The sequence below is a fragment of the Podarcis pityusensis genome, assembly GCF_964106645.2.
Source record: "Podarcis pityusensis genome assembly, chromosome: 16".
NCBI classification, from domain to species: domain Eukaryota; kingdom Metazoa; phylum Chordata; class Lepidosauria; order Squamata; family Lacertidae; genus Podarcis; species Podarcis pityusensis.
Genome location: NC_138041.1, coordinates 33,947,721 through 34,091,899, shown reverse-complemented (window position 1 = coordinate 34,091,899; position 144,179 = coordinate 33,947,721). Strand labels below are relative to the sequence as shown.

The following is a 144,179-nucleotide window of genomic DNA, read 5'->3' as shown; positions in this document are numbered from 1 at the left end:
TGGGAGCGTGTTCCATGCACTGAATGAAGAAGTCCTTTCTTTGTCTGTCCTGAATCCTCCAACAGCCAGGTCCATGGGATGTCTCTGAGCCATAGTGTTATAAGAGATGGAGAAAAATGTTCCTCTATCCACTTGGGGTGTATGGGGTGTTAGGGGAGGGCTAGTACTTCTGGTGGATGACACGTCGTGCTCCTTTGGGGGTAGTTTGTCCACCTTTGGTCCCCACCCTGCACTCAGCTCTCACCTGTGACTCCCTGTCAGCATGCAACAGCAACCACAACCCAGGAAATGGCTCCGACTGGGTGGCTAAACCAGGTGAGGGTAGCCGATGGGTCTCAAACCCTCGCTGAGTTAGGGACTTCCCCTGCATGTGAAGACCAAGAGTGTGTCCTACGGACCTTCTGGACCAGAAGGTGTTTTCTGCATGTTTTCTGTAGAGGGAAGTGAGGGGCAGCTGGAGCTTGTCCACCTGGGAAGGTAGCTCATTCAGGAAAAGAAAACTCTGCTCCTGAACTCCTCTACCTTGTGGGATATTTTCAGGAGAAGCAAAGTCTTAGGAGTAAACTGTATACATATCTGTTAAGTTGTGGGTTGACATAGCAGACGACACAGCGATTTCTCCAAAGCAGCTCTTTATTTGCAAGCTGGATCAGAACTGACTGAGGAGCTCAGTCAGCCTGCTTATATAGAGCTCCAGAACAATTGTAACTGTTGCAACGTTCTAAAACTATCCAATCACTGAAAGTCACTTTCGATCCTTCATTTGCATACAAAACTATCCAATCACTGAACGTCACTTTCGATCCTTCATTTGCATAACTATCTACAGTATCCCCCTGCTGGCCCAGGGTGAGAACTTCAGTACATAACAATATCTGGAGTAGAATCCCTAAGACAATTGGATGGTGCCTTGTACACCTCCTTTTGGCAATTCCTGCAGTCAAGCTGGTACCCAGCGTATTGCTCTGCTTGCCTTTGGACCACATCAACGAGGCAGCCCAGAATCTCCATGCACACTGCCCAGGCTTTCACCCTGGGAAGGTCACTTCAGTGTTGTTAACGCAGCAGTTTGACTTTACCCCCAGAGATACACTCCACTGTCTCTCGAGACAGATGGGATGCCAACAATCCACATGTATGATTGTATACACTTTTATCATGTTAGCTTTTACTAGCCTTGGAGGGCCATTAGTTCCCTGCCCCTGCTATAGAACATGTTTGTGCAAACAAAACCCCGAGGGAACTGGCTCCAAGGTGCTGGGATCTCGAAAGCAAGAAAACAGCCTGCCTTAACTTCAGCTTTAAAGAAATCCTAATTTAAAATGTCTTGCATAATTAAATGAACTTGTGGACAGGCAATATTGCACTGGCATGATAAAGGAACTGTAATAACAAAAATATTTGTAACTGCAATTGAAGCTCATCTTTTTCCGGTGCTTCATGCAGCTCACACAATTCATCTGTTTGTGCTTCTCCCCCAATCGCCTGCTGTCAGAACGAATTTGAATATTATCCATCAGCTTGGGCTTCATTAAATGGAACGAATTTGTTAAAGTAGCTTCATCAGTTCACAGGTTGATCTCCAAGGTGAGAGGCGTGATGGAAGAACAGGAGACCTGTGGCCTTCCAGTCTCCATCATCCTGCCTATTGGTCCTGCTGGGTGGGCCTGATGAAAGCTGGAAACTAGCAACATCTGGAGGGCTAAAGATTTGCCACCCCTGGCCTAATGATGCAGACATGTTGCTCCAAATCCCTCTGCACAGCCCCCTCTTGAAATAACTGGCGGCAAAAGGAGTAAGAACAACAGCAATGTGCAACGTGCAGCCAACTAGTTGGTTTGGTTAGTGGAGCTAAAATATCTTCATTAACTAAGTTTTTATTCAATTTGATTTATGATTATATTTCTATGCTGCTTTACATTCACATGAAGCCTGAAGAGGTTTACAAAAATAAGTAACAATAGCATGATAGAACAAATGCAGCACAAATCATGTAGAATAATTAACAAATCATGGGTAAAACAGTATGGCAGCCTAAGTGGGAAGAGTAGTTTTTCACAAATTTCATTAAAAATACAGTGGAACCTTGGGTTGCGAATGTGATCCATGCGGGAGGCACGTTCGCAACCTGCAGCGTTCACAACCTGCAGCACCGCGTCTGCATACACGCGGGTCACGATTCGGTGCTTCTGCACATGCGAAAAGCGTGATTTAACGCTTCTGCGCATGTGCGAGCGTCAAAACCCAGAAGTAACCAGTTCCAGTACTTCCAGGTTCGGCGCAGTGTGCAACCCGAAAACGAGTAACCTGAACCGCCTGTAACCCAAGGTACCACTGTAGCTCCAAAACAACTTTGGGCAAAACTAAAAATATGGCAACCCTACCTAACTGCATCAAATTCTGGCTCTGCTGAGATGAGTTCCAATAGTCTGATGCAATATAATGAGTGCTCACAGCTTCCTTTGTGAGTGCCCTTTGTGGGACCACACGCAGCACTTCGGGCCACATGAGACTCACCAGCTGGATGAGCTGGCCCACCTCCCTGTGCTAGTCAATGGAGGTTAGCCTTGGGTGGAATCCTTTAGTCTCTCTTCCCTAAATGGGGGGGGGGGGGTAAAGTGGTGACTCGCACACCCTCCCTCTTAAAGGGGTTTGTAAATTGGGAGTCATTGGCCATACACTGAAAGGTTGTCAGTGAACTCCCCTCTGTTGTGGGGATATGGGGTGGGCTGCCTGCGTACACAAGTGTCTTGCATTGCACCCTCTCATATCCCATTCACCCTGAGGAGCCCCAGTTGCCCGGCTGTGGGGGCTGGGAGGGATACGTGTCCAATGCCTAAGCCAAAGTCTTCCTACAACTGAAAGGTTTAATAAAATTGTGGCCAATTTTTAATTCCATAACACGTTGTCACGAGTCCTTATTCCTTCTGGTGGTCTCTCGGGGCCGGGGGTGGTGGTCTCTGCCCACGCACGCAATGCTGCTTCTTCTGGGTCTGGGCAAACCTTTCTCCATTTGTGCTAGCTTTCTATGCACAGGGAGTTGTGTGAAAGCAGTTTATTTAAATATATAACCCTTGACCAACAGTCTAAAGTGATACAGTCCAGAAACACATGGGGATCTATGCAACATTAGTCATACTGCTAGTAGACCTATTGAAATTAATGGGCATGAGAAGCTTAAGGGAATCGGCTGCAGCTGAGTGGTGGAACATCTGCTTTGTATACAGTAGATCCCAGGTTCAGTCCCTGGCATCTCCAGGTAGGAATGTCCTCTGCCTGCATCCCTGGAGAGCCGCTGCCAGTCAGTGTACGCACTACTGAGCCAGTTGGGCCAATTTGGTTGCCGCATTGCCCCAGCTGCCAAGGCTATAATAAAAACTAGGTTGTGAGATATTGAACATCAAGAACTAACAGTAGCAGCAGAGAAAACATGTTCCCCTCTTTATTTTCAACTTTCTTGGGCACATGAAACTAACCACAATTACCTTGAATTTCTGCTTAACCCTCAAGAAAGAAGGGCATTTTCGCTGGCCAGGTTGAATTCAAATCCATCCAACCTCCTTTGAGGAACGTTCTCAGGCAGGGTGGAAGGAGAAAGAACTTGCCCGTGTGAAGACCACCTGGTGGAAACCCTTACACATATGGTTCTTAATTGTAAACTATATGCTGATCTCCATCAGCAATTTCTAGATCAACTCTGCATCCCCAAATGAAAACCAGTCGGAGGTCATACATTTTCTATTACTGGGGAATGATCAGGAGCTCACCAGGTTAGTGGCTAAATATCTCTATTTGGTTTTTTGTCGTCGAAATACACTGCAGACGTCTGATCTCCCTGGAGACCTAGAGATGTGATGATAGACTGCTCTACCTCCTTTCTTTTAGTAAATGTTTTGTGCCACTGGGGAAGTGGTAATTCTGTATTGATTTGTTTTTGATGTTTGTATGTGATGCCAATAAAAGGTTTGATGATGACGAGTTGGACCAATGATCTGACTCAGTGTATGTTCCTGTGGATCTACCCTGAGTAAAAATGCAAGTAGGACACGACTTCTGGTGGCCAGTTTTGGTCTAGACGAGATCTCATTCATAAACTCTTGCCATCCCCTGATACCACAGCCATTGGGCACTGAACATGCTTACACAGTGAAGGAGCCATAGAAAGAATTGTTAGGAAGACATAAATCTAGTATTTTGCATGTTTAGATTTCTTTTTTCAAAGAAAAAGACCCTAGAAAGCTCAATGGACTCTTTGGCTTCATGCACTTCAAACACACACAGACCCTCCAAGTGTCCCTATTTTCCAGGGTTCTGCTTTTCCTTAGGATGTCCCTGTTTTCATTGAGAAATGTTGGTGCAAACCCTGAGCCAGGGAGTTAAGTAACTATACAACCTTTAGAAGACATCTGAAGGCAGCCTTGTATAGGGAAGGTTTTTTTTAATGTTTAATGTTTTATTATGGTCCAACCCCACTGGCTACCGATTAGTTTCTGCACCCAATTCAAAGTTCTGGTTTTGACCTATAAAGCCTTAAACAGCTCAGGACCACAATACCTCAAGGACCGCCTCTTCCCATATGAACCTACCCAGATCTTGAGATCATCTTATGAGGCCCTCCTTCATGTGCCTCCTCCTCAAGAGGTCTGGAGGGTGGCAACATGAGAATGGGCCTTCTCTGCAGTGGCTCCCCATCTATGGAATGCTCTCCCCGGGGAAGTTCTCCTGGCACCTTCATTATACACCTTTAAGCGCCAGGCAAAAACATTCCTTTTTAAACAGGCCTTTGGTTGACCTGATCAACATCCCATACCCTTTAAAAATGTGGCTCTTTGGGGAGGGGGGTATTATTGGGTTATTGCTTTTATTTTTATTTTATATACTGTAACTGTTATGTACTGAGTTGAATAGGATCCAAACTGCAGCAGTCTGATTGGTCCTAGAACAATAGGATCCAAAATGCAGCAGTCTGATTGGTCCTAGAACAATAGGATTCAGAATGCAGCAGTCTGATAGGTCCTAGAACAATGCAGCAGTATGATTGGTCGGCAGGAGCCACCCAATCCAGCTCCAGATAGAAGTGAATCCACAACCTGATTGGCCTACAGGAGAAGTCCGGAATTAGCCAATCACGTGCAGCCCATTGTGTAGATAATGTATATAAAGCAGATACTTTGAGGGGACTTTCATTCCTCCTCACCACTATGAGCTGAATAAAGAGCATGAAATCACTTTGCGATTCTGAGTATATTTCAGTAACCTTTTTATGTGAACTGCCCTGAGACCCCCCCAGGTATAAACACAATGAATGAATGAATGAGTTTTTCTATATGTTGGAAGCCGGGCAGAGTGTCTGGGGCAACCCAGTCAGATGGATGGGGTATAAATAATAAAATTATTGTTGTTACTGTTATGGAATAGGACTCCCCTATTTTCCTTGGAGAAATGTTGGAGAGTATGCAAACACATGCACACACATCATGAAAATGAGCCTAAATTTAACAAATGAGAGTGGCAATGCCACAGGAGATACAAATGCGGAAAACTGGAGGGATGCGGTGGCTCCGATCCAGCAAAGCTCTTAAGGAAGCAGTGGGCCGTGGGTCCATCGGTAGCTCTGCTTAAGGTCTGCATTAATCAGGCATGTATGGAGTCATTCCAGTAGGGCAGGGGTCAGCAAACTTTTTCAGCAGGGGGCCGGTCCACTGTCCCTCAGACCTTGTGGGGGGCCAGACTATATTTTGGAAAAGGAAAGAAAAAAGAACGAATTCCTATGCCCCACAAATAACCCAGAGATGCATTTTAAATAAAAGGACACATTCTACTCATGTAAAAACACGTTGATTCCCGGACCGTCCACGGGCCAGATTTAGAAGGCGATTGGGCCACATCTGCCCCCCGGGCCTTAGTTTGTCTACCTATGCAGTAGGGCCTATTTTCATAAGCGGCACAGTGCATCAGATTTCCTCAATAGGAAAGGGAGCCCTACTCCAAAGTGGAGGGGGAAAGAAGGCAACTTGCTGCCGCTGCCACAGTGCCGGATTTATTACTGCAGGGGTGTCTCAGAACAGCTGCTTGGAAAGAGCAAGTGAGTAAACCAGCTGCACATTTTGCATAAATCCCCAACATTTCGGCATGCTGCAGCCAATCCTCTTGGCCAGGGACCATCTATATTTCCTGGTCCCTGTCCGTGGTAAATCATTATACCAACAGGCAGGGACAGGCAAACCTGTCAATTTCGGTTTCTCTCTATGTCTCATTTTTCCATTCTTATGTTCAGCTCCCCACATTTCCACATTGTAGCACCCTGCTTGTGGTTAACGCTTAGCTGGAATGAAATATTCAACGCAGCAACAGAGAAATTAAAATAATAATTTATTTGTCAGACAAATAAATGAGAGACACAGTGGTATATGGATACCAAAGCTCTGCCCACTCCAGCCCTGATGGCCAGCACTTATATTTCCTCAGCCCAGCCCCCTTGCTCCTCCTTTGGCTACCTCTGTCCAATCAGCCTGGTTGAAATTCCTATTGGCTGTTTGCTAGAACCAATCATGAAAGATACACCCATTTCCTATTACCTTTTATGGGAGACAAAGAGCTATATTTCCTTCTATCCATAAATGGCAGACAAGTAGCCATATATCTTACATTTGCCTCGACCAGGCACCTTAATTATCAGATCATCTTTGCCCTATTGCCCTTTCACTCCAAAACAGATGGCTAAAACAGATGGCTTATCTTAAACAGAGATCTTGGGTTCACCTTCTCACACACCATCAATGAAATAAGAATCTAACATAAGAATCTAACATTTCTTACTTTCTAAATCCTTTGCATAATTACATTTAAGCCAATATATTTCATACATAACATAGATAGATTTTTAGAAGGAAAGGTCTTTTCAAAGTAAAAAAGAACTTAATAAAAACAGTTTCCAGAAGCAACCCCTTAAATTTACACCCCCCTTTCAAGCCAGCTGCTGTTTCTAAAAGCAACTTCTTCAATTTACAACTCCCCTTTCAAGCCAGCTGCTGTTTCTATTAGCTCTTGCCCTTTAACCTTAGGAAGATGTGGCTCGAGTATGATGGGAGGCACATGGTATATTATCTGTTAAACAATAAATTTCACTATTTACCAACTCTTAATTAGTGTTTTTTGCAGCTTGATTGTATTCTGTAATTTGTATGGTCAGTGTGACCTTTTGCTCCCAGCCTGTAATTTCCTTTTACAACCCTGAGGCACTGCTTATAGATCAGAGGGGCCCTGTTTAGGAAGATAAACATCTGCCAAAGCACCCAGCCAGCTGCTTTATGCCTGGCATGAGAGATACAAACATTTACAAATATATTTTTTTAAGATTATTTTAAAATGCAGACCTTGATCTGATGCCTCAACATCAGTCTGCTACTTTAAAAAATAAAGAAATCGTTGTGCAGATCCATCAGCATTTCCGTGTGAATTTCCCCCTTTTATATGCAGTTTCCTCTCATATACACATTTTCGAAAAAGCCATTTCCCCCTAATACAACACATTTTTGTATGCTATTTTCACATATGCATTTGCTCTGGTGGAGAATTGCATTGCAAAATTTGGAGGGCAGTTGTGTGTTGAAAAGGGAGATTAGGTGTGTTTCCCTTTAAACACAAACTGAATCAAACTATGCCCACCCGCCAGCCCCACCAACATTGCAATATGGAGTGCACCCTGTTCAGGATCCTAGCTACAGTCATTTACAATCCCTTTCCCCTCACCCCCAAATAAAACAGTCAGTGTTTCACAGCCACTGGAAGCACACGGCCCTGAATGGGCTGTTTCACAGACCCTTTAAGGGCTTAAATCTTGTGGTTCCCCAACGCCTCTCATCAGCTTCCTCTTGTGCCTGGGTGCTGCTGCTACAGAAGGAATATTGTCTCTTATTTTTGCCTTTGGGGCATGTGCATCCGTACAATTTTTTCTGCGGTGGAGTGGGAGAGTAAAATGCAGAAACAAAAGCAAACTAATTTCTCACAAACAAACAAAAAACAAAAGAATACTCCCTTTACATTTTGCCTCATATATTAGGTTCTACAAATGCTAGAATCTTGCTCTATTTATTTTTTTAGCTGGGGATATGGAGATTATGGTTCATCCAGAGGGCAACTGCCTCCTTCCTTGACCACCACGTACCCCCATGCTTTGGGAGAAACCAAAAGCTTTGAACAACCCATGTTAAAAAAAGGAGAGCTAGAACATATGGCTTAGTTGGTTCTCCAATATTCATCTCTTGACAGGGTGGACTTTGCTTTTATTCAGCCATAGGCATGAGCTGGGGGTGTGCTGGATGTGCCCAGACATAGCCTAATGTTTTAAAAACTGGGGAATACGGTGAGGAGGAGAGCATATGGAGCCGCAATCTAGTTTTCTCAGCTGCCTCAACCTGCAAGGAAATAGCAGAGGGGAGAGACAAAGGTGGAAGGGAGGAGAAGAGAAGCAGACAGAGAGGGGCACAAGCAGAATTAAAAGGTTGTGATGGATTTGCAGTGGAACCTCTGTTTCTGGAAGAAGCTGCACAGTGATTGGCTGCAGCAGCGGCAGTAACTCCCACCTCCTCCCTTGCTGGTGCCGCTGGAGCACATCACCCCACCATCGCTTCCAGAAGCAGATGCAAGCAGAAGCTGCAGGTCCATTGCAGCCTTTTTCTTCTGCCTGCAGCTGCCTCTGTGTCATGGTTCTTCTGAGCTCTGCTTGCTACCCTTTGTGGAGAGAGATCTGTAGAGAATAAGTGACTGCTTTCATAGCACACAAGCAAGGAGGAGGAGTAGCCTGCCCTTGGTCCTACAAAACTCCCCGGCCTCTGGTCAGCTGGGCATGGGTCTTTTCCTCTGCAGAGAGAACCTCTTGTTTCGTCTTCTTGGCCACTCTTGTTGTGATTGTTTTGTTAGCTTTATGCCTCCTTGCCTTTTCCTTGTCCTTATTTGTTTGTCTTGTCATTTCCCTCCTGCCTGCCTTCCTTTGTTGAAAATAATAATACAGTGGTACCTCGGGTTAAGTACTTAATTCATTCCAGAGGTCTGTTCTTAACATGAAACTGTTCTTAACCTGAAGACCACTTTAGCTAATGGGGCCTCCCGCGGCTGCCGTGCCGCTGGAGCACGATTTCTGTTCTCATCCTGAAGCAAAGTTCTTAACCCGAGGTACTATTTCTGGGTTAGCGGAGTCTGTAACCTGAAGCGTATGTAACCTGAAGCGTATGTAACCTGAAGCGTATGTAACCCAAGGTATCACTGTAGTAGTAGTAATTCCAAGGGTGGGGTGCACACCCTAATGTGCTCAGCACAGAGATTTTGCTCCTCCAGTCCTAGCACAAACAGTCAGAAGGGTGGGAGTGGTGGAGCAATAAATAAATAAAACACACACACACTGCCATGTACTTCTGGTGTCATTGTGCTTCTGTGGCTGCATGACAAACATTCACGTCAGAAACTGCTCTTCCATTCCCTTCCTAATTACCTATGGTGGCTGCTGATTCTTAGAAGAATAATGAGGAGGATTTTGCCGATGTGCATAGCCAAGGCTGCAAAGTCTCATATTTTGCCTAGAGAGAGATTTTGGGTTATTAAAAATGAAACATAAGAGGATGATTTGTGATGATGGGGAAAACTTTATTTTTCTCGCTCTCTGCCTCACATTAACTTGAACGGTGTGTGGCAGGGCTGAGGAACCTGTGGCCCTCCAGCTATTTCCAGACTCCAACTCCCATCATCCCAATGGTTGTGTTGGCCGAGGCTGATGGGAGTTGGAGTCTGGCAACAGCTGAAGGGCCACTGGTTGCTGTGCCATGGTCTAAAAGTTACCTAACTGCACCACTGGATAGGAGAGGCTGATTTCTGAATAGGAACAAGTGGGAAGATATGCCTTCTGTCCTAGAAGCTTTGCCTGCAATCCCTGTTAGCTATGGTTACCCAGTGGGAACTTGAAGGCACTTTCCCCATGCTCAGGTTCCCTTCTAATTGCTAGAGCCAATTTGTGTATACAGGAGAACCACGAGCTGCAGCACTTCCTAATGGCATAAGCGTTTTCTTAAATTCACTAAAGTGCTTGCTTGACACATTCTTATCCTGGTGTCAGCGTTCCATCTTGTATTCTTTCCCTCCCTCCCTCCGTACCTCTGATCTACTGGGGAGAAAATGTAGAATGAGGCATGACCTTTTTTTGTCCTGAACCAGAGTGAAAAGGATAGAGAAAGCTGGTGAGGGCAATTATGGAAAGCTCTTGTTCCAGCAAATTTCTGGGGCTCTGTGCATATCTATACTGTCTCATGGTCAGCCAGAATGTGGGTTTAACAAGGGCGAGTTCACTGCTGCCCCACAAAGCAGGTGCAGGACTATTTGCACAGTGCCAAAAAATCAGAGTTTATTGCACCTGTTCTGTACACCATTCATACTACCTGCTTGTTGCAGGAGCCAATTTAAAGTGCTGGTTTGGGCGCTGAAAGTCCTCAACCAGCCTTACCCAACCTGTGACTTGTTGGACTGCAGCCTCCATCAGCCTCAGACCACATGGCTGATGGCCACAGAGAACAGAAATTGGTGTCATTCCGAGCCCTGCTCTGGTGCCAGACACTGAGTCCTTGGAGGATGAACCAGACACCACACAGATTGGGGATCTTGAGGAACAGGCAGGGTCCCTGGCACCACTGCTGAAGATCCCAAGATTCTTTGGCTGAAGCCAAGACTGTTTAAAGTGGTACTGTTGGGTTGAAATAAGCGACAGACGAGTGACAAGTGTCATATGGGAGGCATCTGCCGAGCATGTGTCGGCGAGTCCCTTTTATTGAATATTACAACATTGCCACATATGTGCTTGTTGCTGATTGGTTAACACAAATACAATGCAAGGGTTGTATATAGGCATTAATCATCAATAGATTAAAGGTTGGGAAAGGGAACACATGGTTAGACAGGTATGAAATCCTCCTTGTTAAACTATTACTAGTGATTGATATTGCATGTCTTAATAAACTATTACTAATGATTGATATTGCATGACTTGAAAGAGCATAACAATCGCATTCCGTAGATGTGGTCAACAATGCGTTAAGAACAGGTCAGAGTGTGATGTTTCATGAACTCAATGTGAACTGAACATTCCTAGACTTATGTGCAGAAGCAGAACTTCCCATCATGGTACCACCGTGCTTTAAATGCAAGGTTTGAATTGATGCAAAAAGTATGTATGTCCAAGTCTATATTAAGAAAAAAATATTGATCTAATTATTAATTACAGGAGTGTATGCAGTATATATATCATCACGCGCCATCTTAGTCTAATGCAGCAGGGGAAAGATCTTCTGTAGGTTTCTAGATTATTTCTCAAATAGGAGCTGGTGATGCCTTAATGGCAAGTAATAAGGCATCACAATGTTCTATATGTATTAATGTTCTGTTTGAACTTTCGTTAGGCTTACAGTCTGAAGACTCATGATGCATCCACCTTGCTGAAGCTAAACAAGCAGTGAAGGTTGGTCCATTACAGCAAATAGGGGACAACCTCAGCCTTGCTTACAAACCAGTCCAGGGGGTGACCTGTCGGCTTTTTTCTTAGTCTCATTGTTGCCCCTTGTAGAACTCAGCAGGCAAGAGGATGGGGACGAAATTAGAATTAGCTGGCTCTATCTACCCATCCAAGCCGGAATTAAGATTGCCAGAAGAAATATCAACAACCTCAGATATGCAGATGACACAACTTTAATGCTAGAAAGTGAGGAGGAATTAAAGAACCTCTTCATGAGGGTGAAAGAGGAGAGCACAAAATATGGTCTGAAGCTCAACATCAAAAAAATGAAGATCATGGCCACTGGTCCCATCACCTCCTGGCAAATAGAAGGGGAAGAAATGGAGGCAGTGAGAGATTTTACTTTCTTGGGTTCCATGATCACTGCAGATGGTGACAGCAGTCACGAAATTAAGACACCTGCTTCTTGGGAGAAAAGGGATGACAAACCTAGACAGCATCTGAAAAAGCAGAGACATCACCTTGCAGACAAAGGTCCATATAGTTCAAGCTATGGTTTTCCCAGTAGTGATGTATGGAAGTGAAAGCTGGACCATAAAGAAGGCTGATGGCCAAAGAATTGATGCTTTTGAATTATGGTGCTGGAGGAGACTCTTGAGAGGCCCATGGACTGCAAGAAGATCAAACCTGTCCATTCTGAAGGAAATCAGCCCTGAATGTTCACTGGAAGGACAGATCCTGAAGCTGAGGCTCCAATACTTTGGCCACCTCATGAGAAGAGAAGACTCCCTGGAAAAGACCCTGATGTTGGGAAAGATTTAGGGCACAAGGAGGAGGGGACAACAGAGGACGAGATGGTTGGACAGTGTTCTCAAAGCTACGAACATGAGTTTGACCAAACTGCAGGAGGCAGTGGAAGACAGGAGTGCCTGGCGTGCTCTGGTCCATGGGGTCACGAAGAGTCAGACACGACTAAACAACAACATCTACCCATGGCTACTCCATTTACCGCTAGGCTCCCTGCATTCTATCCTACCAATCCAGAAGTGAAAGGGATGGAAGGATAAGCCTTATCTCCCATGACCTCTCCTCTCAAGGAGCTACCTTGGAACTTCCTGCTAAGGAAAGTGGGACTGCTAGGCACAAAAAGATATGTCTTTGGTTGTTGCAAAAGTGGCATTGAACTATTCATGTTAATGGCACACAGTGCTGATTCAAATCAGCAAAAGGACAAGCATCTGAAATTGCAATATGCAGCAGCCAAAACCAAAGATGAACAAATGCCAGCGAGAAAAGGGTGCTGAGTAGGTCAGATCATATTAAAAGACAGAACATAAATCAAAGATCAGGGTGAGGGGAGAGAAAAAGGAAAGAGACATCAAGGAAATTACTTCCCCCCCCCCCCCCGCAATTGATGGAAGAATGAAATCTAAAATCTCACAGAGCAATTTTGTTTGAAGCAGCAAGCCTCCCTTTCTTGCAGTCCAGTCCAGATAAATCGGTGCTCTTTGATTTAAGGCTCATGTTGATCCCGTGATTAAATGAGCCTGCAAGCCTGGCTTAGATGTGAAGATAGACTAAGGTACATTCATGAGAACCGCAATTGTTTTACGGTTTTAACGATGCCCCTAAAGCAGGGATGGAGCGTGCATTTGATTGCGGGCTGGGGAATGAGAAATGATAAGCCCTTCCCAATTCAAAGATGCATGACCCATATTGAGTTAATCCAGAGCCACACAGGTCTGGATCATTCCTTGGAAGTGCGTCAGTATGTTGGGACTTGAAACAAATTAAGGGTGACTTTGCAGTCTGAAGATGGTATGGAAGGGCATAGCTCAGCGAAAGAGCATCTGTATGTTGAGAGCCCCAGGTTCAACCCTGGCATCTCTAGGTAATGGCAAACGGTAAAGGACCCCTGGATGGTTAAGTCCAGTCAAAGATTACTATGGGGTTGTGGTGCTCATCTTGCTTTATTGGCCAAGGGAGCTGGCGTACAAGGGAGCTGGCGTACGTCCATAGAAAGCTTCCGGGTCATGTGGCCAGCATGACTAAGCCACTTCTGGTGAACCAGAGCAGCACACAGAAACGCTGTTTACCTTCCCGCCGGAGCGGTACCTATTTATCTACTTGCACTTTGACGTGCTTTCGAACTGCTAGGTTGGCAGGAGCTGGGACCGAGCAATGGGAGCTCACCCCGTCACGGGGATTCAAACCACCGACCTTCTGATCGGCAAGTCCTAGGCTCTGTGGTTTAAGCCACAGCACCACCCGTGGTCAAACTACAACACACTTAAAACCTTTTATTTGAAACTATATAGTCCCAGGTGTGAGGAACACTTTTCAGCCTGAGGGCTACATTTTCTTCCAAGCAACCTTCCAGGGGCCACATGCCAGTGGTGGGCAGTTCCCAAGGAAAAAACTGGGAGAGCAACAAATGTAAACGTTACTGTGGTACAGCAGGCTAATTTCTACAAACATCCATTCCCCCAAGCCTTGCACTGCCCTTTTCTATCTTCCATTCAACCAAGCAAGAAGCATTAAAATAGTTTAAGGATGCATTCCAGTCAAGCAAAAACACTGGAGGTTAAAAGCAAGGACAGGTGTGGCCTTAGGACAGTTACAGGGACCAGATAGAACGGTCTGGTGGGCCAGATTCAGCCTGAGGTTCCCTACCCCTTCTTTACACTGAGGAATAGTCTAATTAAACATTCCTGACAGGGCCGGATTTAGGTTTCATGAGGCCCTAAGCTATTGAAGGTAATGGGGCCATTTATTTGTCCAGCTGTCCTTTGTCAACAACAAATTGTCACTGTTTTTATGTGTGTGTGTGTGTTGAATACAGTGGTACCTCTGGATGAGAACGGGATCTGTTCTGGAGCCCCGTTCGCATCCTGAAGCGAATGCAACCCGCGTCCGTGCATGTGCGTGATGTCATTTTGAGCGTCTGTGCATGCGCGAGTGGCAAAACCCAGAAGTAACACGCTCTGTTACTTCTGGGTTGCCGCAGAGCGCAACCCGAAAATTTTCATCCCGAAGCTACTTGAACCTGAGGTATGACTGTATATGCTATATGGTAATTTATGAACCAAATAGGTATCTAAAGCCATTTGCACATAACAAAATATGTAAATATGTATTTTATCAAAGTAATTGTTGAACTGAAATACAATTAAGAAGAAATATATTAATAGTGAATTGGGGGGGGGGCAAAAGAGTGGGGCCCTAAGCTTGTTTAGCTTATATGTAAATCTGGCACTGATTGGGTCCACTCTCTTAAAATAAGAAAGGACAATTGAGAAATGATTGGCTATGGTGAATCCGCAAGAGATCATGGTTGCATTCTCCCACGACTAAAGCAGAGTGAGAAAGAGGAAGATGGGAATACTTGTTTCCATAAAAGCTTTCATCAGTTAAACAGCTTTAACAAAAAGGAATCATAGCCAATTCCTTGTTACTAGGGAACAGGCACATTCAACAATGTGCTATCCTCCTTCTGTTGCAATGATATGTTTCCATTGTGATGTGTGGAGAAATCACTGTCCTTTTGCAAAATGTGGGGTTTAGCTGTGAGAAGTTTCCCATGGCAGAGAAAGCCAGCTAAAAAAAACACCCCCACAAAAGCATCTAATCTAACACGTTGTCAAGGCACTTTGCAATGTTCTGTTCTTCCTTTCTTTATGGAAGAACCATGAAGCTGAAGCAGGGTCCCCCAGCCCTGTCCTTCAATCTTCCTGCCACACTTGTCACACCCTTTGAGAACCACTGAGCTAACTTCTTATGAGATTAAAATCAGAAAGCAACATTAGTGTTCCATGCATAACATGGTCTCAATATGTTTGTGGTCCAGCGATTGTATTTTTGACACATTCATCCATTGCTATGGGGCACTGAGTCTATGCTAATGTTCTCAAACCCAGTGCCTGCCAGATGCTTGGATTGCAACTCCTGTAATCTTTAGCCATGCTGGCTGGGACTGAGGGACTCCATCAACATCTGGAGGGCACAAGATTCTGTAACCTGAAGCGTATGTAACCCGAGGTACCACTGTAGTCAACAAAAACAACTCTGGTTCATACATTTGGTCACTGCCACCTGCAGCTGAAGGTATCAGACTGGGAAAGTGCTCTAAAGCTGTCCAGCTTGGTGGCAAGCAGTCAGAAATTCTCTGCGCTAAATCACAATAATGGAATTAGCTTTGAGGAAATTGACAAATACTTCCCATGAATTCCCCAGTGGCGTCACAGTTTCTCCATCTCATAAGGCCAGAATGAGAGTAATGAAATTTGCCACCAAATAAGTCTGCTGATGGATGAACCAGGAACACATCCTTACTTTCACGTTGCTTGGGGTGTAGTGATCTTGGAGAACATAAAAGGAGCCCTACTGGCCAAAGGCACATCTAGTTCAGCATACACTTCTCATAACGCCCGAACAGATGCCCATTAGAAGCCCACAGAGAAGGCACATGCGCAATGCCCCCCAACTGGTATTTAGTGACATAATCCCTCTCCACCCCCATGAGGTCCAGCGCCGAGGACCTTCTGGCGGTTTCCTCACTGCGAGAAGTGAAGCTACAGGGAACCAGGCAGAGCGCCTTCTCGGTAGTGGCACCCGCCCTGTGGAACGCCCTCCCAGCAGATGTCAGAGAAATAAACAACTACAGTGGTACCTCGACTTAAGAACTTAATTCGTTCCAGAGGTCCGATCTTAAACTGAAACTGTTCTTAACCTGAAGCTAAACTGTTCTTAACTTTAGCTAATGGGGCCTCACACTGCTGCCACCACCGTGCGATTTCTGTTCTCATCCTGAAGCAAAGTTCTTAACCCGAGGTACTATTTCTGGGTTAGCGGAGTCTGTAACCTGAAGCGTCTGTAAACTGAAGCATCTGTAACCCGAGGTACCACTGCATCTTACTTATAGAAGACATCTGAAGGCAGCCCTGTTTAGGGAAGTTTTTATGTTTTATAGCATTATTATTATTATTATTATTATTATTATTATTATTTTGGGGGCCGCCCAGAGTGGCTGGGGAAACCCAGCCAGATGGGTGGGGTATAAATAAATTATCATCATCATCATCCACAGTTATGATAACTCAAAGCCACTGACAGCCTTGTCTGCTATTAATTTCTCCAGTTACCACCCATGTTAGTGCCCATAACTACATCTTCTGGCAGTGAATTCCATACTTCGACTGTGAACTGTGCAAAGAAATATATCCTTTTGTCTGTCCTGAATTTCCCAACATCCAGCTTGATTGGCTGTCCACAGATTCTAGTAATTCAAGGGAGGGAGGAAAACTCTTGATCCACATCTACTACATCATGCACAATTTTATACACATTTATCATGTCCCCCACTCACTTGCAAAAAATTTTCTAAACTAAAAAGACCTAAATGTTGCAACCTTTCCTCATTGGAGAGTTGCTCTAGCCCCCTGATCATTTTAGGGTGCTTCCAGCCGGCCACTGTTTTGGTATGGGAATCAATTGTATCCTGGGAAATTCAGGCTGGGCAACTAAAGCTAGACCTCTGGCAGAACAAGCCCGCTTCCCCCAACAATTGGACTTTTTGCAATAAGGAAAGTCATGGAGAAATGCACTGGAATGTGTGGGACAACACATGTCTAATGCAGTATTGACTAATCTCTCCACAAACTAATAGTGATAAAGGCCCCTTAAACATCTGGAAGTAGGCATGTAAGTTCTACCCTGTTCCACCCCACATTCGTCACACGCAGATCTGTTTCTTTTCTGCTGCAGCTCATCTTCCACCAAAGACTGTGTTATTCATCTCGCTGTCCACTTTGGCAAAATTATGTAACTTATATAATCAATTACATGATTTACATATCACACTGTCATTACATTACCCCACCACCACAACCATTCATGTTAATGCAAAGGGAACCAAGGCCAATGGGGAGGAGACGTAATCAATTACATATCGTTTGTGGGCTGAAAGCAGCAACAACAAATACCAATTATACTGACTGGATTTATTTATTTATTGCATTTATACACCCTTTTTCTCCAAGGAATCAAGGGAGTGTACATGGTTCTCCCGTTCACATTTAATCCTCACAACAGCCCTGGGAGGTAGGTTAGGCTGAGAGGCAGTGATTGGTCCAAAACCACCCAGTGAGCTTCTTGGCTGAGTCAGGATTCGAACCCTGTTCTGACACTCTAACCACTACACCACACTGCCCACTCCAGACATGGGATGAACAAGTAAACATCAGTGATTTCCACTCCATCCCTGTTTTTGTGAGGATTCTCTGATGTCCCTATCTGGAAACAACCCTAGTTGCCCTTTCCCAGAGGCAGAGCTAGCTGTTCCGGCACCCGGGGGCGGGGCTAGCCACCCTAGGGGGGTGCTGTGATGTCACACACACCCCCTCAGGGATGTCACCCGGGGTGAGCCGCACCCACTGCGCCCCCCTTCCTCCACCAGTGCCCTTTCCTTGAAATTGGGCCATGCCAAAAGGCAAAATACCTTTTCCCCAAACTCACACTGAACATTTTTTTTTTAGAACTCTTAACTCAGCCGTACTTAACATTTTCCTCCACCCTGTTTCATGGCTCTGGCGGTAGCTCAAGCTACATACTGGTTCAGTTTTGTAGCACCCATGGCTCTTTCTAAGCTATGGAAACCAGGCATGCATCACTACAAGACAAACTCAAGGACTCCTGTTGTTTTTCTTCTGTTTATCGCAGGAGGTATGAAGCCTGGGAGGAAGGCAGGGAAGAAAATGAAGTGGGTAACCTGATTACAGAGATGAGGCAATGTGAGCTCCAAATGCCCTTCAGGAATAGAAGGTATCTTATCTGATACCATAGTGAAATGTGGAATATACAAGTCACCTCAGTGGGGATCGTGGGGTGGGGCAGAGAAAACTTTCCCACACTATATAGACAGGAAGCTTCTGGTTTCATGGCCCAGAGCTTTTTCAAAATTGAAAACAATACAATTTGTCAAAGACTTGCCATTTGTACTGTATTAGGGGCTTGAGGACAGTCACCAGTCACAGCTTTCAAAGCTCTTGATGAGGGATTACACAGCTATCTTGTTTGATGTTTCAATTGATTTCCCCAGCGCTACAAAACCAGGAGATTTTCCTCCCGCGTGTTGCTGATGGGATTAATAAAGACCTCCTTCTCTTGGTGAGTTTCTTTCTCCTCTGTATTGACTCCTAAACAGTGGAACAAAATCTGTTCAAGTTCTTATTGTTTTGGTTTGGGGTTTTTTTTTAAAAAAATGGCTTATGCCTCTCTGCTACACTAACATAGACCTAGATTGATGCTTTTCAGGGTTTATACAAGAAGAAGAAGAAGGAGGAGGAGGAGGAGGAGGAGGAGGAGGAGGAGGAGTTTGGATTTGATATCCCGCCTTTCACTCCCTTTAAGGAGTCTCAAAGCAGCTAACATTCTCCTTTCCCTTCCTCCCCCACAACAAACACTCTGTGAGGTGAGTGGGGCTGAGAGACTTCACAGAAGTGTGACTGGCCCAAGGCCACCCAGCAGCTGCATGTGGAGGAGCGGAGACTCGAACCCGGTTCCCCAGACTACGAGACTACCGCTCTTAACCACTACACCATACTGGCTCTACCGCTCTTAACCACTACACCATACTAGGGGTGTGAAGCAGCTCCAGTCAAATCCCAAGCTGAATCACTGTTTTGGAGGGGTTCTGGATTTATTTAGCCAAAGAAGGATCTCTACAAGGTTTGCTAAGGCACAACAATTTCTCTTGAAGCACTTTGTGACACCTGGGTGGCTTAAATGCCAAAAAAAGTGGTACAGATAAGTGTCTTCTAAAAGCAAAACTAAGATCTCTAACCAGGGGCAAATGAAGGCATTGTGACACCTGGGGTGGGGCGCTGCTACGTAGGGCGCATGTGCGGCATCTCTATGTACGACGCATGCACCGTACATAGTGACGCCACACATGCGCTGTACATAGCGGTTTGCTGGCGGCGCCACTCCAGCACCGTACGGACTGTGCCGGGATCCTCTGCTTGTGGCTGCAGCTGCGAACGGAGGACCATCTACATGCAGCTGTAGCGGTGATGGAGGGATCCCACCGCCGTCCGTACGGTGCTCGAGCCGCAGTAGCAGCAAACCGCTATGTACAGCACATGTGCGGCAGCGTTACGTACAGCGCATGTGTGTGATGCCACACATGCGCTGTACATAGTGGTTTGCTGCCGGCACCAGGATCCTCTGCTTGCAGCTGCAGCCGCAAACGGAGGATCCTTCATATGCGGCTGCGGCAGCGTGATGTCTGTTTGCACCGCTGCCGTGGGGTGAGCCCCCATGGGGTGCCTTCTTCTCACCCCCCCCCAGACATGGCACCCCCACCCCCTTTGTGACGCCACTGTCTCTAACCTTACCAAATAAAGTAAATGCCAAGGTGGAGATGTGGCTCCATTGTGACTGAGAGGACTGAAATTACTGTGCTCAGACTCTTCGATTCCAGTGCTTTGGGGAAGGAAAGAGAATCCTCTACAGTTCTCTCATCTCTAAAAGCAACTTTAAAGGTGTCTAGCACAACCTCCTGTGTCACATAGCTTTTTGGGAGTGTCCCAGGGTTCACTCCAAGCACAATTCATCTTGTTGACATTTCCGTTGCCCTATCTAAACTAGCACCATGTCAAGTGTATAAATAGTTGGGGAAAAATAAACCTGAATTTTGCAGCTGTAAGTACGGAAGAAAGGTGCAAAGCCATGGGGGAGGCCATATTTTGAGGGTGTGAGAGTAGAAAATCTAACCGTGGTTCCACTAGCTGCCTCCCTTTGCCTAATGATAGGGCCATCCATGGTTCCTCCAACTAATTCAGCTTACCTAGTGGCCCCTTCAGGTGCCACAGTAATGAAAGGGGTAAGGGGTAAGAATTCTCCAAAGGGATGTGGCAGCCACGCTTCCAGGCCATCAATTTATTTCTTTATTGTACCTAAGGAAGCCCAGTGAATCAGTACTGCGCTTTCACTTCCAGAGGCACCATCCATTACTTCTCCCATGCCATCGTAAAAAATTTTTTAAAAAATGGGGGGATCCTCACCTAATACGCTCCTCTCTAATGATGCCACCACGAAATTATCCCCAAAGTTGCTCCCATTGGAAAGAGATGCTTATTAGGCACCCACTTCAATTAATCCAATGCGAGCACATTTGAAGACGAGCTTTCTCCATTAGCATTGTAATAAATTCAGGCTGCAAACCCTGTAGACTGTGGACGGGGAAATGCCATTATTCATTTGTCAGAACTTTGCCAGGCAACATATGACCACCGAGAAATGTGCCTCCTGCTTTGATGGCTTTGACTGTAGCTTCCGTCACCCTTTCTTGTCTCCCGTACACCAGACCTCACTTGCTATTCTCAAAAAAGAAAAGAAAAACCACTGAGTGGAAAATGAATGGCCTGCAACCAAGACACTTCAGCTACACAGCCTACTGAATACCCATTTCCCATTGTCATTTTTCCTGCTCATTAATAAGATCATTAAATGCAGCCATAATTGTTTTGCCTGACAATTGGAAGACTCTTGAGAATCCACAGCAAGGGGGCAAAGAAAGCGGGGAGCTAAGGGAAATGGCGTAGCTTCCATTTATTTTAAACGAAAGGCAGAGATCAGGACTGCTTTTCCATTTAGCCTGGGAGATCTCCACTGAACCACATTTTATCGATTCACTTCAATTAGTTGTCTTCAAAAACAAAAAGGGGTGAAAAGTTTCAAATTTCATAAGCCGCTCCAAATTAAGACTTTTGCAATATGCTTTATGCCTTTGAAAACTGTCCCGAGACTTCAGGTGGTAGAAGATGCTCATGCCTTCTTGTTAACAGGTACGAGCGCAGCGATGCTGAGCCATCGGTAACAGCTTGGTGAGTTAGAGTGGCACAGGCTTACCCAACTTCCAAGAGACTGCAATCTACTCCCACTATAAAAAAAAACTGGCGGTGATCTATCCACTGGATTGACCAAAGTTCAAAGGGGGAAATCAAAGTTGTTGAGCTTTTTTTTAGGAAGTCAGAGTTGTTGAGCTTTCTTTAGGGGGGAGGGTTGGAGGGCGATCTACCACAGACACCCCACGATCTACCAGTAGATCACGATCCAACTGTTGGCCATCCCTGGGGTGGCAGAATAGGTGAGCCAGGGACCAGGAGATGTTGGAATAGCCAAGGCAGGGTTGAAAGATGAACTAGGAAGCAGAGTCAAGGGTCAAGCCAGTAGTTAGAGTTCAAAGACTAGCCAAACAGGCAGGAACATACCAGAGTTCAGAAAGACCTTAGTACTTGAGCAATGCTCAACTGGGCTAGGAAGCCTTCTTCCTGTCCAGGAGGACCCAGTGGGGCTGGACTTAGTCCAGGGCCAAAAGGTACTTCACTGAGAAGTTGCCACCTACAGTTCTGTTGCTCATCACGCCAAAACTGAAACACCCTGGTGTCTTATATGCAAAGAGCTCTTGGATTGGGACCTCTCTGACCCAAGACCACAGCAGCTGCCTGGGTTCTTGGGCAGTTCTCAGACCCCTTCCTTCATCTCCCCTTGGACCACAGAAGATAGTGAGCAAGGACTTGGCTGAGACCCAGGAGTGGGTGGAGCCTCCTTCTCCTCCCTAATCACCCAGTCTGAGCTGCTTCATTGCTGAAGGAATAGTTTCAAGCTCCAACTTCCCCTCCCCCTCCCCGCCGAACCAGGGAAGCAAACATTGCCATTACAAACTTGGTGGTTGCAGCTATTTGCCCTCTGGGCTCCCATCTGGACAGACAGGTCAGCCTGCCGTGCCTAAATCCGAAACCCAGATCTCATTCATAAGTCAGTAGCCAATACTAGTTCCTCTTGTCCATTCTTGAGGGCTTGGCGACCTTGAGCCAGGGAGCCAAATGTGCCCCCCTGGCCTTGTCTGCTTGGCCTTTGAGACTTTATCCCAGGCTGCCTTGCTTTGCACCTTCCTCAAGTGTTTCTGCCTGGCTGGAATGTGTCCTCAATTCTGATGATGCCTCTTGCTTGCCTGGATGAGGAAGCAGGGTGTGTGAAGCAAGCTCACATCTACAGCAGTAAAATATGCATTAATGACCCTACCCACTTTTGCCTTTGGCCCCACCCACCACTGGCAGGTGATCCCCAGAAGGAAATGCGGTCCTGGGACTGAGAAAGCTTCCCCAGACATGGCCTAATTGACCACACCCCCATACCCTCCAACATTTCTCCAATGAATATAGGGACGTCCTATTTAATAATAATAATAATAATAATAATAATAATAATAATAATAATACCACCCCACCCATCTGACTGTGTTGCCCAGCCCCTCTGGGTGGTTTCCAACATATATTAAAACATAATAATAATTAAAAAATTAAAAAATAAACCCTTCCCTATTCAGGGCTGCCCTCAGATGTTTTCTAAAGGTTGTAATCTACTTATCTCCTTGACTCCTTGGAGGGCATAACTCCATACCCTCCAACATTTCTCCAATAAAAATAGGGACATCCTAAGGAAAAGAGGGACGTTCCAGGATCAAATCAGAAACTGGGACAGCTTCTGTAAATCAGTGATTTTCCCTGGAAAATAGGGACATTTGGAGGGTCTGTGTACCATGCAAGGCCCTTTAAAATATATATATATTTACACCTCCATCTTTAATGTGGGGTTAATCTTGTGCATCTTATAATCTTGTACATCATCGCAAGTGCTCAGGGCATATGAAAGCGTAATGCAGGCAAAGGGGCTTTGCTACTTTATGGTCTGGCAAAATGACATTTACAAACAGGCAGAGTTATATTATTTGGTCAGTTAATTAGCCAGTTGAGTAACTGCTCGCAGATTACTGTCCCCGGAGATATATCAGAGCTTGCAGTAACATATGCCATAGATTGACTTTTCATTAATGAATGAAAGGGATTTATTTTAGTGTTCAGAAACTGTTACTCCTTATGGATCCGGGGGGCAGGCTGGAGGCAGGCAGTGTTTATTAACTGTCAACATTGGCAGAGCTGGCCCACCCATGAGGCAAGGTGAAGCAACTACCTGAGGCAGCAGGGTCCACAGAAGGCAGCAGATTCCAATATCAATCTTCCTTCCTGCTCCTGTTCCTGATGTAGAGCTCCCTTCACCCCTTATTCCCTGGCAGGGAGGGTTTGTGCGTTATTTTGGGGTCTGCCTCAGATGCCGAAATGTCTTGGGCCAGCCCTGATCATCATAGAATCATAGAATCATAGAGTTGGAAGAGACCACAAGGGCCATCGAGTTCAACCCCCTGCCAAGCAGGAAACAGAGTAGCCATTGTGGGCCTCTGAAGATGCTGTTGGGTCTACAGTGCACATCAGCCAGCGTGGCCAATGGTCAATAACCATGGGAGTTGTCGTCAAACAACATCAAGATGATACCACATTGGCTCCATCTTAGTCACCCTCCTCTGCACGTGTTCCAGCTTGTCAACATCCTTCTTAAACTGTGGTACCCAGAACTGGACACAGTATTCCAGGTGTGGTCTGACCAAGGCAGAGTAGTGGTACTATTACAGTGGTACCATGGTTCTCAAATGCCTTGGTACTCAAACAACTTGGAACCCAAACATTGCAAACCCAGAAGTAAGTGTTCTGGTTTGCAAACTTTTTTCAGAAGCCAAACATGCTCCGTTTTGAGTATTATGCTTCCAGTTTGAGTGCCACACTTCTGTTCTGAGGGCAACATTTCTGTTTTGAGTGTTACGCTGAGGTCTGTCTGTTTTTGCTATTTACCTTGCGTTTTTGTTTTGGCAGCTCTTTTTGTTTTTGTAACCCAGTTCGGCTACTGACTGATTGTGTGATTACAGTACATTGTTTATTGCTTTCATTTTATGGATCGATGGTCTTGTTAGATAGTAAAATTCATGTTAAGTTGCTGCTTTAGGGGTTGTTTTTAAAAGTCTGTGATGCATTTTGTATTACTTTCTATGGGAAAGCGCGTCTTGCTTTTGGAACGCTTTGGTTTTGGAACGGACTTACGGAATGGATTAAGTTTGAGAACCAAGGTACCCCTGTACTTCCCTTGATCCAGACACTTGACGTCTGCTCTGCGCTGTACAACTGCTCTGTCACTGAGCTGTAACCCCCACTCATAACAGGAGGGGTGGGTGGGAAATCATAAGAAGAGCCAATGGCCCTTCCAGTCCAGCATCCCTGTAGACAACCAAATGCCTATGGGAAGCGTGCCTAGAAAGCGTGCCTATCAAGGTTACAGCATTGTAACCTTGGTCCTGGGGTCATCAGGAGACTGCGGCTTTCAACATGGTCAAGGCTCTCCTTTCATCGGACAGTGTGCTGGTACAGTACAGTGAAGCCAGGCCGCTGGTCCTTGCCTGCGAAGCCTCACCTTTTGGCATTGGCGCTGTCCTTAGTCACCGTTTCCCAGACGGAAGAGAAGCGCCGCTCACCTACTTTTGCAGGACGCTATCTCCGACTGAACGGAATTACAGTCCGCTCGACAAGGAGGCACTGGCACTTGTGGCTGGAGTGAAGAGGTTCCATGAATACCTCTACGGCAGGACTTTTGACCTCATCACCGACCACAAGCCGCTCCTGGGCCTCCTCGCTGGTGATTGACCAACTCCACCGGTCCTCTCGCCGCACATGCTGCGATGGGCTGTTTTCCTGCCTGCCTAACACTACTGGCTCGTCCATCGCCCGGGGAAATCGATGGACCATGCCGACACCCTCAGACGTTGCCCTCTTCCAGTGTTTGTGGAAGACACGGCTTCTGCTTCATCGCTCCTCCTGATTGAGGATCTTCCGGCAGCGCCTGTATCAGCTGCCACTGTAGCCTCCACATCTGCCCAGGATCGCACCATCAGCCGTGTGCTCAACTGGGGGTGGCCACAAGGGCCTTTTGTATTGGAGTTCCAGCCGTTTGCAACCAGACAACATGAACTCTCGGCTCATCGCGGCTGTCTGCTGTGGGGAGACGTAATTCCCCAAAGACTCCGTCAACGTGTCCTTGAGGCTCTGCACGTTGGCCACCCGGGAATCGTCAAAATGAAGGCGTTGGCTCGGTGTTACGTCTGGTGGCCTAACATGGATGATGCCATCACTGCCTGGGTTTCCGCCTGTCAAGCGTGCCAAGAATCAAGGCCTGCACCACCGGCAGCTAAGGGACACACCTGGGAGATGCCCAAGACATCCTGATCAAGGGTGCACATCGATCTGACAGGCCCCTTTCGAGGCCAGACCTTTATGGTAGTGGTGGACGCCTATTCCAAATGGCTGGAAGTGGCCCTGATGCCCTCCACCACTACCGAGGCCATCATCCGGGTGCTGCGATCCTCTTTGCGACTCATGGGTGTCCTGATGTCCTTGTCTCCGACAACGGACCGCAGTTCACCTCAGGCACTTTTGAGCGGTACCTTTTGGGACTGGGCATCCACCATGCCCTAACGGCACCATTTCATCCATCCAGCAACGGGCAAGCAGAGAGAATGGTGCACTCGGCAAAAGAGGCACTGGCGCGCCTGGACCGGGGAGACTGGCACGAGTGGGTCGCCGAATACTTGTTCATGCAGCACATCACCACCTCATGCGGCCACAAGGCGGAGTCCTGCTGAACTGCTTATGGGCTGCCGCCTCAGGTCCCTGCTCGACCGGCTGCACCCAGACTTTGCCATGGCCGAACCCCCAGGCTGTGCCAACGCCCACGGTCATTTGTTCCAGGAAACCAGGACTTTGCAGGAACTTTGTGGGGGGCATTCTTTGGGTGCCAGCCACAGTAGTGGGAGTCACTGGACCTTGCTCATATCAGATGGCGCTCGAAGACAGACGTTTGTGGCGCCGGCACATAGACCAGCTTAGGCACAGGGTTGGGGACTTGGGCACTACCGTGGTGCCCCCAACTGCGCTCGTGGCTCCGGAACAGACACTTACAGATGGTGAGGCTCCACCTACACCTTTCTCACAAACTGAGGGCGTGGAGCCGAACCAAGCCACTTCAGAGAGTCTGCAGGACTTCCCACAGACTCAGACCACTGCCGTGCCTGACATTCCGCCAACTCCACTTGCGGAGGTTCCACCTACAGCAGCGGATCCAGGGGACTTGGTTTCGATGCCACCTAAGGTCGCGCCACAGCCTCAGCAAGAATTGGGCAGTCCCCCGGACTTGGGTACCGGTCCCCTGCGGTCTGGCAGAGTTTCCAAGCACCCCACTTATTTAAAGGACTATGTTGTTGGACATGTAACACTGTTGGTCTAAGTATGTGGAAGTATGTGAAATGTAACCGATATGCTTTTGTGCCTAACTGAACCATTACGTGTAGTGCTGTATATAAGGAAACCATTACGATTGTAACTAACGCCTTATCTCGGTGGGGAGGGGTGTTATGTACTGAAGTTCTCACCCTGGGCCAGCAGGGGGATACTGTAGATAGTTATGCAAATAAGGGATCGAAAGTGACGTTCAGTGATTGGATAGTTTTAGAAAGTTGTTACAGTAACGTTGTACTGGAGCTCTATATAAGCAGGCTGACTGAACCCTTCAGTTCAGTTCTGTTCTGGCCTGTGAATAAATAAGAGCTGTTTGAAGAATCGCTGTGTCGTCTGATATGTTCACCCACAACTTAACAATTTCTAACCTGCCTTTCTTCCAAAGATTCCATGGGAGCTTACATTATAATATAACACAAGAATAAAACCGATCCAACATTGCTTATACAAAACAGATAAAAGCAGAGCACGCTCCATGAACCACCTGGACTCTCCAAATTCCCTTCACCTTCCTGCCCACCCAAAAATCCCAGCCAAACAGGTTTGTTTGCACAGGATAGCAATGCAGATGCTGTTGGAATCCAACTCCCATCGGCATAGCCAACAGTCAGAGATGATGGGAGTTGGGCCAACAACATCTGGAAGGCACCAAGTTGGGGACGGCTGCTACAAGCCTCTTTGCTGGGTCTCTTTTGGCAGCGGGGGCTAGCAAAATTAAGAAGGTGCTGGCAGAAACACAGCGCTGCTGACAAACCTGCCTGAGAAAGTGGTCTGCACAGGCATGTTAAGAGCTCAAAGGAGTCAACATGGCAGAGGCCAAGAGACGGAGGGGAAGCAGCTCCCAGGCTCTGCAAGGCCCAGAAAGCTAAATTATCGATCTCTGACCTAGAGGAATCCAGCCTTTTCTAAACCACCTGTGGAGAGGGAAAGGGACATTGCCCTAAAAAAAGCTGCATCCTAACCCATTAGACTAAAGCCTGTTTGCTCATTTATCTGTGCATATTATTTATTGACAAGTTTTATATGACTTACTGTATGTTAGGGTTATCTCTCCAGCTGCTGCAGAGAGGGAGGGCGATTCAGGAGTGTTGCTGTTACTTAAAAAATAAAACGAAATTCTTAAGAATGCTGCAAACCCGGAAGTAGGTGTTTTGGGTTGTGAACTTTGCCTTGCATGCAGAACATGTTTCGCTTCCTGTTGAGTGTGTTCCATTTGTAAATTGAGTCCCCTGCTGCTATGGGAAAGCATGTCTTGGTTTAAGAACGCTTTGGTTTAAGAATGGACTTCCGGAACGGATTAAGTTCAAAAACCAACGTACCACTGTATATTGAAATAAGTGTGTTGAATCAAAAGTCTTAACAAAACATCCTTAAACAATGAAAAGGCAACAATCATTTCATTTCCTACACCCTTTATTTTACACCACTGTAAATTGAAAAAATTAAATAATTGGTGTTTGCTATTTAGATCAATCCATATAGCTCATTGAGTAGAGCATGAGACCCTTAATCTCAGGGCCGTCCTTTGAGCCCCATGTAGAGCAAAAGATTCCTGCAGGGGCTGGACTTGAAGACCCTCGTGGTCCCATCTAACTCTTCCATGATTCTGTAATCTAAGGGCATTTCTTTGAAGTGAAATCATTCTCTGCACACTCAAACACAGTTCAAACACATTCAAAGGTTTTAATAAAAAGTAATCTTTATTAAATAGTTTTCCAGATGAAATAGATTGTTTCCAAGAGATTTGCATGGGAAAATCTTTTCGATTCCTCAACAATAAGGGGCAGTGGGGTGAGGGAGGCCAGGGCCACATCCACACCATTTCATGTGCTATGAAGCCGCTTTAAACACTCATGGCTTCTTCCCCCAAGAATCTGGGAGCTGTAGTTTGAAAAGGGTGCAGAGAGTTGTTAGGAGACCCCCTGTTCCCCTCCCAGAGCTACAATTCCCATAGTTCCCTGGCAAAAAGGGAACTCTACCCCTACCCCTACTCCTGACGCTAACCCTAACTCTAAGCCTGACGCTAACCCTTAACCTTTAACTAGAGCTACAATTCCCAGAGTTCCCTGACAAGAAGGGAACCCTAACCCTACAACTTAACCCTTAACCCGAGCTACATTTCCCAAAGTTCCCTGACAAGAAGGGAACCTTACCCCTACCCCTACCCCATAACTCTTAACTAGAGCTACAATTCCCAGCGTTCCCTGAGAAGAAGGGAACCCTAACCCTACCCCAACTTAACCCTACCCCTACCCTTAAGCCTAAGCCTAAGACTAAGCCGCCTAACAACTCTCTGTCCCCTTAACCACCTACAGTTCCCAGAATCCCTGAGGGGAAGCCATTCCTGTTCAAAGCGTCTTCATAGCACTTCCAATGGACGGTGCGCCTAATGTGGCCTAATGTTTCCTCCCTCATTTTCTTCTCTCTCCCCACTGCCCCATCACTTGCAATGCAGCAGATGTCCGCCTGCAGTCTCCCTTCAAAGTTCCTTCTCTCAGGTACGGCCACGGCCTTGTCCATTGTTCGCTCCCAGTATTTCACGTTCATTTCTCCAACGTAAATAGGGACATCCTGTGGTTCTCTTCATGACTTTGAAGGCTGGACTTGGGGAAAACCCCACCGGCTCCGGACATCCCTGTAAGGCAAAGGCAAACAGGTGAGTGGGATGGCCCCCATCCAACAGCGTCCCCCCAGACTCCTCCTCTGTTTGGCTGCCTGTTAACAAACAAGGCTTCCAAACCACTTTGCATCCATCTCAGCCAGCGTAGCCTCGCGGCATCCACTAGCCTGAACGCAAACTCTTCCAACAACCACCCACCAGCTGCAGCCTCGCCAGGTCCATTGCCAGACATCAACCAGCTTCAGAGCTGAATATCCATCGCTTTCAGGTAGCTATCCCACCAGCAAGTAAACTTTGTACTTGCCTTCTCCTTGCTCCACAGCATCCCAGCACCAGGCGATTGCCTCCTTCCGCTTGTCAGCTTGCTGCCACGGGGCAGGAGACCACCAGGGCTGAGTGCCACCAAGCTGCCCATTTCTCTCTGGGAAGGGCAACTGTCAAGGCTTGTGCCTTGGCCCACATTGATACCCGCTCAGCTGCCAAATGTTTTTGTGGCATCACAGTCAACCCACAGACAATGGCAGCAGCTGGGGAGGCATCACCATCACACCCTCAGCCCTCACAATGGGGGGGGGGGCGCAGCTCAGCAGCCAAAACACCCTCCCCCACGTTGCGTCTATATCTGTGAAGGCCACACCGGACACCCAAGGGGGCAGGAGGGGGACATTTTTCAGCCCAGGGGCTGCATTTCCCTCCACATGACACTAGTCAAATGCACAAATGAACAGAGCAATGAAAGCAAGCCTTATCTTCACTGTTCAAGGAACGGCATGCAGAGAGAAAGTTAGCATCTCAGTAAAAAAGCACTTTTTCACCAATCAGTCAGCCAATCAATCAATCAATCAATCATTTATTGTATTTGACTAAAAGCCATTACAGATCCAGTTACAAAAGCATCAAACCCAAAGACCCAAACTATAGCTCCCAGATTCATTTGCTCTTCAGATATCTGGGCGCTCCCTTTTTCAGCTTGTCATAGTCTGCATTCACCGCATAGAACTGAAAGAGGGCAGCACGGTTAAGCGTTATCTCCAGCTTGGACTACTACCATGCGCTCTACGTGGGGCTACCATTGAAGGTGATTCGGAAGTGGCAGGAAAGGATCTCTAATCATTCAACTTTAATGGGCTTAAAAGCAATTTTGCAGGAAGAACCACAAGTCAATGGCAGAAACTCAGGGGTCTATCCTGCTTATTCAGTCAGAGTTTAGAAGACTGAACTGGAGAGGAGAATGAAGAATCATAGAAGGAACCCAAGGGTCATCTAGTCCAACCCCAAATGCTGTGATCACACACACCAGGCCTTCCAAAGCTGAAGCTTATTATTCCTCCCACCAAATGGCCATTATTATTATTATTATTATTAGCCCATCTTCCGTAGATTTCAGGGATGGGGCTGATGGGAGTTGGAGTCCCAACAATCTCTGCTGGACACCAGGCTCCCCATCCCTGGCCTATAAGATAACCAGCATCATAACCCTAGTTAAGTATTTCCTACCATACCTTGAACTGGTCGTTGGGTCACAGCTTGTTCCAAGGCTCTGGGTTGCTCTTTTTGTCCCAGCCAGGCAGAGAAATGTGACAAGAGGCAGACAGCAAGGAGTACATCTTTGGAAGAAGAAGAAAAACATACAGCATAAAGCGTAACGCTCTACCCAAATGTTGGCACATGGTTCCCACCAAATTTAACAATCATGGCCTCCTCAGTGCCACCAGAAGAGCACTCTTCTTTTATAATGTGGGATGTAAAAAAAGGCCACCGTACCCCAAGTATTTGTAAAAGCCCTTTAAAGCCAGTTAACACATAGTTACATAAATGCAAGGGCAGCTTCTCACTGCCTTGCACCAGAGACAGCGGCAAGTTTGTGAGGCAGTGCTGGACAGAACTCGATGCTGGCAACCCAATCCTACACTTTCTCCATGACAGGTTCCTGATAGACTTTGTGCTTTCTGCTCAGAGAGTTCATTGGCTTTACACTCTTCCCAAATACCCTTTTAGCTATGCTGTACCGCTCACTGCAATGCCTTAGATACAACTTGGCTGAGGAATGGCAATGCTTATATGCCAGTGTGGTGTAGTGGTTAAGAGCGGTAGTCTCGTAATCTGGTGAACCGGGTTCGCGTCTCCGCTCCTCCACATGCAGCTGCTGGGTGACCTTGGGCCAGTCACACTTCTTTGAAGTCTCTCAGCCCCACTCACCTCACAGAGTGTTTGTTGTGGGGGAGGAAGGGAAAGGAGAATGTTAGCCGCTTTGAGACTCCTTAAAGGGAGTGAAAGGCGGGATATCAAATCCAAACTCTTCTTCTCTAAAGCTAAGAAGCTGACGCTCATGTTTTACTGTGGTTTTATAATTTGTTTTATAACTATTATTATTATTATTATTATTATTATTATTCTACCTCTGGAGCACAGCAGGCCACAGGTGGCACTTTAGGATGGCAACACTTAAAGAAGTGGCAAAAGCTCTGCCCCCAAGGAGCTTGGAAGGGTGCTTATCAGCCTGGCCCAGCCAGGCCACCAGTCCCTGCCACTGGGTCCCCAGACGCACTTCAGTGGCAATGTTGCTTCTGAAAAGAAGCCAAGCTCACTCCCATCCACTCAGGCCACAGATCCCTGAGGCTAATTTTGAGTTGCGTAAAGTGGTGGGCAGCTGCCACGGATGGGAGTCCAGTTGAGGTCCCATTCAAAAGCGCTTCCTGGCATCCATCAGTGAAGGACACCCAGGGAGCATGTGACATGGTTTTGTGGGGATGGCAGTTGTCAGCACCATGCCAAGGGCTGATCCTGCCCTGAGGGGTGGCACTTACCTGAGATCAGGGTTGCGAAGAGCAAGGCACATGGTGCACAGGCCGGTCCCTCCGATTCCAATAAAGACGAACAGAGGAATCAACTGTGATAAACAGAACGTTTCAAGCTCAAAAGCTGAAGTTGAAAACCGGAATAAGTCGCCTATGACAGTGTGCGTGGGAGAGGTCAACTACGAATGACACCAGATTCAGGTGGAAGGCCATGTTGATCTGTCATAGTCATAATAAATAACAAGATGAAAAAATCTTTTTTAATAATTCCAGTGGCACCTTAAAGATCAACTCAATATAAGTTTTCAAGGTATGAGCTTTCGTGTGTAATACACACTTCGTCAGATACTTCAGCCTTATAACTGTTGAAGACTGTTATGGCCAGTTGGTTCCACAGGGAAGGGCAAGGGATTCTTAAAGGGACAGATGACCAAAATTAGCTTCTAATTGCATTCTATACAAGATCTTAAAGTAGCTGTCTTATTGCAGAAGAATTTTAGAAATACACTTGAAAGAGAAGTTGCTGAATTACAACTCATTACCAAACTAAAAACTATAGAGAGACCTGGTCTGAATGGAGATATTGGATTCATGTCCCATTATACATACTAAAGCTAAATTACTGGAATTATTAAAAAAGATCTTTTCATCTTTCATCTTGTGATGGCCATTATTAATATTATTATTATTATTTGCCCGTCTGTCTTCGTGCTGAGGAGTCGGTGAAGGGGCTCAGCCACCGTGGCTTTGTGGGGCAGGAACCTGTTATAAAAGTTCAGCAGTCCCAGGAACGCCTGCAACTCCGTCTTGTTCTTTGGGATGGGGGCCTGCTGGATAGCGCGGATCTTGGATGTGGTCGGGTGAAGGCCAGAGGCATCGATAAGATAGCCCAGGAACTTCACCTGTGGAACGGCGATCTGGCACTTCTCCCTCTTTACCTTGAGCCCGGCCTCCTGGAACCTGGTCAGCACGGCGCAGAGGTGCTCGTACAGCTGCTGGTGTGAGTCTGCGGACACCAAGACGTCATCAAAATATGGTACCACGCCCGGAAGCCCTTGCAGGAGATGCTCCATAAGGCTTTGGAAGATGCCAGGAGCCACACTCACCCCGAACTGCAAACGGCGGCAACGGAATGCCCCTCGGTGGGTGACGATCGTCTGGGCTTCAGCGGTGGCATCATCGACGGGCAGTTGTTGATAGACGTGATAGGCAGGATTCAAGCACAGGAGCACTTCCACCTTCTGTGAATGTCAGCAGCTGGTATTCAGAAACAAACTGCTTCCTTTATTTTTATTTTTAGTCAGCTTGATGTAACACAGAAAATTCCTTTGCATTATTTCAGAAGAGCTCCATATGGAGTTTGCATTTTGTGGGACACAAGGTTTGAATGTCTCCATGGCAACAGAGCATCAGAGGGGAAAGACAAAGCCCAAACTGAAAATATTTAATTATGAAGTGAGTGCTTTGTGCTTTTGTTTACAGGGAAACAACAGAACTCCTCTTGTGGGCTCTTAATATCTGGGGGGGGGGGGATATATAAACCCATCGCACAAAGCACAACAGATATTATCAACAAATCCAATTGCAAACTCCTATGGTAATTTTAAATTTATTCATTTCTTTCCATAGCAACATTTATAAAAGTTGATGGGATGTATTGCTCGACACCTCTTGGGTGTTAAGATTAGTAGATCTCTGACTAATTTCGAATCTATTGTGTTGAATTAGAGGTACTAAAGGACTGGTCTCTATTATTCATGGAGTGCTTTTAGTTTGGCAACTGGAGATGGGGGCAGGAGTGTCGCTGGGAAAGGGTTGTGGCCTGGGAAGAGTCTCGAGAACCAAATGGAGAGGCCTGGAGGACCACATTTGGCCCCCAGGCCTGAGATTCCCCAGTCCAGCAGACTCAAGAAAGTGGTGTTGGAAGGAGTAGATCGAGAGGGAAAGCAGGGATGTGGGGACTCTCAGTGCTGGGGAGTGGCTTCAAACCTGAAGACGGATTGGTTCGGAAATAAGATGATCTCTTCCTTGGATTTGGAGGAAAAAGCTTGGTTTTATTTCTGAAAAATTCCAGTTTGAGCCAGGAGGCCTCGCCCATCACTCCCTGAAAAACACTATATGGATATATTTTATCCTTAGATGCCCTGGAGGTTGAACTAGTCCGCCCACATACCAAACATGGTATGTTTACCAAAGTGGAAGGCAATATTCTTCAGCATATGACATGAGCAGCAAATGAAAGACCCAAGGGCAAACGTTGATTTATTCTTAAGTAAACGCATAGTTTTGGCAGGATTCCTTAATGCAAAGAGGCATCGTTGCCCCAGCCCTCTGCCAATGTTTGCAAATCACCTAATCCTACAATCCTTAAATAAAGAATGAAGTCCTTCAGCGACAAGGGAAAGTGCAGCTACCCTAGCGAAGGGGCGACGTGATATGAGTAGCCGATTTCCATCCCTAGGACACTTGTGCAAAATTATTGGCTCCATAGAACTCAGCTAGAGGTCTAGTATCACAAGACAGTGCTCCAACCCCAACCCCTCTAAACCTGGATATTTTCTACCATTGCCTCTGCACTCGGGAAAGTCCTTCCCTCCGCCATATATGTGAAGCATCATCAATTATTTGCTTCAGGTGTCTTGTTACAGGGGTGGTGAAATACACTCGGAGTCGAGAGTGGATTTCATGCTCTTTATTCAGCTCATAATGGTGAGGAGGAATGGAAGTTCCCCCAGAATATCTGCTTTATATACATTATTTACACAATTACCCACGTGATTGGGTAATTCTGGGATTCTCCTGTAGGCCAATCATGTTGCGGATTCCCTTCCACCTGGAGCTGGATTGGGTGGCGCCTGTGATGGATTGGGTGGCTCCTGTGGGTCCTATTGTTCTAGGACCAATCAGACTGCTGCATTCTGAATCCTATTGTTCTAGGACCAATCAGACTGCTGCATTTTGGATCTTATTCAACTCAGTACATAACAGGTGGCTTGTCTCATTTCTTCGCTTGCTATTGCTTCTTCTTCCCAGCTATTGTTTTGTATGAACTCAGCCGATAACGCCTCTGGCTTTGCGTAACAGAAAATAAGGGGATGGGGAGGAAATCTAGCACAAATAAGCTGTACACAGGTGCTCCCTCCTCTATGACTTCGGGGTACACTTTTTCAAGGGTTAGCGTGCTGCCTAGAATGTTGTTTTTGTTTCAAACATTGCAAATTGTGGACAAAATGGATTGCTTCAAGAAATGGCAGAGAGATATTTCTAGATTTGTCTGGCAGGGCAAGAAGCCCAGAATAAAATTTAAAATATTAACAGATGCAAAGGAAAGAGGTGGATTTGCCCTGCCAGATCTTAAACTTTATTATGAATCAGCAGCTTTTTGCTGGCTGGAAGAATGGCTGCTTCTTGAAAACACAGACATTTTGGATTTAGAAGGTTTCAATAATGTATTTGGATGGCATGCATATTTGTGGTATGATAAGGTCAAAGCACATAAAGCATTTAAGAATCATATTGTCAGGAAAGCATTGTTTAATGTCTGGATAAGATATAAGGATTTATTGGAAAACAAAACTCCAAGGTGGCTGTCACCGATGGAAGCAAAAGCACTGAAAAAGCTCAATATGGAGGCCAAATGGCCGAAATATTGGGAAATTCTGGAACAAGAGGGAGATAGATTGAAATTGCAGAGTTTTGAGAAACTAAAAAACAAAGTGCGAGATTGGCTTCATTATTATCAGATAATGGAGGCATATAATTTGGACAAGAAAATTGGCTTCCAGGTGGAAAAATCAAAATTAGAAACAGAACTGTTAGAACCCAAAACTAAGAATTTGTCAAAGATGTATAACTTGCTGTTGAAATGGAATACTCAGGATGAAACGGTGAAATCTGCTATGATTAAATGGGCACAAGATGTTGGACATAATATAATGATGGCTGACTGGGAACAGTTATGGACCACAGGTATGAAGTTTACGGCATGTAATGCCTTAAGAGAGAATATTATGAAAATGGTATACAGGTGGTACATGACACCAGTCAAGCTTGAAAAATCTATCATTTGCCCGATAATAAATGTTGGAAATGTAAAGAAACCGAAGGTACATTCTTTCACCTTTGGTGGACGTGCCCAAGGATTAAGGCTTTCTGGGAGATGATCTATAATGAATTGAAAAAAGTATTTAAATACACCTTCTTGAAGAAACCAGAGGCCTTTCTCCTGGGCATAGTCGGCCAATTGGTGCCAAAGAAGGATAGAACTTTTTTTATGTATGCCACAACAGCAGCAAGAATACTCATTGCAAAGTATTGGAAGACACAAGAGCTACCCACTCTGGAAGAATGGCAGATGAAGGTGATTGACTATATGGAACTGGCGGAAATGACTGGCAGAATCCGGGACCAGGGAGAAGAGTCGGTGGAAGAAGATTGGAAGAAATTTAAAGACTATTTACAGAAATATTGTAAAATTAATGAATGTTAGAATGATGTTGGATAGAAATTAAGTGGTTTCTAGCTGCAATACTATAAGGGAATATGAAAAATGGATTACTAACAGGTAAAAATTTAATGTTACAATATTTTAAGATTAAAGATTAGGATAACAAAGAGGGGAAGGATTTGCTGAACCAACAAACCGAACTGGAATACAAAAAAGGGAGGCGTGAGGAGGTCCGGGAAACAAGCTAATGAAAATTAAGTAATGGAAAGATTGAGTTGTTTTTAACTATTTTTTTTCTTTTTTTCTTTTTTCTATTTTTCTTTTGTAATATATTGAAAATCTTAACAAATATCTTATATAAAAAAAAAGGCCAATCATGTTGCGGATTCCCTTCCACCTGGAGCTGGATTGGGTGGCTCCTGTGGACCAATCAGACTGCTGCATTCTGGATCCTATTGTTCTAGGACCAATCAGACTGCTGCATTTTGGATCTTATTCAACCCAGTACATAACAGGTGGCTTGTCTTATTTCTTCGCTTGCTATTGCTTCTTCTTCCCAGCTATTGTTTTGTATGAACTCAGCCGATAACGCCTCTGGCTTTGCGTAACAGAAAATAAGGGGATGGGGAGGAAATCTAACACAAATAAGCTGTACACAGGTGCTCCCTCCTCTATGACTTCGGGGTACACTTTTTCAAGGGTTAGCGTGCTGGCCATAGGAAGCTATCATTGCTGGAGACTCAAATGGGATAGGAGAGGCATGGCTGGCTGTGGGCAGTCTTTTGGGGTTGGGGGAAGTTCTCCAGCAGGACAAACTTGGTTCAGTTGATAGGAGCTCTACTCTAATGCTCTCTCTCCCCACCACCCGCAACAAAGGTAAAAAACAAAACAATAACCGCCCCCCCAAAAACCCAAAGAGACTGGAACTACCACCCACTGGTTCTTCCCTTCCCAAGCTTCATTTGGACCCATGGCCAGCCACCTCCTAGTTTTCTCACTTCAGGCAGCAATGCTGTGGTCCTGGAGAAGGTTGGGCGCAGTGTTCTCCATCTTGCCATGGGGGATTGTTCTCACTTGCTCTGTCAGGATCCCAGTACGTCGTCAATATAGGACAGGGACTGGACTGACTACAGCTGTTTTATCTATTTTAAAATTTTATTTATTTTTTCAACTTTTCACACCATACATTAACCAATACAACCACTGATTAGTCATCGAATTCCCTTCCCCCCTTACATGGTTCATTTTAAATTATCCATTACTACTACATATTCTGATTACTCCATATTTCCCCCCTTTCTCATTAGTATACCTTTGCTTAATTGATACTCCTGAAATTACTCTAACCCTGCTAACCTTTTAACCTGTTTGCAATAATTCTTCAGATATTCTACAAGCATTTTCCAATCTTCTCTGAAAATTCTTTCTTCCTGTTCTCTTATTCTGTGAGTTAGGTTTGTGAATTCTACATACTCCATCAGTTTCACCTGCCACTCCTCCCTCATTGGTACTGTTCCCTCCCTCCATTTCTGAACATATTTTCATCTGGGCTGCCATGGTTGTATAGAGAAACGAATTCTTTCTATCTCTGTGGACATCTGACCCTACTATTCCTAAAAGCAAGGCTTCTGGTCTTTTTACAAAACACCTTTTGCACATTTTTTTCATTTCATTATATATAATCTCCCAGAAGTCCTTAACTAATTCACATGTCCACCACATAGGGTAAAATGTTTCCTCTGTTTCTTGACATTTCCAGCAAATACCTGATTCTGATTTACACTTTTTTGCTAAGTTGCTCGGCGTCAAATACCACCTATATATCATTTTCATAATATTATCTTTTAACGTATAGCAGGCTTTGCAGTAGAAAAGTTCCCATTCCCGTATTTTTTCTGCTGCAATTGCAAACTACCCTGTGATCTTTGGATGAAAGATGACAACATTTTAAAAATAAAATAAAAAAATAAATCCCCCTTTACGTTGCTCCATTTATTTACAGTCGAAATTAATATATATAAAAAATAAACACAGGGGGGAAAGAATATACTGCGCCAAACAACAACAACCCCACATTGGCATCTCTGCTTTGTAGCAAGGACGGCAATTGATGGACCGCCAGATATGCCTGTACTCCAACTCCCATCAGCCCCAGCCAGCAATGTCCAACAGCCAGGAATGCTGGGAATTGTAGTCTAACAACATCTGGCTCGCCCCGGAGCTCTCTTTACCTTTTCTACTCTCTCTCCAGCCGCTTACCCCTTTTCTTAAACCCCGTTTTCAAGACGGCACTTTCGCCACCACTATCCCTCTCTGCTCCTTTTAAGAATGTACTGTACGTATTCACGCTTTTCTCCCTCATCCCCTCCGCACGACACGCATCCCCTCAAGCAACCGCCCCCTCTTGCTGTGGCTTCGAAAACCCCTACCCTACCCCTCTTCCAACTGACGAATCTGCTGAAGCCCGACTTCCTTTTCTCTTTTTTTGCCCTCTCGGCGTTCGCCTCAGCCGCCGGAAGCGTCCCGGCCGCCATTTTGTCTCGGGCAATGGCGACGCTGCAGGGCCTTGAGAGGAGCCTGTCAGGGGGGATGGAGTCGTCGTCGTCGTGAGTCCGGGGAGATAAGGGAAAACCGGGCGGGCGAGTTAACTTCTCCCCCGCCCCCCTTGGTTCGGGCGAGAGCAAGACTAGGCCTCGGCGATGTACGTGGGACGGGGCAGCGTGGCGGAGGCCGGGCCGGCGCCGCGGACCATCCTGTCGGTCGGCGGGGCGGCGTCGCGCCCTGCTGCGGCCGCGGCTGCGGGTCCGAGTAGCGGCGGTGGCAGTAGCAGCAGCAGCAGCGACGGAGGAGGAGGAGGAGGCCGCGTGGAGCTCCTCGTCTTCGGCTACGCGTGCAAGCTGTTCCGCGACGACGAGAAGGCCCTTCAGCAGGAGCAAGGCCGCCACCTCATCCCTTGGATGGGAGAGCCCTCCATCATGATCGATAGGTCGGTGCAAGCCAACCCCCCGCCCGCCTATCGCTTCTTTTTCTGTCGTGGTTTTTGGTGTGTGTGTATGCGTGTGTGTGTATGCGTGTATCTTGCGTGTCACGCTTTCAACGACCCTCTGCCAAGCAGGATTAATAAAGGGAGACCGGGGGCGGGGTTAGGGGGGAGAGAGGGAAAAGGCGACACACACACATATATACATACATATACATACACTATGGAGGACTATTTTCGTTGTTGCTGATTGGTTTGATGATGATTATTATTAATTTCATGAAATTTAATGCACTGCTTGAATATTTTTCAAGTACCTCAAAACAGTGTACAGAAAGATAAAACAGGAAAAAGAAAGGGGGGATCACAGCTGTGCGAGAAGTTAAAATACTACAAGTATTAAGATTCACCTCTGCTTTCTAAGCACCTGGGCAGACTTGTCTAAACAGGAATGTTTCCAAGAGCGCTGAAAAATTACAGTGAAAAGGAGGTGTCTGCTTGATCTCAATAGGCAGGGAGTTCCAAAGTGCAGGTGCTGCCACACTAAACGAATGGGTATTATGTGGCACCTGTATTTTGCTTTGTTTTATTTATTGAACAAGAAGAGTATTGTTTTACTCTCATCACCCAATTTTGCAGGCAGCTGTGTTGGTCTGTTTAAGAAAGCGACCGAGGGAAGGAGGAGATAAAACACCCCCAAAAGTTAACAGTAAGGCAGGAGTGGGGAATCTGCATACTGCCCCCACCAAAAAATGTTTTTGGGACTATAAATCCCATCGCTCTTGACTGCTGACCATGCAGTTTGAGCCTAGCAATATCTTGGGAAGGCTACACCTTCCCCACCTCTGGTTCAGTGTCTTTATTAAGGCTGTGATCACACTTAATTATCTGGGACTATGCACCTATCAAGTACAGTGGTGCTTGCTTCTGAGTAAACATGTAGGGTTATACTGATGGAGCAGTTAAAAGAGAGTAGTGTTCTTTAGTTCCTAGCCTGTTGCCCTTATTTTACTTTTGGGTGGGTGCAAAAATCTTCCTTTCTGTCATTTGTTTGTGATGCCAAAAGGAGTAGGGAATTAACTTTAAAGTTGAACAGATTTATCAAGGCATAAGCATCCATGGGCTGGAGCCCACTTTGTCCTCATTTGGCAGATAATGACAAATTTCCATATATATCTGAATTTGTGTGTGTGTGTGTGTGTGTGTCTGTGCATGTATTTAATTTTGGGTCTTTATCTTTTTTGACCAAAGCAGCATTTAAAAAGAACAAAACCATTAATAACAACTAGGTTAAAGTTAAAACAACAGCACATTGCTAGCTAAGGCTAGCATTTTATGTATTTGGGCTCAAGCCCATGGATGTCTACGCCACAATAAAATTGTTCATCTTTAAGCTGCCACTGGGCTCCTTACTGTGGTTGATGTAGCAGACCAACGTGGCTACCCCTCTGGATTTGGTGGTGGCAGTGATCATACATGATCCATAGAAGTGATGGGGACGATGACACAGGACTCAGTTTGGGAGGGGGGAGTGGCCAGTCTTAGGTAGAAGTGCTTCCTTGCAACATAGGATTCAGGCTTCACTTTTGATGACCATTGGTAATTCTAGAAGCCTCTGGCCTCCCCCAATGTTCACTTCCTTCCTGGCAGAGGGTTAACATATAATGCCCCCCTCCCCCTTGTAGGAGGGTTGTGTATGATTATATATATTTATATATGCTGGGGTGGGAATAATCTCCTTTTCAAACCAAACTTCATAATGGCTTCTCCTATGAACTGAACGAAGACGAGCTTTTTTGTTTGTGTACTGGAAAATAAACAAAATAACTTGTCTCCTTTTCCCTTGGGTTTTAGATGGGTTTTCAAGTAGCCTAATTTTGGAATGTATCCCTTTCGGTATTGTGTTGTTGGCTGGAACGTTTTGTGATGGTACCTGGAATGTTTTGTATGGAAAATGCCTTTCCATCTTAACTTCCAGCAAGACCTGTAGACTGATGGACTCAGCTGTTGGTGATGTGTCATCCCTAAAATAAAAGACCTTTTCCCTAGATCACTGTTGAGATTCTGCCTCTTCTGTTGTTTAGCTTATTTCTGTTTCACTCTTCCTTCACTGCTGTCTAGGTGACATCTTTGCAACACCCCATGTGAGGCAGGTTAAGTTGGTGAATAGTGATAGCTTTGTAGTGAATGAGCATCATAGCTCAACAGGGACCCCAAACCTGCGATTCCTGCTTCTTAACATTTACATCTAGTATTGCTTCTGGCATGTGCCAGCAAATGTTTAAGCAGCTGCTACATATGTTGCTGTTTATCTAATTTGGTTCATTATGTTGCTGATTGGAGGTGCACTGGTAGGATTAGAATCTGATAGTGATTTTTGACTTGTGGAAACCTTTCTGATTGCAATGTTTAGGTAATGGCTTCTGCAATCTTTGTATATCTTCCTTACGCTTGGTAGTGCTTTCGGTTTTGAACAAAACCTTCTAAATGGAGCTTTGTGTCTGGTTGGATTGTCTCAGTGTTGGCGGATTTTCCGCCTGTGCTTTTAGTGGATGGTTATGTAGGGACTTTTTCACGAATACTAATATACAAGGAGACTGAACCAGATTTTTAAGTAGTGATGAAATCCCCATAACACTCAGCACAGGAAAGTCTGAATGACTTTGGTTTGAAAAGGGGCACATGGCATATTGTAAATGTTTGCTCCTTCCGTTTCAATTTCACACAAAGCCCCAAATTGAAAACTAATTTTTATGTTATGATAAATAATCCCAAAGTGATAGCACTCTTGAACTTAGGCAAAGCACATGACAAATTACTTTCCGTGGCAATTTCTGTAAAGGACCATTGTATGCCAGTAAAGACTGAAAATGAATTGTATACAGAAAACCTCTATAGATACTAGATAATAAAGTTTCTTTTTCCAGGTACACAACCAAACAAGTGTTTTTTGTTTGAAGGATTGGTGATGAAGTGATAAATTGATTATTGGTTGGAATTTGGTTCCATGCTAAGCAAATTGAATAGCATTGTAAATTCAAGTGTCTTATGTGCTGGTGGAATTTTCAGTAGGGTTAGGGGTGGGGACACACACACACTTATTGGGCAGCTTGTAGTCTGGAATGAATCAGCTGTGAAGAACGGTGGGAGCAAATTGTAGCATATGCTCATGGCCTATAAAGTAAACAATCTACATTTGTAAATTAAGGAGGTTTGACAAACATACACACAACTGTAATACAAAATAGCTTTCAGATGGGCAGGAAAATTTTTTATATTTTTCTAGGAATCCTCATTTTTATCTTGAGCAGTCCAAAATTGTTCATCTTCATCAGAAGATGAAATAACATTGGTATTGAGATATTCAAGGCCAAAATTCCTGTGGGAAAATGCTTTTGGTAATCTGTTGCTTGTTGTGATATTTTTTATTTTAAGCTGGTCAGACTTTTATGCAGTGTCCATCTCGGACTGGTGGAATTCATTGCTGTGTCAACTCACTTTTTCCAAATCACATGGAAACCATTGGATTATTACTAACATTCGTCAATAAACTAAGCTAAACCAATGTTGCACAAATAATTCCACAGAAATTATTAGACAATAAAAATGCTTACTAAGCTACTTGCCAATCATACATTTGTAGCACAAACTTCAGTTTACAAAAATATATTTGATTGCCTGAGGGTGATTCTTACTTGCCAAAGGTGACTAAATGAAAAGCTGTTTACAAGCCCAAAATAAACCATTTAACTGTATTTAAGGAGACTTCTGTATCTCTTGAGCATTATGGTATTTTTAGTACCCTCTGTAGAGAACCTCCTTAAATTGCACATATGTTACTGTTCCTATATATGTGTGTCTCTCTATCACATAATCAGCACTTCTTTCCTCAGCCAAATGGCTAGGGGCCGAGCCTAGCCATGATTTTACCTCCAATGGACGCAAGTTTCTTTGGTGAAGATTTCTCCTGAGAGTTCGAGACTAGCAGAAAGAAGCGAGGAAATTGCGACCGTTTGGTTCTTACGGATAGGTATTTATGTATTTGGGTTTGTGTAAATGTAACATATTGCCTTTCCACAAAAATATGTATTTTATCAAGGGTGTTGAATGGTTGAACCATAAACGGTAAGAACAATGAAGGAATTGGTTCTTTTTTAACTAGTAAGATCTTTTGTAATAGTCTTAAAGGGGGATTTGAAACCTATATTTTAAAAAAAAATCGTAGTGGGTGAGAAGTGATTAGTCAGATTAAAATACTGATTTAATTCATATTAAATCTTCTTCTTTTTCAAATGTGTGTGGTAAGTATTTGTATAGTGGCAGAAACTAAAGCCCAAAGTTCTTCCATTGACCATATCTTTCATGTTGCAGGTATGATGGGCGTGGTCACCTGCATGACCTTTCTGAATATGACGCTGAATATTCCACATGGAACAGAGATTACCAGTTGTCTGAAGAGGAGGCTAGAATAGAAGCCCTCTGTGATGAAGAGAGGTATTTAGCCTTGCGTACGGACTTGCTTGAGGAGGAGGCAAGGCAAGGTATTGCTCAAGGACAACTTCCTGAGTTAGAACACATTTAATTGAAAATAACTTTTTTAAAAATTCGTTCCCACTCATTATATACTCACTCTTTCTGATATTATTTTGACAGTACCCAGTGGATTCGAAAAGCAAGCGTCTTTGCGTATCTGAGAGGACCTCAGGATAGTTTATATGTAGAGCCACACAGAATTTGCCCAAGTTTTGAGGGCAGGCTGAGAATTGAGACACTTTTAACTGTTCTTCTTTAACAGTATTGTATCAATTAAAAAGTTCATGTCTTTGTCTTTGTTATAAGTAGAATGATTTAACTCTTAAGACACTTATCTCAGCAGGAGAAAACCGATCATCCAGACAAAACCAAAAAAAGCATATGCCTTCTGCCCTCTGGGGCTGACACAAGTCTCAGTGACCACAGATGACCTGTGTGGTGCATTTGCTGTAAATGGTTGTGGTTGAATGTTAGGTTTCAAACCATTAACATACTTTGAAAAAATAAAAGTCTTGTGGGAGTTTTGTGTTCATTTTTTAATTGAATTTTGCATTTTTATTCAAGAGGAAGAATATAAGAGACTGAGTGAAGCTTTGGCAGAAGACGGGACCTATAATGCAGTGGGATTCACTTACAGTAGTGATTATTATGATCCTTCGGAGCCCACTGAGGAGGAGGAACAGCCTTCAAAAGCAAAAGGTAAGATTCTATGGATTATTAGGGAGACTACCTTCTTCAGGAAAAATACTTTCAGGCTCAGCATGTGAACTGTATGAGAGATCTAGAAAGAACAATCTTTTTGAAGATGCATTATCATCCCATGCCATTTGTAAAACTATCTGAGCAAACTGAGAGTTTTGTCATTATGCAAATAGGCAAACTGTTATTTTCTGTGTTTCCTGGGGACTCCAATGTTATGGATGCCAGAGATGTCCCTCTAAAGCAGGAATGAGAAACCTGTGCCTATTCAAAGGTTGTTGAACTCCAGTGATCAGCCCCAGCCAACATAGCCAGTGATCAGGGGTGCTTGGAGTTGTAGTTCAGCAGCATTTGGATGGCAACTGATACTCCATTCTGATTTGAGGAAAGACAAGTAGTAGCAAAGGTAGGCATGAACTTCATTCTGAAGCCTTTAGTTTTGTATTAATAGCAAGGAGTCGAGAGTTCAAATGGTTTTGCCTTTTTTTTTTTTAAGTAATTCACCTTTATTGCTTGTCTTTATTTATTTAGTAGTTTTTAAAATCTTTTGGTGATTATCAAAGAGTCATGCATTAACCTCAACACAAAGTTTTTTATTTCCCTTTGTGTTTCTTTTCTGGGAACTTCAGCTGGACAAGAATTATTGAAGTTGGGAAAGGGCTTGTTAATTGTATAACATGTAATTAACACATTCATCCTAGAAATTAGAAGGTTGTATTAAAAAAAAATAAATGCTGGCCTCTAAAAGTAATAAAATTAAATACAAAAACAGAAAACTTCATATTAATCAAGATCTATCAAATGTATAATGTTAGTTTTAAAAATTACAATTCCCTTCTTCAGTATTTCATTTTTTGTTATAGTTGACCATGTTTACTTACGTTAATCAATGGAGACACATGGACAAACTGAAATGAAATTATTCAAGGCTGCAAAAGCTTTCTGGGAGGATTCTGCCTTGTCATAGAATATCAAATGTGTGGTTATTTTAAATACCCTCTCCTGAGAGAGAATTGCTTTGATGCAGTACAGAAGCTCAGTATTCTTTTACAAACACACAGGAATTTTCTATGCAGTCAGAAACAAGAGAACTCTGTAGTGATTGTCAGCTTTTGGTAAGAACTCTGTTTTTGTTGCTGCCAAAACTACCTGTGGATGAAGGCAAGGGGAACAGTTAGTTAGTTAGTTAGCTCTTCCTGTTTCCGGCGGTGGAAAATGGCTGATCCCACACAATCGGACTTCAGCCGTTCCGATAATTCAGGGCTGATATGGGGGTAATTAGCCCTGGCAGCCTCCCCAGGGCAGGGGAGGACTGTCTCAACGACCCGCGGTCTGCCCCAGATTGCCGATGTGGCAGACGGCAGGGGCACTGGGTCACGGAGCTAGGGACGGTTGACACTCCTGCGACGCCACCCCATAGCCGGGCGCATCTGTTTGGGAAAATATAAAGATTTGGAAAACAAACAGACACGCTCTGAATTGAAGAAGCTGGAAAAAACCTGCAGTATGTACAGTCTCTGGTGCAAAAGATTGAACTTCAAAGAGATCCTCATCATGACGTTTGGAATGTGGAGGGGCTTGATATGTAAAAAAACCATTCTTTTATCCTTAACATCAACAATCCGTAATGCATGCCAAGTCTCATTAAGAACTTAAATTGCTCTTCAAAAAGTGAGTTCAGATGGACTTTCATATATAATTGGGATCTACTCGCAGCCACTTCTCTTCTAAGACCGGAAATGTCTGTTAAAGACGAAAACAAAGGACAAAATGGCGTCTCCCACGAATGAATGAGGATCATAGAACCAGAGTCAAAATGTGGAAGGGAAAAATCGGACATGGAATTATGAATAACATTGAGGATGATGAGAGGCAGGACTATGATGTTGAATGCGCTTCGAAATTCAGACCGTGGGAAGTCAAAACAAAATTATTACAATTTGGAAGACAATTGGACCTTTTTATTTTAGTTTTTTATTTTTATTGGATCTGATTTGATATGTTAATTGGATGTTTTTATTGGAAAATAAATAAACGCTTAAAAAAAAAAAGTTAGTTAGTTATGGCCCAGGTTGTTCAGGTTATCTAAATCCTATTTGAGAATAGCGAGTCAGAATTTTAAAGGGCAAAGAAGTAGCTGTTTTTTTTGTTCAATTAACATGTTTGGTTTCCCTACCCTAGACGCTCTTTGAGAAACTCAAAACGCTTTTAACACTTGGTAATGGCAAGACTCACTGTTGTGTCAAATCTTACAACACACTTCTAGAGTTTTTAGCGCCACTGGAGTGAAACATGTTCTTAAGGCAGATCATTAAAGCAGGCTCCCTGTAGTGAACTTAGTTGTCTCAAAGTGTTTTCCTAAACAGGAGGTAGAACAGTAGCTTTGCAGGAAACTGTTGAAAATATTTGAGAAGTGTAGGGAGGTTAAGTCTCTTCATCTGCTCCATGTCTTGCAGTCCCTGCAGATTTAGGACAAAAAGCAGACTCAACACTTCCCAGCTCTTTTGGCTTGTGTTGTACCATAATAGTTAAGTCAGTGTAGCACAGAATTCTACAATTTAAGCAGAAATCTGATTCTTTATCTGCTTTATCTTTCTCCAGGTTTTCTGACAATTGGGTCCCAAAGTGGTTTACATCAATAATAATTAAAGCAAAATAATCAGGCCTGGCCACCAGGCTAACAAATTAAAAGGACAAGGCACATAAGGGAAGGGGAGTCATGGGAAAGGATAGAGGGAACTCTCTTCTTCAAAACTTAGAATTAAGTAGTATGCTGTAAGCAGGCATGTAGCCATATGAGGCCGGGACGATTTCCCCCTTGCTTGAGTTCTCATTTGAATAGCAATAGGTTCTTGTTCCTTTTGGCTGATAGATGGGACCCATGTGCCCATTCCCCATGTTTTTGCAGCCTCTGTGCAACTGGCAGTTGAATGAATCGAGTTATTTCTGGGTGTGGAAAGCAAGCTCCCTGCATATGATTTTATCTCTGGCCAGTGGATGGGGCTGGTTGAGCTGTCTCTTTCCTTTATGTTCTTCCTTGGTTCCCTGGCCAATGTGATGCCTTTCAGCTGTGCCATCCCAGGGCAATCCTATTCTGAGGTGTTCCTGAGCCCATTGATTTTGTGTATCATAATCATATGACCTATACCGTCTGTCAGTAGGGACCATTTTGTATAATGGCGGCATATCTGACTCTACAGCAAATGAAAAGTCATGGGTGTATTAGAACGATATAGCAATGTCAAAAACATTTCCATGAAATTCTTTTGTTGTCAAGTTTGGTATCCTTTTGTGTCCTTATTAGATAGCTCCAAACTCTGGTTGAGCGGGATTGGTGTTAATTATGGCTGTGAGAATTCACAAAGGGGAGGGGAGGCGACATACCAATTCTGTGTTAAGAACTCAGGTTGTTAACACTATGTGTGCCCACTGTGGTTTTAGGTTGTCACAAAAGCACTCACACAGGTTGCCTTTGCTTGATTTAAAGAGACCTTTTCTCTTGTTCCTCTGCAGCCCTCTGTGCCCATCCTATGCTGGCTCAGGAGGGTCCCCCGCCCTCTGGAGAAGCCTTTCAGATGATGGGGAGGCGGGCAGGGGAGGGAGCAAGTGTCTTTAAAAAGAAAAGCAAGTGAAAACCAGTGCAGATCTGGCTTGAAGTATAGTAAACATTGGGTGAAGTTTAATGGCATTATTTATTAACTGCACCTCTGTGCTTTTTGTTGTATTCTTAAGAATGCTTTAAGATTACATGCATTAAAGGACTAGGTGCCATTGTACTGGTGAGCCTCTCTGTTTACTGATACTAATTGAGTTGAAAGGAATGAGAATTGTAGGATAGGAAGAGGCAGGGGGCAGGGAGAACAATCAGTTCAAAACCCAGAAGGTGGATTGTATCAAGATTTGCACAAAAGATTTATTTCTAGCCATTTTGAAATAATATGGTTGCATATACACTTTGAAGAGAACATTTTCCTCTTATTAATTGGTTCTGATCCCATGAACCATGTATGCTGGAAAGTCACTTCATTGCAGGTGTTCTATGTCAGTTCCAGGAAACACAGTCTTGCTGTGATGGTTTAATTGCTTTGAGATACAAAGAGATATAATTTCTGCCATCCTTCTTTGTAAAGATGTGTGTATTTCAGGTGGTGAGGTTGAGAGCTTAATTACAGTCCAGAAAAAAGAACCCCAAAGATAATATATGTAGTAGACTGTCTGCGGCACGTGTGGATTTTTAGTTAGATTATCTGCCGTTTGTGGGGGGTGGAGTGGGAATTGCTATGAAGTTCCTGGGTGGTTTGAATGTTTCTGTTGTAAATAAACCCTGACAATCTGACTTTATTTGCTGTTCATAACTGCACAATTAATCACAGGCATATTTTGAGATTTTTTGGTGGCAAGGATAGGCCAACCAAATAGAAACTATGAAACAAAAATTGGAATTATAAAAAGCATTAAAATATGTAGGAAAAAATTGACTGTCAGACATGTTAAGAATGCTTATGCTATGGTTTATGTGTGTTGTGTTCAGATTGCAAAACTAGCTGTTATATCATTTTCTTATTAATAGCTGCTGCGGCCAAGGCAGAACATGTAGAGGAAAATGAAGAACCATTTGTTGCTCCTTTGGGACTGACTGTACCTTCTGACGTGGAGCTGGTAAGTGTAGTATGTGTATGTGTTTCAATGTCATATCTGAAACATTTTTGAAATGACTGAGTTTTTGTTTTTCTGGAATTACTTGTTATGCAGAAAGCGTTTGGCAACCAATTCTAAAAAAATGTATTGTAAAATCTTCCTAGGAATCTTGTCAGAAGTCATGCTGCTCAGTGCTTGGTCTTAATTGAAATCAGCAGACTTAGGCTCAAATCATATACACACCTGGCAGTATGCCTCATTGAACACTGGGTGACCTGCTCCCAAGTAAATATGCACAGGATCTGGCTGTTAAATGTTTCCCGTATTAATTCCTAAACTGTCTCCTGGGGAAACAGTGTGCTAGGAGGGGAGTACTTGTGTTGCACCGAGTCCGCAGTAGAGGCTGCTGCTTGCTATATTGGTATATGGGAAGTTGCCTTGCACTGAGTCAGACCATTGTTCCATCTAGCTCAGTATTGTGTACCGTTGCTGGCAGCAGCCCTCCAGGTTTTCAGTTGGGGATATTTGTAGCTCTGGCATGCAGCCCCTGGGAAGGCTGACCAGGATGGGAAATAGGGCACCAGACTGGAAAAGGTTCTCCGTTGCTTCTCAAGTGTCGAGTAATTCTTTACACACTCCAGACTTTTCTGGAGGGTTAAATGAACCAAAAGTCCATGTTAAGTTAGAGTTTCCTAAATTTGGGAAATGCTGGTCTAGCATATTTATTGAACAGCTGAAATAATGTGAAATACACATTTATGAATTCCAGTATATTAAACACCTTGCAAAGTGGATTCTTGACAAATCCAACACTAAAAGTGTTAACCTGCTGTCAGGATTGCTCCCTTAACAGCGTGAAGCTGATTAACAGCATGGAATGGATTAACAACTTGTTGATGGATTCTTAACTTTAAATTGAAAAAACAACAGCGGTGTACTTGGTTCCACAATTTAACTGAACAGACATTTGCTATTAGGTATCTTAGGGTAGAACAGGCAGGAGCTGAAGATTTTTTTTTTAATATAGATAACAACAATAGATGTGCTTCAGCTAACATATCTAATCATGTTTTCCTTTGGAAATTCTTCAGTGTCCTATTGATGCAGATTTTGCTGAAAGAATGCAGAGGTAGGCAATGAAATCAGGTCACTTCTGTGTCTTTGCCCACCTACTGTCTTTCAGCACCTATTGCAAATCTGATCACCCATACATTGGATGCAGTGTTTGGATGGTGCCTACACATGTGAAGTCCAACATGCATAGGCCTGAACAATGTCGTTTTTAACTCTGATAAATTGCAGGAAATAGTTTTGCTGTTTGGTCATCTTTATGTGTGTAGACTGTGCAAATGTTTTAGCACAGCTTAATAAGACTATGCTTCACCATCTTAAGAATCTGAAGACAGTGTGTTTCCTGTAGACATTAGGAACTGCCAAAGTCCCCAGTACTGTTCAGGGATAATCAGCATTAGGTTGTAGTGTGTAGGCTTCTGCCATATCTGTAGTTGCATCCGAAAGCATTTTTTACAGGTCATTTTTTACTGACGTATCAGTAGTGCTAGCAATCATACCTGCCATATAAGACAACCTGTAATGTCTTTCAGTCAATATCTGCACTATTTACTGGGGGTTTTTTTCTTCTTAATCTTGCCACAAAAGCAGGTATATATCACAAAAATGTGTGTTTTAAGGTCTTTTCAACTATTGCACATGTCCTTGAGTTAGATTTGTCAGTATGGATTCATCATCTTGTAATTCTTTTCCTCAAATATTGTTCCCCTGTTGCTTTTTAAAGTAACCACACAATTGGAGTTATGCTGAGTTGTTACATAAGAAACACATGAAGCTGTCGATATAAAATCTGATGCCAACTGTGTAAAGGAAATTGTGCAAAAGGCTGATTTCAGTAGCAATGCATCATTTTAGAATTATGGAGGTGCTTTTTTTTTTTAAAAAAAAAGAGGAGGATGAAAATGCCTCTTGTGTAAGTAATTAAGGAAAACAGAGCTAGTGAAGTGGAAAATTAAACAAAAACTCTGAGCAGTGTACTGCCATAGAGCGCTTAAAGCTCTTAAATGACACATTTCTTTGAATGGTTTTGTTCTTAGAAGGCTAAGTTGTCATAGTCAGCAATAGTGGATAGTATTGCAGTCATTCTCTTCTCCGTTTGAGGAGGGTCTAGGATATATATGCATTATGCTTCTAATTGTTCATCTCTGTGCATGGCATGCAGATGATGGGCAGCTCTGAAACTAATGTTCTGCTATAAATACTGCTCATCAGAAAGTATGTCCTTGTGAAGTTCATTTAGATAGTAGCTGTGCCTGTATTGGAAAAGAATCATAGTTGTTTATTGTTGTGGGAAAGCATGCTGGAGCCAAAATGAGTGTAGAAAAATGAATAACATGATTAATATGAGCATCTTGATTGCTTTCTGAGCAGTTGGCATTTGCAGCTACCCAAGCTTTCTAATCTAGATTTTGTAAAATGAGGTCTAGGAGCATTGTTTGAAAGGTCTTGTACAGCTTGTCACTCCCCAAGCTGAACATGGTCCACCATCCGTGTATTAAGTAGAATTTCTGCAGTGCTAGGTAGATAGGAGTTTTGAGTCTCTACCAGTCCTCAATAACATAGTTACCACCAGAAGTGGTTTATTCATGCTGGCCACATGACCTGGAAAGCTGTCTCTGCACAAATGCTGGCTCCCTCAGCCTGAAGCGAGATGAGCGCAGCACCCCATAGTTGCCTTTGACTGGACTTAACCGTCCAGGGGTCCTTTACCTTACCTTTTTTTTTAGTTTGGATGATCATATAATGCCTTAATAAATTGAGATAACAGTATGTTTCATTTGCTCCTCTCTTCACGCTATTTGGGAAACATGCCAGAAAATATCCCTTTACAGTGGTACCTCGGGTAAAGTACTTAATTATTTCCGGAGGTCCGTTCTTAACCTGAAACTGTTCTTAACCTGAAGCACCACTTTAGCTAATGGGGCCTCCCGCTGCCGCCGTGCCGCTGGAGCACGGTTTTTGTTCTCATCCTTGAAGCAAAGTTCTTAATCCGACGTACTATTTCTGGGTTAGCGGAGTCTGTAACCTGAAGCGTATGTAACCCGAGGTACCACTGTACACCCAAACCCAGAAACTATCCTGGCTTGTTTCAGATTGGTTGCCTCTGGCAAAATAAGGCTCACTCTTTTTAAGCTGAAATATGATTGTATGCATGTGTCCAGTAGGTTTGGTAAGTCAGAAATTCTAAATGCTACTAGATACTGTGGGCACCAGTAGCTTAAGTTGTAAACTGTATGTTCGCCTTTGTATTCGAGTTTAAGAAAATGGAGTATATACTAGCTATTTTCATCTCAAGTGGTGAAGCTCTCAAAAGTGGGGATACATCCTTCTGATTTAGAGGGTGTTTGCTTCAATGGGGGAGGGGAAACTGTGGACAGATTCTGTAAAAGATAAACTGCACAAGTTTATCATTTTCACTTCTTCTAGCCACCGACAGCCAAAATGCATGCAATCATAGAACGGACTGCAAATTTCGTCTGCAAGCAGGGGGCTCAGTTTGAGATTATGCTGAAGGCAAAACAAGCTCGGAACTCTCAGTTTGACTTTTTGCGGTTTGACCACTACCTCAACCCTTACTACAAGTTTATTCAGAAAGCTATGAAGGAGGGGCGATATGCTGCCACTTCAGAAAAGAAAAAAGAGGAGGAAAAAAGTAAGTTTAGTACTTTTTAAAAATGGCATTGGCTGTGCAGCAGCTTATGCATTTCTTTCTAAATCATTCCAGCATCTTGATGGATAAGAGAAGTGTTCTCTTAATTATTGTTGTAAATATTACATGTAGTTACCAAAGGCTATGTATCTTGCTGGCAGATAATTATGAGAAGTTTAAATATGTTAGAATAATGGGCTTCCAGGGCATAGCCTAATATTCAGCTAAGCTGCTTTTTAATTTAAATCTGTCCTGAAAATACCTAAAGTAGTAACTTCAGTCTTTACCTATTTGATGTGGCTCCCCTAAAGGTATAAGAAAGCGGGCCTTCAGGAAGCATTGTACTTGACACACCAGTTAGAAAACTAAGTTAGATCATTTAAATAACACGGTAAATGTATGTAATATGTAGTTCTATAATACAGTGGTGCCTTGCAAGACGAAATTAATTCGTTCCGCGAGTTTTGTCGTCTTGCGATTTTTTTTGTCTTGCGAAGCACGGTGTCGGGAAAGTTTTGGAAAAGCTTCAAAAATCACCAAAGTCTTTAAAAACCTCAAAAAAGGCTACCACACCGCGTTCTATGAGTTGCTCCTCGAAGTCAAGTCGCAACTGTATTAACGGTGTTAAGAAAAAGGAAACAAACTTGCAAGACGTTTCCGTCTTGCGAAGCAAGCCCATAGGGAAAATCGTCTTGCGAAGCAGCTCAAAAAACGAAAAACCCTTTCGTCTAGTGTGTTTTTTGTCTTGCGAGGCATTCGTCTTGCGGGGCATCACTGTAATAATAAGTTGAGAATACTGTGCATTCATTCTCTTCTGCATGGCTACATCATTGCGGACTCATTAGGACTCATACAGGTAGCAAGTTATGCAAGGAGCAAATATAGATGCACAGCTATGGCCACGTGTGGTGGCATAAATTAGATGCACACTATTCAGATGTCTAAAAGGCTTTTGAGGGAAATCTAATGTAACCCTCCTGTTTGCAGGCTTGGTTTGTACTCAGAAGAAATGTTGCATTTCCTGCAGCTCTCCATTCCTCCTTCTGTGCTGTTCTGGACAGCCCTCTAATCCTCTGGAACAGATTTTTTCATAGAGCAGAGGAAGCTGCATTGGGAAGGGGGAATAGGAGAGAATTATTTATCCTCTCTTACATTAGCAGGTGCCTCTACTGGAACAAAAGCTGTTCCATGAGCAGGACAGCAGCCTTGGATTTCACACTTCATTCCTGTGCAACTTATCTAATGTATACATTGGAAAGATTTAGATATAGGGCTTAGGGAATGAATTTGATATAATTATTGATTTCCTTATAAAACCTATAGCCTGTGAATTTTAATATCCTGCAAGTCACTCCCTTCAATATCTCTGAAATGATAAAACACAACCATACAATTTTTAAACAGATGCAGGAGGTACTGATGATGAAGATGATGACTACGATGGAGATAACTACCTGCACCCAAGCCTCTTTGCTTCTAAAAAGCACAGTAGACTTGAAGAGCTTATGAAGGTATTTCGGCATGCAAAATTTCATTTTAGTGTTTTATATCTTGTTGAGCACCTGTTTTCTTTGTGAGACATCTAAGTTGATAGGTGTTCACAAACAGTAGTTCCCTGAATCCTAAGTTGGAATTTTATACTCTGAATTAGAGCTCCCTGTAGCGTATCACAAACTGTTTCTGAAATTCCCAAGTGGGTTCTCCACGCAGCTTGGGGAGATGCTTTTTAGAATATACAAGCCCTGAAAGCCTACCTTGGGTTGTGTAACAAGTTGTTTAATGAGTTGTGTAGCTTTTAGAATCTTGACTAGTGATAACACAGTGTTTTCTAGCTGCCATCAGAAACTTTTTATTTTAATTAAACATATTTAAATAAAATAGCTGTTTAAATAATTTCAGTGACTCAGATGTCATAAATCACAAGGTCAAACAGAAGATTCTTCTTGATTACATTGACTGAGTTAAAAAAACATTTATATTGATTAATCAAGTGCAGTAAGTAAGATACATGTGTATATAGAGCCAGTATGTAATTTACATTTGCAAAATAGTATGATTTCATCTTTGAGCTTCTATGGACTAAGATGTCAGTGAAAGAATCCATCCCTCAGTTGCACTATTTCTAGGATACGTATAGTAGACCTGGATCAAATACGATGGGACATATATTGTTGAGGACAGGCTTAAATCCACAGGTTGTGGCCTTTTGAAATTACTGTTCCTCCAAAGTAGACAAAAATTGCAGATAGGCATGTTACTCCATTAGAAAATCCACTTGTGGATAAATACATGGTAGTAGGACTAACTAAAATGTTAGTGAGCAAACTTTCAAGACTCTTGCTCAGTCTTAAACAATTTAAAAAACAAACCAAAAACGGAGATGTATTGGAGGAGAAGTCTGCAGCTTGCAATAGTCTTAAAATAGAATTAGATGTTATGGGCTGTCCCACTCACCGCTTCACGTTTGTTTTGCAGACACTTGGCTTTTTTAAAGATTTGCCCAGCAACATGTTTTTTCTTCCTTCCCATTTTTTCTTAAAGTCCAGTCTGATGAAGCATTTTAATGAACTTGAAAGCTTGCTGACATCTTTGTGACCTTTTTGTTAGCATGGATTTAATAGTATTACCATTGTGCTTGCACTTGTCCTGTTATCCAATTTGTAAAGCAGAACTGGGATGTGCTTTGTAGGATGGGTTGGGCAAAGATTGTGCCGATTTTAATTTTAAAGCATTGTATTAATGGGGAATAATAAACTTCACAGCTTTTATTGCAAATTTATAATAATCACATTCACAACTCTACAAAGCCTTTTGAAACCAATTCCAGGCATATAAAGTTTAAGTGCCCCTTTTGCAACCTTTTAAAATGCCAATATGGTAAATTAGTGGCAAGGAATCGGGTGGGGTGGGGGCATTGAGAAAGAAATTTTGAACTTTTCATGCTTTGCTTTCCTTCCCCATCAGCCTTTAAAGGTGGTGGACCCTGATCACCCACTGGCAGTGCTTGTTCGCAAGGCTCAGGCTGACAATAACTTGGCTGCCCCACAGCCAGCTGAAGGAGCAGCTGTTCAGTCGTCACAAATAGAGTATTCTTCAGATCGTAAGTACATTGGGATAAGCGGATTAAGCATGTGAGAAGGTTTTTTATTTATTAACAGGAGCTAGGAGAGGCAGTACTAATAATCACTAAATAGTATTTAGTAGATGTGCCATTGTTGGCTCAACAGTTTTTCCTTCACATGTTCAGTCAAGCTCCCTTAATGTATCTGTCAGGTTTGGAGACATGAATAGAATTCTCTTGTCGTTTCTAATTGATCTGCTGTCTGCTCTGCAAAGTTGCATTTTAAAGGCCAGTTTTTGTTTTCAGCAGGAGCATAGGTGCCCATTGTGTATAAGATCAAACTAATGCTTGCTTTGGAGACGCTGACAATTTTCCTTTGGGAATATATATTCCCAGTTTTCCGAGAGGTTCAGAGTGACTTGGATATTTGATCGGTATGAAAATGTATTCAGGCATGTAGGGCGAAGTAGGTAACGCCATGGTTAATGTATTCAGTGAAAGACAGAATTAACATTTGATTGAATGATGAGCGTTTTCAGATTGTGCTTGAAGGCATGAAAGAGGTGTTGCTGTCTTTGAAACTTCAGCAAAAATGGAGAGCCAGTGTGGTGTAGTGGTTAAGAGCGGTGGACTCGTAATCTGGTGAACCGGGTTCGCATCTCCGCTCCTCCACATGCAGCTGCTGGGTGACCTTGGGCTAATCACACTTCTCTGAAGTCACTCAGCCTCACTCACCTCACAGAGTGTTTGTTGTGGGGGAGGAAGGGAAAGGAGAATGTTAGCCGCTTTGACACTCCTTCGGGTAGTGATAAAGCGGGATATCAAATCCAAACTCCTCTTCTTCTTCCTCAAGAGCATAATTTAGTTTTCTGTTCCTAACTTGTTTAAGAAACCTTTGGCTATGTGTACCAGACTTCGGATTCCATGGGCATGTGTGGCAATTTTTTTAAAATAGGTTGAAATAGGAGGCCTTATACACTCAAATGAAAGCATGTTTTCTTGATGAGATTCCAGATAAAGGCAGGCACCTCTTCAGAGCCCCTGGATATAGGATTCAATATTGCTTTCTAGTATCTGACCGTACCCTTTGCCCAGTCAGTCAGCCAGTACCTAGAAATAGGATTGTGCGCTCTGGCCAATAGTGCTGTTTCAGGATTCCCCTATTTATCAGTTAGTTGCATGATGCAGTTTTGGTGCATTGTTAATATCTCACGATGGTGACACTATCTGTATATTGGAATTGAAGAACGATCGATACCGCATGGTGCCTCTCCGTCCCCACCCCCCTGCCACTGGCTATCCCAAGCATCATGGAAGTTGTAGTATACATAAACGAGACTTGCAAGATGGCCTATTTTTAGGAGGCACTCTTCTCTTTCAAGAGATTAGTGTGCCCCAGTCCACAATTTGGACTTGTTTTGCATGCTTTCACTCGGTGTGGAAAGCAGCGGTTGAATCATGAGGTCCGGCATTTATTTTGAATAAAATAAATGTGTAGTTCTTGTACTTTAGTTATTGCCTTTCCTGCACATTAGAAGAGAGGTTGGGAGTTTACAGTCTTTCATTTTCACCATGCAGAGGTCAGCTAGAAGAAACACTTTTATCAAAGTAGCTCTCAAGAAACATGCTTGTCTTGCGACAGTAGACAGTTATTGATAAAAGTTGGCATGGCTATCTCATGAGCACATTATGAAAAACAAAACTGGTCAGACTGTCAGAAAAACAATTCTGACCTCCTTTTGAAAGTATGTTTCTGATCTGTAGCTAGAGAATAAAACATGCAATTGTTCTGAACAGCATATAAATTTCAGTACTGCATGTTTAGGTTGACTGTTGCTGCAAGGAAGAGAGCTCACTTGAATGATTGTTTTTAATGTACACAAAAATATACTTTCCGGCAAACATTCAATCAGATGTCAGAAATTGAGGCTCAGGGGTTTCTGTGGAATCTTGGTAGTGACACAGTAGCAAAAATGCTTTATTGGTGAGACTGCAGTCGGCTAAAGCGCTTCAATATTGCAATTCTAGTGTTATTTCACTGTAGTCAATAGGACGATTTCAAAGTGATTTGAAGAGTGCAAACTCAGCGTATATGCTGCTGATTCTAATTATGCAATCCATACAAAAATTGTTCCGCAGATAATTTGAGTGTAATTTCATCTTGTTAAAAGATGAAGAATAGAAGATCTTTGATAAAGGGATGAAGGCTCAAAGGTTCATGTATTGCCTTTCCTTTGCTCAGTGGTGTTCTGTTCTTTTCTTTTCTTTTTTCTTAAAAAAAATAGTAACTGAAGGTTGTAATTTCTGGTTACTAATCATGCTGATCTGCAGATACAGTACTGTGCTTGTATAGACAATAGTTCAGTTTAGCTAAGGCAAATGTAGGGCATTATGACTTGAGTGCCATAAATCACAATGATGTAGCCTACATAAGTTAACCAAATGGTAGTGGGGTGGTAAGGGGCTACATAGGGTCCTGAAACCCTGTTGCTTGATGCTATATGTTCTTGGTATACTTACAGCCATTGCTGCTGCTTTGCAAGGCATTGGTCATACATTTTCGTTCCAGGCCATAGGTGTTGGACAGTCATCTGCAGTTGATCTGCAGTTTAAGTCCCAGGTCATGACATTACCCATTCAGCTCAGTTCTTCTCTGTGGAGTGGAGAGGACTCCGAGGTGGGAGGATTGAGGTGAATGGCTACAAGCATACAGTCTCCCAACAGTGGAGGTAGAACATGGCAATTCACCTTACTCCTCCCACCTCAAAAGTTCTGTCCACTCCATAGAGAAGAACACCTATGGCCTGAAACAAAAAGGTATGGCCCCACTACCATTTGAGCCTTCATCCCTTTACCAGAGATCTTCTGTTCTTTGTCTTTTAACAAGATGAAATTACACTCTGTCAGATTATATGCAAAACAGTTTTTGTATGGATCACATACACTGTTGGAGACCGTATGCCTCTGAATGTCAGTCACTGGGAATCACAAGTAGGGAGAGTGCTGTGACACTCAAGTCCTGTTTGTGGACTTCACATGGGCAACTGGCTTGTTATGAAATTCTGGACTAGACCTAGCAGGCCTCTTCTTACACCCATATGGTGTATGATGCAGCTGAAGCTATGCAGGGATGGTTCTGAATACAATGCCTCTTCCACCTGTGGATGTAAGAGGTCTCTAAATGGGATGTACAAACGGTAAGGCCCTAGGTTTGGCAATGGAAGTCAGGAGGGAGAGGACAAACTTGGTGCAAAACGCAACCCACTTGGTGCCCTTTGTACATTCACAGTGAAATACCTTTTACAGTAAGAACAACTGTCCTCGGTTCCATCATAGAGGAACGGTAGTAAATAAATACAAGAGTAAATGAATGTCAAGTCCATCCTACTTGGTGTGCTGTGCCTAATACAGATACTTGATCTTTTACAGGTTGCAAACTTGTAATATTATAAAAAGAAAAAACCCGAGGTGCTCTGGGTACCATTTAGTACCAAATTTCCACTTGCACGGCACTATGAAGTACACATGACCCTGTTCATAACCAATTACATATTAAGTAGCCTCATTGAAAGTACTTGTGTCTCATTTAAATAACTAATCAATAAGTGTTTTAAAACATGGAAGAGTTGGGCAGCTTGGAAATAAAGATAGACAATTAATCTCAAAACTGTATTCAGAACCTATCAATGATTTCAAAGTGCAGTCTTCTCACACATACACCTGCCTCTGAAAAAAAAACCTGTTTGTTCAAAAATGTACATTCTCTGGCCTGTAATAGTGTGTAAGTGATTATATTATAAATAAGTTGAGCAGTTTAACTGAGGAAAGGATAAAGTATCTAGGATAATGTGATATACAGGTGTATATTTTTATACTCATGGAACTTTGCTCTTGGTTGGAAGTAACAGCCTAGCATTTTTATAGATAATACTTCTAGACAAACTTGCACAAGCTACAGTAAGACAAGATAACCTTGGGAAATGGATAAATCAATTGAGAAAGTGCTTGCAGCTGATATTTCGAGACAAATGGAAGAGTTCAGTGGGGGGGGGGGATGTCAACCTGCAAATCGGTCTTTTAAAAGCATGTAGCATAATCCACAAGGCTGTCTCTCTAGGCCGTTAACAAAACTGCTCTGATTTGCAACGAATAGTAAATTTCTCATTGACTTCAGTGAGAACAGGATCAGTGCCATTTAGTTTTGTTACAGGTGACACAGTGAAGAATTTCCTACAGTAGTGACAGGCAATGTCCCATTTACACATGGTATTTTCATCTCTACTTGCAGCCACAGAAGGAATTGGCTTGGCAGATACTGCTGTTTGTAGTAATGTCTGTTGTGATGCATCTTTGGGCGTGATGTGCAGGAAATAATATGGCATCTTGTTATATTAAATAAGTGGAGATTGCATGGGAAATGGAGTAAACTGTCAAGTTTTTTAAATCCTTCCCTAGACTCAGCAGAAATTTGGAATTGAGTCCAACAAAGATAGGTAGTTGCCCCTCCCTTAGGTCTGCTTTAAGCCCATATATTTAAAATGATAATCAACACAAGTGATTAACTAGTGTTGACTGCAGTGTTTTAAATATTGGTCCATTGCTCTGCAGAAATGACTCTGGGCTTCAAACACAAATGTGGTTACAAAAGTTTACTAATTAGTGTTAGTTCCTGTTACATCAGTTTTATGGGGATATGTTTACATTAACAGTATTGCTGTTTAAAAGGTTTCTGTAACTTTTATTAATTGTAAGTGCCTGCTTATAGCAGGGGTTGAAATGCAGTGTGCCTAGAGAGGTAGTTCGTGCTGCCCACAGGATACCCTGCCTCCCTCTTGCTGAAATTACGTGTATGCTTGAAAGATGCATCAGATTGTAACCAGTAAAATAGGTTGCAGGGAATTGTGGTGGTGGTGGTGCTCACTGCGCTTTCTGCAGTTTGTAGATGACCCCATGGGCCCAGTAAATTTGGCAATCACTGTATTACAGTTTAGTCCTAGGCATTTTAAAATCAATCTTCTAGTTCATAGTCAGTTCATTCCTGTTTCTTCCTGAAGCCGCGATGTTTAGGATGCCATTTCTTGTAGAAAGGAAGGCTGGGTGCAGATTTGTTGCATTTAAAGGTTTTCGGGATATAGCTATGACCCTGTGCTAATAAGAAAACTCATGAAAACAAGGAACTGTTTGAGTGTACTCTATTGTTCTAGACCAGGAGCATCCACTCTTGTGTATTGTATTTGTAATGTGTTAATCTTCAGAGCATATACAGATTGTTTTCCTAAAAGTTGGCTATTCAGCAAGAAATTTTAAATATCCATTAACTTCATATAATATACCATATACCGTATTTTTTGCTCTATAAGACTCACTTTTTCCCTCCTAAAAAGTAAGGGGAAATGTGTGTGCGTCTTATGGAGCAAATGCTGGCTGCGCAGCTATCCCAGAAGCCAGAACAGCAAGAGGGATTGCTGCTTTCACTGCGCAGCGATCCCTCTTGCTGTTCTGGCTTCTGAGATTCAGAATATTTTTTTCCTTGTTTTCCTCCTCCAAAAACTAAGTGCGTCTTGTGGTCTGGTGCGTCCTATAGAGCGAAAAAGACGGTAGGTGCTAACATTTTGAGAGTAAAGCATGAAATGATAGATGTATTTCCCTGGAGTCTTACTCTTTCTTACACTCTTCTTTCAAGTGAAGAATGTGTCTTTTGCTCTCTTTATTGTTTGCATTTGTTTCCATTGAGGAAAATATTGATTTAAGTAAAGACAAAGACAGAGTTTCTTATGTTTATAGTTTTCTCAAAGGAATAACTAATGTGACCATGTTATTTCTATCTGTTCTGTATTATCAGTGGCATAGTCGTTTACTGCATATTAAATATTATAGTGAGTTAAGGGCCAAATGAATGAAGGTCGTAATGCTAATCACCAAATAGTTGTCTTAATAAGTGATTCCTCTATCATTTTGCCTAAACCTAATTTTCTTAGTTATGCTAATTTCCTACAGCGTTGATAAAAAATCCCTGAAGACATAATAAAATGAAAGTGGTATCTGAAAGACAGAATGGGAAAATGTAGTCTAATCACCACAAAGCATATATTTTAATTTCAGTATGCCAGTCTACATTGTAGAGAATTGAGTTGTATTTTGTGTGGGTTTGTGAACATTTGGTTTTCAAGGCTTTAACAATTTTTTGCTTGAAGATCAAAATGGTTGGAGATGTTTGCTATTTGTACATGCAGTCACTGAAAAGTCATAGGAAACTGTCAGGGAACTGCCATCAGTGCCGGAGGAAGAGAGCAAAATCCAGAGGGATTCTGGAGAGCGTCCCGGGAGTGGGAGAGGCAGCCCATCTGCTGGGGAAGAGAATCAGCGTAGCACCAGTGGAGAAGGGGGGCAGATGGGGGAAGCGGCAAGGCGGTCCCATGACTCCTTGCCGGGGACCAGCGGGGAGAGTAGAGGTCCTCCGCTGCCTACGCCCTCCTTGCGTAGAAGGCTTTCGCGCAGAGAGAGTAGGAGGAGACTAGGCGTCAAAGAGCTTCTTTGCTGGAAGAAGTTTATTTTTTTTTTAATAATAATTTTTTATTAAAGTTTAAAACAACAAAACAAAAAAAAACAACACACACAAAAAACAATACAAAACTTAACAATAAAAACACAAAACACAACAATTAAAAACAAACTCTCTTTTCCATTTCCAATTTTACATTACTTATTTTCTAGACTTCCTCAAACCTCCCTCTTTTGTATTCCAGTCCACATTATTTGTCCAGCAGTTTCTTTTCCACTTTTTTAATCCCAATCTTTAATTTAATAAAATGTTAAAATATATAACTTCAACTTTTTTTTAAACCTAATCCTTGATCTTAATATCATATAACTTTAAATTTTTCCCTTTTAATATCAAATTTCCATTTCTTTAAACATCTTTAATCTTGATCTTTAATCTTAATCTATCCTTAACTTTAACCTGTGCAGCTGGAAACCACTTGTTTTCAGTCCAACATCACTCTAATTTTACAGTGTTTCTGAAGATAATCTTTGAATTTCTTCCAGTCTTCCTCCATCGACTCTTCTCCCTGGTCACGGATTCTACCAGTCATTTCCGCCAATTCCATATAGTCCATAAGTTTCATCTGCCATTCCTCCAGCGTGGGAAGTTCTTGTGTCTTCCAATACTTTGCGATGAGTATTCTTGCTGCTGTTGTTGCATACATAAAGAAAGTTCTATCCTTCTTTACCACCATTTGGCCGACTATGCCCAGGAGAAAGACCTCTGGTTTCTTAGGGAAGGTATACTTAAATACCTTTTTTAATTCATTATATATCATTTCCCAGAAAGCCTTAATCTTTGGGCACGTCCACCAAAGGTGAAAAAATGTACCTTCAGTTTCTTTACATTTCCAACATTTGTTATCGGGCAAGTGATAGATTTTCGCAAGCTTGACTGGGGTTATGTACCACCTGTATATCATTTTCATAATATTCTCTCTTAAGGCATTACATGCCGTAAATTTCATACCTGTGGTCCATAACTGTTCCCAGTCAGGAAACATAATGTTATGACCAACGTCCTGTGCCCATTTAATCATAGCCGATTTTACCGTTTCATCTTGAGTATTCCATTTCAGCAGCAAGTTATACATTCTTGACAAATTCTTTGTCTTGGGTTCTAACAATTCTGTTTCTAATTTGGATCTTTCCACCTGGAAGCCAATTTTCCTGTCCTTTGCTGGAAGAAGTTTAAGAAACGCCCACTGACGGATTCTGCCAGCGATTGAGACAGCCACGGGTGAGTGGCTGTCCGGACAGAAAAGGTTCACTCAGGCAACCCAGCTGGGTGTTTGCACCAGCTTACGCATGAGCAACCCCTAGAACCACTACAGAAACCTTATAGTAGGCTTACCTATTAAGAAGATAAGAGACGTTTTATATCAGACCAAGGGTCTATTTAGTTCAGTATTCTCTTCCCACATCAGCCTTCTAGGTGACCATGGGAAGTGCATTGATGGGCTTCAAGTTGCCCATGATGGGGATCAGCTCATCTAGCCCAGTAGTGTCTGTTAGATCTCCAGTGTCTCAGCCAGAGGCACTTCCCATTACTTTCTTGCTATCTAGTAATTGGAGAGTTGGGGAGTAAACGTGTAAAGCTCACACTCTACCAATGAGCTATGGTCCATTCTCATAATGGATATACCATGAGCCACTGAAAGTCCACCCAGTGATAAGTAAGCACCCATCATTCTTGGTTTTTGACCATTCACTGTATGTAGTGAATGACGCCATACTAGAGGGCTTAAAAAGCATATGGTAGCTAAGATTCCCAGAATGCTAAACTCTGCATATTGAATTACTCATAATACTGAGCAATTGCCACACACTCCCAACTATTACAGGGTATATCACTCTATTTGGTTTAGGTTATCTTAACCGCCACTAAGCAAAACAAGGTCCAAATTCTTCCTACCAGAACCAGTGCCTAAAACCAGTGTTATTTGATAAAAAACTGCCTGTCTGAACCCTGCCAGACTCTGTTGTATAATTCAGTCTGCAACTCACTCTCGGCAAAAACTTCAGATGCAATCTAATATGATTCAGTCAGCACCAGATGATAAATTAAACATGCAAATAGGGTCTTATGCATTTTTAATCATGTAATGCTATTGTGTATGGAGTCAAATATTGAATATTCCCCACAAGCTTGGTTTGCAGTTTTAGGCTCACATACTGGAGCCCCTTTTCCATGGCGTATTTCTGGCATGTTGAACATGTCTCTCAGCATAAGTAGTCCTTCATATGCTGTTTTTGCAAATATAGTAATTCAGATATGAAAGATGATAAGTATTTAAATTCCTGTTTTCCCTTCTCATATCTCTTCCCCCTGTACTCATATGCACATGCATTGATACTTACTCTTCTGGGAACAGTTGGCCTCCCTCGAAACCACTAGTGAGCAACATTCTCTGTCTCTCTAAGGAGGGGGAGTCAGATCATCAAGGAAAAGGAGTATTTTTAAATCAACAGTTTGAATAAAACTTCTTACTTTGTTCCTTGACAAGCAAGGGTATTTGTGTTTACAGCAGTTAAAACATTCTGCTTTGTAACTACAGTTGTACCTTGGTTGCTGAATGTCTTGAAACTCGTACATTTCGGCTCCTGAACGATCAAAAACTGGAAGTGAGTGTTCTGGTTTTTGAATGATTTTCAGAAGCCAAATGTCTGGCACAGCTTCCAATTGGCTGCAAGACGCTCCTGCAGGCAATCGGAAGCCACGCCTTGGTTTTCGAAAGGTTCTGGTAGTCAACGGACTCCTGGAACGCATTCTGTTTGAGAACCAAGGTACGACTGTACCTTTGGGAACCAAATGTACCTTGGTTTTCGAACAGCTTAGTTCTCGAACATTTTGGCTCCCAAACACCACAAACCCGGAAGTGAGTGTTCCGGTTTGTGAACTATTTTGGGAAGCGAAACGTCCGACGGGGCTTCCATGGCTTCCAATCAGAAGCCGTGCTTTGGTTTTCGAAGTCAGAACGGACTTCTGGAACGGATTCCGTTCGACTTCCAAGGTACAACCATAAATCGTTTCTACTAAATTCTGGAGGAATGGCCATGTTAAGCTATTGCATCAAAAACAGCATTGTCGTACCGTACCTTAAATACTAAATAGATGTATTCTGACATAAACTTTTGTTAATGTATTATAGTGCACTGGAATGCCAGAGTACATTTTCTTTTATCACAAGACTTTTTGTTCCTTAACACTACCTAGGAACTCAATCCAAAATCAAAACCTACATGGCTTTTGCGCTAATGCTTTATACCTGGAGATGAACGGGGCAGCTGAAATTAATGGATTTCTGTTTTCGTTCTCTCTATGCTTGCCAAATACATTAATCTGGTTCACTTCAGTACAGACAAGGGCCACATTTCAGTACAGAGTTGGTTTGTTGAAGTTTCCAGAAGCAACAGGTGGTAATTATCAATGTTTCTCCATGAGATAGAAAGCAATCTCCACACTCTTTGTATTGATGGTAATAAATATGCATAATTTGTCACAATAATAAATACAACATATGATTGTCTTCAGATTGACTTAAAACTAAGAATTCGTCTAACAGTGCATACTGGAATATGTTATGCATTTGGAATACCAATTTGGATAACCAAAGAGGTGCTTTTCTCTAATTTCCAGTCTACTGTGTATTCCTACACTGAATTCTTTTAACTATAAAAGCTTATGTGTGTGATTCACATTTGAGCATTTATTTAGAGGGCTAAACTTGTATTTTCTTTTGTCTAGAAATTCTAATGTGTTTTCTTGCATTCCAAACTTGGAGAGGTCATATATTTGCCCCTCCTAAATTTAATGGTTCTTTTGAAGGTGTGCAGCCAGTCATAGTGCATTCACAAGTACAGTGTGTGGTACCATGAAACTGAGGTATATGTTATCCCCCAAATTATAAATGCCTTGCTCGTTCTTTGGCCAAAATAGCAGAAGATTTGGAGCACAGTCGCTACTGCCAGGTCATTCAGTTTTACCTTTCCTTAAGCCCTGGCTGGTCCTTCACCTTCTCCACACCTTTCTTCAGTTTCAAGTGCAGATAAGAAACTTGCTGGTCCCAGCAAGAAACACTCACACGCTTTTGCTAACATGCTTTTGATGCTTTGCCCACTCTTTTCTGCAGCAATGTTGGTTCATTTAGACAGGCCATTGTAAAGAGTCTGATGGTTCAAATAGCTTCATTTATTTAAAACAGTGTTTCTCAAACTTGGGTCTCCAACTGTTGTTGGACTACATCATCTCTGACCACTGGTCCTGCTAGCTATGAATAATAAGAGTTGTAGTCCAACAACAGCTGAGGATCCAAGTTTGAGAAACACTGCTTCAAATTTTTCCCTGGTTGAAATTAATAAAAAGTTGAGATCAATAGAAAGCAAACAGTGCCTTCCCTCAGAGTTAAATCTAAAAGAGATGTCACCAAATGAAAAAGGGGAGAGAGGAGGAAACAAAATACAAACACAGATACCAAGTTACAACATCTCCCCTTCCTAATGGTAATATTTTGATAGATCCAGAATTGGCCTCCACAGTCACTTATGGACTCATTGTTAAAACTGTGTTTATGGAAGACAATCTTACTCGGCTACGGATCGCCAAAGAAGAAGATTTTGATAGACTTGCTATGTGGATTCAGTTAACATTTTGGTGATGTCTTACTGGATTTGATGGGGTGTTAAAGTATGCTGTACTCAAACCAATTTACCCTGATGATTTCCTTGATGAAAGCACTGAAAATTAAGTTGTGTCCCTCCTCTTAAAAGGGCAAATAAGTGTTTGTTAGTTCCTTTTGTCTCTAATCATTCACAGCCCAGAGTTGCATTTGAGTGCCAATAACTCAGTGCTGGTGTATGTTGTTGCCTGTAAAAGGCTTCTTGTCCAGTGTTCACCTTTTTCTTACTATTAGAAGTATGGCACACTTTAGCCCAAAGGGAGATTTTTTTCTCTCTCTCTTTGAAAATTATTTTGCTTCTGAGACTTAATTTTTATCAGAACTCTGCAGATGTAGGTCTGTCAACATGGCACAGCATGAGATTGCCTTCTGCTGTTAACACTGCAGAGCTTAGCTTGACACCATACTGTATTTAGGGAACAAAGCATTTGTATACATCCTAGCAAATTGTTTTGCTTAGCGCACTTAATTAAATGGGTGTGTTCTTAGCTTTCATGCGTGTGCACACACCCATCTTCATCAGGAACATTATAACATTAATGGTGAATTGTACAAAAGGCATGTGTTTTCAACAGAGAGGCCATAATTCAGTGGTAAATCACCTGCTTTCCACGCAGAAGGTGCTAGTTTAAGTCTCAGGCACCTCCAGTAGAAGGATCAGGTGGCAAACTATGGGAATGATCCTTCCTCTGCCTCAGACTTGGAATAATAATAATAATTTAAGTTATAATAATAATAATAATAACTTGGAAGTGTTGCTGGTGGTCAGAGTAGACAACCCTGGACTAGAATGACTAATAGTCTGAGCTAGTACAAGGGATCTTCCAGTAATCACTCTGTTCAAGATGCATTTTTTTAAAATAACAAAACAAAAACTATTTAAAAAGTGACTTAAGAGAATATTGCTCACTGGCAAATGGGAAACTGAAATGAATCTTAAATTGTAACACTTCAATCTCTTTCATGTGGCACCTTGTCAGTCTTAAAATTCTTCAAGAAAACTTCATAAAAGAGGGTGGGAATAGAGAGAGTGCTGCAATAAAGGAATGCTGCTTGAAATCTGCTCTTTAACCTTCAGTTTTAGGAGCAATTAACAAATGCTTTGGTGTAAAAAAATTTGTAACTAGGCCACTTCGTATATGCATATTTAATAAAAGAAGACTTTGCAGGTCATAAAACTTTCAAACATACAAAAAGTTTACACTATAACACTGTTTACACTGTCAATGATTCTCAAGATTGTACTCCTAATTTGTGTGGGAAGACAGCCAGGCAAGTTGGGCTCTACTGGTGTACACTCTAGAAAATGTCCAGTATTTCCCTAGAACTAAGCACTATAGGAAAAAAGTATTAAGGGCCACAGGTTTTCATTGCTGTTCTTTCATCAAGCAATCTGGCTCTAGGAGTTCACCCAGAATTCTTAGAAATTTGAAACTATATACCTCCCAAACAAAGTTCATAGCTAACGCTCTCCTGGTGAGTTAAATGCAGCTGCATCTCAGGACTCAACAAGATAGAAGGCAAACAGGATGGGAAAGTACAAATGAGCCCAGTGTCAAAGCTTGACATGACTAAAATGTCCATGTTTGCAAGCATTTTGTTATTTTATCATCACTGCTACCTGTGTTACAGGAATGCCAATATAAAATAGCCCAGCTGTTTATGGAATAATCCTCCTGCTGTCATGCGTAGTGAAAGGTTTGCATAACACTGGTCAACAACAAATTTGTTGTCTGCGTTTTTTCAGTTGATTTAGGACGAATCTGATGCACTGAATCCAAAAATCACATTGGTTTTGCTCAATCAGGTCAAGTTTTTGAGGTATGGCCACATGTCATTTTTTTACGTTTTTGTTCACATGTACGTTTGTGTGGAGCATTTTAGAAGAATTTGGTGGGGGTAAAATGCTGTGTTGAATAATTGTTTTGATTGGAAATGATTATTTTAATGACCAGAAGTATTCAGGTCCGATAGTTCTGGGTGATTATGTCGAAAAGGGATCAGTTTGAAGTCATAAAACCTCGAAATCTTCCATAAATTGGTGCAGCAAAGCATAAAGTTGTGGGATCAAAGCTAAGTTAATGGGGCAGCCGCCCCACGAAGTATCCTGATCTTCAATCAGCACGTCGTCCTGTAGCTCATTGTGATGAAATTCCAGTGCCTATCTTCGGAGAACTTCCTGACATTAGTGACGAAGATGCCTCCAGTGTTGAAGGACATGAAGAAGAAGTGGTTCTTGAAGATGATGCTCCACATCCATTTTTCCAAAAGGAGTTGAATGATCTAGTTCGCGACCTCAGCTTGTCAAAGGACTCTGCCGAACTGTTGGCATCCAGATTGAAGGAAAAAAACCTCCTCTCTGACAGTGCTCGCATCAGCTTCTTCCGCAACAGGCATCAAGAGTACCTCCGTTTTTTCTCGGAAGAGAAGGATTTGGTGTACTGTGCAGATATTGCGCAGGTTCTGCTCAAGCTCAGAGTGCCACAGTACGAACCCAAAGATTGGAGACTGTTCATTGACAGCAGCAAGCGATCACTGAAATGTGTTCTGCTACACAACGGCAACCAGTTTGCCTCTATACCCCTGGCTCACTCAAGTACACTGAAGGAGAACTATGAAGCGGTGAAGTATGTGCTGGAGAAAATTGGTTATGATCAGCATAAGTGGTTTATTTATGTTGACCTGAAGATGGTGAACTTTTTGTTGGGACAACAGTCTGGCTTCACCAAGTACCCATGTTTTCTGTGCATGTGGGATATTAGGGACTGTGCTCAGCATTACACGAAGAAGGACTGGCCTGTGCGGGAGGAATTGGTGCCTTGCAAAAAAAGGAACGCCATCAACGACCCTCTGGTGGACAGAGACAGAATACTCTTCCCACCGCTGCACATCAAGCTTGGCTTAATCAAGCAGTTCACCAAGGCTCTGGACAAGGATGGTGACTGCTTCACTTACTTGTGCCAGGCTTTTCCAGGATTGACCATGGAGAAGTTGAAAGCTGGCATCTTTGACGGTCCTCAGATCCATCAGCTCATCAGAGATCCAGAGTTCGGAAACTCAATGAACGAAGTGGAACTGGAAGCGTGGAAGGCATTTGTTCTGGTAGTGAAGAACTTTCTTGGCAACAATAAGGCCAGAAACTACGCAGAACTTGTCAACAACATGCTGACTGCTTTCAGAAACCTGGGCTGCAACATGAGCGTCAAGATGCACTACCTATTTTCACATATGGACCGGTTTCCTGAGAACCTGGGTTCAATGAGTGACGAGCAGGGGGAGAGATTCCATCAGGACATGAAAGAGATGGAGACCAGGTATCAGGGTCGCTGGGACGCAGTCATGATGGCTGACTACTGTTGGACTCTGAAGAGAGACCTCCCTGCCGCTGAGCATTCCAGGAGTTCCAAGAAACGGAAGTTCAAGCCCTGAAGTTTGAAAAATGGTGAAGCAACATGCAATTTATGTGTACTTACCTTTATCAATGCCCACCATTCAGTTTACAGTAAACCTGACTTGATGGAGAGAAACGGATGCCATTTCCAGATTCAACAGTGCAAAAATACCCTAAATCAGTTGTAGAAATCTAGACAACATTCAAAAAGTAAAAAATTGTTGCCCAGTGTAATTCATGCATTTTACAGGCACAAAAGAAATGAAGGTTTGTACCCTCCTGAGACAAAAAAGGACCTTTAAGTTCACAGCTGTTAACGTGCTATTCAATTAAATATGCATGTAGGAATTCCTCATTTGTGAACTAGTATGTCACTGGAAACAGTTGTTCGTGGAAATTGATTCCTTTGAACTACGGCTTCTCAAACCGGGCAACAGGGAGACACCCCATCCCCCTAGAAATTATGCTCCTGAGTTAATAAATACAACCATTGGAAAAACACAGCCAACAACTGAGCACAGGTAATTTCCATCTTATGTGAGCGTTTGCTTCTGGGAAGCCACACATATTCGCAAAAATGCCTAAAGTCAGAAACCTGCAGAACCACCCTGCCCACCCCCAGCAAGGAGGGCTGCTTAGCTGGCTTCGGGAAGACACATGCTCAGCTTGGGAGAGGATTCGTAAAGGCTCTGGCAGCGTCTTGGAGTCCTCCCTCCTCCTTTCCAAAGTCTTTTAAGTGCTTGCCCTGCCAGAGCCCTTGCTCTGACTTCCCTAAGCTAGGTAAACCCACGATCGCAGCTTTGTAGGGGCACGTGGAAACAAGTAAATGGAGAATGGGTTTCTTCCGCCCTCCATTCATTTAATTATTTTCCGCCCATCCATGTAAGCTGCGATCATGCAAGTTAAATAAGTGTAAGATGTGAGATACCTGTACAACTGAGCACACAGCAGTATACCGTATTTTTCGTTCTATAGGACGCACCGGTCCATAGGACGCACCTCGTTTTTTGGGGGGGGGAAATGAATAAAAAAAATTATTCCCCCCCCCGCTGCCGCCCCAAGCCTCGCGTGCTTCGGGCTGCAGGCTACCGCCCCAAGCCTCGCGCGCTCGGCGGGACCTCCCACCTGGCGCGCGAGGCTTGCAGACACTCGCCCGAAGCACGGGGAGCCCTCCGGAGGGCTCCCCGTGCTTCGGGCGACAGACTGCCGCCCCAAGCCTTGCGCGCTCGGCGGGACCTCCTGCCGGGCGCGCAAGGCTTGCAGACACTCGCCCGAAGCAAGGGGAGCCCTCCGGAGGGCTCCCCGTGCTTCGGGCGACAAGCTGCAGCCCCAAGCCTTGCGCGCTGGGCGGGACCTCCTGCCGGGCGCGCAAGGCTTGCAGACACTCGCCCGAAGCAAGGGGAGCCCTCCGGAGGGCTCCCTGTGCTTCGGGCGACAAGCTGCAGCCCCAAGCCTTGCGCGCTGGGCGGGACCTCCTGCCGGGCGCGCAAGGCTTGCAGACACTCGCCTGAAGCACGGGGAGCCCTCCGGAGGGCTCCCCGTGCTTCGGGCGACAAGCTGCCGCCCGAAGCCTCGCGCGCTCGGCGGGACCTCCTGCCGGGCGCGCAAGGCTTGCAGACACTCGCCCGAAGCACGGGGAGCCCTCCGGAGGGCTCCCCGTGCTTCGGGCGACAGGCTGCCGCCCCAAGCCTTGCGCGCTGGGCGGGACCTCCTGCCGGGCGCGCAAGGCTTGCAGACACTCGCCCGAAGCATGGGGAGCCCTCCGGAGGGCTCCCCGTGCTTCGGGCGACAGGCTGCTGCCCCAAGCCTCGCGCGCTCGGCGGGACCTCCTGCCGGGCGCGCAAGGCTTGCGGACACTCGCCGGGGCTGCAGGCTGCTGCCTGCAAGCCTTGTGAGCCCGCGGGAACTCCCACCGGGCTTGCAAGGCTTGCGGATAGCTTCCTGAAGCCTGGAGAGCGAGAGGGGTCGGTGCGCACCGATGCCTCTCGCTCTCCAGGCTTCAGCGAAAGCCTGCATTCGCTCCATAGGACGCACACACATTTCCCCTTCATTTTTGGAGGGGAAAAAGTGCGTCCTATGGAGCGAAAAATACGGTAAGTGTTGCAAGAATAGAGACAATGAATCTCTAACAAAATACTGTTTTTGCTTGCTGGAAAAGTAGAATTTTGTATGGTGAGTCGGCTACTTTGGCATCTATAGTGCAAACACAGTAACACTGAATTATTCAATAAAACTGAATGTTGGTAGCAGAGGGAGAACAGACTACAGTTTTTAAATAACTTACCTTAACTTAAGATTATCCGGAGCTTTGGGCTGGGCTGTCACCAATATGCTGATGACACTCAGCTCTATCTGCTGATGGATGGCCACACCGACTCGGCCCCGAACACACTGACCAGATGCTTGGAAGCTGTGGCTGGATGGTTTCGTGGGAGCCGATTGAAACTAAATCCTTCGAAGACAGAGGTCCTATGGCTGGGTCGGGATGGCATGGGGATGAGGGACCAACTCCCTTCTCTTGCGGGGGCCCAATTAGTGCCATTGCCTTCCGTTAAGAGTTTGGGTGTAATCCTTGACGCCTCCCTTTCCATGGAGGCGCAAGTTACAGCAACAGCCAAAGCGACATTTTTCCACCTTCGCCGCATCAAGCAGTTGGTCCCTTACCTTTCCCGCCCCGACCTGGCCACAGTGATCCATGTGACGGTCATCTCCAGGCTTGACTACTGTAATTTGCTCTACGCGGGGCTGCCCTTGAAGCTGTCCCAGAAACTCCAGCGGGTGCAGAATGCTGCAGTGAGGCTCCTCATGGGGTCCCTGCCATGGGAGCATATTCACCCAGTGCTTTTCAAGCTGCACTGGCTCCCGGTGGAGTACAGGATCAGATTTAAGGTGCTGCTTTTGACCTTTAAAGCCCTTCACGGCCTAGGACCCTCGTACCTACGGGACCGCCTCTCCCGTGCAGGTACTTTCTAAGTGATTTCTGTGAAATGAGAATGAGTGTGATGTGGTTATCTTGGTTGTGGGGAAGCTCCGTGTTGCTATTAAGGCAACAACACAATTACAGCAAGTGTGCGTGCGTGCGTGTAAAATCAATATTATGTTATCAGGACCAACAGGACATAGCTGACTTCCTACGATAAGTAGAAGGTTCATAGAATCACAGAATTGTAATAATAATAATTTTTTTATTTATATCCCGCCCTCCCCAGCCAAGGCCGGGCTCAGGGTGGCTAACAGGTCCTCTAGTCCAACCCCCTGCGATTTAGGAATCTCAACTAGATCATACATGACAGGTGGCCATTCAATCTCTGCTTTAAAACCTCCAAGGAACAAGAGTCCATCTCCTCTTGTGAGAGTCTGTTCCATTGTTGAACAGCTGTCAGGAAGTTCTTCCTGGTGTTTAGTTGGAATCTCCTTTCTCATAACTTGAATCCAATGGTTTTGGTCCTAGCCTCTGCAGCAGGAGTAAACAAGATGCTCCATCCTCCATGTGACAAACACTTTCGATATTTGAAGATGGCTATCATGAAAGATCAATCGGTAGAGCATGAGACTCTTAATCTCAGGGTTCGAACCCCATGTTTGGCGAAATATTCCTGTGTTTCAGGAGGTTGCACTAGATGATCCTTGCGGTCTTTTCCAACTCTATGATACTATAATCTCCTCTCAGACTCTTCTTTACTAGACTAAACATACCCAGGTTCCCTCAACCTCACGATGCTTGGTTTCTGGACGCTTTTTCATCTTGGTCACCCTCTTCTGTTCATGTTCCAGCTTGTCAATATCCTTCTCAAATTGTGGTGCCCAGAATTCGTCATGGGTTGCTGTCTCTCTGATTTTGTATTATGCCATGCTCCCCATCACAGCCATTTTGTGACTGTTGCCCCCAGCACTTCCCCACATATTGGTCATTTAAAAAACCCAAACATCTCTTTCTCTACCAAATGATAATTTTTGCTACAGCTGTTCTTTTTTTTGGGGGGGGGGAGGTGGGTATTAGGAGTATATCCTTTACCCAAATATAACTCAAGTTACTGAAAAATGATCCTGCAGGAAACCTAAAACTTCTGTGTGCACTCTGACATTATCTATCTTTCATATATCGAGTATGATGAGTTTCCCACTCAAAATTGTCTTATCTGAACAGCCCAATTGCTGCTTAAGGATTTCCCTGCTCAAAGATAATCACATCTCTACCACATTCCTTTAAAGTAAGCAATGTGGAGTCACAAGAGACTGATCCATGCCCAGCATCTTAAAATGAATTGAATTTACCAGTACCAAGTCGTCTAGAAACTTCATTTTAAGAGATGAGAAAAAGGTCAGCCTTCAGCTGTTATGCTCACAAGCTTGTCAAGGAAAGATGCAGACAAAAACAATTTGCCCCAAAATGTAATAAAGCTACAACTTCTGCCTGGAAAGGATGAGGCTTCATGCTTTAACTACTGGATTCCAGGGGAACCAATTTTCCTTGAAGTAAAGCTAGCAGCCATAGCACAGAAAGGCTACATATGCCAACAACAAACCTGACACACTTACCTATTTGTATTTAAAGTATTTCTATATGCCCTTCATCAAATTTCTCCCATGGCAGCTTATGACATATCTTATTGCTTGTTAAGCAAGCTTTCTCCAATCTGTGAGGTTTCCATGAGAATTTTAAGCAAACAAAGGGTACCTGGAAGCCTTGAAAATAAAATACATGTTTCAGAACCATCCAGAGCTGATGCATCAAAATTGCAAGACTTTTAGGGAGAAATCAAACATTTTCCCACTCTGACTTCTAAGCAATCTAGCTTGAGCTAAGTTGAATAACACATTTTCAAACCAACTTGACAGGTAACTTTCTGTCTTACTGACAAAATCACAATCAACTGCCCTGTGGGAAAAGAGGGCAACACCAACTAACACCAGTATCAGCTGCTTTAGCAAGTTGAGGATACAAGCCAACAGGGGATGAAAATTAAGTTCCTAGTGAGAAGTACTATACAGTGGTACCTCGGGTTACATACACTTCAGGTTACAGACTCCGCTAACCCAGAAATAGTGCTTCAGGTTAAGAACTTTGCTTCAGGATGAGAACAGAAATCGTGCTCTGGCGGCGCGGCGACAGCAGGAGGCCCCATTAGCTAAAGTGGTGCTTCAGGTTAAGAACAGTTTCAGGTTAAGTACAGACCTCCAGAACGAATTAAGTACTTAACCCGAGGTACCACTGTACCTTACATGATTCCTGGTGATTCAAATCATAGGGCTTCAGCCACCCTAGCTTTTATCAAACCAATATTAATGTCAGAAGAAACAGCTGTACAGTAGGCATGCCTGGTACCGAAGTCAAACAACAAAAAGTCAGTCTGTTTAATGTATGATTCTAATGTATTTTACCCACCTACATAGTCATTACTTAGGTTAGGTTACTTATCCTGGAGCAGTTGCTATTTTGCATATGTTATTCTGGTTTTGCTAGAGATGAGAATGGGGACAGGAAGCAGGGCAGGGCACCAGGGCTCCACCCACAAAAGAAGAACAGTTAATCAGCCATCCCTCTGGCTTTGGAGAGTTTGGAAAGCACATGCCATGCATCTTACGATGGGAAGTTCTTGTTCAGTTCACATTGAGTTCATGAAACAACATACCCTGACCTGTTCTTAATGCATGGTTGACCACATCTACGGAGTGCGATTGTTATGCTCTTTCAAGTCACGCAATATCAATCACTAGTAATAGTTTAATAAGGAGGTTTTCATACCTGTCTAACCATGTGTTCCCTTTCCCAACCTTTAATCTATTGATGATTAATGCCCTTGCATTGTATTTGTGTTAACCAATCAGCAACAAGTACATATGTGGCAATGCTGTAATATTCAATAAAAGGGACTCACCGAGACATGCTCGGCAGATGCCTCCCATATGACACTTGTCACTCGTCTGTCGTTCATTTCAACCCAACAATCTTAATTTTTATTTATTTTATTTTTTTGGCAACCACAAGGGCTGGAAAGCTGAGGGAAGTCTGAGGTTTTTAGAACAATGAATCCTGCACTTTTTGTGTGCCTGCATGGAATCAGAGCATGCATACAAGTCTGGACATGATGGACAAGGAGGGGAGGATTATTTGGAAATTCTTGCTGGTTCCAAAGTGACTGAATAGTGCACTTTTATAATTTCATTCTTGACATTTTAGCAAAATTGACTTTGACATCCATGAAAAGGGTTCCCAAAATTTGTTTTACGTTAAGGTGGCCAACTCATGTCAAAACCAGTTTGCAGTACCAATGTTAAAGTTACTGTAGTAGTGGGTTTCAAATCCCTGCACTGTCACCTTTTTTGTTTCTTAACCTACTCCTTATTCTCCCCAATCTGATTACTTCTCTAGGTCCTCTCATAATCATCCTCTAAATGTTCACCTAAGAAACATTCATGTCTAAACAGAAAGGGCTGGCTGTTAACACTTGTTTCCTAGCAACTTATTCTCCTGTTGGCTGGGAGTAGCTACCCAAAATATTTTTGTTCTTTTTCCTTTCCTTTTTTTCAGATGGGGGCTGGGATCATAACCGTCCCGTGGGTAATCGCTAGGTTTGACAATAGTAGTGACTACATTTCTGTATTGTTGATTAATTGAAAGTAGTAATAAAAACTGTGTAGTAATTTTGGATTCCTTTATATGTATTAGCGGCATTGTACCTAACATGGTTCAGGAATTCTAAGAACCTCACCCCAGATCAGTGTGGTCCTGCTTTTTTATCTTAGGAAGCAACTTGCAAAAATTTGTTTTGATCCTTTAAGAGGTATCCAAATGCATAGCAAATATATAGGAGATAAGCATATACAAAGCAGGTTTTGAGCACTGTTTCAGGCCTTCTGAAATTGATGCTGGGGAGAGTTCTAGTGGTTGAATACAGGGCTCCAGAATAGACACATACTGGATTATATGCAAAATTGTTCACGTTGGGCAATGTATGCAAATTGTACCTTTACTTGGTGCAGAATTTTAATGATGCTGAAAAGTCCAAATCCTAGCTGTATAACTCTATACAGTAGAAAGAGAGCTACTACATTTTCCTAATTTTAATCAGGCAAGCATGGCTTTAATATACCTAAAAGGGCACACGAAAGTGAATTAAGTTGTGAAGGGGGGAGATGGCAATTTCTTTAGATTCTTTGCACGTCTCTCCACTTCCTCATTCACTACAGTGCTGTTTCCATTTGGCCTTGGATGTGTCTGCCTCATTTCACCCGAATGTGTTGACAAAATGCTATTTCTCATTTTCTGCACAAGAAAAATGGATAACGCATTAGGAAGTTGGAAATTTTAACATAAGCGATGTTCCACTTGTGGTAGCAACAGTGCAGGGGATGGGCTGTGGGACCTTTCTGATTTTGTTGTTGTTGTTGTTCCCTCTTCAAACTGCGTGAAATATTAATCATAAACCTTTTTTTTACAGCAGCTGTGGCAGCCATGTATTACAGTTACTACATGCTGCCAGATGGATCATATTGCCTCGCCCCTCCACCCCCAGGAATTGACATGGCAACTTATTACAATGCACTACCAGCAGGAGTGACTGTGTCTAGCACTACAGGAGTAGCCACAATGACAGCACCACCTCCTCCTGGCACTACACCACCACCATCTTCAGAGGCAACTGATGACACCAGTGGTGTAATGCCAGCCACGACTACTTCAACAAGGTATCCTATTTTTTGCCTGTCCCATAGCAAAAGCATTTCCTATGGTTTCTGGTAATCCCAGGTCATGTTCAACAAAGGCCACATTGACACCACACATTTACAGCACTGTGATGCCACTTTACACCATTATGGAATTCCGGGAGCTGTAGCTTGTTAAGGGGTCAAGGTAAAGGGACCCCTGACAGTTAAGTCCAGTCGTGAACGACTCTGGGGTTGTGGTGCTCATCTCGCTTTACAGGCCGAAGTAGCAGGCATTTGTCCACTCCGCAGACAGTTTTTCTGGGTCATGTAGCCAGCATGACTAAGCCGCTTCTGGCGCAACAGAACACTGACATCAGAGCAGCGCACAGAAATGCCGTTTACCTTCCTGCCGGAGTGGTACCTATTAATCTACTTGCACTTTTTGGCGTGCTTTCGAACTGCTAGGTTGGCAGGAGCTGAGAAAGAGCAATGGAAGCTCACCCCATCGCGGGGATTCGAACCACCGACCTTTTGATTGGCAAGCCCAAAGGCTCAGTGGTTTTGGAGACCGCTATTTACTTCCCAAGGTTACAGTTCCCAGAGTGGTTTAACAATCCCTCATCACAGGGAACCCTGGGAATTGTAGCTGTTAATTGATGTGCACTGGAAGTAAGGATGTCTCCCTGCTGCCTTAAGATGTTTGGGCTTTGGTATGTCTCTAAGGAAAAAAGCACCAAATGGTCAGCATACCCTTGCTGTCTTGCTTTGGTTCATGCATGGCATACTCAGGGGTGTTCTCTATGTTTACTAGTTCTCAAATTAATCTTTACAATACACATAAACATTTTTTCCCCCTTGACCGCAGTGGCTTGTAGCTTTGTTTGTTCAGTTCATTGTAGCTGTGGCCCCATTATAAATCCTCAGCTAGTTAATCGTTGTCTGAAATCTGTTCCAAGCACTAATGTTTTCTTGTTTGAAATTGATCTCTGCTTGGTCAATGTGTTAATTTAGCAAAACAATAAGCTGTGTGACATTAAGAGCACATTACGCAAGTAGGAGTGGGCTTTTGTTTAGATTCTCATCAACTTACAATCTACCAGCAGTTATGCCAGTACTTCTGTAAAAGGTGTTGCAACATTTCTGTTATTCTTCCTGTTTATTGTGAAGGTTCTCTGAATGCCTTACCACGTTATAACAGTGGAATATATTAAAAATGATAGTATTGTAAAATGGGATCAGGATTGTATAAATGGTGCAAACCAGCATGCTTGAAAATATTTTGGACTGAAGTAAGTTGCTGGCCTTTATGATTGCACAGGAAACTTTCACGTATACAGCTGTTTTCTGATGAAAGTTGTGAAATTGAAATGGTTTTAAAGAGGCCTTCACATTTCTCTCATTCCGTTCTGCCCGGCACTGCAGTTGAAAAACTTTTTAAACCTTGTAAAGCCATAAATCTTGGTGCCCCAAAATGACCTGTTCAAATAAAGTGATGTTAGGCAGATTATAAAAAGCTTTAAATGTTTGCCTGGATTTTTCTAATGCAAAAGAGATAGCTCTGGCTTCTTTAATAAGCTCGTTTTGGGGGATCAAATATTTCATAACTTAAAAATCAGTGGTGATTTTTAAAAAGTAAGTGCCGCCTCTGGCTTAATAGGGCTGCATGTTATGTTCTCTGCCTATGTAAATAATAAAATGCTAATTTTTTTAGCACAATTCCTTCTGTGGTTACCATCATCCCCCCACCTCCAGACATCCAGCCCGTGATTGACAAGTTAGCTGAATATGTTGCTAGGAATGGGATTAAATTTGAGACCAGTGTCCGTGCCAAGAATGATCTAAGGTGAGTGCAAGTGCCTTTTTTCTTAATTACTTCATTTTATGATGTGGTGTAAGTGAGCAGCTTGTCCCTCTCTTATTGACAGTCTGTTTTGCAAAGAAAGCTGTTGAGTGTAATGTGTTGTAATTTGTTTTATTAAAATTCAAGGGACTACTTGAAGTTAATGATAAAGCATTATTGCATAAGAATCTTGAAGCTTGTGCTTCTGAATGTATACCTTCTGGGCATTTAGGCATAAATTATTCTATTTCAGAATATCAGATAGCTTTTCAGTGCTTGGGGTACTGGAATATTAAATGATGGTTGATGTTTGCTATGTTGTGGTGTGTTTTTCCACAAATTGCATTTTTGTTCCTTAACAGGTTTGAGTTCCTGCAACCTTGGCACCAGTATAATGCCTACTATGAATTTAAGAAACAGTTTTTCCTTCAGAAAGAGGCCAGTGACAGCTCAAAGGTAGGCTTCTAAGAGTAGGAAGCAACAGTGGGACATCTTGCTTTATATGCTACGTACATAGGAACCTGACTAGAGCAGCCAGGAACAGAGAAACCACCTCTAGTAAATTTATTTTAAAAAAATTATATCCCACTTTTCCTTGCCAAACAACTTGCAGGAGCTAGCAACATGCAACTATGAACCCAGTAATAAAGGCTAAGTTGCTTCAATTCATTTTATGCGGGTCTGCCATTAAGAACATAAGAAGAGCCTGCAGGCCCATCTAGTCCAGCAACCAGGTGCCTCTGGGAAGCCCAAAAGGCACACCTGAGTGCAGCAACACACTCTTCATTTGTGATTCCCAGCAACTGGCTTTTAAGATGGGTGCTGCCTCCAACTGTTGAGGCAAAGCTTAGTCATCATGGGTAGCAGCTGTTACTAGCCCTTCCTCCATGAACATGTTTTAAAATTGTTAAAAAACAAAATGCTGTAGATCAAAGCAAATTTTAAGCAGCATATTACTTTGTTTCTGTGTCATCTTTACTCAATGCTGGATTGTTTGCATGTGTATATAAGATGCTCGTCATTACCTTTTAAACCTCCTAAATAGATTTAGGGGTAAAGGTAAAGGGACCCCTAATTGTTAAATACAGTTGCGGACAACTTTGGGGTTGCGACGCTTCTCTCGCTTTACTGGCTGAGGGAGCTGGCGTTTTGTCCGCAGACGGCTTCCGGGTCATGTGGACAGCATGACAAAGCCATTTCTGGCGAACCAGAGCAGTGCACGGAAACGCCATTTACCATCCCGCCAGAGTGGTACCTATTTATCTACTTGCACTTTGACGTGCTTTCAAACTGCTAGGTTGGCAGGAGCAGGGACCAAACAACTGGAGCGCACCCCGTCGCGGGGATTTGTACCGCCGACCTTCTGAGCGGCAAGCCCTAGACCCTGTGGTTTAGACATTAAATACCATCTCCTGTTGCATGTTCCATCACCAGCTGAGCTACAGCTAGTGTGAAGCAAAAGAAAGTGCCTTCCCTGTAACAACACCCAGACTGTGGAACAGTCACCTTTCTTTATAGGAACCATTTGGCTTGCCTCATCTTTAGATTTTTTTTGCCTTCCAGGTGGGGTGTTCTTGTTCCGCTGTGATTTAGTTTTAATCGTATTTTTGTATTGCTTTTATTGTACAGTAAAGCCACCTTGAGCACTATGTTGGAGGGGATATAAATTCTGTAAATAAATAGAAGCCAGACACAACAAGAAAATCGTAACTCTGAAACTTTAGTATGTGATTGCATAAATCCAAGCTGGTGATCTTAAATCAGGTGTTGGTCATCTTAAATCAAAGAGAATTAAATATTGCAATGTACGGGTCAAAAATGAAACATGCTGCAATTGAGATGTTAAGCCTGTTTAATTCCTTGACATGTTTTTGTTTCACTTTGTTTATAGCTACTCTTTTCAGCCAAAATTTTTCCCCAAAGTGGCTTATGATAGAAGTCAGATATGTAGATATTGGATATACATGGATATCTCTGTGGCAGGTTTTTCTGGCCTATGGCTGTTGAGAGGTTTGGCGCTAAAAGAGCAGCAACTGGAGTCATGGGTTAGCAGCAGATAAAGATAGAAACCCATACAAATAGCCCTTCTATTGATTTGAAAGCTCCACTGGGATTTGCACAATACTGTACACAAAGAAAACACAAAGTCAGAAATGTCCCATACTTTGGGCCATAGGGGAATGTTTGGATGGGTGCCTGTTTATTAGGGACAGATAGCTGGTGCCTTAGAAGCTCAAAGGGTACTGCTGTACTCTAGGAAGAATATGAGAATTGTTCCACCTGTTCTGTAGCAGATGTAGGATGGATTCAATTGTCCACTCTGAGTGAAGTGTCCACTTGTAAACTCAAATTGTGGGGCAGCTGGAGCAGAGTTATGCTAGCTTCTCCTGGTGTCTTATGTACAGTGGTGCCCCGCAAGACGAATGCCTCGCAAGACGGAAAACCCGCTAGACGAAAGGGTTTTCCGTTTTGGAGGTGCTTCGCAAAACGAATTTCCTATGTGCTTGCTTCGCAAGACGAAAATGTCTTTCGAGTTCCTGCGGGGGTTTTTTCCTCCCCCCCCCTTTTTCCCAAGCCGCTAAACCGCTTATCAGCTGATGGCTAAGCCGCTTAACAGCTGATTGCTAAGCCGCTTATCAGCTGATCGTTAAGCCGCTTATCAGCTGATCTTTAAGCCGCTTAACAGCTGATCGCTAAGCCGCTTATCAGCTGATCCGCTAAGCCCGCTAAGCCGCTAATACTGTAGCGCTAATCCGCTAAACCGCTAATGGGCTTGCTTCGCAAGACGAAAATACCCGCAAGACGAAGAGACTTGCGGAACGGATTCTTTTCGTCTTGCGAGGCACCACTGTACTACTGATGATTAACTCTCCATGTTCTCACAGATGCCATGCAAACCACCAGTTGAAATAAACTGCATATGCCCTTCCAGCAAAGATGTGATGTTTTAGTCTATAAAATTGTATTCAAGGCTAAAAATTTGCCCAAGTTGTCTCTCTGCCCTCTGAAAAGATACCCAGCATAACCTTTTTCTAGGCAGCATTTTGAAGTGGCATACCGACACAAAGAGTTCCATTAAATGAAACCTATGCATGAGTTACCTTTGTATTTTCAGTTTATTTGGATTGAATAGTTCATGTTTATAAAGCAGACTAAAGTTGCTAGGAAACCATTTTATACATTTTCCCATAATGTGGATGAGGTTAGTTTTGAAATTAGTAGTGGGTGTCCTAATAAATTAGTAGTGGGTTACACAGTTTCACTACTTACTTAAGTGCTGTGTATAACAACTCTTCATGTTTTCAGATGAAATATAGTTAATATATTTTTCACTTAATCATGTTGATCTTTTTAAAAACCCTTTATTTAGTTTCCACTTGAATTTTATTTTCTGTTGACTAAAGGGTGCTAGTACATGATCAGGAAGGTCTAATGGCCAGGTGCCAGAGGGCTCAGGGGGGATTTAGGCCAGACTTGCAAATAGTTTGTTACCTGTAGCAATTCAACAAATGTCTCTATGCACTAGGCAAAGAGGCTTCCTGATTTAAGAAATTGAGAACCGCTGGTGGATAATACCATCAGGGGACTGATCATCTTCACTTGATTGACCCTCTGCTTGAATATCCTGTTTCATATGGTAGCCAATCAGTCCTTCAAAATGCCACAGGCAGAATGTCAAGACAAAAGCTTTTTTCCTGCTGTAACTTTCCCCAGCAACTAGCACACTCCCTCGAAACATGGGATTTTATTATTTTTATTCATTTCATTTCTGTACCACTTTACATTTTTAAGAAAAATATCTCTAAAACAAGAAAATATCCAGAATAAAACATTACTGAAGAAAGTCAAATACAGTGGTACCTCGGGTTACAGGCGCTTCAGGTTACAGACTCCGCTAGCCCAGAAATAGTACCTTGGGTTAAGAACTTTGCTTCAGGATGAGAACAGAAATAACATGGCGGCGGGAGTCCCCGTTAGCTAAAGTGGTACCTCAGGATAAGAACGGTTTCAGGTTAAGAATGGACCTCCAGAACGAATTAAGTTCTTAACCTGAGGTACCACTGTAGTTGCTCACTGGAAGGACAGATCCTGAAGCTGAGGCTCCAATACTTTGGCCACCTCATGAGAAGACTCTCTGGGAAAGACCCTGTTATTGGGAAAGATTGAGGGCACAAGGCGAAGGGGACAACAGAGGATGAGATGGTTGGACAGTGTTCTCGAAGCTACTAACATGATTTTGACCAAACTGCGGGAGGCAGCGGAAGACAGGAATGCCTGGCGTGCTCTTGTTCATGGGGTCATGAAGAGTTGGACACAACTAAACGTCTAAGCAATAACAACAACACATTCAAAGCAACATACGGTAATTAACAGAAACTGAAATAATATCTTAAAGGTTTCAAAATAAAAGATTACAGAGGAGGTCAACTACAGAATGCACATTTAACACAGCAAAGTTAACAAAAAAATTATCTTAAACATTCCAAAAGAAAATGTTACTAAAAGAAGTCAACTATAAAATGCACATTTAAGACAGCATTATTAACAAGAGCATAAAACATTAGCATAGGCATAGTACATACCTGCTGCTGCTGTTGCCAATCCTGCCAATGGTGGTTCATGGTGGGTGGCAGCTGTGGAAGTTCAGGCTCAATGATCTGCAGCTGCACTAAGAGACAGACAGAATTCCATATAGCTATCAAAATTAATATAGGGCTGCCATACGTCCCGATTTTCCCAGACATTACTGGGATTTCGAAAACCTTGGTTTTTTTCAAAACAAACAAAGCAAAAAAGCTCAACAATTTGGGGGGTCTTCCGGAGTGTCGTGGTTTTTACTTTTTGAAATATGGCAACTCTAAACTGATAGCCATTAATGAGCCCATTCTCCTTGAAATTGAATAGAGAATTTGCTGAGGTCCACTATCATTGGTGTGGCTTCAATTTTGGCTTTCCACTCCAAGTTCTCTGAAACACATAGACGGCTTGTGGAGGAGGCGAAGGTTTCTCTTTTTTGTGCTGGGGTATGGAAAAGATGAGGAGGGGAGGGAGACTCCTGTGGCTCTTTTATTCTCCATAGCCCAGCACAAGCGAGACCCTCTAGCATGTGCAGAGAGGTAATGCCTTACTCTCACCTATGCTGAGATTTTGGATGAGAACACTATGAGAGGCTTCTTGTATTTTTTCACCTTCTTTAAGCCGCAGGGTGAGAATGCAAAGCCCTGGCCGTGCCTCTCACCAAATGGTTGAGGAACTGGTGGAGATACACTGGTTGATCCCTAGTGGACACACACAAACAGCTGGCAGGCTTGTTTTTAAGGCAACTTAAACCACAGTGACATATCAAAATACTTCTGAAATTTTATATGCATTTATTTGATTTTCTCTGTCTCTAAGCTATCAGCCTGGGAGCTCAATATAAATCCTAGTGACCACAACTGCCTTCTCCTTGGTTTGTGCATAGCAGCTTTCTGTTGTGCAGCCTATCAGCTAGACAGCTTCTACACAGCTTCCTTCTCCCCTCCTGTAACCATATATATTGGCAGAGCCTCTGCACTCTTGTGCTCCTCAAGTTGCTTGTTCCCATTTGCCCTATTTGGCAGATTCTGAAGAGTAAGCAGGTGAGGTGCATGATGGGGTTAAAGAACCCTTTTGCCAGTGTGTTTCCTTGCTCCCAGTACGTTTCTGAGCACAATTCAAAGTCTTGGTGCTCACCTTTAAAGCCCTAAACTGCTTTAGCCCTGTATACCTGAAGGTGCGTCTCCACCCCCTTCATTCAGCCTGGACACTGAGGTCCAGTGCCAAGGGCCTTCTGGCAGTTCTCTCACTGCGAAAAGTAGGGCCTTCTTGGCATTGGCACCCGCCCTGTGGAATGCCCTCCCATCAGATGTCAAGGAGATGAGTAGCACTACAACCTTTAGAAGACCTCTAAAAGCAACCCTGTATAGGGAAGCCTTTTAATGTGTTATGTTTCATTAAGTTTTTATATATGTTGGAAGCAACCCAGAGTGGTTGGGGCAACCGAGTCAGATGGGTGGGGTATACATAATAAAATTATCATCATCATCACCATCATCAATCACAGAAGTGGGTTTTATCGGCAAAGCCAGTGTTGTTTGATACTTCAGTCGTTGCTCCATTCAAAATATTGCTTCTCCTGACTGCCAGGTGCTGGCCAACATGAGCTGCCTTCTTTCTGTCATTTAAACACTTTCAGGAGCTTCAAAACTAAGCATTCTGCTTATTCTGTTCTTTAAATTATTATTGTTTAAGTGCCTACAATCTGAAATCCTGTAATATGAGCCCCTCTCCATAATTGAAAATCCTCAAACCTTGTTTGTAGAAGATTTTTTTTTTAATCGCTACTTAGAGGCAGTCAAAGAACCTTTTAAAGAAAGGAACATTACTTTTTCTAAAGTACAGTTTTCAATTCGTATATCAATTCTTGAACTTTTTAGTTTCTGAGAGCCTTTTCTGAGCAGTGCATTGTGGTAATTAAACGGTTCTTAGTCGCTTTATTTCTCCACCAGTCTTGTTGAAGTGACAGTAAAACCACTATTGCCTCTTATAACAGGGCTTTCCATTGAGAACTTTCAAAACATTTTAAGGTTCTAAAATACCATTGATGGCTCATTCATTGTTCCTAAGAAAGAGGGTTCCAGTTTTGTTAGTAAAGTATGTTGGTAATGATTTCACTTACACCATTGACTTCAGGCATTTCTCAAAGCTCAAACATCTGTGATTTACAAACCTGCAGAGTTCACCTTGCTGTTTTCCATTAGTGAGTTACCTGATTTTTGAGGGGATAAACTTATCCAGCGAATATTAGGTGGGAGTAGCAAATCACAGGGCCAGTCTTGAATCCATCTGCTTCATTCCAGTACTCTCTAGCACAATCAAAGAAAACATTCCAGCCTTCTCAGGTGGCATAAAAGATATGCTTTGGCCCCCAAAGAATATCATTAAAATTGTTGTCACGGATTATCTCAGGGTGGGGTTACAAGTCGAAGGATCTGGGGTTTTGGCTTTTTTAAGTTTCCCCCAATTTCAGTTAATTGGTTTACAGGGGTCTTAGGCGCCAGAAATTGAGCTACTGGGATTTAGCACTTTATTGGTTCTTGCAAGAAAGGAAAAAGTAGAGGTGGCCTTATTCTAGGGGCGGTTAGTAGTTTAAGTGTAGATATGCAGGTAACTGAATCCAGTTCATCTTGCTTTATCCACCTGAAAAGACATAGGGAATCTGAATCAATTTGCATAAATATGTATGTCCTGCCTAGAGACTCTATAAAGATCATAATTTCAGTATACAATATGGGGCTCCCTAGAGCAGGGGTAGGCAACCTAAGGCCCGGGGACCTTCTCAATCTGGCCTCCATACAGTCTGGGAATCAGCATGTTTTTACATGAGTACAATTTGTCCTTTTATTTAAAATGCATCTCTGGATTTTTTGTGGGGCCTGCCTGGTGTTTTTACATGAGTGGTATGTGTGCTTTTATTTAAAATGCATCTCTGGGTTATTTGTGGGGCATAGGAATTGGTTCATATATTTTTTTCCAAAATATAGTTCGGCCCACCACATGGTCTGAGGGACAGTGGACCGGCCCACAGCTGAAAAAGGTTGCTGACTCCTGCCCTATAATCTCATTTAAAATTGATTAACCAATGCTTCCCAACACCTCTTGATGATTGTGCTGGGAGATTTCAGTGCAGGGATGGATGATGAGCGTGCAATAGCCAGTGAGAGGCTTGGTCTGAATTTAGAGGATATTAATCTGTAGATGAATAAATTCTGCAGGCATTTATTTAAATTAGTTTATAAACTTGGGCTGTTCCTCTGTAATGGTTCCAGGCAGGATAACCGAGCCGGGAAGTTTACATACAACCCCCTTAAAGGGTGGGAGCACCATAAATTATTTTTTGTGCAATGACTAATGTGCCCGTTATGTAGAGAATTTTGCAGTGTGAGGCCAACCAGCAAGTGATTTACCAGCGTATGACGCTGGCAGGTTTTCAGGGCATTATAAAAGGTCTGGCTTATAAGCTCTCCTGCATGCAGCAACGGAAGCACAGTTTGAGGTGGACTCTGAATATTCAGCTAAAATTAGAGGAATCTACTCAGTGAACAGATGAAATACCGTATTTTTTGCACCATAACACTCACTTTTTTCCTCCTAGAAAGTGTTTCGTTTAGAATATTTTTTTTCTTGTTTTCTTCCTCTAAAAACTACGTGCGTGTTATGGTCGGGTGCGTGTTATAGAGCGAAAAATACAGTAGGCTGCTAGGAGCAGCAGAGACCTATGATGCTGTCCATGGGAATGCTTATAAACAGGAACTGAGCATAACAGCACTTTCCCAGCTTTTGGCCTGAAACCTTTGAGAGCTGCTGTCAGTTAGAGTAAACGATAGCAGTCTGTGGTCTGTGCAATATTCACATTTCCCCCCCACTCCCTTTCAGAATCAGTTTTAAATTGCTTCCATTGCCTGTGTTTCACAAATCATACGTTTGGGAGGTTTTTTTACACACTAAACAATCTCTGGCATAAGTCTGCTCTGCCATGAATAAATTAGACCAATTAACTCAAGTGCCCCTTTCTCTTCTGAAGATAAATTCTTACTACTGAAGTTTTATTATGTGTTCATCTTTTTTTTCTAACAGTGGGAGTTGCTAACACTTAAAACTCCATGCCAAAAATACTCTTAGATTTTATTGGTATCATTAGCTGCAGCCAATAAGTGAAACTAAACTTTAAGATTGTTCCTTAAAGATTTCAACATTTTTTTAAGAAAAGAAAAACTTTACGCTTAGCCATTTTGTATATTAGACTTTCATTGTACATTCTTATTACAAAGCTGTTAGTACAGTGCTTTTTAATGACTCTCTTGACTACCATAATGGGCATGAAATAGCAATGTCAAATATACTTGAATCATCGCAAGCTTTTTGGTCTGCTGCTATGCTTTCTTAAAAATCTCCAAGCTCATTAATAACTGGTGCATAAAATGAAAGTTTCACAGCAAGTAAATGGGCAGGTCAGCTAGTATCAATTTGGTAATGGGTGTATTACGAAGAACTGAAGCCACTGTGTTGCAGTTGTTAGATCATTTTTGACTGTGATAGGAGAGAATCAAATTCCATGTCTCTGATTTGCACATGTCAGGTCATTGTTTGTAGCCAATATAGTATTCTCTTCATTGGGTGTGGGGAAACCTTTGGTCCTCCAGATGTTGCTGAACTACAATTCCTTTAGCCATTGGTCTTGTTTGCTGGAACTAATGTAGTTCAGTAACATCATACACTCTCATACATTGCATGTTTGGCCTCATTTTGCTGGCATAAGAAATTGGGGCTGTAACATGTAAAGCAGTCTCATTGTGATGTACAGAGACAGCTTTGAAATTTATAAGATCAAATATGGAACCTAGTATGCAGTGCAGACTTAGTCTGCACTGCATACTAGGCTTAGTCATGCCACATGACCCAGAAGCTGTACGCCGGCTCCCTCGGCCAATAAAGCAAGATGAGCGCCGCAACCCTAGAGTCGGTCATGACTAGACCTAATGGTCAGGGGGTCCTTTATCTGTGAGGTATTTTTGTTGCCTTACCCCACAATAGGAATTCTGTGTGCTGTGCAATCCTATCATGTCAACTCAGAAGTAAGCTTCATTAACTTCAGTGAGGCTTACTCCAAGATAAGTAAATGTAGGATTGCAACCTTACTCTTTTTCCAGGGACTGCTCAGGAAGAAGCATCTAGTTTCATACTCCTATGATGGTACTGCTTTATAGTACAGGACCTTGAAGGACTACTTTGCGCTGCTTCTGAACATGTAAATGACCTCTTATAAAGGTGCTTTAAAGTTGTGAAGTACTTAAAATAGCCCAGGGATGCGTTCTTTTCAATTGAGAATACATAGAAACCTGAATGAAATGTAAAGGGATGTCATATTCTAGATTTTGTGTGGTATGTTCAGTTGTATGCTTGAAGCCTAGTTCTTTATGAGCTTTGTGTGCTGTTCTGTCCAAGAGGTGCCACTTTGTGGCTTTTTAAAAATGCCATCCATTTTAATTGTATTCCATAGGCTTTCATTTTTAGCTGGAAAGTGAGGTTGTCTTGTATTTTCCCGCCTTTAAGCAGGTAGCAACTTTATCGGAGGATGTCCCTGCTGATACTGCCAACACTGAACCTGGAGAAGCCCAGTTTCCCACTGACAACATGTCTGAAGATGTAGAATCTGCTGCCCAAGGAAATGATAAACAAGATGCACTGGCCATTAAAATTTCCAATGATGGCAAACTGATAAAAGGTATGCCTGTGGGTGTGGGAACCAGAGACACCCCCCCCCCCCGACACCGTGTGTGTGTAACAAATAAATACATCCATAAGTAGCATTAAAGAATGTTTCACTCATCTGAAGGGTGGAGGGAAAACTCTGAACTGAGTAATGGATCCAGATTTATGTCTTGATGCTCTCTCAATATCATACAACTTAATACAACATACCTGCTTGAAAGATCTCTCGTCTTTCATTCAAGACTGATAGAGAGCAGCCTTCCTCAGCCTTGTGCAGTGCTAGCAGGGTTTGATGGGAGTTGTAGTCCAAAACATAGGTAGGGCACCAGATTGGGGAAGGGTGATACAGAAGCTTGGGTGGATTAGTTCAGTTCTTTATCGAAGCCATTCCAGAGAACGATTTCCCCAAGTGCAGCGTGACTGCTTGAGAATTGGCTGTAGTGTAGCTGCTTAGCGGAGGCTCATAGCTCAGCTGCTGATGGAATAGAAGGTCCCAAGTTCAGTCCTTGTAAAGAGTTGTATAGCGAGGCTGGGAAATTATTGGTTTCTTTCTGCCTGGAACGCAAGAGAACTTCTGTTAAGTCCTAGGGTGGGGGGGTAGGGGGGCAATGGCCTGACTTGGTTCAATGAAGCATCAAGGATTCATGTGACCAGTGATTAGATTGCAGCACCACAGAGCTGGAAACTCTATTTTGATAAGTAGCAGAACGCTTGCCAGACGAAACTCCTGTATTCTTTGTTCCAATAATATCAAACCTTTGAATTTCAGGAGCTTTTCGCAGCAGGCAGCAGTTAAACTGAAAGAAATTTGTGTAGGCAATCCCTTGCACGTGTTTAATTTAGAGGAAGCTGCTGCCAGACCATAGCTGTGTAAAATGGTTTGGCTTCTTTGGGGGGGGGGGATCATAGTGATGGAGGAGTCGTTCATCAGTTTTCATTTCTGGTAGAGGTTGGGAACAAATGTTCCAATACGACAAGAGTTTCTGCCAGTTGCAAGGCAAGCTGTGAAATGCTGTAGATAGGAGGAAATGCATAGGCTTCGCCTTTCTTTCTGCTGTGCTGCAATGCAATTAATTCCTCAAAGTAATTATTTTTTTGTAGGCTGGTATTAAATGAAATCTTCCAAGTACCATTGGGTGAGTTAGCAAATCCTCTTGATGTCAGATTTAGTGGGGGAAAGGTGAAAAAGTATTTTGTTTTTTTAAAGTTGCAAGTGGGTTAGGCTAATTAAGAGGTCAGGTTTGAAAATGGCCTTTTGAAAAGATAATAAACCACAAAGGGCCAAAAATTGAATTACATTGTTTGTAGCATTAGCGGGGGGGGGGGGGGGAGTTCAACCGATGGATCCAGGTTTGAGGATTAGGAATGTATGAAGTTGCCATATACCAGGTTAGACTATTTGCCCAATTAGCCCAATATCTTCTATTCTGACCGGGAATGGCTCTCCAGGGTCCCCAGCAGAAGAATGTTATTTCTATGATTTGCTACCTGACATATTGTTAACTAGAGAGCCAAGGAGTGAACCTGGGACGTTCTACATGCAATTGAGGTTCTGTTATCACTGATGTATATGCCCTCTCCAAATCAGTAATGGTAGAGGTTGCATAAAGCAGGAGTTACGTGTGGCTAGATCTCTTTAGACTATCAAAGACGAATCTAGAAAACCTGGTTTCATATTCTGGGTCAGCTTACCACCTTTATACCTTGTTTTCCTTCCAAAAAGCTCAAGTACCTTAAGTACGGTTCCCAGGGAGTCTCCCATCCAAGCAGTTTGATGGGCCAGAATTGCTTAAGCTTCAGCAGCAGAACGGCATTACAGGCATTCACGGCCAGTTTATCTCTCTGTCAGCTCCATTTTACCAATTGCCTGAGAATCGTTACCAAGACTGAACAAGGCAAAGCTTTTTAAGCAGTTGCCCGTTAGGACTGCTATATAAATGAGTGATAGAGCTAGCCCTAGCGGCCTCCACGGTTAAGGCTTCTATAAAGTTTCCATTCTAAATGCTTTGTGTCCGTTCATAATTCTTTTTCCAAAACACAAAGGCAGGCTGCCTATATTTGGTTAGGGCTCAAAGCACAAATGCTTATAAGGAAAGCTTCAACTGCTTGCATGCATGCAAGGAGGGGCGGGTGACATTATCTTTACAAAGCGAGCATCATTCTATCCCTGCCTTCTAAAAGGCTTTTGTAGTAGTTCCAAATCTTCAGATCAGAATTTACCCTTTAACCATGAGGGTAAGGTAATGATTCCCCTCACTACCACCAACTTAAGGGGATCATTTGTTTTTCCACTGTTTTTACGGGACCATTTAAATGTGGTGGAGAGAGATGTTTTGGTGCTGGTTTACATGCGGGCTCTTCCATCCTGTTCAGCAGGATGATTTTCAGCCTCAAAAGAATGTGCTTTACAGAACATTCAGTCTGCAGAGGGGAAGAAAAGGAGCAAGAAGTCGGGGCACTGCAAATTATTTCTTTTCTTTTCTCCAGAGACAAGAGTGAACTAAAACCAAGTTCCTAGCCTGTAATCCTTCCCCCACCCTTCTACCCTTCTTATCAGTGGTTTTGATTGTTAAGACAACTATAGAAGTAAATAGCAGACTGTTAGTTTCAATATTTGTTCTGTTTAATATTTGAAATCCTCTTTTAAGCCATAAAGATCCACAAAGTGACAAACAATGAGATAAAACCATAATACTGTATTGTTTTTAACACTTGATTGGAAGCCACCCAGAATGGCTGGGGAAACTCAGCCAGATGGGCGGGGTATAAATAATAATAATAATAATAATAATTATTATTATTATAACATAAGCAACGATGAACAGCCTCTGTTAGAAAGCTACACCAGCTGCACAATGTAGCACAGATGGGACCCAGGGCAACATGTTGCAGTGTAGAATGCTCCTCTTCAGGTTTCAAGCCAGGCAGTTGTACCTGCTTTCTGGTTACTCTATTCTGCCCCACCCCACAAATAGCATTCTGTACCACTGAGCAAAGCCAGTTTTCACTGAGCCTCGGGGGGGGGGTCTTCAATTGAGAAGGTTAGCTAAGTATTTGTTGTTCTCTGCACATCTTGGGAGTTGTCTCTAGCCTACTGCTACTTCCCCTCTTCTGTACAGGTGCAGCTGTTTTCATTGCAAAATGATTCATAGATTGCCTAGTCAACAATATCTCACTAGTTGTCACTTCCTTTTCAATAGCATCCTTTGCACCAATAAGCTTTGCAATCAGGGCCAAAGAAAATGACATGCTCCCCTTGGAGAAAAACCGTGTGAAACTTGATGATGACAGCGACGAGGAGGGGGAAGAAGGCAAGGAAGGCCAAGAGAATGCCAGTAGCACCTCAAACAGCCATTCAGCATTTGCCATGTCCAGTGGGGCTGCTGAAGAGAAGAGGCCTCAGCTGACACAGGAGGAGCTGGAAGCCAAACAAGGTAAATGCATCAGGAGGAGATGCAATGTTTGGAGCTTGTAAATGTGTACTGTTGACAGACTTCTTGTTTTGAGGGTGGGCTTAAAGGGAAGGAAATGGATAGTAAACAGAAAAAAAACAGGGAGTTGCTACTTTTTGTTATGTCTTATAGTTATGATTTGATTTTTTAAAAAATCCTGAATTCCAAAACTCTCTTGTAAACTACAGTGGCCTATGGCTGATACAAATAAATTGCTGGTGTTCTGAGGTGAATAAAATTATCCACAGTATACCAACTAGATGTAATCTTGAAATGTTGTTTTTCGTGTTCAGGGGCTTGTTAGCAGTGGAGTACAAAGGCCCCAGGAATGCTGTGAACTGGCCACAGCGTGCACTGCAAGCTTTGAGCTGAGTTGGACCATAACGTCTTCTCATTCATGTTTTTTTTTCCTTTACTAAAAATGGATTGTGTTTCAGAGGTGCTGATTGTCAAAGTAGCTGTAGTCTTAGTCATGCATCTAGTGTGTGGTGCTAGGGAAGCACATTTAAGAATTGGTCTGTAAACTCCTACTCAACTATTTTATATGTGTTGTAATGTTCTTATAATTAAACAAATTGAGTTTTAATTGCTCCTTCAGGTCTGGAATAGTAGCTGTCACAAAATGCATTACCACCATCACTTTGGCAGCATAACTTCAGAGACTATATTACTATAGCCATCAGTACACAACTTAAAAATGCAGACTTCATATTTCTTCAAAGTCTTGAAATATTCTGAGGTAGTGCTTAGTGCATTTTAAATTTTGGAGGACTCATCTGTAAGGCCAGGGATGTACTGCATCCCAGGCTGATATGAAATACAATGGAGTTGTGGGTACACAGACTCAGATTAGTGTATTACTCTCCTGGCTAGGTGCTATTCCTTCAGCAACTAGGTAAGGTGGGTGGGTTCTCCCTGCAAGTGCTCAGTGCTTCATTTAAGAATGTTAGGAACTTCTGACATTGTGAGCTAACCTGGCAGCTGTGAACACTGCACACTCAGGCCTCAGAGGCTTTCAGGTACAGAAAGGGCCCTATGACTGACCACCAGTATGAAGCCTCTACTTGGCCAAACCTGGCAAAACTACAAAGACCTTGCCACCTGTCTTTATCTGGTCAGCAGGGCAGCACATCCTGTTTACATGCTGCAAATTCTAGCTCATACCACATAATTTAGAGATCCTGAATTGGCAAGCATATCTTCCTGGTTCAGCCATCCATGGCCTTGCCCTTGTGCTCTTAACTCCAACGCTATTTGCTTTAATGCTATATAGAAGAAGAACATAATCATGTAATGGCTCAAGCAGCATACTCTGGTATGCTTACATTTTGTCTTTTCAGAATCTACATGCCTCATAAATGGCAGGACTGAGCTATGTGGAGAAGATGCTCAACTTGTGGGCAAATAAATGGTTGATGAGGGCAGTGTCCTTGGCCATCTGCTATAGAGTCCTGGGTCTTCTCTGCCCACTTTTCAGCAATCAGCAGCATGTGAATATCATCCTGGGTCTAACGGGTCATTATTGATAATTCATTCGGTAGAGCTCTTTCAAGGGCAGGGGTTGGAATCTAGCCATTCCAGGATTACTGGAAAAGATTTTGACTTAAAGGAAGTAAATGAGGCAATATACGTCATATTGAAACTTTAAAAATAAGGGCACATTGCAGCCTTACTGTGAAAGCCATTCCAGGATTACTGGAAAATATTTTGACTTAAAGGAAGTAAATGAGGCAATATACGTCATATTGAAACTTTAAAAATAAGGGCACATTGCAGCCTTACTGTGAAAGCCTTTAATTTGATCCTGATGCTGCTGGTGAGTGTTTGTCCATAGCAGGTACTGGATGCAGGTGAATGAAAGATTCTTTAAGAACTCATATGTGAAGGTATTTTGAGCTTAGAATAAAAGGAGGGAGATATGAGAGAGGTGTATTTAAAAAGCAAAGCAAAACTTTGCAGAGTGTGAGGCAGTGGCTAAGGAGAAGTTTTGGTCATCCAGTGAAACTGAAGATGAGGAGATTCAGAACAGGCAAAAGAAAGTACTTCTTCACACAACACTAAGTTAAACTGGAATTTACTGCCACAGGATGGTACGAAGTTGGGTAGCGTTAAAACAGAATTAGACAGATTCATGGAGGCTGTGATGGCTTTGTACTACCTCCAGTACTGGAGGCAGTATATCTTTGAATACCAAGCACTGTGTTTCTCCACAGCATTGCTCTTGTGCTCATGTCCTACTTGCACGTTTCCCATTAACGTGGTTGGAGAACACAATTCTGAACTGAAGGGGCTAACATAATGTCATCATGCTTTGCGACCTGGGAAACACAAGAACATTATAGATGGTGTTTTGGCTAAAAAGCCCTGGGGTGCTTCTGGTCCTGTTGTTGCTCATCATGGATGCTTAAGATTGTATTGGCAGCAGCCAGAGGTGTCTATATTAAGTTTTGTCAGATTACAATGCTTGACCCCTATGAAATTTTCTTCACCTTTTAATTTCTTTCCTGTAACCTTGTGTTGCATAATATTTTTGTGTGTATAGCACATACAGAAAGAAACAAGCCCCTGCCAAAAAAAAAGCTAGCATTATATTCTCTGTTTTGCATAGACTTTTTTTTTAACAAACAAACAAAATTCTTATAAAGTTCTGGCTGGTAAATTGTGTTACCTTCTCCAGACTTTGACATTTGATTTATTAGAAATCAAATAATGGAAGCAGCTGGGGGAAAGGGCATTTGTTTCCTCATTTTCAGTAATTTTCTGAAAACCTTATGTTGAATTGGATTATACTTTTAATCTGCATCTGTGCATCTTAATTCAGTAAAATATAAAAGTTTAATTTGATGAAGAATTCATAATGTCGCTGCAGAGAATATGTTGCCTTTCAGATCTTATAAATAGGCATCTAACTGAGATGCAAAGATACGATTTTTAATAAAAAAAATGAAGTCACCTCCAAATAGAATTATTTATTAAAAATTCTCCTACAGGAAGTATCTTTTGGAGTGTCAGGTTCTATAGTTAACTATGAATTCATTATTTCATGTCTGCAGGTAAAAAAATAACTGCTAAACATCAAATTAAAGGAGGAATGTTTCTCATTTTGAAAATGGATCTATAATATATTTAAATATATTTGCTAATCTTTCGTAAAAACTCTTTATAACATTCTTGAAAGAGAACTAACAGTCAGGAAAGCTGTATGTTTAGTTTTCAAGGTTAAATGGTAGGTCTTCGTGAAAAAAGAACTATTTATTGGTTACTTGTTTTTAAAATGCTCATATTAAATACATTTTAAATATGTATATAAATCCTAAAAGGTGTGAGCATTTGCCCAAACTTGAAATGAGAAAATTGAAAGAGACATAATATACTTCTGATTAGTCACAGCTGAGCATTATGGAATCAAAAGTGTGAAATGCTGAAAAATGTGATATTTGGAACTTTAATGATGAGCTTGAAGGAATTTAGCTGCTTAGAAATGTTGATGGTGGTGCCACAGAATTAGAAATATTTTACTGCTCTTGCGTTGGGTTCTTGTGTAAAAATGTGCTTCTGGCTTTTAAAGTAATGCTAGGATGTAGGGTAATAGCTCTGTTCCCAGTGCATTTCTGAAAACACTTCCCTTACTCCTTGTTCAATTTTATTTGCTGGGGTGTTAGTGATTGCTCCTCTGTGAAAATGTGTACACGTGAGCTGTTAATCCATGGAACATGTTAAAGTTTACTCTACTGAAGACATCATTATTCTGTAACTGCACATCCTAGGCATATCTGTTCAGTCCCATTCAATTCATTGGAGCTTACTCCCATGTAAATTAGTGTAAAAGAGCAATCCCATTAATCCATAGTAGCATGATCCACAATCCAAGAAACATATAATCCACAAATCAATTAAGCTATTTCATTCAGCTAATAGTGGGATTTGAGGCATTAGAAGTTCAAGTTCATTGGCATGTGGTTTGAATTTGACCAGTTACCTCTTTACAGCTTGGGATTCACCGCCCACAGTTCCATGTTTTCCATTGTTCAAGTGGCTAAATTACCACATTGTCCCTCCCACTGTAATCTCTTGTCCATCAGTAATTCTGAACATCTTGTTCCAGTTACTCATATTTTCAGTTTTGGGTATTCCCAAATACTCCACCGCTTCAAAATTGCTGAGGCTCTTAATTATTTTTCTACCTTTCATTTATCAATTATAACAATATATGCTACAACTTAGTCATCACAGCAGACCACCTGAATGAAGCTGATGGACTACACTTTGGGAACCACTCCTATAGAGACTTCTCTTTGCTGGGTTTGGAAATAGACCCAGGGGCGGGGGAGAGTTTGCTATTCTCTTGTCCTCCTCATGTCAGCAAGCATTTGGCATAGTCACAAATTACATTAAGCACATTTAAAAGTAGCCAAGATAAGAGTTTACTGAAAAGCACAACAGACAGATCAGAAGCAGGGGTAGACAGTGCAGGTATAAACCAGGGATGTAATTATTCCTGGGGGATGGTAACAGCAGACACATGCACAAGATGTGGGAGATGTCTTAATTCAGTTAAAGGATTTTGGAGCTGATAATTTTATCCATGGGCACCTTCAGTGCAGATATGATCCTGAAAGAGAAATGAAAATGGTTGGGGGATGCAAAAGGCTAGCATTTCCATAAGGAATTCTATAACCTAACTTGTGGCAAGTCTCCAGGTGCACTTACATGCTCCTGCTCTTTCTCATAATTCTGAAATGCCAGTGGTGATGTATTGAAGCTGTTGCAGCCATATGGTCTGTACGATACTCAAGAGTGAAGAATTTAGGTGCCTCTGTATACACTGAGGAATTACAGAATACTATTGCATAATGCAAGAGATAGGTTTTGTCAATGCTTTGAGAAATCTGTGCTCTGAAATTATTGGTTTCTAGGCAAATTCATCAGGTACATTTCTAAAACCATGTGGCTTATACATACACCCTGCAAACTCTGTGTGGGGAGCCCCCTCCACATTCATGTCCAACCATCTTAATTAGGTAGTCGGGGAGAGTCAGTGGGCGTGAAATTATATACAAGTAGATGTCAAATTAAAGGCCAAAAGTGCAAGTAAAGAAGAAAGTTGTTTCTGGATACCTAAAAAGATATAAAGATGGCACCAGTTGTGCCTCCCTGGTGAGTGCATTCCACAAGCATAGTGCCACCACTGAAATGGCCTGAGCTGCATACAGCTCCTGTCAGTCAAAACCAGCACCTCAAATTAGCCCCGAAACAAGTTGGGCCAGAAATGGTGTTGTATTTTCAGACTGCCTTGCCCCCGTCAGCAGTCTAGCTGCCAAATTGTGCTTCAGCTGTACTTTTTGAACTGTTTTAAAAGGCAACCCAACCTATAACACATTGCAGTAATTCAACCTAGTGGTTACCAGGGCATAGACAACGGAGGTTAGGCTGTCCCTGTCCAGAAGGGTGCACTGATCCACCAGTCGAAGCTGATGGAAGGCAATCCACACCACCAAAGCTACTTAAGCCTCATACAAAAGTAATACACCCAGAAAAAAACCAAGCTATATATTGGCTGCTTCTGAGGGAGTGTGACCCCATCCAGAGCAGATCACATCCAGTCCTATCTATTCGTAAGCAAGAATGCACCCCACAAAATTTTGCAGCATGCACCTTTATCCAAAAGGATTTCTCAGGCTGTTAACTTTTTCTTCTTCTTACTTAAATCATGTTACTCTCTATATGTTTCACTCCACTGGCTTCCTCTATTGTTTTGTATTAAGTTTCAATTTCTTCCTTTTAACCTTTAAGTCTCGCCATGGTCCTGTGCCTTCTTATCTATCTATGTTGCATGCTCCCTGTTCCCCATCTCAGTTTCTCCATTCATCAGACACTAATTTAAGGCTTGTAGTTCAGTTTTTTACATTTGAAAAGCCGTTCTCTGGTATTTACATAGAACTGGGAAGAATCTCTGTCTGAAACCCTGAATAGTTGTTGCTTGTCTTTATAGACATTTCTGAGTTAGGTGAGCCAGTGGTCCTGACATTCCTATTAAACCTCCTCTCCTGTTCTGTTGTTCATTTCTGTGACTTCTCTCTCTTGGTGAACTGAACTCTCAGTTTCTGTTGCACTCTATTACAAAACTCATCTTTTCTTTCTTTCTTCCTTCCTAATCCAGTGTTCACAATCTTACATTGTTTTGTCTTTTAATCTCTCCCAACCAAATGGTTTCTCCCCTCTGCTTTCATTTTGTACAGCTTCTACTGCATTTTAAGGCATATATATATATATATATCCCAAGGTGCTCTTTAGGAGCTACATAGATGTGCATTTTCTAGACTCAAGGGTGCAGCTCAGGCTAAAAAACGGTTGACCTCCTAATGTGATAAGCAAGTTACCTCCTTGTAAACTCCACATTCTGCATCCCTTTTTTCCCCTAGCAAAGCAGAAACTAGAGGACAGATTAGCGGCGGCGGCAAGGGAAAAGCTAGCCCAAGCCTCCAAGGAATCGAAAGAAAAGCAGCTTCAGGCGGAACGAAAACGAAAAGCGGCACTGTTCTTGCAGAACCTGAAGAATCCCCTGGCAGATGCAGAGGTTGAGAAAATGGAGGAACATGCCTTCAATATAGAGGTGAGCAAAGCAAAGGTGTTTCTAACCATAGTAGCATATACTGCAAAGAACTTTGCTTGGGGCAGGGTAGGAGAGAGAAGCCAGCATTGCTTGAAATGTTAGTATTTATTAGACTTGAATGAAAGCTTTTTCCAGAGGGAAAATAGATCTGAAATTAATAGCATGTTGGGCTACATCAAAGTTGCTGAAATGATATAGAAGAAATATTGAATTGGGCCAATATTCTCTGTTTCCAGTGTTCCCCCTTTTTTAAAAGAGTGATAAGTTTGCTACCCCATCCTTCACTATACATCCTTTGAAGTTTCAGCAGTGGTACCCCCAGATTCCATGTGTACACCTTTTGCATCTTGTGTTCTGACACGAATCACACCCATGGTTAATTTCTCATTCTCTTTAACATTTGTACCCCACCCTTCCTCCGTGGAGCTCATTTTGGGGCTATTCTATTTTTTCCTTACAATAATCCTGTAGTTCAACTTCAGCTGGATATTGACTCACCTGAAGTCATCCAAAGAGCTTCATGACTGAGCAGGGATTTGAACTCTGCTCTCCCTTGTCCAGTGCTCTAACCACTACGGTGGATGCTCATGTGTCATAAAATAAGGCTAGCTCACGTTAGAGCTAGCATTTGAAATTCTGATGTAGTTTAAAAGCACTAAGGAAAAAAATAAGCGCGTGCCCCCCCCCAAAAAAAAACCCTCCCGCAAATAACTAAATGGTACCTGAATAACTTGAGATTTCACATTGTTGTGTAAACTGAATATTTTATGTGAATCTCTCTTTTTAAAAGCTACAAATGTTGTGAGACACCCCCCCAATTCCTTCAGGCTTCACTTAAATTCAAGATTCAGAAGTGCTTTTATCAGAATCAAGGCATTTAAGGCAAAATGCAAGCTTTTGCTGGTGTTTCTGGACAAGGATAAGGACACAGTTGGCCCTAGGCAAGTAGTGTGAGAGAGGGGGGCTGTCTGAGAGGCTATGGGGGTGCAGTCACTCTGCCAGTTGCACATCATTTGATTTCAGTAGTGTCTGTGCATTCAGGAGTGATGTAAGCATCTGGCTTTTGTTTTATTAATTACTTTTATCTGCCAAGGTTGTTTGTACAGAGTACTCACAAGAGTTCCCCTTGGTGCCCACCTTAATGTCTTCTTGGTACTAGGCAAAGGCCTTTTTATTTTCTCAGCCCTTTTAAATCTTTAGATTTAAATCTCTAAACGTTTAATCTTTGCATTACACAGTGGTTTTAGCATGCTTCTACAGCTGTGTGAAATTTATTGCTTTGACTCTGTATTAATTGTGTGTGATGTTTCAATCTTGATATATCTGCGTCAAAACGGGGGTTTTTGTATCATTAAAGTGTTTGTTGCTCTAATTTTTGTTGAGTTTTTAAACATGTATTTAAAAATATATATTTGTGTGTCACCCAGAGAACTATTGTGTTTGGGTGGCTCTTAAATGAAATAAATAATATTTGAGATAGTGGCAAAGGATGAGCACTTAAATGTACTAGGTTGCCAGGAGCAACCTCAGAAGATCCTTGGGAGCTGAAATATCCAATGGGCTGGAGCAGGCCTAGCTGGTGAAAGTTGGAAGCATGTGGCAAAAAAATTAGCAAAGTCAAATTAAATTAGTAAGATGATGAAACTGCATATTGCTCAGTCTTTGGAGCAAGTGAATATTGGATGGCTAGCAGCAGCCATCCAAGGGCTTCTGTTTGAAGAAGGAGAAAACAGGAAGGAAGGAAACAGTTTTATAACTAAGATCAATAGGTTGTGGGGAAGAGGAGATTCCTCTGAGTATTCCTCATGGACAGTGTATCTAATTATGCATACATGAAGCTCAGTATCTGACACAGAAGTGATCATTTTGAGAATATCTTTTAAAAAAACATTATGGTGAGGGGAAATGTAAGGATTTGTGTGGAAGGACATTTGTGGGCTCAGATGCAAAGGCCATTACTATGGTAGGTCAAGCTGTTTTCAAGCTGTTTATCACCACTTATGGGGTGGGGAGAGTGTTGACCAGTAAGTGTCAGCATCTTCCACCTGTGACACATGGTCCACCCAATCAAAATAATAATGAAGTGTGGGATCCAGTTCCTTTAGAAGTTGCAAGTGGGGTAAGGTGAGTCAGTTCTCCCACGGTCTTCATGCAAATACATTGCACAACCCAGTTTCCTGATCTGCTTTGACCAGAGAGAGCAGAGTTTATACCTGGGGTCCTCCGATGCAAAGCATATTCTGAGCTATGGCCCCTCCTCCTCCTTAAGGTAATGCTTGGAATGTTTTCACGAGGGGCTCTAATAGGGCTGTGGTCCAGAGATAGAGCATCTGCTTTGCATCTAGGTTCAATCCACAGCATCTGCAGGTTGGGCTGGGAAAGATTCCCGGTCTCAAGCCCTGCAGATAGATGGTTGGTCTTACTCAGTAAAGATTGAATGGGAATATTTTTTAAAAAATCTAGGATACTATATTGCTGTTGTTTTTTTAAACTCTAAACACTGTCTTCGTATTGAGCAAGGAAATACCTTGGGCTTCCCGAGTTGTCCTCCATATCCCTCATAGAAATGCAGCAGGTTGTTGGAGGAGGGAAAGAGCCGACATCCCCTCCCAACAGGCAATTAAGGTTTATTGTTCTTGCTTTTGAGGCTAGTAACGTTTATTTAATTTATTTTACTAGATTTCTTATGCACGCTTCACCACAACGTCCCAGGATGGGTTGCAGCAATAAAGTATGCAACTATAAACAAAACTATCGCAACCATAAAATAAATGTAAAACAATAACAAAAATTTAAAATAGCTCAAATACAGATGCAGACTATGGGCTTATTTATAAGCCTGGTTTAAAAGGTACAGTGGTACCTCGGGTTAAGTACTTAATTCGTTCCGGAGGTCCATTCTTAACCTGAAACTGTTCTTAACCTGAAGCACCACTTTAGCTAATAGGGCCTCCTGCTGCCGCTGTGCCGCCGGAGCATGATTTCTGTTCTCATCCTGAAGCAAAGTTCTTAACCCAAGGTACTATTTCTGGGTTAGCGGAGTCTGTAACCTGAAGCGTATGTAACCTGAAGCATATGTAACCCGAGGTACCACTGTATTCTAAATTCTTGTTCTAAGTACTTAAGCAAATTTTCACATCAGAATTTCTGGCAGAACTGGGAGCTTCTAGAATCCTGTTTATTTGGGGGGATATATTTTCAGTATTCTGCACATGTTTGCAGTATTGAACAAGAATTTGAAAATTATAACTCTGGGCAGTAAAACAAGTAATAATAATAATAAGTGTGGCAATTTACTCTTTTAAGTGACTATGGGTCAGTGAAATGAGGGGCAGTTGTCTTCTAGAAGGGCAGTTGCCTTCTATTACTGAACATGATGATTATTAGAACTACCACACTGCAATTAAAACTGAATCATTAAACAATTTTTACAGGCGGCTGCCACAGCCAGCTGCCTTGTAGTTAATGGACCATATTGAAAGAATTTCTTGTGATCAATACTCCTAAAGCCTTTTGTGATATCTTGCTGACCATACCCAGTTGTGGGCTAATTTTATTCCCATTTTATTTCATTTGCTTTCCTAAAATCTTTTGTGCAAAAATAGCTTTAAACACTTGCCCATGTTGAAAGTATGTGTTGTATTTTAGCATGTGTACTATTCTAAACCAGATTGCCGTCTGGTTTATTGATTTTAAAATAGTATATGATCTCCTAAAAAAATGGTCTACAGCTGTACAGGTATATTTTTAGTTCTGACGTATTTTGAAATAACAGCCCTATAAATCAATAGTAAAGAATTTCTGTAATTCAATTTCATGAAATACTGGTTGCAGCAGTGGCATAATCAAGCACTTATTTAATCTACAGCTACTCTTTAATATTGCCCCTCTCTTTTTTAGTCATTCTGTTGGTGGCATAGTCTACCCCCCCTTTTTTTCTTTAATGTAGAAAATGGTGAAGCTACCAGTATTCCTTTTTGATAAGGATGTCTTGAGCTGGTTCAGTCAAAATATAATTTTTATTTTATTATTTATTTAACGCCCTACACCCGTAGAACTCAGGGTGGTTTACAACATAAAATTACAATATCAACAAAGACAACTCAATAACCCCCCTTTCCACAATACATTTAAAAGGGCATTAATTGTCAATCAGCCAAAGGCCTGGTTAAAGAGGTGCGTTTTCACCTAGTACCTAAAAGTGTGTAAAGAAGGCGCCAGATGAACCTCCCTGGAGAGAGGATTCCACAAACTGGGAGCCACAGCAGAAAAGGCCCGTTCTCTTTTTGCTACTCTCTGGAGCTCTAGCGGAGGAGGCACATGCAGAATGGCCTCAGTGGATGATCTCAGGGTCCAGGCGGGGTTCATATGGCGAGAGGTGGTCCTTGAGGTATAGTGATTTTTTGCCATCATGGAGAAGTAAACATCATTTTGGACAGAATGTGATGCTTATGGGATTCGTTGCTGGAAAATCTGTACTGCAAGCTTGTATTTCACAATAATGAAGGTAGAGCTGTGCCAAAACCTTGACATATCAGTTGTACCTTTGTAAACTCATGTAGCATAGAGGCTGTAGTACAAATAAGGAATTCCCTGGGTTTGAATCTTCCCTATGCAATACGGGGGTAATAATAAAGGCACGCCAACATAAAAAAGCCTTCAAGAGAGACAAGTCAAAACCAGTCTCTGCTTCAAGAGTGTTTATAACGTGGGACTAGCAATAATAAATGCCCAACTTCTGACTAAGACAGTTAAACATCTGTAACATGGGGAAGTTACATGTATAAAGTGTTTTGAACACTCTAAAGTTCTTTTAAAAATTGCTCACTATTTTTTTTTATAAGATATTTATTAAAGTTTCAAAAATAAAAAAGTTACAATAATAATAATAAGAAAAAAAATAAAGCAGAAAAAAGAGAATACAAAATACAAAAAAGTAAAAACAATTAAAAAACAAATCAATCTTTCCATATCTTGTCTTTCATTTACTTGTTTCCCTGACCTCCTCACACCTCCCCTTTTTGTATTCCAGTTCAGTAAGTTAATTCAGCAAATCCTTTCCCTCTTTGTTTTTATCTTAGTCCTTTGTCTTAATATGTAATAACTGTATATTCTCATCTGTTAGCAGTCCGTTTTTACATACTCCTTGTAACATTGCTACTAAAAACCCCTTAGCTTCATTCCGACATCATTCTAACATTCATTAATTTTACAGTATTTCTGTAAATAGTCTTTAAATTTCTTCCAATCTTCTTCCACCGACTCTTCTCCCTGGTCTCGGATTCTGCCAGTCATTTCCGCCAGTTCCATATAGTCCATCACCTTCATCTGCCATTCTTCCAGGGTGGGTAGATCTTGTGTCTTCCAGTACTTTGCAATAAGTATTCTTGCTGCTGTTGTGGCATACATAAAGAAAATTCTATCCTTCTTTGGCACCAATTGGCCGACTATGCCCAGGAGAAAGGCCTCTGGTTTCTTCAGGAAGGTATATTTGAATACCTTTTTCATTTCATTATAGATCATCTCCCAGAAAGCCTTAATCCTTGGGCACGTCCACCAAAGGTGAAAGAATGTACCTTCAGTTTCTTTACATTTCCAACATTTATTATCGGGCAAATGATAGATTTTTGCAAGCTTGACTGGTGTCATGTACCACCTGTATATCATTTTCATAATATTCTCTCTTAAGGCATTACATGCCGTGAACTTCATACCTGTGGTCCATAACTGTTCCCAGTCAGCCATCATAATGTTATGTCCAACATCTTGTGCCCATTTAATCATAACAGATTTCACTGTTACATCTTGAGTATTCCATTTCAACAGCAAGTTATACATTCTTGACAAATTCTTAACTTTAGGGTCTAACAGTTCTGTAAAAATTGCTCACTATTATTGGTATTGCTGTTTTATCTTAAATGAAGGAAACCATTGTAGGCTAGTGAATTTCCTTCCACTTTAATTTGCTAATTGTGTCCGTACAATGTATGTTCAGTAGCTTTAAGTCTTTAATTAATGCCAAGGAATCTTTTTCGAAAACCTTTCTCTTCCCTTCTTGTATTCACCTAAACCAGAGTTGCTTTTCTTGCTGAAGGATGAAAATTATTAATGAGCTGCCTCAGAGAATTATACTTCTGAGGCAGAGTCCGTAGACTACCTTTGTGTTTCTCTTACATTAACTAGCAAGCACAGCGGGGGTGGAAGCTACCTTTTCCATAGGATGTCACTTCTCTTTATCTAGGGCAGCTCCTGTCTCATAATTGAAGGCAGTGGGCTGTCCAGATGTATTTTTACATGGGAATTCTTCTGAGGACTGATCAAAACCGCAGCTCAGGTTCACACATGCCCTTTCCCATTCTGCTTTTCGCAGGTGGGAGATGGCTCTAGGTGGTGAGGATGAAGGATGTGCATGCAGCTGGTGTTGGTGGTATTATGGTTTCCCTTCTTGCACTTTCCAGAGGTGCAGAGGAGAGTTCCTAAGAGGTGCCTGACACACTTGCAGAACTGTAACTCCAAGCATTCATTAGAAGAAGCTGTGGCAATGTAAACACATGCCTTGTGGTGCCTGATAATGCCACAGTCTGCATACTTGCAAATGCAGGCATATTTCCTTGAAGGCAAATTATTAGTACCCATGTGCAGTCACTTAATCTGTTGGGTATGAAACAAAGGTTTTAGGCTCCTGTTGGGCGTTTGTTCGCATGGTTTCCTTTGGGTCCCCCCATTTGAGTTTACAAGTCTGTGTCTGGAAAACACTGACCCACCTGCTTTTATCTGGCAAATCAGGTTAGCCTTAATAGGGAGGAGTTCTTGGCTTCTTTGGAAGTGTGATGGTAAAAAATACGACAAATCTTTAGCGCTTGGCTTCTTCTCATAGGGTTCTCTGCTCTTCAGTTCTGCTTTGTCTCCTATGGCACGATCATATGCTGGTCGAAAGCTCCTAACACTTCTTTATGCTCTAGGAAAAGAGCTTCCTTCAATGTTTGTGGAATTTCCTTACTGCTAGGTTCTGCTCTTGCTACTCAGCGCACACATTTTTAGTCATCTTGTTTTATGGGCTGCCAGTAGAATCCTAGAAAAGTGTGTTTTGGTCACAAGTGGGGCCTGGGAGTGCTCCTGTTCAGGGTGCCTACCAGCCAGCATTCAAGTCTCACAGAAGCCACCTACGGGTCAAGGAAAATGGAGACACTCTTTTATTGCTTAGTAATGGCAACTTTCAGAATGAAGGTGAAGTTGGAAGACAAACACAATGGCATTTTACAGATGGTCTATGGTCTACAAATCAGATTAAGCCTTTCTGGAAATAAGCAGTAAATTAACTATATACATTCTGAGATTGGCCACCTCTATTCCCCTTGCTCAGCCATACCTTCTCCTTTCCCTAACACCATCTCCCTCCTCTTGTAGCCTTTTACTAAGAGAGAGAAATGCCAGTCCTGCATGAATCCTTTTCACTAATCTCCATGCTTGACGCAGAGCTGAGCTATCAGGGTTAAAAGCATAGCCCTAGCCCAGAGCTTTCCAAACTGTGTGTCATGACATGTTAGTGTGTCGGCTGCAGCTAGTTTAACCTCCAGTTTACTAGTAAAACTGAATTACTTTGTCATGAAATGATGCATGTCTGAAAAGTGTGTCACCAACATGAAAAGTTTGGAAAGCTCTGCCCTAGCCCATGTTAAAGGGGTATTTGCTTATTTTTAACCTGTTGGGACCTTGAACCCCATGGATATATTCCTTGTCAAAACACAAAACACTAAAATATTTGAACTGTGGGAAGAGAGGTGTATCTGTGACAGCCAGTTACACAGCACTTATGTGTCCACTGAACTGGGACTTGTGTTAATGCCCTAGCCAAGTAACGGTTCCAAGCAAGGCAGCTTTACCCAGCTTGGTGCCAGATGTTTTAGGCTACAACTCCCGTCAGCTCCAACTGGAACAGATGGCACCAGGCTGGGAAAGGTTGCCTTAAGTGCTCAGCTCCCCACCCCCACAAAAAATTAGTCCTATGAATGAGACTTCAGAAATGTTCCATGCCTGTGCTAAAAATAACTGGAATTGTATGCAAATGAGATGTCTTTGTTTTAAATCTTTCTTAATAGCTTTTGTTTTTTTAATAGCACTGTTCATGGTTATTAATGAGCACATGGAAATGCAAATTTAAAGTTAGACAATGAATATCTTCAATTGCTCCCGAACAACAATACTTGTAATTAAATTGGTTGCTGTGAATGACATGGCAAATTGTATATTATTAGCCACCAGCGACTCTCAAGTTCTCCCCCCCTTCCTCAATTTTGCTTTGTTCCAAAGTACTTTGAGAGCTTATTCCTTGATCACCCAGTTCAGCAGTACACACAGTGTGATCTTTCTGGTTCTCTTTCTGCTTTTGGGTGAATGATACATGATGTTTCTGACAAAGTGAAGCAAAGCTGCATCCTGATGAAGACCTAAGTGGACTTATGATTATGAAGGAATCAAGTCCACCTTGTTCTCGAAGGTGGGAATGGCTTTGAAAATTGAGATAAAAAGCACCGGCTTTATCTGGCAAAATCAGACATACTAGTATGGTTTGCAGATATCAAATTGTGCAGTTTGAAATATCTAAAGGATGCGTGTGTTATAATTTTTTGTTCTGCTTAATGTAATTTTTAAAAAATCTTGTAAGTGGCTTACCTAAAAACGATAAAAGTATAGTAGTGACATTCATTAAAAATTTCCTTAAAAGGTACAGGCGATTAGCAAGTTGCATGGTGAAAGAAGAACACCCTGTATCCATCTCTACCAGATATTGTTCAAAGACTATTGCGGGGGGGGGGTCATTGGGATGCAGTGGCCCAATGCAAGGCTCCTTTCTTGTGTACATTCTCTTCCTATGAATAGAAGTTTTTTCTAGTGAAAGGAGTTTTCGAAGGCAGGAAAGTAGTGGGAGGTTTTCTCCCCACTGTAAAACAAGAGGTTGTGGCCCACGGCACCTTGCACCACATTTGCTGGACGGAAAGAATGTAGTCCATTTCACTTCTCTCCACCCAAGCTTTTTGCTTGTACGTTAACATCTATCCTCCTAGGCAGATTAAAGCCTTTTGTTGGTTATGCGGTACCAAACATCCTTTAACATGCTTGGCCCGAGAACTGGAGCACTGGTCTTGTCCTTCAGATTTGGAACAGGTTTATACCAAACAGTTCAGTGATATGAGACAGTAAGCTGTGAACGCCAAGCAGGACTGTGTGTATTTGCATGCACCAACAGCTGCAATCTTTATAGGGTGATGCTATTCAGTGCATAACTTCTCTGAGAAGGCACTTTGAGAAGGTAGACAAGAGACTTGATCTGCCACCCTTCAGTATTCCTTGATAATGGTAGTCTTTGTTACCACCCACAGGGTGTATGCTTGATTTAATCCCTTTACTCGTCGTGATACGCTGCTGTGTCAGGAACTGATCCTGGCCCAGAACAGTTATTTCTGGAAGGGTATTCAATTGCCTTATCAACCCAGTGAATTAAAATTCCAACATCAGCAGTGGACAAACTTTATACCATCTGTTTGTTTTGTTTTGTTGGGGGGGGGAGAGTCTTTGTTATCAACTTGTCTTTTGTATTTTCTAATATAGTAATGGTCTGTCATAATAAACCTGATTTGCTACAGGTTTATAAATGTTAGTATGCACTTACCCTGCTTCACATCTGAGGCTTAGCTTACACTTTCCATTCACTGTATATCAACTAGGTATGTCGATAACTAGACCACAGTAAATGGTTTCTGCCCATAATAGGCATTGGAGCAAAGCCTGCATTTCTCATAAAGGAGGAATAATTGACATTCAGAGGAGGAGAACTGATTAAATAAATGCCTCTAAGAGCTCAGGAGAGATCTGTCCTCTGACTTTCTGTTGAAATAACTCTTGCAAGATATTTGTGCAGAAGTATGGGGCAGCCTTGGAACTTTCTTGCTTTTATTTTATCGCTTCTCTAGTGTTTGCTTTTCATGAACCTCTCTGAGATGATGATACAACTTTTATTTATACCCTGTCTTCCCCAGCCGAGACTGGGCTCAGGGCGGCTAACATCAAATATATAACATTGGTATAAAATCAAACAATAATTAAATTACCTCCTAAAAACAAGTCAGGATCAAATTAAAATCTAATTAGATGGCTTTCAGCAGGATTAGGATTAGGGTTGGTAAATAGTTTTCAGTTCATCCTTACTGTTGACCTTCTGGACTCTGGTGGCTACAGCTTCCCATTTCCTCATCCTTAGAAACCGTGTCTTCACAAAATCCTGATTTTCTGTGTGTGTGTGTGTGTGTTTGTTTGTGTGTGTGTACACAAGTACAAGTGCAGTCAATTTGCAGTGGTACCTGAAACAGTTCAGGTCTGCTTGTGGTACACTGTATGACTCCATGTGGATGGAGATTTTTTAAAAATTTCCCCTTTAACATAGCAACCAGCAGAAGTTATGTTCTAAGCAGTACATTGGAATTATCTCAGAAATCCTGTAGCTAACTTACTTGCTAATTATGTAATTGCTAATTGCTCATCCCTTTCTCTTCTTCCCATCCATTCTTGGTGGCTGTCTGTGTCTGTCTGTCTTAGACACACACACACACACACACACACACACAGTATTTATAATATGAAAACCATCCGGATTCTTCTTGGACTCCATATAGTTTTGATACTTTTTTTAAACCCATTACCAGATGTGGTGAAAAGGTACGCATGTCACAGCTGTGTGGAAAGGTGCCAAAATGAAGCACTTCTTATCAGATCTTACCACAGTTTTACTGAACTAAAACTAGCGTTGTTTGTGTTTGAACTGTGTCAAATATTTTTATGCCTTCAAACAAAATATTGATTCCTCTGAGACGACTGATAAAAATGTTTCTGTGCTCTAGTTTCTGATATTTTCAGGATTACTTGCCTGAAACAATATTTCCCAAACAAAATAGTTGGGTTTTTGCTTTTGCTGTCACCAATTTTTGTCAACAGTAGGCCTTTCCTGCTCCCCTGCTCAGGAAAAAATATATATTGTTTACACTAGAAGCTGAAACCAGGGCTTTAAGAGGGCTGCAGCAATTTTTTAGGCTACTTTATTTCCAAGTTATTACTGTATTGTCAAACTTCTGCTAAAGTGAACTCCAAATAAAAGTGGCAAAACTAAGTTTGGAGTGCCGTATGTATTAACTGTAAATGGTGCTGAGACTTGACTTTGTCTGGAAGCCCCATCCCATCTGAAAGACTTGCTCCCTAATCTTAGAAAGTGGGGCTAGTATTCCTGATGGCCTTTATTACTGTCCACAATTCAAGATTGACTCTCAAATATACTCCTTGCCCCCTCAATAGGAACTTTGCTCTGCATTATAAGTTGTAGTAGGAGGGGTGGATGTCTTAGTGGAAGAGTACATGCTTTGTATGCAAAAGGTCCAAGGTTTAAACCCCAGAGTAGGGCTTGGAAAAACTCCTGTCTGAAACCCCCCAGTTGGTGGGAAGCAGGCTTCCACAACCTGATGTTTTGAATGACCATTATTGACCATTATAGCTAGACCCAGTTTGAACTTCAGATAATTGGAGGGAAAATCAGTGTAGCCCTAGGGCAGTTGCTCTGTCAGCATAAACATTTCATCTTGCCATATGGAACAATCCCCTCTCTCTTTCCCCAGCCTGCTGTTGTGCTGTCTCTCCCAACCTCAGCACCAGTTGGGGGGGGGGGCAGTAAAGCCTCATCACACTAGTGGAAAACCTATAAAATCAGAATTTGCTATGAAGGTTGACTTTCTTTCATACTTTATAAGATCAGTTTCTCTAGGAAAATTATAAGGTGGGGAAGGGTTCCATTTTGTCTTTAGAAGTTTTAGCACAGTGCATTTTCTGAATTCTGCTGTTTGTGGGGTAAATGAAGGCTTTGGGGGGGGGGGTTTGCCCTGAACTTTTATATGGATGAATCCTGATTTCTCTGCTGCAGTCTGAAAATCAAATTGAAAAGGTATTAGCAGAGCAACCAAGTTGTGCATTTTGTTAACATGGCAACTGTTCAAATAGCTGCTTTGCATTTCTTGGCACCTCTCCACGTAGATAACTCTGGTCACAGCTAATTTCCACAGGTGGTAGAAGTAATGGAAAGCTTCTATGTGTCTCTGTTATTGTCCCCCCCCCCCCCCCGCCCCCAGCAGTTTTATACTTCCTCTGCCCTGACATGTCTCTTGTGCAGTTCTATCAGCTACACTTCAGGGAACATTTTGGCATTTTAATGAGAGCTTCTGTGCTCCCCTGCCAGATATCTCAGCACTGGGGACCCACTTTGATTCCCTGCCCCAGCCTTTCTTGAGATTCAGCTGTGAAACCTCAGAAAATGCCATTCAAAATACGGGTCAATTTTTCTGCTCCTTTCATATATCGAAAATCTCTACCACTTTATCTCAGCTTCCCATTTCCCTGGTCTTCTGCCCTTTTAAGTTTCAAAAATCTTACTTTGTTTTCAGGACTGTTCTCTTTGACCAGTTTCTTACAATATCAATATCTGAAGGGGCTCTGTGGCAAATACTGTTGATAGGAATACAATTTAATAATAAAGGCCAAGTCTTTAGTACAGTGCTCAAAATAGGGTCTTAATCTTTTGATTTCTCATGTTTTTCATTTTTACCATGGTGGTCATTAAAATAAATTCAGTACAGTACTTTACTACATTTCATGACTGGATTATTAAATACATCCTTGTTGCATCCAGAAAAAAGCATTTACAGCATTAGTCTGAACTACGAATAATCTTACAGTTTGAAATTATTTTCCTTTTCCTTTGAATAGTAATTACCGTTACTGACTCTATGACACTCTCTCTGTCTGTCTGTCTGTCTGTCTGTCTGTCTCTCCCTCCCTCCCTCCCTCCCCCCTACCTTTTGCAAATTGTCATAGAACATTCCCCAAACAAAGAAGCATTGAATTTTATGACATTTCACATGTACCAGGGCTTTTAAAACTAGAGTGTGTGTCAAGTTGTGTAGTATTAAAGTCATCCTTACTGCAAGAGGCTGTGATTCAGAGCATGATTTAAGGTATGCCTTGAGAGTGTACGTGTGTCCAGTGGAAGTTTTTAGTATGATAAAAAGGTGGAATGCATTATTTTGCTATGGTTGATTTTATTTCTTCCAAATATGCCATTTATAATGTATATCTATAGTATCTACAGTTTCTTGGTTCATATGTAATGGGAAACTGATTATCTAATCCAGAAGTGTTGAATTACAACATGTTGAGGAGGGAACAGGCCATGCAAATGTAGAGCCGAGTGTCCTGGCTCCTGCAGGACAAAGGACTCTTAACTCGGATCTCATTTACTACTGTATGATTGCTCAGTACTGTACAAAATCAATACAAGGATCACCAACACAGCAGGTACGGGTCATGACCAGGTGAGCTGAAACATTGTTCCAACAGTTGACACACACTCCTGTAATAGAGAGGGGTGGTCATGACTTTAGCACAGCAAACAAGGTGGGACCTGGTTTTGTGCCTGCGAACAGGAACTCCATCCAAGGGGATGGGCTGTCTTTTTACACTGGTGCTTGCATCTCTGTATTCTAGACGATGGAGAGGTTTCATACTGGACATTGAGCACTTCCTGGGTGGGTGGTGGCTTGTCAGCAGAGGCTGGTGGGGGCCAGTAGCATGGCAATCTAGTGGGCCCATCCTCAGGGTCAAGTTACTCACCCACGAACGAATTCCCTAACAGCTCAGATGACTCCTAGGGTCCTGATATGACTCACCTTAACCTGCTGGGGTCTTCCCCAGGGTAATCTTTGGGCATCTCAACCCGCCCCTGCCCCCTGTTGAAACAGCCCCTCCAGGACGCTGTCTTGGGACTCATTACACTGAGACTCATTCATATTTCGCATAAAACCAAGATGCATACATCCCAACTGAGTTATCTGGGGTGCTCAGAATCACCTGCTGACTTTGAAATACTAAATAATAATAAAATTATTGATTGTGACTGCAAACATAATATTAATAGCAACAATTCACATCTCTTGTGCAGAACCTTATGGAACATTCGTTAAATTCTTCTACGACATGGTTATCTTTTTGTGTGTTTGCAGTTGTGGTTTTAACCCTTCTTTGCAAGGTGAACCTTTCACTTTTTTTCAATGTAGGGATGTGCTAGAAGAACCTCTTAAGGGGCAGCTAAAGTTAGAAGTGTTCAATACATCCAGCAATTACCATGTCCTCTTACAGCTTTTTGAAACACAATTTCTTATTGATCCTGTACCTTAGAGGTCTTGCAGAGCTTCAAGGCACACCAGTGGGTAGAATTTCAGCATAGGCCTGAAGTAATTCCAGGGCACAGCTAGAGTGGAAATTGCATATCCGCTTTGAAGTTCTCCTTCTGACAACCCTCATATTTTTCGCATCAGAATAAGTCAGCACTTTTTGTGAATATTGCAGGAACGTTTGCATTTGTGTTAGATTAGAAAAGGTCACCTTAGAAAACCAACAGACTGCCTATCAGCCCCCTTTTTTCAGTTGACTTTGGAGAGCATTTCCATTCTCTGAATATTAAAGCTAAGCCACAACATTCTGTTATTGCCCAGCTTGGTGGCAGTTGTCTGGAAGGACCAATTCTGCGTGTTCTGCATGACTCCTCAGAATCAAAACCCTTGCTTAAGCAGCCTATTCGCTTCCTTGTTTGAGGCAGTCCTTCCATGTTTAAAAATCACAAGCTCATTGCAGGGGAACATGAGAAGTGCCTTATATGGAATCAGACCATTGATCCATCTAGCTTAGAACTCTGCACACTGGCTGGCAGTTGCTCCCCGGGATTTCAGACCCAGGAGTCACTTCCAGCCATACCTGGAGATGCCAAGAATTGAACCTGCGATCATCTGCATGCAAAGGTGGAGCTCTGAGTTACAGCCCTTCCCTTGTATATAAATGCTATACCCATTTCCTGTTCTGCTGTAGATCACATGTTACGCGTGGTAGGGAATCTTTCAGTGGAAATGCAGGGTAAAAATTTATAAATATATTAAATGCACTTTGTTCAATAGTAGTTTGCCGCAGCAGATCAGCTGAGGTTTTTTATCCAACTAAGTTATACTCAGTGACCCACCTAAGTTGGCCGTGTGCATTTATTTTGCAGGGGTCTTCTCTGAGTAGGCCTAACATTGGATGCAATTCCTGATGTCTTGCAATGTATTAAGGTTGTTACGAGTGCCTGCTTTGATACAGGTGTACAGTAAAAGGTTGGCAATAGCAAGCATGTCTTCCTGTCCGCTTCATCCTGAGCATTACTTAACAGGCCAGTACAGTAGCACAAATTGGACACATCTTTCTAGCCGATACAGTATTCTCCTCTGCTCTAAATGTGTGGACTGTCTGACCACCCGAAAGTCCTCCACGGGTTCCGATTGTCTGCAGGAGCTTCCTACAGCCAATCGGAGGCCGCACCTTAGTTTCAGAACATTTTGGAAGTCAAGCATTCTTCCGGAACAGATTCTGTTCGACTTCCAAGGTACAACTGTATTTGGATTTGGAGAATGTGTACTGTAACAGAGTATTTTTTGGGGGGGTTGGAATCCTGAAGTTGAAAGGGGGATATAAAGCATTTGAGGTGATACAAATATGGTTGAGAGAGAAAAAAACATGTGAATGAGAAGTAATAGATGATCTCTTACTTTATATAGTTTAAAATACATTGTTTTATATAAGATTATTGCAAACTGCTCTGCTAATTTTGTATGAATAGCAATCCAGATATTTATAAACAAGTGTAAATGCAAAGACAATTTCAGCATTTGTTACTACTAAAAATAATATGTGCACCAGTGGACTTATTCCGTGTGTTCTGCTTCTGTCTCAATTATCTGTTTACATTGTCAGCATCTCATATTCTTTTCACTGAAGCCCTTTCAGTTCTGATTCATTGCTTCTAGCATTTGTGCCTTCCATTTTTGCTTGTTTTATTTGCTAGGAGCCTCCAGTAAGCCAGTCATCCTGAGATGAGGGGGATAGTTGCATTTAATTCACATGGCAATGCTGTAAAATTCTTTATGGTCCTTGAAGCAAAATTACCAAAGGGTAGCTTTACTACTGTGTGGCGCTCCCCCCCCCCCCAAACATGGTCATAAAAAACCACTGTCAATTAGCACTCAAAGAGAGATGTGTCTCCCTCATATCTGAAATTTGGCTTTCCATTACCTTTGTGTATTGTCCAACATAATCACAGTTGAAGAAGCAGAAGGCAAACCTAGAGCCATCATTTTTAATTGGTTTTCTTTATTGTAAGAGATTCTTACTAAAATTCTTCTAAGCCTTTCCATGTTAAGTAAGGCAAGGATAAGATAGGCAAAGTTGGGAACCAGTGACCCTCCAGTTGATGTTGGACTGCAACTCCCATCATCCCTGACGGTTGTCCAGGCTGGCTGGGGTCGATGGAGTCCAACAACAATTAAAGAGGCCACATGTTCCCCAATCCTGGTTTATAGCAGATGCATAGAATTTCTCCAGCTTAAAATAGCAGATGAGATCTTAATGGAACATTTCATATGGAAGGTGGCTGTTGGGGGAGGAGGAAGGCCTGTGGTGCTAGATTTCTTTTTCTTTTCATTTTTTGTAGAGGCACAAAATGGCAATTTGCATATTTCCTGGTACATTATGCTATATTAAATTGACTGAAGTTTAGGGACACTTTATAAATTACTTCTTTATTTTAAGTTTACAAATGAAAAATATAGGGGAGGATGCAACAAATGCATGTTGCTATGCAGGTGTACTTGGCAAGAATCTGTTATTGTCTGCAGGTCTCTGAGTTGATGTTCGGTGACAAGCCAGGTTTTGGTGTTCCTTAATGGTCCAGTTTGCGCATAGCACTACATCACTTGCATGCACAAACTGGAATGAGGCAGACTAAAGCCTCGGGCTCCCATTCTCCTTTTCCCTCCTCCTACACTGTGTGGATAAGAACTTGGCTGGTCTTTCATTTCAGTTAATCTTGGCTTGCTGCCTATGAACAAAGACCATGGTTTTAATCCAGACTCTTGCCAGTCTCTGTTCACCAGGCTTATTTAACTAACCAGAATTTGTGATATGCCCTGGATTTGGTTCACGAAAAATTTCAGAGGAAAGTGAAACTAAATGCTAGCGAATTGCTATTCCCAGCCATTCAGAAGGAATGGGGGGGGGGGCGGGAGTGACCAAACCCTAGATTTTTTAATTAGACTCATTTCACTTTGTGTATTAGCAATAAAACATGGTTTAGTGTGAAGTGCCGGTGCATCCAGTGTGAGGAATGTTAGAATGTTCATTTAACTTCACATGGGTGTTGGTTGGATAAAACCATTTCTAGGGTATCTCTCATACATATTATTATATATTTATACCAGCACAGGTTCATGTTGGGAGATCATTGTGGCAACAGTGACTTGATTGAGGTAGTACTATGTCTTAAGTTTAACCTTGTTGCATTCGCTGAACATCAGGTGTCCATATGTGTAGACAAGATGGGGGAGAGGCTTATCATTAGCATCTCCATGTAGAAGTGGGAAAGCCCCTTCTATGAAACTCTGGAGAGCTGCCCACCAAGTGTAGACAGTACTGACAGTCTGAATCTTTGTAGAAAAGCTTTATATGTAATTTACATTTTCATCAGGAATATGTCAGCTGCACTGTGAAACAAGTATAACTTTACATTACTATCCCATTTGAATGTGAAGGGTGGTTGAGAAACCTGGTGGTGTTTTTTTACGTGGGGGGCAGGTGAGAAATCACATAGGCTTCTGAAGATGAAACCATTTATTTGGCTGAGGAATTACTGCTGAATATGTATGCAATGCTTGTGAAAATTAGAAAGTTATATTCTGTCTTGCTGGATGTGAGGTGTCTCATCAAAACCAGCACATCAAGTACAGATTATTCCTTTTTATTGGGTCATCTCTTGCTCTGAGCAAGATTGTCCAAGTTTCCCAAGCCTTGCAGACTGCTGCAGCAGATAAATGTTGCTGTGCTTCAGTCCCTCATAGAAAGTGACCTTGTTAGAATAAGATTGAGAAAATGAGAAGAAAGTAGCATCCAAATGCAAAAAAAGGACAGGGTAATAATAATTGTGACAGTTTCTTTCTTTATTTGGGTCTTTTCCCAGAAAATGTCAAGAAGCAATGAAAGATCAAAATTCAGCAAATACAACTTTTCATTCTTGCCTACCAATACTTTATACATTATTAAAGTCCTTTCCCTCTAGTCTGTCTACCTCTCAGAAACTTGTTGAAAATGGGTATGTGGGGTAAAAATATTAAATGTGGATCCCATGTTATAGGTTGATGTTCTAGATGAGCCTTGGGTTTGAAAGAGTGGAAGATGGCTGCACTAAGTTTATTTTATTTCCTTTAAAACAATTATACACTCCTTTACAAATTCCAAGGCAGCTTGCATCCTGAAACAATACGTGGAGCAGAATTCTGAAAGAAACAGTAATAGGTGAAAAAATGTGATTTCAGGAGGTGCTGATTAAGCCTTGTGCTCACTTTATTTCCAGTTGAAAGTTGAATGTGCAGTGGGTATCACAGTGAGGCAGTAGAGCACTTTAAACATTCTGCTCTCTACTCTTGTTTGGAAGCTAGATATCTAAAGTAGATGCCAGATCTACCATTACAAACCTTCTCTGCTTCTTTTTGTAAAATAACTTCAGCTAGCCAGTCACACATTTCTCACGTAATACAAAGTCACTACAACAAACTTTCCTGACCTACAACGTAGGAAAGGTGGAAAGATGCCAGCTACTGACTTTTGTACTCTGGTGTAAAGTTTCACAACATGTTCGTTACCTGTTAGGACCTCTGCTGAGTTACGCTTTTGACAAGGATGGAAACTTTTTGTTAGGAGAAGTATTCTATTAAGAGATGTAGATACAACACTGGTGTTATTACTCTCATCTTAGGTCAAAGTGTGACCCACTTCTGGGTTCCAACTCTCAGGTGACATCCAGTGATTCAGCATATTCAGTTCCTACTTAGTTACTCCTTGTCTGATTACTTTTGACTTAGAAGTGGGAAGCTGAATGTGATGGGGCTCATTGCTAGTGAAAAGCCTTCCTTTTCTTTCTTCTTTGGTAATCACTCATAGCCGAGTAAGATTGTCTTCCATGAACACGGTTTTAACAGTGAGGCCGTAAGTGACAGTGGAGGCCAGTTCTGGATCTACATGTCCTTCCACAATGAGGCCATAGCTTTCTGGGCAGGAGTTGATCATGGTGAGGGTTTGCCAAATGTGCCTTCCTCTTGGAACGTTTCTCGCTTTCGTCCTGAGTTCAAGTGTCTTCAAAGTCCATTATATCTTTGGTAAAGGCTGTTCTCCAATTGGAGCACTCGCAGGCCAGTGTTTCCCAATTGTTGGATTTATACTTTATTTATTTATTTATTTATTTATTTATTTACTTACGGCTATTAGCCCATAAAGTATGTACAAACATAAAAGCACAGAGGCATAAAGACCGATATATTCGGCACCAGAAGGTGAACACCATGATGCAGGGGTGGGTCATTGAGCAGAGCCAGATAACAGCTTGGGGCCCGGAGAGCTCCAAGGGACGGATCCCAGAAAAAGGAAAACTGAAGACGAGATCCGACATGCACTCTCTTCAAAACTGTCCGATTAGTTTTTGATGTTGTTGTTTTTGGTGGTTTTTGTGTGTGAGATAACCGCATTCAGGAATCTCGCCACCTGCAGAGTTACAGAAGGATCTGTATCCTGCAAAAGTAGTGCGGCATGTGACTCAGCAGGCCTGCCAACCAAGCGCAGTAAAGCAGGACCCAGGAATTTAGTCCTGGCTATGCTATGTAGGGGACAGTTGAACATTATATGTGGGAGAGAATCAACAGTTTTCCCGTCACACACGCATAGCGGAGACACCAAACCCTTGGAAAATCTGTGGCTCAGCAGGTTCGATGGAAGGACATTGAACCTTGCACGAATAAATGCAAGTCGGTGTGGTACAGATGAAAGAGATGACATGTATGATGGAAGGCCAAGTGGTGGGGTTATTCCGTGATACCTGGGGGAGCAGACACAGTTTTAAAAACTACATTTTTAAAAATTTGTCTTGAGAATGTTTAAACCCCTTTTGTTGACCATCAGCATTACGCTTTCCATTTTTAAGCTTGGAATAGAGTAGTTGCTTTGGAAGAAATTGATGTTGGAGAATAGTTGCTTCAACACTGGTGATCTTTGCTTCTTCCAGTACACTGGCATTAGTTTGCTTGTCTTCCCAAGTGATGTGTAAAAAAAATTTGGAGACACCGTTGATGGAATATTTCAAGGAGTTGGAGATGGGGTTTATGTAGTCCATGTTTCACAAGCATACAGTAAGGTTGGTGGTACAGTAGCTTTGTAAACAAGCATTTTGGTTTCCCTGTGAATGTTCTGGTCCTCAAACACTCTGCACTTCAGTCGGGAGAAAGCTACACTCGCAGAGCTCAGGCGATGCTGGATTTTGGCATCAATGTTGGCCCTTGTGGAAAGATAATGTTACACCATTGAGTTGGTGTTCCTTTACAGGTCATGTGATGGGCCAGATTGTTGAATTGAGTCTGATTTGATGAGCACATGGACTCAACTTTATTCATGATTGACTGAAAAATCCTGGGCTAATTTCTTCAGTTTATCACTGTTAAATATGCAAAATGTTTCCTCCATCTCCATTCTCAGAGCAGCCATGGAACAATAGGTCATTAATGATCCCTTTTTACAGTTAGGAGATTTAGGCTAATAACTGGCCAAAGATTAACAAGGGACTGCAGAGGGGTTTTTCGATTTTAACCTAGACTTCCAAAGTAATGTATATACTGTGTACATATTGACACAATGCTAAAACCTGCCTGGCTTTATTTCAGACTGTTGGTAACATGCAGTGTCCCCTGTTGACTGGCATCAGGACATTGCCAACCTTGGAAGCAAAGGCACCTGAAAGGCCTTCAAGCAGAAGCAGAGATCTGCCCAGGGAAGAAGAGCGGGAGAAAAAGAAAAAAAAGCACAAGAAAAGATCCCGGTCAAGGTCAAGGTCGCCTCCTTCCAAATATCACTCTTCGTCTAAATCCAGGGTTCGATCACATTCAAAAGCCAAGCACTCACTTCCCACTGCCTATAGAACTGTCCGGCATTCCAGGTGGGTTTTCTGAACTGATGTTATTGTTAAGTGCTTTTCTACGCTCATTTCTTTTTCCTCGGCGGTGCCGCCTTTGTGAGGCTGCCATACATGCTACACCAGGTTCAGATTAGATCTTTATGATATATTGCCTAAAACTGTAATGTCTCAAGCAAATGCATGTTTCGTTTTTGTGCTTATGCCCTGTCTTCCACACATTAAAAGGTTATAGAGAGCTGCAGCTGATCACATGGGGCGCACACGCCTTATGCTGTTTTGGAAGCAAGGTGTGTCATTTTAAAATAAAGCACTACTTCTTTGGCCTCAGAGAAGCCACCATTTCTCAGCCTCCCCATCCCCCCCAAAAACCTACCCTCTAGCATTGTAATATAGGAATTAAAATACAGGCCTCCTGCTTTACAGGGTTGCTATAAAGATTACAGAAGCTCAGTACTTGAGATATTCTGAGTGTTAATCTATATTGAACTTTTTTTTAATTGGGCATAGCCACCCAGCAGTTTTGCTTTTGCTTTCAGGAGCGCAACTTAACTTGGTTTTGTTCTAGTAAGTTGGCACACATTTTGTTAGGAACTGGTGTTAAAACTTTGTTTTGATTTGATTAAACAACCTTTAGGACTCATTTACCTCGAGAAGATGAATTGAAGTTCGGGTAGTCTGTGAGTTTGAAAGCTAAAGAGGGCTTTTGGAACAAATGGCACTGTGCACAATTCATACCTTGCACAAAGTGATATTCAGAGTCCTTCTAGGGGCATCCTGCTGCTCCTTTTCTTCTTCTTCGCTGAGTTACCAGGCCAATTTTGAAAGCAGGCATGGTCTTGTTCTAAAAAAACCCAACAATGTTGTGTGGGAATGTGGTGCTATTCGGAACAAGGGGCATTCCTTGCATAAGAGAGCCCTAGCAAAGCTTTGTGTGTTCTCAGCATATATTTACCACTCTCTGGTCCCTGAAATAGATGTGTTTCATGTTTTTGGACTAAAGCTCCCATCAGTCATGGCCAGCATGGCCCTTGATCGGGGATGATGGGAGTTGTAGTTCAAAACATCTAGAGGGCATCAAATTGGGAAAGACTAGTGTAATGGTTCTAGGGGTTGCTCGTGCGTAAGCCGGTGCAAACACCCGGCTGGGTTGCCTGAGTGAACCTTTCCTGTCTGGACAGCCACTCACCCGTGGCTGTCTCAATCGCTGGCAGAATCCGTCAGTGGGCATTTCTTAAACTTCTTCCAGCAAAGAAGCTCTTTGACGCCTAGTCTCCTCCTACTCTTTCTGCGTGAAAGCCTTCTGCGCAAGGAGGGCATAGGCAGCGGAGGACCTCTACTCTCCCCGCTGGTCCCCAGCAAGGAGTCATGGGACCGCCTCGCCGCTTCCCCCATCTGCCCCCCTTCTCCACTGGTGCTACGCTGATTCTCTTCCCCAGAAGATGGGCTGCCTCTCCCACTCCCGGGACGCTCTCCGGAATCCCTCTGGATTTTGCTCTCTCCCTCCGGCACTGATGGCAGTTCCCTGACAACTAGTGTACACAGCCCTGAGCTAGTCAGACAAATAATCCAACCTAATAAAAGGCAGCTTCCTGTGTTCCAGCACTAGCATATATGGGGCTAGAGGGCCTCTGGCAGCAAATGGTTCCTCAAACCTCATGCAGCTTCAGATACACCTTGGAAACCTGATAGCTGTTAGCTTAGAACTACAGTTACAACTTTTAAAGGACCACACCATTGTAGATAGAAGTGTGAAAATATGCCTAAAAGGGCCAGACACAAAGAGAGCATGACTAGGGAATGGCTGTACAAGTGCTGAGTCACTTGTTCCCATTTGGACCTGTTGCCAGCGGGAATATATTGGGGGGGGGCAAGAATATTGAGGGGTTCTGGGTTCCTATCTTATATTAATCAGATTTCTCAAAGACCAGGTGCTGGTCTGCAAATCAGGCCATATGTACAGCATATACGTACGCCCTTTTTAATCAGCTTTTCCCTGTAGAGATTTTTGCTGCATAGCAAAGCCATTCATGGATAGCAAATATGAATTCATTTCGGTAGAAATTTTTGTCCTGCCTTTATAGTGCTGAAGCGCCACTCAGGGCAGCTTACAACTAGTTGAAATCAAAATGTCATAACAAAACAATAAAAGACATTTTAATACACATTAAGTATGCTAGCAAGGCAGCATTAAAAATGCAGCCAGACCACAGATAAAAGCATAACCTTTATATAAAACAGAATATACTTAGCAGGCAAAAAGCCTGCAGGAATAAAAATGTCTCTTATCTTTCATCAGCTGGTAAAGTGAACCTTCTTCTGCATTTCAGCATGGCAAGATACTCCACAGTATCAGTATGTCCTGTTGTTGGGTGGCCATATTAATATGTTTCAGATACATTACTGTGAGGAAAACCTCAAGTTTTCTTTCCTTGTCAGCTTTCTAGACTCATTCCAGTTTTTCCCTATTGGCTCATGCCCCAGTGGAGGATCTTTTTCCCTAACACATAGGAAAAATGATCACTTTGGGGCCCCTTTTGTTGAGCTGAATCCAGCACCTGATCCTTGTGTTTGCTCGGTTGGCCTCACACATAAGCATAAAATGGATCTCAACATTACAGTGGTTTAGTAGCTGTGAACCGTCAGTCTTGGAATACCTAATGCATGGTATCCTGGTTGAGAAAACTCACAGTTAATACAAATAAGGAACATATTAATTATGAATATGTAAATGTTCTTTATTTTTGCTTACAAAGTTTGTTGAATGAGGTTGGCATTGTATGTCAAAGGGTGGAGGCAGAGATAAGATCATAAAAATAAGTGGTTACACAGTGAGTGATTCAATTTTGCAGTTAGATTTTACACCTGAAAATCCTCAGGCCACTTGTTCACAAAGTCCCACCTACAGAAGGATACGACACTTGTTCTGGGGGCCTATCTATCTCAGGCTGCTCCTGATAAATGGGTGTGGAGGATTGTCAGACTCCCAAGTTTGCATTTCAGTTCAGCCAAGAATTTCATTTCACATTAATTTTCTTTATGTATTTCACTAATAGATTACTTTGCTAAGCCACCTACTCTGTTTACCCAGCTAACAAACCCTGTATAGTAATTAGCAGAGAGAGGCATGATTAAAGGATTACTTTTAAGATTAGCTGATTGGCAGAGGTAAAGTTAACATGCTTATTGTCTCAGTTTCAAAGAATCAACTAGGCTAGGGCGCAAAATGGTTTCCCTTTGTTAAAATGGTGCAAATTTGTGTGCTGCGTTGCTTCAAAATCCATTCATTTCCCTTGGAGGCAACATCTTTTCGCACCAGTGCTACTCCTTAAGATGTAGGATTATATGCCAAATCTTTCCAACATAATAGAACTTTAAACAGACCTTGTTTAGCAACACAATTGAAAGGGAAGGCCTTATTAATATTTCACACCTTATCAAATAATATCCTTAGGATTTATCATGTTAAAATAAGGCTTTTATTCAAGCTAGTAAAAGCAGCTCTTCTCTATTTAATACTGTGGGGTGGGGCGGGAAAGCACCATAGTCAAATCTGTGTTTGTTTTTAGACAGATAGATAGATAGATAGATAGAGGGTTTTTTCTATAAAAAATGTTTATAGAAACATTTTTTCTATATACAGTAGAACATACAGTACTCTCATTTTGACTCAAGAAAATCACCATTTTATAGTTCAAATTGGGAAAAATAAATACAGTAAATGGACAAAAGTTCAAAGATTCACAAAATGTTTAGGGGTATGTGTCCCCCTGCGTACCCCCAGAAGAAAGCAGAACCACTTGAAATTAAAGAGCATGACACAGCTACTTACAAAGTAGTTTAAGCAAATAGCTTCCTTATTCGTCTGAGCCCTTGTAGGCTGAAAAATTCAGCTGCAGTTGAGGGATCTGAGCCCTTTTAGTGACCCTTCTTAACTTCCCAAAGCAGCCTATTTATTACTATTATGAAGGTGAAGTGTGTGCATCCATATCTAATCCCAGAATCCGCAGGGATGTAGAGCATGGAGCAGCCCATCAGTGGGAGCAGCATCTGAGTGCAAGAGCTCTCAGGCAGCTTCATTAGTGCAAAGAGATGACTGCTGAGCCTTTAGAGGAAAATCCTGCTAAAGCATCAAGGTTCTGACTGATCTCCAGCTTCTTCAGTCTTGGTTTTTATCCCTCTTTACTATTACCGCTATCACTGTCCTTCTGTGAAAGATCGGGGATAAGATCAGATTTTCAAGGCAAACTGCAGTCACTCTGCAGTGCAGTACATAGCAGCTCCCCCCCCCCCAAAAAAAAATTCTTAGCACCTCTAGGCTAGGACTGCGAAAGAACCGTGTCTAAAATTCTGGAGTGCTGCTGCCAGTCTGGGTAGGCAGTCTTGAGCTAGATAGACCAGTGGTCTGATTCAGTATAAGGCAGCTTCGTTTGCTCACCTACTTAACATATCAAATCACTGCTTATAAATCTTAAAATGCATATGGCTTTGGAATCAAATAATTGAGAACTCAAAACATGTGTGGGTGTGTGGAAGAAGGACCCTCAGGAAGCTGACAGTATCTCCAGTGAACAATATGTTGTCATAGAATTGTAGAGTTGTAAGAGACCCAGAGGATCATCCAGACCAACCCCCTGCAATGCAGGAATAATCAGCTGGCCCATACGGGTTATCGGAAGCCATGTTGACCTTGGCATTATCAGCACCACGCCCTAACCAACTGAGCCACCTATCTGCTGGTTCTTTAAATATATGTATATATATTTGTGGTGTAACAGGATGTACATCTTGTAATGAGGTTTGAAGAGAATGCACACCTACTGAAATCAGGTAATGAAATTAAGGCCCATCCCTTCCCACTCGGGATTTTGAACATTTCCCTCTTCTGCCTCCTGTTCAGGTCTCGCTCACGATCACCCAGGAGAAGAGCTCACACACCTGAAAGGCGCAGGGAGGAGAGGAGCGTCCCAACTGCATATCGTGTCAGCAACAGTCCAGGAATGAGTAGGCGGCGCACACGTTCCAGGTATGAGGCTGTGTTTCAGTTGAAGGTTTCCCTGGCTTTTTTTTTTTTTTGGCTTTTTACTTCTTTAAAATATTCCTATTTGCAAAGTGGCTTACAACATTGCTTGCTTGTTTGATATGCCGTCCTCCATCCAGGTATCACTGGGAGGTTTACAATATAAAAACACAAGGTTACATAACATAATGACAAGCAAAACAACAACAACACACACACCACACCACACCACACACAGAGAGCTTAAAAGGCCATGGGTAGGTTAATTAGTCAAAAGGTCCAGGAGAAGAGGAATGTTTTTGCCTTGTTCCTAAAGGTACATAATGAAGGCACCAGCTGAACCTTCCTGGGGGCAGGGTGTTGCCATCCTCCAGACCTGTCATGTAGGGGGCACAAGAAGATACAAGGGGGCGTTGTATGATGATTGCAATCACTTAAAATAACATGCAACTTTTAAAAAATGAATTAATGCAGCAGCAGCCCCATTTCAGAAATTTAGCTGTAACATTCTAAAACAAGTTTGTCTTTTGGAATGTTAGAGGTTTTCTTCGTTAATTTCCAGCTTGCATGCTGGCTGGAAATGTTGGAAGTTAGGAGTCCAAAGTATCGGGGGGGGGCATCACCTTAAATACAAAATACAGTGTTTTCTTCCTTTCAAATGCACCTTCCTAATTTCAGAGTGGTTCCTTGTAACAAGGAACAGCACAGCCTTCATAGTCTTTTATGTGCAACAAAAGCAAAAAGTACTATCAAATTGGATGTACAGTTGCTTGGCAGAGTTGAACAGAAGAAAGGGCCTTATGTTTTTATATTCATCTTGGGTTTATCAACTTCCTGGTTACACAACTTGTGCACTGGATCTATTGTAAAAGTAGTGTGTTGTTGAGAGTCCAACACTGTCTATGTATGTGGTGGAGTTGTGAGTAATGGGGGGGTGTTTCCCCCTGAAGTTGCAGACTGCCACTTTCCAAGCTGTTAATTTTTATATCTGTTGGGGACATCTGCCACTGACAGCTTAAAAGTCCTTTCCCTTTTATAGTTTTGCTAACTGCTGTATTGTGACTGCATGATTTGCTCTGTGATCTCAGAAAGTAAATAAAAATTCTTTTACCTTTTTCATCTTTCTCATTGTACATAAAAGACCGATATGGAGGCAAGCAAAATGCATGCCACAAAGCTGGTGGCTGAGGAGATAATGGGGATAATTAATAATGGCCAAACAATAAATCCTGCAGTGGTAATACCATGGTCATAGGAACACATAGCTATGGTTCCTTAATAACACAGGAGCCTACCCATCCCAGTACTCTGTGTGCATTGGATTATCAGCTTTCTGGACAATGTTTGGGTATTTGTGGGTTGCCAGCAGTCTCTTTTTTCTGGAAAGCTTTCAGTTGCAGAAATCACTTGCCAGTTAACTGGCAGCAAGCTGGAACAGACGGGATAAATATGTGTCTTATCTAAGACATAAATGTGTCATTCACAGAATATCCACATTTTGAGCATAATGCCAGTAAATTGTCTTAGACATTAAAAACAAATAGAAGTTAGACTTGAGTGCATTCTCTTCATGCTAGGTTGTCAACATACCCCAGCATGAACAGTTTGTACTCTGAGAGAGGGTAAGCCTTTGGATAATATGTGAACTGGCACAATTGTTGTTGATTAGTCGTTTAGTCGTGTCCGACTCTTCGTGACCCCATGGACCAGAGCACGCCAGGCACTCCTGTCTTCCACTGCCTCCCGCAGTTTGGTCAAACTCATGTTCATAGCTTCAAGAACACTGTTCAACCATCTTGTCCTCTGTCGTTCCCTTCTCTTTGTGCCCTCAGTCTTTCCCGACATCAGGGTCTTTTCCACGGAGTCTTCTCTTCTCATGAGGTGGCCAAAGAATTGGAGCCTCAGCTTTAGGATCTGTCCTTCCAGTGAGCACTCAGGGCTGATTTCCTTCAGAATGGACAGGTTTGATCTTCTTGTAGTCCATGGGCCTCTCAAGAGTCTCCTCCAGCACCATAATTCAAAAGCATCAATTCTTCGGTGATCAGCCTTCTTTATGGTCCAACTCTCACTTCCATACATCACTACTGGGAAAACCATAGCTTTAACTATACGGGCCTTTGTTGGCAAGGTGATGTCTCTGCTTTTTAAGATGCTCTCTAGGTTTGTCATTGCTTTTCTCCCAAGAAGCAGGCGTCTTTTAATTTCATGACTGCTGTCACCATCTGCAGTGATCATGGAGCCCAAGAAAGTAAAACTTCTCACTGCCTCCATTTCTTCCCCTTCTATTTGCCAGGAGGTGATGGGACCAGTGGCCATGATCTTAGTTTTTTTTATATTGAGCTTCATCTCCCAGAACCCTCCATTTTTAATAGTCTCTTTCTTCAATAGAGATTGGATATCCTGTTAGAGATTCAACATGGTACTGTATTTCATTATATTTGGCTTTCTATCCAGACGAAGGAGGAGGAGAAGTGAAGGCACACATAGGCCGTAGATTGGCTTCCCTATCGTAAGAGTGCTAAATTTTTCATGCAAGAAAATGAACCAAAAAAAAAATGGCTTCCCCCCTGTAATCTCTGAGAAATGCCACGGGCTTTTACAAGCAGGCATCCATGGTAAGCATATACTGCTGAAATCACATTCGCCATAGAAACAGAATTAATATTTCCTTCCCTCAACCTTTTCTGTATATTATGGACTAATTATCTGCATATTTCTTGTCTGCACTGCTAGTGCTTGGTTTGCTTTTCTCTGTTCATGTGACATTCCATCTCAGCATGTGGTATATGATTCTTGAAAGTTGCTTCTGACACACTTGAGCAAAGAAATCAATTTATTTTAAGTAGGCCTGTTTGGTTTCTGTGCTTGTTGCCTGTTTCCCCTCCTTTGCCCCTGCCCAAATCACACACAAAGGGTACAGAAAGCCTAGCTTGAAAAAGGTGATGATCTTAACGTTAATATATTTTGAAGTTACTTTTTTTATTGGAGCAAATGGTGGGTGGCTAAAAAATAAACTCTATTGAGGCTTGGTGGGATCTTTGTCTCATCTGGATTGAGCTTCAGTTTCTTGGCTCTCATCCAGTCCATTACTGAGGCAAGACGAAGAGCATACTCCAAACCTCCAGATAACCCCACTCAGTGTTTTCATGTAGATGTTTACAAGCAATAGGGGGTAAAATTGAACCCCAAGAACCCCCACATTGACAGCTTCACAGGGCTGGAGAACACTCCCAAAGCAATCCCGTCTGGAAACATCCATCCAAGTAGGACCAGAACTACCGCAAAGTGGTTCTACCAACCCCTAACTGACAGCTGCTTCAGAAGGGTACCATGGTGGATGGTATCAAAAGCCACTGAGAGGTCGAGGGGAATGCCGTGTTCTTTCCTGTGGCTTATATATACTTTTTGCTGTTGCTTTCCCAATGAGATGTGAGCTGCATAGCGAAGCATTATTCTTAATTAGCCACTTGGCCTCCCAATGTACTTGCTTCTGTGTACATCTTGGTTGGTGAACTTTGACAAATTCATGGAGGATAAGGCTTTAACAGTGGCTACCCATCATAATGGTGTTTTCTCCAGCTCCAGTATCAGAGGCAGTATTATTTATTTAAAGGCATTTACAAGCCTCTTAATGTTTAATATCTCTTTAAGTGGTATACAAAAATACAAGTGTTTGAACAGAAAAATGATTGGAAAACAGAAATCAAGTTATAAAATAGTCTAGTCTTACGAGTCAGCAAAAGACTAGGCAAAATACCCTACCAATCAAGTGAGGCAACTGCTGGATGATGTTTCATTTATGGTAGAGGGAAGATCGTTACAGTGCAGGGCAATGGCCAAAAATCCTTGTTTTTGTGTTACCACCCTATGATGTTCTGTGCCACAAGTAAAATTTCTTCATAAAATCTCTCTTTTCAGGAGTAGGTGGGCCTTCAGGCGACCTATTTCTGAGTTTATGGCTTTAAATGATAGCAACGCGACCTTGAACACAGCCCAGTAGCTCATCCGTAGCAAGTGCACTTGCTTCACCATAAGTGCAACTTGTTCATCTCCAGATTCTACGCTTAGAATGGCATAGCTTTCTGCACCAGCTGCAAGTGTCCAAACAAATCCCAAACAAAGCCCCACATAGATGTTCCGAATGCTTGAATCATATCTACACCTTATATTTAAAGCACTATACTATGTGAACAGTCATGGTTTCCCCCAAAGAATCCTGGTAAATGTAGTTTGTAAGGAGGGTTGTTAGGAGACTCCTGCTCCCCTCCTGGAGCTACAGCAGGCATGGCCAAACTTGGCCCTCCAGCTGTTTTGGGACTACAACTCCCATCATCCCTAGCTAACAGGACCAGTGGTCAGGGATGGTGGGAATTGTAGTCCCAAAACAGCTGGAGGACCAAATTTGGCCATGCCAGAGCTACAGTATCCAGAGTTCTCTGGGAAGAGGCATTGATTTTTAAACCACTCTGGGAATTGCAGCTCTGTGATGGGATTCGGGGCTTCCTCACTGTCAGCTCCCTGGAAGCCATTACTGTTAAATGACAGTTCCCTGGAAGCCATTACTGTTAAAGTGGCTTATTAGTGCTTTAATAGTAAGATGTGGGTGTGACTTTCAGAAAAACCGGGGACTTATGCAAACTTGCTTATCTAGCTTGTTCCTTAAACTATTCTGTTCTCCAGCAGCAGCTACTGGGGTGGCTCAGAAAGAAATGCGCAGGAGGTGGTATGCTCACTCCATGGATAACTCTGACTTTTCAGACTGAAGGTGATCTTTTGGTTAGCAAGTGCCTTTTAAAACAGTTCATTAGTTGGGATTTTAATAGGAGGGACAATTCCATGGAGACGGTTCCTTTCATCTGCCGCAAATACATTTAGAAAATGACACTTCGCAGTTTTTTGCGGGCCCCGTTAAAGCAATCAACCTCATACAGTTGCCTCAAGTGTATAGCTTGTAAAAAGTTAGAGCAAGGCACCTTGGCTGCCACAGCTAAGGTTAATACTTGGGGTTGTTCATCATACTTGTAAAAAAAAGGGAAAAGCACAACACAGCAGGCAAGAGAAATGTAAATGTGTTGAGTTTCAGCTTAGAAGGTTGAACTGGTAATCTTAATTAAAAGTAATTTGATGCTGGCAAGTTGTTAGGTAGCTCAGGGTGGCCTGTAAAAAGTCTGTGCAGCTGGTATGTGTTGGGCACCTGGGCAAGTGTTGGAAAACCAACAAGAAGAAACTGCAGCTGCCAACCATGTGCAAGATTCAGGCTTTTCTCCCCCTTATCGGTACAAATGCCATTTTTCAGACAGCCTGCTTATAATCTTGCGTGTGGTGGCAGCTGTACACAATCAGCCGGCTGTGTAAGAAGCTGTCACAGCAGGATTGCTAAAGCAGCTCTAATACGGTTGTGTTGCGTGCTGTCAGCCTGCAGAGTTTCTGGTGTAGGAGCTACTGTTTAGTTTTATTTAGAGCATCATTATGCATGTTCCACTTCTCCAGAAGGAGTGTTGACACTCTTGGCTCCCAGGACAGATTCTTCAGCTTCTCTTTAAGAGAGCACGAGTGAATGATGCTTTTCCCCTTCGGGGCTAGGTTCACATTGTGAACTCCTGTATTAGGGCATGTAGCCCAGTATTGTGTGCTCTGACTGGCAGCAGCTCCCCAGAATCTCAGATAGAGACAGATAGACACTCCCTGCTGAAATACAAGGGGCATCTGGTTGGCCACTGTGAAAACAGGATGCTGAACTAGATAGTCCGTTGTTCTGATCCAGCGAGCTATTCTTACGTTCTTATCTCTGTTGGCATTCCACCAGCTTTTGAAGATGTGCCTGTTTACACAGTCATCTCTTGCATCTCTAATAATAATAATAATAATAATAATAATAATAATAATAATATTTATCTATACCCTGCCCTCCCTGGCCAAGGCTGGGCTCAGGGCGGTTAACACCAAATATATAATACATTAAAAACACAAAATCAAACAATTGATTAAAACACAGCTCAAAATCACAGTAAAATCAGAATAAAATTAAGTGGCCAACCCACGAATCACAGCCATGAAGGTAGGAATATTAAATATTCGCCAGGCCCGGTCACCTGTTCTGGTCCCATATGGGCCGATAGAAAGGACCACTTACATACAGGGTTTCATGGAAAGAAGGGGTCAGACTGAGCCCGGACCAAAAGCCTAGCGGAACAGCTCCATCTTTCAGGCCCTGCGGAAAGATGTCAAATCCCTCATTGTCCTATTGACCTGAGTGTATGTACTATTTTCATTTCTGTACTGTTTTTAATGGGATTGATTTTTTTTAAAGGTATTTTAATATGGCTGTTAATTTTAATCTTTTGAGTGGAATTCGAACAATAGAATCATAGAATTGTAGAGTTGGAAGGGACTCCGGGGGTCATCTAGCCCAACCCTCTGCAATGCAGGAATCTCAGCTAAAGCATCCATGACAGATGTGGCTTCCCCATCTCTGCTTTAAAAATCTCCAATGAAGGAGAGTTCAGAGCCTCCCAAGGGAGTCCATCCCACTGTTGAATAGCTCTTACTGTCAGAAAGTTCTTGCTGATTTTTTTATATTTAAATTATGGATGGTTATATTTAAACTTTGCACAACTGGCTTTTATGCTGCAGAAGTGATGTAAGTCAGTAGTAGATCATCTCATTTGTGTGCAGACAGTTCCAGGTTCTATCCCCAACATCTGCATGTAGGGCTGGGAGAGTACTCCTGTCTGAAACCCTGAAGAGCCACTGCTGGTCAGTGTAGACAATACCAGTTCCTCTGATGGTATGACTCAGTTATGAGGCAGCTTTCTATGTTCCTGCTTTTTAAACCTCTCAGAAGCCTATTCTGGCATTTAAGTGCATATTAATTGAGGTGGTGGTGCTGGTGATGCCAAGGAGACTGAACTTCGGGCCTACTGCAGCCATGGTCCCACCCATAAATGCTTGAGCCTTTAGCTGTGCTACTACTTGTTGTAGCATGGCACTCAAAGGGTACTTGAAATTCAAGTGCAATATCTAGAACAGAGGTCCCCAAACTTATAGGGCCTACCGCCCCCCCTTTTAGAAAAAAAATTACTCTGCGCCCCCCTGCAAATTTACCTCCTTTAAGCAAACAAGCAGAAAGATGCAGTGACAAATTTGTGTTCTTTTATGGATCTGTATTTCTACCTGTGTACGCATGGTTTTTCAAAGCGGGATGAGGGTGGGGACTAGGCCCCACGGGGTAGACCCAAGTGAAGCTTGCTGGCTCAGTCTGATCCACCCCAGGCACAGGGCCAGCACCGCAGCCTGCAGTGAGGGGGGAAGGTATTTGATCCCCTGCTAAATTTGCCCATTTGCCCCCTGACAAAGAAATGACCAGTTCATAATTTTAATGGTGGGATTATTTCTGGGCGTTTTCCTGTTGTTATTCTGTCTCTCACAGCTACAATAAACCTACCATTAAAATTATGGACTGGTCAAATTTAGCAGGGGATCAAATACTTTTTCTCTCACTGTAACTGCCATTGGCCAAATAGTCAGGCAAGCTGTGGTCCAGTTCCTGGGCATAGGTGAAGACTAAAAGGGTTCACTCAAGCATGGGGAAACCCCTCACCTCCAGCACGACTGCTGTATCCAGGGGAGGTGTTGTTGCCGTCCCACAGTGGCACCCGACCTGGCGGTAAGCATCATTACACAACAGATGAAACATGTACAAATGGTTTCTCAAAAATCTCTTCTTTCTCTATGTTTTCACCACCCCCTTATTTTTATTCAATGACCCCCTATTGCACCTAAGGCTACTACTGCCCCCCTTGGGTTTCAGCATGCCCAAAGAGCAGCACCGCCCATTTTGGGAAACATTGATCTAGAAGTTCTCCCTACTTCATTGCCTACCAGTAGTGCAGAATACTGGGTTGTCCTCTCTCTGTCCAGTAGGTGGCAGGACCTAGAAGAAAGATACTCCCTTGGGAATTGCACTTCCTGGCCAGAGCTAGCCTTTCCCTTGCCTTATCAGGAAATGCATGCTGGTCTGCCCCTGAGTTGAATGTCCTGATGAAGCAATTGGGACAACTTCACCAAGAGTATGTGGCACAAGTCATCCCTTGGAGACAGACGCTATCATGGAAGCTGTATGCTACAGGGCTGGTAGCTGTCTCAGCCCTGTGATAGATTGCCAAGTACTTTGTTCTGTCCTTTTGTTAAATCTACAGTAAAAAGGGTTTTATGTGACCATAAAACTTCTGCCTCCTATGCTAGCAATTTTCACTTATGTCTGCCAGTTACATTACCAATTCAAAACAACCTCATGCTGACTGCTGCAGTGAGATGGTTTGAATTAGTGTTTTTATATTCCCATGCGAAATGTTGTTTTATTTGGAAGCTTTTTATAAGAAGAAGCCTGTGTTTCTTGGATTTAAGAGGCCATCTTATGTAAAAACACAGCGTGCACAACTGTGTAGCAAAGCTGCAAAGTCTGCATGTTGTCTAGGTGTGGGGGTTCCCCAAAATGGGGCACAGATGGTGCCTTCATAGATTAGGTGTCTGACAACCAAAGAAAAGACTTGCCCTTGTAAAGATGCCACCCAGTTCCAGGTACATATATTTTAATCTGCCTGGGTCTTTTCATTACATTATTGGATTAGAACTTCGATTAAGAACTTGCTTTCTTATTTGACAGCATTTATATACGGCTCAATAACAGTGTTCTCTGGGTGGCAACTGTGCACTGGTTAATTTTATTATTTTAAATTCATTGTTTTTATCATTTTATATTCATTGTTCATAACTCACTGATCATAAGCCACCCTGGAAGCATGTCAAACTGAAAAGCCATGGTGTTTACACTTGCTAAATTTATTCTTAATTTCCATTGTGCCTTAAGTGTGCATAGCACTTTACAATATGCAGTTGGAAAGTTCTCTACCCCAAGGAGTTTACAATCTCAAATTTAGCCCAGAGGAGACCAGAGAAGGGGAGGCAAAAACTAAACAGGAAAGCAATTTGCAGTTGTTTTAGTTTTATGTACTTAGGCTCAGTTCACACTGGGTTACAGTAGGACATAGATCTTCAACCAGAGGGTTAGGATGTACAGGAATGTCAGGCAGACGAGAACTGAGCCGGCAGAGTTAACAGGGGCTGGAGCAATTGAGAAATGCATTGGCTGGCTTCACAGTTTTCTCCACGTTTTGATTTTTGCATAGCATACATTCTCTCTCTCTCTCTCTCTCTCTCTCTCACACACACACACACACACACACACACACATGATTCGCAATATATTGTCAGGTCAAAAATTATGAAACCGCAATCACGATTTGGACCAAAACCGGTTTTGGACGGTATATCAATATTCTGCCCATCCCTAGCTTCTACAGCATGGGTAGGCAAACTTAGGCCCGGGGGCCAGATCCAGCCCAATCGCCTTCTAAATCCAGGTTTTTACATGAGTAGAATGTGCCCTTTTATTTAAAATGCATCTCTGGATTATTTGTGGGGCATAGGAATTTGTTCATTATTATTTTTTCAAAATATAGTCCAGCCCCCCACAAGGTCTGAGGGACAGTAGACCAGCTCCCTGCTAGAAAAGTTTGCTGACCCCTGTTCTACAGCTTTGTAGACTTCCTGGAAGGAATCTATGCTGGAACCAGAATGCACAGGTATCAGCTGTGCCCACCTCAGACAGTCTCATATATTCTGGTGGGCTATAAGGAAAGAGCACAGAGCTGTGAATGTATGTCAGAGGGATATTTTAGTGTGTTGAAGAGGATGGAAAGAGATTTGTAGCTGGCTCTGTTCTAATCACGGGAGTGGAACGGAATGGCTGTGAATACCTGTAGGAATCCAACAGCAGGTGAAAGAAAGTAGAAGAAGGTGAGAGAAGGAAATGATTGAAATGTGTGGGAAGGGAAAGTGGAATAAGATGTCAGCAGAGAGAGAAAGGCAACAGGCTGACAGCTGGAGCGTAGAGAATTGTGAAAGAAGGCAAGAATGGCAACAGAAGGGACTGGGAGAATGCAAGAAGGAGGCAAAAAGAAGGCAGAAGGTGTGAACAGGTGACAGAGGACAAAAAGTGCAAGGAGGTAGGGAGGGGCAAAGTGAGAGAAAGAAAGGCAGTGGCAAAAGAAATGGAAGGGAAGGGGAGATGCAGGAAGTGAGGGAAATTTCATAGAATCGTAGAGTTGGAAGGGACCCCAAGTGTCATTTAGTCCAACCCCCTTCAATGCAGGAATCCTGCCCTGGATGCGCTTGAATCACCAACCTTCTGGTTAACAGCCAAATTCACTGGTACCTCTGGATGTGAACAGGATCCGTTCTGGAGCCCCGTTCGTATTCTGAGCAGAATGCAACCCGCGTGCACGGGTTGCGATTCACCACTTCTGCGCATGCACATGATGTCATTTTGAGCATCTGCGCATGCGCGAGCGACGAAACCCGGAAGTAATGCGTTCCGTTACTTCCGGGTCGCAGCGGAGTGTAACCTGAAAACGCTCAACCTGAAGCGACTTTAACCCGAGGTATGACTGTACCACAGAATCCTGTTGGATGCCTCAAATTATTATTTTTATAATAAAATACAAACATAACAATTATGACTTGCCCTCTTGCTCTGTATTGAAGACAGGCTTCACTGAAAGGGGAGCAGAGAGAGGGCAGAAGTATTAAAGGTGTGTGAAATGTGGCAAGATGCCAGCAGATGAAAGTGATCGAAGTTGTTGTGGCATTTAGAAACAAAGCGTGCCCGTTTTCCAAACAAGCCACTTGAGATATTTTTTCAATGAAAGGACAACTAGTTTTTGAAGAGCAGGAAAACTTTGTTCCATCTGTGACAGGAAGAGGAAGTGTTCTGATCTACTTTGCTCACAAATCTGCTCCAAATCTAATTTTACAGTTTGGGCTATGTTTTTTGTGTGTTTTTTTAAAGTCATTCAGAGAAAAATACTGAGACTTTGGTTGAGGTGCTATTTGGAAAATGTTCTTGACAGGTTTCTGACTGTTGCACCATTTTTTCAAATGAAGATCAAACAGTAAATTTTGCTTCTTTCAAAAGAAATTTTATTTCTCTCAAAAAAAATGTGTGAAGATTCATAGCGGATATGATCATGATTCACTGTGGGTGCACAAGTCATTAGAATTAAGCTTTGAGTTGCAGAAATAATTCCTTGAACTGTCTTGTTACACAAGTGTAAAAGTGCAAGTTCAACAGATAACATTACTGAAGTTCTGGATTTTGGTTAGTAAAGAAGACCTTGGAAGCTGCCATTTATCTGCTGCCATTTGGTACTACCTATCTTTGAGATACTACCTATCTTTGTGAACAAGACTTCTCAACAGTGGTAACCGTAAAAACAAAAACAAAAAAAGCCCCAGAGTTTAGCTGTAGGAAATGAGATAGGGGTTAGCCTTTCTAATATCACCCCTCACCGGAATGAAATCTGGAGAACATAGCCAGACATCCCACTGAAATTGTGAGGGGGTCTATTTTTAAGTCACTGCTTCTTGATAAAGTATAAAAATCACTGGGTTTTTATTTAGGAGCAATGCTAAGGTAACACTATGTATATTGCTTTGTGAATTGCCATTTTAGGATCGATAAAGTGCGTTAACACCAGTAAGTATAAACCAAAAGTGAAAGTTTGAAAGTGGGTCCATATTGGAGGTTGTAAGTCAGAGGTGTGTCTTCGGTGTGGTCCAGCTGAAGACCACTGCAGTAGGGCATGGAAACCAGGGGGTTGTGCCATATGGAGGCAGCAGGAGGGGATGGAGTTGCTTATAGATACAGCTACTTGCCACATGCTTTGGTTTCTGTGCTACAGTTTCTTTCGCCATCTGCAAAACCAAATATTTATAGATGATTAGGTATGATCATTGCAATTTTCATTATATAAGTTAAAAGGGTAAATAATTATTCAGGGTCCAAACTAAAGTTATATTTTGTGGAGGGTTGTGGGTCTCACTATATTTTAACATTGGCATTTAAAAAAGAGTTGTATTTGATGCGGAGAATGGGTGTCTGTTTCGGTGGAGCTGAAAAGACCTGGGAGATTACATTCTTTCTATAGCTAATGGCATAGCTTTATATTAATCAATATGTTATTTTCTCTTTTTTCCCCCCAGAAGTCCCCATGAAAAGAAGAAAAGGAGATCTCACTCCCACACCAAGTCCAAAGCGAGGTCTCATTCGCCATCCATCTCTCCAGGCAAACAATCTGCACATAAGAACTCCACCCATTCAGCCAGTGTCTCTCCTGTGGAGAGTAGGGGATCCAGCCAAGAACGTTCTGGGTATTGAGCCCTTTCTAAATTCTAGGCACTGGCACTTCCCTGGTGCAAAACACTGCAGCTAGACTGTTGATGGGAAATTTGAGGAACCAGGGCAGTGACTTGATCCTTTTTACTGCTTAGCAGGATAATACAGAAGGATTCATACACACAGCAAATGAGGCAGGATTGTATAATGTTGTGCAGCAGGCGAGGCGTCATAATTTTTGGAAGCTCTCCTGCATTTAAAGTTCCAGCAGCAGACTACTTCTTGCAAGTGGAAAACCAGCACTTCTCCGTGATGTGCCAGTTTTCTACTTGCAAGAATTTTTATTTTTTGCATGATAGCATTTAATTAAGGATTTTCTTCAGTCAGAAGTCAAATACAGTCATACCTTGGTTCTTGAACAGAATGCGTTCCAGGAGTCGGTTCAACTTGCAGAACTGTTCGAAAACCAAGACGTGGCTTCCAGTTGGCTGCAGGAGTGTCCTGCAGCCAATCAATCAAAAGCTGCGCCAGACATTTGGCTTCTGAAAATCGTTCAAAAACTGGAACGCTCACTTCCAGTTTTCGATCGTTTGGGAGCCAAAACATAAGAGTTCCAAGGTGTTTGGCAACCAAAATACGCCTGTAGTTCACTTTACCAACCTCATGTGGTTCCACATGTATAGCAATGTATGATGCATACAATGATTAAATGGTCTTTCAGTTCATGAGCATATCTATACCTACTGTTTCCAAGCAGCTGCGGCTTCTCCTTGCATTAATTTTAGGAATGAAATGCTTAGCCTCTGTCCTGTGAATACAACCTCCTCGTTGGATTCATCACGGTTTAATCGTGGCTTCCCTATGTTCTCCATAGTGATGGGTTTTGTTTTGTTTTTCTATTCTCCTGCTTTGAATGAGAGAGCACTGAATGCTGGGCTGGGATGTTGCAAGCCATTCCAGTGAGCTGCTGCTGCTGAGAGAACTTCACATATCTCTCAAGTGCATGGGGGAAATGGTAGTCAGTGTCCTTTGGCTCTCTTTCAGTTGTAACTTAGCACCAACTGCAGTCATAAACCGCTTATGAGAATACACCAAGGATGAGAGAATCCACATAGCTCAGAACGGCTTCCATTTATCTAGATATGTTTTAAATCATGGCACCTCCATCTGATGATACCCAATTATGTTTAGCCTTACTTAAACCTTAACCTGACTACTCATAGGTACCCACATCAATTGTCTCATTAATCTTTACAAGAAGCCTAGAAGGCAGACCAGTATCATCAATACGGGGACAGGGAGGCGGTGGGATGACAGGCTTCGAGGGGCTTGTTAAGACTTTCTGCTGAATTCATGGCAGAGTTGACATTTGAACTTAAAGCTCATTCTCTTAGCCAATACATTTCATTCACTTGGGGATTTTTTCATGTTTGAAGTATCTGGATATATTATATCTGTGCATTAATTGTCTATTACTTGACTGTCTTGACTGAATGTCCCCCTTCTAAAAATTCTTTTAGGGGAGTTTCTTTGGAAAAAGACGGCCAGATCTCTTCAGCGATTGTGTCGTCAGTGCAGAGTAAAATAACTCAGGTACCACTTGAAACGTTCCATTTAGTAATGATTACTAAATTGTCTCAATTTTGTAATGCTCACATTGCATTTTGTTTGAATTGCTGTTTTCAGTATTGAAAAGAGCACCGCAAATGGTATGTAATCAGCATATACTTCCAGATTTTAAACTTGTTTTGTTACAAAGCTGTAGTCTCTGGTATTGCTCCCTTGAATGACTCTTCCCGTTCCCCTTTTCTGCCTCTTAACACCTGGAATTCTCTCCCAACTGTATAGTGTTCTCATCTCATCTCATCCCTCCCCTTCCCTCCCCTTCCCTTCCCTCCCCTGCTTCAAACCCATCCACAGACCCTTGCTTTTCCACAAATACCCTCCAACACTCACATGCGCACACACACACAGAACAAAGTCTTTGTAATGTACCCAGCCCCACAGCCTCTTTCCCAAGGTTCTTGTGTCACTGTAGTTTTGACCAAAAAGCAAGGTAAGCTTGATCATCAATGGCTTGGATCACAGGGAGGGAAGGAAAACAGAGTGGGTGTAGCCCTCCAGCTGTGTCCCCCACATGCACCCCTTCTTCCCATATATGCAAGTGGCTTCCAGTCTCCTGCTTGGAGAAGCAAACCACCGCACTTGGACAAAATTCTCTTTCCCCAGCCATGGCAAATCCAGCTCTACCTGGCACAGCTTGCTGCAACCCCTCCCTGTGAGTCCTTGCATCACACACACATCACTTCCCAGACTCCCTCTCGTTCATCATGGCAATAAGCATTTTGCTAGTTGTAAACTTACAGAATATTTCTAATTAAAGCTGATGAGTACTTTGGAAATAATTAGAATATGTTGTTAACTAGAATAGTGCAAGAACCACTGCACTGTCAAAAGATACAGTGAGGTTTGTTTACTGATCTGGATATAATAAGAGCACCCCCTACTTCGTTGTGGGTCACCACTTTAGTGCAGTGCCTTGAATCATCACATCTAGCCTTCGGCACACTAAGCAAAGTGCATAGAATGTGTTCAATTTCCTTCACGCAATATAGTCAAGAAAACAATAATTCTGTGATCACACTGTTCAGTTTCACTTGTCATAAAAATGCATCTTTTTGTTTTGCTTATTGCAAATTTAATTTGACTCGGCAGGATAGCTCCTAAACGGATATTTGAATTTCTCTTAATATGTTAGTCTTGAGAAATTGTGTTTGGTGCTTTTAATAATTTGTGTCATTTTTCAAGAGTGCAATTATTGAACAAGCAGCGTTCTGCTTGCTGTTTTTGTTAGATGTGATCCTTTTATACTTAAATGGATAGAACTTGGTGGAGTTTTGATTAAGAGAATTAACTCCTCTAAAGGAGATGCAGCCCGATCCTGGAGAACCTTGTGTGGCTTTCAGAGTCTCCCCACACTCCCTCTTTAAACCTATGAGGTTTAAAGGGGAAACATGGGGAGACTTTCAGAGCCCTGAAGGGAGGCGGGTAGGGGGGTTCAGTGTACAGCATATTTTTTCATCTTCCCCACCCGCCACCTGCTTGCTCATCTGTTCAGATATTTAAAGGGGCAGGTGGGAGAGAGCAGAAAGAGAAATTGGACTCCACCGGCATGCCAGTATTACCCATAGAGACAAGTTCCTCACCCCTGAAATAAACCATCATGCATACATGTCCTGCAGCCCATTTCTCTGCCTTCAGTAAAAGTGTGGCTCTTTCAAACCATAGTGAGTAATTTAGACCTTTCAGACCATAGCAAGTGAGTAATTTAAGACTGCCACAGTTCTCAGTTTACCTAAAAGATTACATTGTGCTCTGGGATATCTCCTGCATAAAGTGCAAGCAGAGTTGCAATTCAGTGCCTTTGGCTTCTTTAGAAATTTGTTTGAAAATGCTTTTCGGCATCCTGGAATAGCTCACTTTACAGCGGACATTTTAAGTCCTCCGTTTTTCACCTGTTTGCCTCAGTGTTTAGAAACTGTGTCTTTGCCGAGAAATTCTGTATGCAAGTTCAGGCGTTGGAAGGTTAGGGCCACGCATACAAGCCCTGCCATCAGTTTACCCACACTTGTGGTCCCCATCTACTCAGGTCCCAGCTTCCCTCTGTTGAGTGGTGAAGATCTGCAAGGGGCTGGTACCCATGTAGGACGTCTCGTGAATTGAGAGCCCTGATATATCAGGGTCTCCAGTCATGTGCAGTGTTCTGCTGGTGTTCAGGCAAACACAAGAACAAGCCACCAGCAGACCTTCCGGCTCAACACAGGGAAGACCTGTTCACAAATTCAGTTTTGTGTGTTCAGGAAAATGCCTGGAACACCCTTTGTATTACTTTTTCTACATTTTGCCTTTTATCAGTTGAGAAAATCTCCTTTTTTTGTATGGTACATGCAATTTCCTCCTGCCAACCTAGCAGTTCGAAAGCATGTCAAAGTGCAAGTGGATAAATAGGTACCGCTCCAGCGGGAAGGTAAACGGCGTTTCTGTGTGCTGCTCTGGTTTGCCAGAAGCGGCTTAGTCATGCTGGCCACATGACCCGGAAGCTGTACGCCGGCTCCCTCGGCCACTAAAGCGAGATGAGCGCCACAACCCCAGAGTCGGTCACGACTGGACCTAATGGTCAGGGGTCCCCTTACCTTTACTTACATGCAATTTCTGTCTCTATATCAGAGGTATCCAATGTGTTACTCTCCAGATGTTCCTGGAGTCCAGCTCCCATCATCCCTGACGGTTGGTCTAGGTTGGCTAGGGCTCATGGGAGCCACCACATTGACTTTTCCTGCTGTGTACAATGTGAACATCCTCAGCATGACTTTTCTGAAAAGCTCTCAATGTTTCCTGTATTCGTTGCAGGATCTTATGGCCAAGGTGAGGGCAATGCTCGCAGCTTCCAAAAACATCCCAACTAGTGCCTCCTGAGACCAGAAGGAGGGACTATTCAGAATACCGTGTACAGAAGGAAACTTGGTTCCAGTGGTTCCCAACAACAGAGTTCAAGGAGCTGACATCCTTGTTGTGTACAGAAGATCTCATTGGAACTTCAATGATTTTTCCACGTCAAACTTCCTTTTGATAAAATAAGCCTTTGGGGGTTTTGTAAATTACATTTTGACCAGTTCTTCAGTAAGAATCTTACCATGAGCAATGTCTGTATATTTGTAAATAAAATGTTCCTGCGGATGTTAACACAAATTAAAATGCAGATAAACCATTTTTATTAGATACTTTCTGGAAATTAGTTTTTTTTTCTCTTACTTGATTACTTTGGATCCACTTTTCAGTCCGGGTTCTCCAAAGCGGTGTGAACAAATGAGAAATTGCAGCATAAAGCCATAAAAAAACTGTAAAGGCAAAGGGGCATTGTTTATGAAGACCCTGACCCAAAGGAAAACTCTTTAACTGTCTAAACAGGTGCCCATTTTATAGTAGTGTATGGTACTCTAGTGAAGAGTCTGTTCTGCAGTTTAAAGACCATCTCTGGGGGGATCTTGTTCTGAATAAGGCTGGGGGCCACTAAGACAGTAGTTCCACTCTTGAACAAGAATTGAGTTTCCT

At 42.6% G+C, this 144,179-nt stretch overlaps 2 protein-coding genes and 1 long non-coding RNA gene across 10 annotated transcripts; 2 read left to right on the top strand and 1 right to left on the bottom strand.

Moving 5' to 3' along the window:
- Positions 1-29,127: 29,127 nt before the first annotated feature.
- On the bottom strand, positions 29,128-31,403 carry LOC308465420. 2 transcript variants are annotated; one of them, XR_013980418.1, is made up of 3 exons: positions 30,853-31,403; positions 29,655-30,349; positions 29,128-29,365 (listed from the first exon to the last, which is right to left on the bottom strand). It is a non-coding gene; the product is annotated as an uncharacterized lncRNA (long non-coding RNA). The 2 variants fall into 2 exon arrangements; XR_013980419.1 differs by lacking the exon at positions 29,655-30,349.
- A 7,718-nt stretch (positions 31,404-39,121) lies between these two features.
- Positions 39,122-143,846, top strand: SFSWAP (splicing factor SWAP). Of its 7 annotated transcripts, none has more exons than XM_080985104.1 (18): positions 39,122-39,581; positions 43,947-44,116; positions 44,673-44,807; positions 49,378-49,466; positions 52,944-53,169; positions 54,571-54,677; positions 56,131-56,266; positions 78,286-78,529; positions 80,202-80,333; positions 80,693-80,786; positions 90,465-90,636; positions 93,824-94,057; positions 100,498-100,688; positions 121,565-121,836; positions 126,713-126,838; positions 138,935-139,102; positions 140,588-140,660; positions 143,478-143,846. In XM_080985104.1, the coding sequence occupies exons 1-18, from the start codon at positions 39,295-39,297 to the stop codon at positions 143,541-143,543; spliced, it is 2,922 nt and encodes a 973-aa protein (XP_080841230.1). In that variant the 5' UTR covers positions 39,122-39,294; the 3' UTR covers positions 143,544-143,846. The 7 variants fall into 7 exon arrangements, with proteins under 7 accessions (XP_080841230.1, XP_080841229.1, XP_080841228.1 ...); XM_080985103.1 differs by having other exon boundaries at positions 78,283-78,529; positions 90,468-90,636; XM_080985102.1 differs by having other exon boundaries at positions 78,283-78,529.
- On the top strand, positions 69,487-70,956 carry LOC308465254 (uncharacterized protein). The gene is made up of 2 exons (XM_080984982.1): positions 69,487-69,551; positions 69,937-70,956. The coding sequence occupies exons 1-2, from the start codon at positions 69,531-69,533 to the stop codon at positions 70,876-70,878; spliced, it is 963 nt and encodes a 320-aa protein (XP_080841108.1). The 5' UTR covers positions 69,487-69,530; the 3' UTR covers positions 70,879-70,956.
- Positions 143,847-144,179: the final 333 nt, after the last annotated feature.

Coding starts and splice junctions, on each gene's coding strand:
- SFSWAP (XM_080985102.1), top strand. CDS start 39,295: ATGTACGTGGGACGGGGCAGCGTGGCGGAGGCCGGGCCGGCGCCGCGG. Junction 56,267..78,282: donor AATAGAGTATTCTTCAGATC/GTAAGTACATTG, acceptor TTTTTTTTACAG/CAGCTGTGGCAGCCATGTAT. Junction 90,637..93,823: donor TGATGGCAAACTGATAAAAG/GTATGCCTGTGG, acceptor CCTTTTCAATAG/CATCCTTTGCACCAATAAGC.
- LOC308465254 (XM_080984982.1), top strand. CDS start 69,531: ATGGGGCAGCCGCCCCACGAA. Junction 69,552..69,936: donor TGGGGCAGCCGCCCCACGAA/GTATCCTGATCT, acceptor AGAGTGCCACAG/TACGAACCCAAAGATTGGAG.